This window comes from Nycticebus coucang, chromosome X (genome assembly GCF_027406575.1).
Source record: "Nycticebus coucang isolate mNycCou1 chromosome X, mNycCou1.pri, whole genome shotgun sequence".
NCBI classification, from domain to species: Eukaryota; Metazoa; Chordata; class Mammalia; order Primates; family Lorisidae; genus Nycticebus; species Nycticebus coucang.
In genome coordinates, this window is record NC_069804.1 from 150,722,020 (window position 1) to 150,866,198 (window position 144,179).

A 144,179-nucleotide genomic window follows, 5' to 3' on the forward strand; every position below is an offset into this window, starting at 1 on the left:
TTCCTTGAAACTTCATCACATTTTAGTCTTACTTATTCCAGTTTGCATATTGGGACAATTTTAATTTGAATGTATATGATTTCCCTAAACAGCTGACACCTTATTTTGCAATGTAAAAATAAATAATATTCCAAAGTCAGTGATCAATGACTGTTTAAATTTTTATTAGTTCCACAGTATTTTCAATCTAATTGCTCAGAGCTCTAGGATTCCACAGAGGTTCCTGAAGAGTCATGGAATGGGGTGAAGAGAAAGCCAAGCAGAAGGCAGAGAAGATGAGATACTGGGCCTCAGACTTCACTCTGATCTGGACAATTCCATTTTATTAATTAGTTTAGATATTGGGGTTCCACATGGGATTTAACTTTAGAAGATAGTAGTACTTCTCCAAGGACCAAAAAAAAAAAAAAAAGCTGGAAAACCTCACCGATGTACTCTTTCCATCAGCATGGATGGACCAACCTGGACTACAATTCTGGAAGTCTGACTCCTCTACATCTCTAGTCATCTCATCCTAGTGTGAGCTGAACTCCCCAGGCTTCAGGTCATTCTAAAAAGGATCAGAACTGCCAACTGAAACTATAACTGATCTGAAGCATATCTTATGTAGTATATGCTGTCCATACTCAGTCATAAAAATACTTAACCAAAGGGAGTAGCAGTGGAAGTTTATAAGAGCCATTTGGAAATACGATGTAAGCCCTGAACTGGCCCACTAAGAGAATATCTGTTAAGTCAGAGATTAATTTAATACTTGACAGAGCCTACCAAGGAGAAAAGGTGAGAAAAAGAATATGAACAACAATAAACACAATTCAAGTATAAAGCTTCATCCTGGGATGTGTGTTTATGCAAAAGCAAAAAAAAAAAAGTAAAAAATACTTGATAATCTCACAAAAAATGGAGAAATTGAGGGCTTTTTAGGCAAGAAAAGCTATCTCAGAGGGTCTTTCTGGAACTGAACAAACTGTTTTTCAAGTTGCCCGGAGTGTGTACATCTACTACTAATATTATTAGTCTCAGAACCAGAGAGAAATGGGTTCCCAACAGAGCAACAGTAGCAATGGTATATGTCTTCACTATACACAGCTTTCTAATATATATATATATATTTTATTCAGCCATGAACCAATTCCTTCTAATTTTATTTAGAGGAAAGATTGTTATTCTTGAATGTGTAATGATATCACAGTATAAAAGATTTTCTGATATAAACTCAGTCAGGATTTTACTATTTTTTTTTAAAGAAAAGGTAAGATTATTTTGCTTTTTCAAAAGAGAGAGAAAGAAGAGAATGAGCCATGGCACACAGAAGAGGAATGTGCCTGGGCTACTTGAATATTATTAACCTAATGAAAACTTTTTGAACAAAGCTGATCTTATTTCTATGTTGTCAAGATTGACAGTAGCTTACACACCTGCCATGGAAACTACTAGGTAGCTACTACTACTACTACCCTGTTTCCCCTAAAATAAGACATCCTCCGAAAATAAGACCTACTTACAGGAAAGATAAGATGTCCCCTGAAAATAAGACCTAGCACATTTCGGGGAAACAGGGTATAAATTTAATCTTAATATCCCACAGAAAACATGGCCCTAATTTCATTTGGGGGACTTTTTTTTTTTTTGCATTCCATCACTGCCAGAACATGTGGCCTCCCAATGGAGTTCATAATCATGGGATTGACTTGTATTAGACCACGGAATATTCTGTTTCTAAATTAGTTCTCATTATTGTAAGTACTTTGATGATTGGGACATCACTACAAATGCTGGAAATCAAGGACATAACACAATTTTTCACAAATATTTCAAATAAATCCAAGTGATCTTTCACTTTTTTAAAAATTTGCCAACAATTAAAATGTACCTGAAAAATTACAACTTCACCTTAAATGCTACAATTGCTATAGATTCTTCATTTCAAAGTTTGAAAAATTTTAACTATATTTACTTAGCAAAGCTACATTATGTGCAACATTAATATTAATAATACAAGCCATCTCATTTATCTTTATTAACAAGGTTGTCACTTCATAAATTTTCAAGCAATACCCAATGACTTTTTATACTTGAATGCAAAAAAAAAAGACAAATTAAAATTCTTCATCTATTTCACTTCAGTTGAGGTAAATCAAGCAGAAAACACAATGAGAAAAAAATGCCCTTTTGGAAATGAGAACTCGAGTTAGGTTTGATCAAGGTTGGGTTCACTGACATAGGACAAAGTTAAATCTTTACAACTTGCTTTCTAACTTTCTTAATCCTGGAAACCATATTGATTCAGAAAACCATGATAATAAAGCTAACTAAAACTTTGTGCTTTTCAGAAAGAACTTTTATTCCCAGAGAATTACTTTTAAATTGGCACAAAATCAACAAAATTTTAGTAGGCAACATACATAAATCTTATATAAACACAAGGTCAGCCTTGTATATATATGCATAAGCATCAATGTGATAGTTATTAGACAATGTGATCATTTTACAGGGATTAGATAACCTCTCTGCCCAAAGATGAATAATATCCCATGTATATTTGTCATGATATCTGAGACGTATGCCCCTAGTGTTGTTTCTTTGGGTTGAAACAAGCTTTTCAGAAGGCCCCTATCAACACACCAATTCATTGATACCATTTACCTATCAAGATTACTGCAGAATTGGATGAAAAGGTGGTGAATTTTGATGAAGGTGAAAAGAGATCATGGAAGGAGAATCCAAGGTGGAAAACAGACCTTGGAGAGAGGTTTTAACGATTTGAGGGGGCAACACGAGATTTAAGTAGAGAGTCTATTATGGCTCAACTAATTTTTTTTTTTTTTCATTGTTGGGGATTCATTGAGGGTACAATAAGCCAGTTACACTGATTGCAATTGTTAGGTAAAGTCCCTCTTGCAATCATGTCTTGCCCCCATAAAGTGTGACACACACTAAGGCCCCACCCTCCTCGCTCCATCCCTCTTTCTGCTTCCCCCCCATAACCTTAATTGTCATTAATTGTCCTCATATCAAGATTGAGTACATAGGATTCATGCTTCTCCATTTTTGTGATGCTTTACTAAGAATAATGTCTTCCACGTCCATCCAGGTTAATACAAAAGATGTAAAGTCTCCATTTTTTTTAATGGCTGAATAGTATTCCATGGTATACATATACCACAGCTTGTTAATCCATTCCTGGGTTGGTGGGCATTTAGGCTGTTTCCACATTTTGGCAACGGTAAATTGAGCTGCAATAAACAGTCTAGTATAAGTGTCCTTATGATAAAAGGATTTTTTTCCTTCTGGGTAGATGCCCAGTAATGGGATTGCAGGATCGAATGGGAGGTCTAGGTTGAGTGCTTTGAGGTTTCTCCATACTTCCTTCCAGAAAGGTTGTACTAGTTTGCAGTCCCACCAGCAGTGTAAAAGTGTTCCCTTCTCTCCACATCCACGCCAGCATCTGCAGTTTTGAGATTTTGTGATGTGGGCCATTCTCACTGGGGTTAGATGATATCTCAGGGTTGTTTTGATTTGCATTTCTCTAATATATAGAGATGATGAACATTTTTTCATGTGTTTGTTAGCCATTCGTCTATCATCTTTAGAGAAAGTTCTATTCATGTCTCTTGCCCATTGATATAAGGGATTGTTGGCTTTTTTCATGTGGATTAATTTGAGTTCTCTATAGATCCTGGCTCAACTAATTTTTATAACTACAACAGGAGAACTCAGGAGCCTTGGGATTAAAAGCAAGTATTCCCTAATACGCCTGGCCATTTCTTCTTTTAGTAACCACAGTAATTTTTATGCCTCCATTATAGCATGTAACATGTTTTATTGTTTTTATTTATCAATATTTCTAATTGAGTGTTAGTGAATATGCTAAGCATTGGAATTAGAACAATTGTGTGTGTCAATAGAGGTATAAAGGTCAATTTAAGAAGGAATTTCTGAAATAAAGTTAATTGGCAGTTTTTCCTACAAACACCTTGCATTTTAAGTGACTATAATACATATTTGGGGAGGCATAATAAAAGTTAAAGGGTTTATAATTAATAAGCTAGACTTCTCTCACTTATAGTTTATTTTTGCCTTTCCAATACCACATAACGTGACCTAATTGAATTACGTTAATTTCTAGCCATTTACTCAATGTACTCAAGTCGCTTTGAATTCTAAGCCCATTTACCAAGAAACTGATTAAAGCCCCTAAAAATGTACATTATCGCTTCTCAGATCCAATCTCTCACTTTTCACCTAACAGATTCATCATTTTTTTTATGCTTACATTATTTCAAATAGGTTAACAGAAAAAAATGTGTGTGTGTATAGACAGAGAGAGAGCACACGCATTTCATTTCTAGCTTCAGTTTTTCTGGTCTTGCTCCTATACGCTTTCACATCTCTAATCACAGGCACACGCTTCACAGGAGTTTAAAGATTTCTTTTCATGTTTTACTCAACATTACTTTTTAGTTATAAAAATTAGTTGAGCCATAATAGACTCTCTACTTAAATCTGCAAGACTCTAACCTTATAATTAGGCATTTAAAAAAACTTCACTCCCACTAAATCTGTTCTTCAACTTCAATGAGATCGCCAATCACATCTTTTGGGTCTAAGTTCCTAGTTTGTCTAGTTTGTCAGCCTTTTCCTCACTTCCCTTATATGTACACCTGACCATCTCCAATGATCACAGGTCCCTTATACACCTTACCTGGCAGGCACTTGATCTGCCAATTCACAGTCCTGTATCCATCCCTCCAATTCTTTTTTTTTTTTTTCTTTTCCTGCTCACAATCAGAAGATAGTAAGAGAAAACTCCCATTATCTTGCTGATTGGTTCCACTGTGGTTCTATGAATTTTTCCTTCACCAGTTGATCATCAAAAATCTACCATTGATGCTTTTACTCAGTCCTACGTCACTCAGGCCAACTTACTCTGACAGTCATTGACGACTTTTTCTCTTAGTCATAGAGAAATCAAGCCATCAGGTCTGAACTCTCAACTTCCCCTAACTATACTTTAAAAATGTATTTTCATTTATTCTTATTCCTTCCCTTTTGGCATCACAGGAAAAAATATTCTAATTTTCCACAAATCTTCTAAACCATGCTTTTATACATCATCTGTGCTTCTAACCTGTACTGTCTCTTCTGAAAATTTGCTCTTTCAATTATACACTCTCTTGCAATTCCCTCTCTTGTGTTACTCTTTATATTTCTCACTCTCTTTTTCACCATCAGCATTCAATCTCCCTAAGTCTATTTCTCTCTTAATCTTTCTCCTTTTCTTAATTTATCTCTTTTTTTTTCATTCCTTCTGTTCCTGCTCCTTCCTCTCTTTCAGTTTCTCAACAGCACCATATCCTGGTTTTCCTCCTGTCTATTTACTGTATCTTTAGCCCAATTACTTGATCCTTTTGTCTGCTTCCTTTTTTCTACCACTGTCTAAAAGCCCATCTTTCCCCAAGGTATGTCTTCCCTGTTTTCTTCTCCTTCTTCATTCTCACTGAGCAATTTCACTCATGTCCACGATTTTTACCTACACCACATATAATGATGACCCTCAAGTCTGTGTCTAGCTTTGAATTCTTCCTCAGATTCAAGTTCCATAGCTCCTAGTGTCTAATGTCTTGTAGTTATAATGAACATTTCCTTTTTTTTATTGTTGGAGAATCATCGAGGGTACAAAGAGCCAGGTTACACTTTTTGTATTTGGTGGGTAAAGTCCCTCTAATAATAGTGTCCCATCCCCAAGAGGTATATCACACACTGGCCCCACACTCCCCCTTCCCTCTCACTACTCCCCTATTCCCGCCATGTACTAACATCAATGTCCTTATATCAGAATTGAGTACATTGGATTCTTGATTCTCCTTTCTTATGATGCTTTACTAAGAAGAATGTATTTCAACTCCATCCAAATTAATACAAAAGATGTAAAGTCACCATCCCTTTTAATGGTGAATAGTATTCCACGGTATAATATATCACAGTTTATTAAACCATTCCTAGATCGGTGGGCATTTAGGTTGTTTCCACAATTTGGCAATTATAAGTTGAACTGCAATAAATAGTCTAGTGTAAATGCCCTTATGATAAAATTATTTTTCCTTCTTCTGGGTAGATGCCCAGTAATGGGATTGCAGAATCAAATGGGAGGTCTAGTTTGAGTTCTCTGAGGATTCTCCATACTTCCTTCCAAGCATTAGCCTACCAGACTTTAGGCTGTACTACAAGGCCATAGTGATCAAAACAGCATGGTATTGGCACAAAAATAGAGACATAGACATCTGGAATCAAATAGAAAACCACAAGATGAAACTGAAATCTTATAGCCACCTGATCTTTGATAAACCAAATAAGAACACTCACTGGGGGAAAGAATCCCCATTTAATAAGTGGTGCTGGGAGAACTGGATAACCACGTGTAAAAGACTGAAACTGGACCCACACCTTTCTCCACTCACAAAAATTGATTCAAGATGGATAAAAGATCTAAATTTAAGGCATGAATCAGTAAAAATCCTAGAAGAAAACATGGGGAAAACACTTGAAGGTACTGGCCTGGAGAAAGACTTTATGAAGAAGAGTTCTGTGGCGATTACAACAACAGCAAAAATAAACAAATGGGACTTAATTAAACTGAATAGCTTCTATACAGCTAAGGAAACAGCAACCAAAGCAAACAGACAACCTTCAGAATGGAAAAAGATATTCGCATATTATGAATTGGATAATATTCATAAGCTTGATAACTGGAATCTACAGAGAACTCAAATTAAGCAACAACAAAAAAAAGAGCCAACAATCCCTTATATCAATGGGCAAGTGAGATGAATAGAGCCTTCTCTAAAGAAGACAGAGGAATGGCTAACAAGCATATGAAAAAATGCTCATCATCCCTAACTATTAGAGAAATGCAAGTCAAAACCAACCTGAGATATCATCTAACCCCAGTAAGAATGGCCCACATCACAAAGACTCAAAGCTGTAGATGCCAGTGTGGTTATGGAGAGAATGGAATAAATACTTTTACACTGCTGGTAGGACTGCAAACTATAATATAATAAACATTTCTAACATCACCTATCCAAAGCAAATCTGCTCTTCCTTCTGTATTTGCCTAAAGTCCAAATTCATTAAGAGGCTTTCAAGGTTCTGTCTATCTTTCTAGTATTATATAATTTAAGTTGTCCTAATACAACTGATGGCTCCAGCCACATTGAAATGTAAGACACATGTCAAACAAGTCCTCTATTTCCACGTATTGGCTTATGCTCTACCCGCAGCTTGGAATGGATCTCGTCACTTCTCCCAACGTGCACCATTACTTCTTTAACTGGCAGGCTCCTATCCATTTTTCAAGACTAGCCAAAATATTACCTTCTGTATAGTCCACTCTATGTCCCCTTAACAGAACTAACTCCCCCTATCTGCCATGGCACATTGTATCAATCTGTTTTACAGCCCTTGTTATAACAGACCATCTTTATCTGTATCCTCTTCTCTTCTACCAGATTGTTAATTTCTGAGGACAGTAATGATATCTCATCCATTTTCATTTCTAGGGCCCAGAACAGTATATAGGAAATATTCAGTTGTCAATGAATTTGTAGGTATATATAATTATTATTGAATATGATATATATTTGAATATAGTATATAAAATATAATGTTCACATAAAATAAAATATAATATACAAATATAATGAATTTGTAGGTATAGAAATAACATAAAAGAAAATAACTTCTATGCAACAAAGGATAACTTCTAATAATTTACGTTCTATTGAATGGAGTATATATTTAAGATATTATACTATAATCTGATAGAAAATATTTCCTATCCACATATGGAATGAGATAGCAACTGTGATCACCAAAGAAACTACAAGTAGAAGATATGATCATTTTTTACTTCCAAAGTAACTATACCGTGATCAAAGAAAAATAAAATTAAGTATAATGCCTTGTATATGTGAGGGAGTGAATTGGGATAGGAGTATGCGATGAAGAAATATAACATGAAATCCAACCACAACTTATATATTTTAAGTTTCTTACTCCCACCACCTCTAGGGTCCAATATTGGCAACATTCTAATATTTAAGCCTAATTAGACTATGATTGCAGCCACCAATGCAAGACAAGGGTTTTTAGGATTTCCCCATGAATTCTGAAGGATAAGAGAATTAATGAGGATCATCACCAGCTAAACACTGCTGTCATGAAATGGAAGGGGAAGAGGGAGGTAGGATATAGTTACATGTTGAAAATAGTGGTTATCTGTGAAAAGAGACTTTTCACATCTCATACATGCAGACTATATTTGGGTTTTTGTTTGTTCTTTTTGAGATAGAGTTTCACTCAGTCACCTTGGGGTTGAATGCCATGGTGTCACAGTTAATAGCAAGCTCAAACTCTCCAGCTCAACAATCCTTTTGCCTCAGCCTCCCAAGTAGCTGGGACTATCGGAGCCTGCTACAACACCCAGCTATCCAGCTATTTTTTTAAGAGATGGGGGTCTCACTCTTGCTTAGGCTGATCTCAAACTCCTGAGTGCAAGCAATTCAATTGCCTCGGCTTCCCAGAGTGCTAGGATTACAGGCGTGAGCCACTATCCCTGGCAGACTATATTTAAATAAAGCCAGAACCAGTAACTGGAATTATTGTTTGGTTTTAATTTTTATTTCTCCTTCTCAATTGTTCTAAATAGTTGCATATGTGTTGAAAAAATTAACATTTGATCAAACTTCTCAGAGAGCATATTGTAGTTGAAAATGCTAAGAAAAATAAAACTTAGCAGTTTATGTTGTTCTAGCAAATTTTTATGGTGGTGATTGAACTCTACTGATCATACAATCCTTTCACATGGTCTCTATTGTGAAGTAGCTGACCTTCATTACAGGGCACAGAATGGTGACAAGACAGAATGAAAATAGTAGCTCATTTAGGGAATTCCAGCTTATCTGCTTCAAAGCAACCAGTCATGTACTCTTAAACGTATATGTGGCTTTTAGCCACCTCTCCTAGTAAATACTAACCTAAAATAAAGTAATAATCTTCTGTTTTGTCTCTTAATATATCTTTAGATAAAAATTAAGTAAGTTTAAAGCTAAAAATATATTAAAAACTGCCTTTTCTTCATCAAAGACCGGGACATGTTGCACAAGGTACCACAATAGACTTAACCAGAAATAGTTTCCAGAAAAATTTTAGCAAGGATAAAACTTCTGTGTGATGAAAGTCCTGCTAAGAAAAATTGCCTCAGTGAAATCGTGAGTCAATATTTGACGTTCCCTACTTTTTTTTTTATTAAAAGGCTTTTAGCAGTTCTCAGCAGAAAGTCAAACTGGTTCATGCACCAATATTTATTACTTAAATGGCACACTGAGGTTTACACGAAATCAAAAGTTATCTTTAAATAGAAAATCTGTGTAATATTCCTGTGAATGTCAAAGGAAAAGAATCAAAATTCTAGTGGGCCTACAGGTCTTGAAAATGTATGACACATCTAAGCTTATAATACAAGTTATGTTGAAAGGGTAAACTTAACAAACAAATCATCAGAACATGATACCTTAAGAAGCAATGCTGGCTAAAAATACTTAGTAGAAAAGAAATTCTCCCAGTATTAAAATATTTTAATCTTCCCATCAAAGTTATAAAGCAATGAAAGTATTTATCCAAACAAGTTTAGCATCATTGCTTTCAAAGTAACGGCAAGTCAGCATAACACAACAGATCAGATATCAGATCAGATCAGTGTAAAGAGTGACACAGATGAACTGTGGTATGTTATATGTTACCACTTTGTGAAATAAAATGTTTATAAAAGGGGCTTGAGTAAGGACATATGAATTACTTTGATAATCATGTCACGATCATGGAAAATAGGCAAAGCCATTTTAAATTTTTAAAATATTTGATATTTTTTGTACCATCTTATGCCATAGGATGGTACAAAAAAATCCTATAACTAGAATTAATTGAAAATTGTATATATAGTTTATGATGAAAAAGGATTGTTATCTTTTCAATGAAAAGCCAGGCCCTAAATCAGGCGTCCTCAAACTTTTTAAACAGGGGGCCAATTCACTGTCCCTCAGACTGTTGGAGGCCCAGACTATAGTTTAAAAAAAAACTATGAACAAATTCCTATGCACACTACACATATCTTATTTTGAAGTAAAAAAATAAAACGGGAACAAATACAATCACACTGCCTCATATGGCCCGCGGGCCACAGTTTGAGGACCCCTGCCCCTAGATATTCTAGGCCAGTAGTTCTTATCTGGGGACAAATTTTCCCTCCCATCCCACCTTTGGGGACATTTGGCAAGGCTGGAGATATTTTTGATCATCACAACTTGTGGGGGTTAGGGGCAAGTTACAAGTGGCATGTAGTGGATGCTGCTAAACATCCTGTCACTCACAGGACAGCTCTCTCCAACAAAAAATTATCCAGTTCCAAATGTCAACACTGACATTTTGGAAAAATCCTGGCACAAATGAATATACTGAAACCTCACAGCAACCTTACCTAACATAGACTGAAAGTTGTCATTAAAAAATATCATCTTGGGCAGCACCTGTGGCTCAGTCGGTAAGGCGCCGGCCCCATATACTGAGGGTGGTGGGTTCAAACCCGGTCCCGGCTGAAGTGCAAACCAAAAAATAGCTGGGTGTTGTGGCAGGTGCCTGTAGTCCCAGGTACTCAGGAGGCTGAGGCAAGAGAATCGCTTCAGCCTAGGAGTTGGAGGTTGCTGTGAGCTGTGTGAGGCCACGGCACTCTACCGAGGGCGATAAAGTGAAACTCTGTCTCTACAAAAAAAAAAAAAAAAAAAGAAAATATCATCTTGAACCTCATGTCCAAGCATTGTACACAACACGTTAAAAGGTGTTTTCACCTATCAGTTGATTTTACTTTTAATTTATGGGTTTTCATTAAAAACATTATAAGAAAGTTACTCTGTGTATTCATTTAGTAGGGCATTACACTCCATGAGAGGCAATGAAGAGTAAAATGTGTAAAGGTGGATATGAATGTATGTGTGTATGTGTGTGCGTGTGTGTGTTTGTGTATAAGAAAATAGACAACTTGACCAAAGCGAATGTGGTTGAGGAGAATAAAAGTCCCATATATAAAATACTATTTAACTCTAATTAAAGAAAGGACATGAATTACTGAAAAAACGATCATATATTCTCTTGCCATAGTATTCAGAGAAAGCCCATTCCAGTAAAATTTAAGAACCATCCTTTCATACGGAAATTTCCAAGAGGAAAATTATAGTCATACAATTCTACAAATACACAAATCAGAATTGCCTGAATAGTTTGTTCAAACTACAACATTGTGAAGAAGGAAGCTTGTGACAACCAAGATTACTGCCACAATAAAAAAAAAAAAAAAAAAAAAACCTTCTGAATTCAAGAAGTGTTACACGGTCAAGAGGCTGGTAGATGTTATTGAAGAAGACACTATGGCAAGCCTAATCCGAGTCACACTTGCTGAAAGAGTTGCTTGAGAGAAGGGAGAAAAGGAAGTGAGAACAATTAAATCACTGATAGTGGAAAGAATGGAGGTGTGTCTTTAAATCCCAAAGATACAATTCTTTCCTAAGCAAGCTGAGTCTCAAATGAAAAAGCAATAAGGCTAGAGTCCCCCAACTGCTATCTCCTCAGTGGAGGAAATGTCTTAGTAATATTCATTTACTGCTTCAAGGAGATAGGAATCTGTCAGGAACCCAAGAGAAGCTTAAGAGAAACTATCTTTCCCCCAAGAAAGAGCTATATCAAGGAAATTTGGTGCTTAAGGAGGACTGCCACCAAGTGTTCTCTTTTAACATCGAACAGGTAAAACCAGCAGAGTTCCTCCTTGAGCTTCAACCATTAGAATGTCCTTGGTGTATGACTGGGGGAGGAGAATTCTATTTAAAAGCAATTTCCAGACTCACTACATTAATTATAGACCTTTCTACAATAGTTCAGCCCTTTTAGAAAAATACCTCTTCTTATACATGTAAACTGAATTAATCTCCTGAGTTTAAAAAAAAAAGGCCTATCTTAAATTCCTCAGGTGAGACTATTAAAACAGAATTGAAAGTTATTTCCTTTTTTTACCCTTTTTCTTGATGGGTAATTAGAGAATCTTTAATGATCAGTAAAACTGGAAGTATTTATTGCCAAGCATACATGAATAAAAATAATCCCATCTAACATTTGTAGAGCTTTCACTTTCACAAGGCACTTCTTTACTAGAGTCCTTTTAGACTAACTGCATAAAACTGGGATTTTCAGATGAAGCTAATCTTTGATCCTTAGTTGCTACCCTACTTTGCCACTATGATTCTGTGAGGAGTCAAATTGGGTGTTAAATGTGAGGCACAAACTCACAAACAGCAATTCAGCATGAAAGTGCTTTAAAAGGCACCACTTAAAATTTGAACGTAGTGCCTGAACAGAGATGAATAACGCACGTTTCCCAGCAATGACACACAAATCTCTTATACAGGACATCTGTCTCTGCACTTAATAGACTAGTTGATTGCCATTTTCACTACATATATATTGTATCAACTATTGTTGAGTTGTATTTCTTCCATAAGCTAAAGTTGCATTTTAATCCTCAAATCATCTCTTTAAGCATTAGTATTCTTAAGACACTGGTGATAAAATATAACACCATTTTCGAAAAACAGCAGGATGTTTTTACTGCTTCATACATAACTCAACTCAATTGCAAACATGGAATTAATAAAAAGAAAATACAATTAATTAGTTAAATGTTATTTGATTAACTACCCAACTAGATTTACTATAGGCCAAAGTAATTATTAAATCCCAGCTATGCCAGCATTTGCAGCCAACCTACACTAAAAAAAAGGGCACTGGCTTTACATTTCTTAAATTTACATATTTAAATTGGAGTCATAACCCTGGGGTTTGGGTTAAGACTCCAAAGTCATCAGTCACTGAAGTCATGACACAGAGTAAGAGATGGAAACTAGTTAGAAAGTTTTCTGTTTGGAAGTTTCTGAGGTGCAATTAAGAGTGAAGTAGATCTCAAAGTAGGAAGTTACAAAAAGAGTATCAGCCAGAGAACTTACTGTGCTAACAGGCTTGGAAACTTCTTGAAAATGCCACAAAGGTCTGTTCGAATGTTCACTCAACACATTTTTGCCATTCCTCCTCTCATATTATTATGAAAAGAAAAAGAAGACCCACCTGAAGTAATATTTTTTTCTCACTTCTGAATAGAGCTAAGAGCAAGAGGAGACCACACAAAAAGGGAAGCATGTAAAATTAGTAGTTATGTGTCCATTACAAACACCTTGAGGGCTTTGTGAGCTGATATCCTCTGCAACAATCCACCAGCCTCTAACTAAAGAGTTAGCAAGTGTTGTTATTTGAATGCGTGAACAACTGAGCTTTCTACCAATTCTATAGCTGATAACTTTGCATGAAACAAATACTTACTGAACTACAATGTGCCAGGCATTGGCCTGGCCATAAGGAGTGTAGCAGTAAACAAGACACATGATGGCCCCTATCCGCACAATGCATATAATCAAGTTCAGTCATTCTCAACTTTGGTAGCACATTAAAATCACCTGTGGGACTTAAAAAATTACTGCTGCCAGGGCAGTGCCTGTGGCTCAAAGGAGTAGGGCGCTGGCCCCATATACTGGAGGTAGCAGGTTCAAACACAGCCCCAGCCAAAAACTGCAAAAAAAAAAAAAAAATTACTGCTGCCTGATGTCTGGGCCCCACTCCAGACCAATTACACTAGAATTTGTGAGTAGAGACTGGCTATCATTATTTTTTTTTAATATATACCTCATCTTGTTTACTTAATTATTGTGTTAACACATTTATACTTGGCTATCATTATTATTTTTTTAAATCTCTCTAGGTGATCCTAGGGAGCTAGAGTTGAGATTCGCTGGTCTAGCTGATCATTTTCACTTAATCACTTAAAAAATGGTTGCATGGTCACACATGTAGACATAAGCCATTTTCCTTATACTAAAAGCTCTGAGGCAGTTTCCTGCTTCTGTTTAACTAGACTATTATATCAATCACCCCAATATGCAATGTAGTCTGAAAATATGTGTCAACGCCAGGTCACAATCCAACTGCTCAGCACAATGCTGCATGCAGATAGACACTTAGACATTACATACCGTATTTTTATTACTGTTATAGATTCTGGAGCACTTTATACTGCAAACATGTAATAAAACTTGATGACGATTGGTTTCTCTGGGAGCTACTTCCAAGAACGACTGACCTCCCAACAAGTCTATTTGGTGGGAACAAACTCACACACCTCGATTTCCAAATAACTTTGCATTATAAATTCAATGCTGATGGCCCTGTTTAGAATGCATTCCTAAAGTGAAAGGATCCAAAACTGAGATATAAAAATACACTCTTGTTACTCAGAGCCTAATTGGAGTACAATTCATGCAAGAAAATGTGGATATGCATGTATTTCTAAATATAGGGTGGCCATAAAATTTGTGTGACTATTTTAAATTACACACGAACTTTATGACCACCCTGTATGTTTCCCAAAACACTTCTCTTGGACACATATTTGAGCAATAATTTCACTACATCAGGGGAAAAGTATTATCATTTGAACAAACTCACTAGCTCATAAAAAGTATAATAAAAAGAAAACAAATATTCAATCTGCTTCAGTGTTCCTAAAATCTATCTTTTAAACCAAATGTATATAGTACATATCACATCAATGTGAATATATTTAATTTTCTGAGATATACTTCCCTACACTAGAAGTATAGATATCAAATTTATGGAGGACAAAGAATGGTGTTGAGGTATATTGTCATCGACATCCTGATATAAATAATAAATACAGTTTTAAAAATCATGCAAACTATCAAAGTCAATCATAGCCCTTCCCAGTCAAGGTAGTCTTTACAGAGGTAACAAGGAGCATTCTAGAGCAGAGATACAGGGTCATGGCTGTCTACACGATATCAATCAGAGAAATTTAGGATTATACCAAAATGTATCCTTTTAGGGCATTAACATTCACACTTCTCAAAGCAATTTCAGGGAAACTGAGACTAGCTTAAGGGTTCCCAACACTAGATGCACATATTAATTACTCTTGGAGACTTGTAAAGTATCAATGTTGGAGTTCTACTCCTAGAGACCCTGATTTAATAGATTCTCAAAAGAGAACAGGGACCCATATGATCTTAGTAGGCAAATTACCCACACACAATTAGAAAATGCAGACTAAATGATTTATAAGTTCCTTTTCATTTATTTATTTTTATTTTTTATTTATTTTTTTTGGAGTGGATATTCATTTTCTTTGTTTTTTTTTTTTTTAATTGTTGGGGATTCATTGAGGGTACAATAAGCCAGGTTACACTGATTGCAATTGTTAGGTAAAGTCCCTCTTGCAATCATTATTTACAAAATAACTTATGACTATGAATCTGTAATTCTAGAATACCTGAAAAAATCTGATACAATGTTAACAAGAAAAGGAGAGGAAAAATTCATGTTGACCAATTTTGGCCAATGAAATGTGAATGTAAGGTTTCCTGAGGCAAAGGGGTGAGAACATTTCTTAGCACTTAAAAAGTCACAAGAAAAATAGTTATTTTTTTCTCTCCCCTTTCTGCATTGTTGTATGAAGTTGTCACGCCTGAAGTTTTCACAGTCATATTAATATTAGGGGCAAACAACTTTAAATACTGTATATGGAAGATCTATACTAGATTCTCAGGGGATAAGCATATGGACTGGGGATGCCACTTAATGAAGCATTTATGCCCTTTCGGAATTAAAATCCATTAAAGCTAAAACAATTTTCATATTTCTTTGTATTTTTTTCATTTCAGCTCCTATCACTGATGATGTGTGACACAGACTATATCTTCTACCTCTGCTTCCCTGGTAACTCATTTCAATCTATATGTGTGCTTTCCGCTTCACTGAAATTGATCCTTAAAGTTTGCCAATGTGCCAAATCCAAGGGCTATTTTTCAATTTTCAGCCTCTTCAAATTTTCTGCAATCTGATGGTGCCAATGACCCTGAACCTCTTATCTCTCTTCCTTTAGATTCCAAACATTATATTATCCTGGTTCTAATTCTTCTCTCTGACTTTCCCTTCCCTCTTTCATTGGCTACTCTTCTTCCTATACAAGCAGCTCAAAGTTTTCTTCTCAGTTCATTTTACTTTGTTTTGTTGGCTCTCTATTTTCTCTCTTTATGGGTACTTCTATCTATTGCCATAGCTTCAATTTACACCTGAAATTTGAAGGTATTGGTGGCACATCTACACCCCCAGACTCTTTCCTAACCTCAATTTCACAATCCCAACAGTTGCCTCTTTTGACACCATAAAGACAACATGTCCAAAATAAAACATCTATTCCCATCACAAACCTACTCTACTTTCTGAATGTCCAATTTCATTTAATAGCACCCACACTCCCAGTAACCCAAAGTCGAAGCCCTGGAGTCATGATGACCCTCCCTGTTCTTACTCTTAGCACCACACCTTCCCAGCATTACCAACACTTAAATATTCAACCATTATGATGTCTTGACAATATGCTCATTTCTTGCTGCCACTGTTGCCACTACCTTTATTCAGGCCACCATCAACTTTTTTCCTAGGCTGTGTCAATAGCATCTTAAATAGTATTACTGCCTCTAGTGTCTCTGGATGTGATATTACTGATACTATCATTTCAGAAGTAATATCTGGAAACTATAGTCAATAGTGGCAGTGTGTGATTGTTGCACAAGAAGTGCCACAGAGAAGTGGTTCTTTTCTCAAAGGGACTTTATTGCCTCATATTTCCCCACTCACCCTAGAACCAGCGTCATTAGCCAGTGAGCCACTCTTGCCACAGATTGTCACAACCATTATGACTTACTTAGCATTGTCAATGCCATTATAATAAATAGATAGCTAGAAAGCATTAGTGGCTAATGATCAGGAGATATAATTCTATCATATTTAGGTTGGCTACTATGAGGAGCAAATATAAAGATGTCCTAGGGTATTTTTAAGGATAGAACAATTTATGTACCTTCCGGAAGAGTAAGTTTGCCATGACATTCAGAACTGAGAAAATAAATATTTAACAAATATCCATGTACTCTGCTTAATATTTAGCCATAATTCTTTGGAATATTATTTTGACAAATGAACCGCCTCTCTTCAGATAAGCCTATTTCATAACAATAGCAATGATCTTCAATATGGATTATTTTAAATATCATATACAAAAAGTGCCTTTTGGTCACTTTTTCTTTTTCATCCATTCTCTAATCCGTAGTTTTTAATTTATAAGTTAATAAATTGTAAACTACTTAAAATTACTTAATAAAAAATACTATAGGGTGTCTTGTCACTTCTTTGCTCAAGGATTTATTTTGCTATGGGTGATAACTTAAGTCTGTTTCCTAACACCTAGAAATTCTAACATATCTTTGTACTGCCTGCCAGTATCTATGCAATTCTTAAAAGGATGTATCGACACAACACTGAAACTTCCAGCTGAAAAGCCAAATTTTTAGTTAATCTACAAGCTGGTTTGCCTTTAAGCCATGAAACAACAAGCCTAAGTGATTTTTTTCTGAGTGTAATTAACACGAAGCGCTTCTGTAATAATGAGCTGATTTGGAGAAAAACAAGTGAATTTAATCAAACTGGTTGTTTTCAAAAGCGTTCCAAGTCAGTTAATTTCAAAACAACTAGTTCTCCCACTCATTTCAGCCACCTATGTATACAAAGCAGGCACTTATTTGTTTCACCGATTGATAGATTACTATTATACCTTCTAAATGATAAATCCTCACCCTCCTCCAGCCACTTTCACTCCATCCCATAATACCATTTTACCAAGTCACACACTGGCTTGAAATCCTCAGATAATTCCTTATTGCCTACCAAATAAAGTTGGAGACTTTCATTATGCCATTCTGCCCAAGTGGAATAGTTTTATTCCTCTTCTTGATCTCTTCAGATTGCAAATTTTCCTTAAACCCCAGTGTCTCAACTCCTTTACAAAGCCATCCACAAATACTACAGACTACATTAAAGTTCTGTTCTCTGAATTTGTATTATACTGAAAGTCTAAAGCACAAAAAGTTAACGCTGGAAATGGCAAAATATTGCTTTGTACCTGGCATAGCACCTACCAGACAGCCTAGCACATAGTAGACATTTTATGTACACTTATAATTGTGCATCATTATCTTCTTCCATTGGACTAAGAATGCACCTAAAGTGTAATAGCAACCATTAATATTATAATTCATTGAGTAAATAACAGGGAAAGGCTCCTTTCCTCTGTGCCTTTAATTCTACACTGACGCATTAATTTGTATAAGTGTACCATCATTGTAGGCACAGATCTATTACTGAAGACATACCAGAGTAGAGTTGATCTGCATTGGGCCAGAGTACAGGAAGTTTCTGGAAAGGAAGTATGGCTTATTTCCAACACTAATTATCTCCTCCATTCTACTTCTATCAAAAAAAGGTTCAAGACTGAATATAGTTTTCATGAATAGAAAACAAACTCCATCCAATAGAACAAGGGTTGCTAAAGGTAGCATAAAAAGCTAACAGTGACAAAAATGACAATGAGTGTCTGCCATTACAGATTCGTTTACAGGGAGAAAGTGCTTCTCTCTCACATTATTGGAGCCATCAAAAGAAACCTTCTCTGAGGGCAGCACCTGTGGCTCAAGGAGTAGGGCACTGGCCTCATATACCGAGGATGGTGGGTTCAAACCCAGCCCCGGCCAAAAAAAAAAAAAAAAAAAAAGAAACCTTCTCTATTAATTTGCATAACCTCTAGTTAATGAAATTATACCAATTCTTAACACCACTATGAGGATAGAAGAGACACAGGAGGAGAAGGCGGGAAAGACAGGATGGAAAAATGACTGGTTTTGCATATTAAACAGAAATGTGTAAGAAGTTGGATTTTTGCCATATTCTCTGGCTCTATTAATAGCCAGTATACCCATAACTCAAAACAAAACCATTAGACGCTAACACAGATACATGTATATGCTGATACAAGACATTATTTTATTTATATAATGTCCTCTCCATAGGAAGTCTAAATTTATGACACTTAATGGAATACAAAAGTGGAAAAAGAGAAATTTAGACACCTGCATCTTAAATGCATTACAATGACAGGTAATATTCCTTCATGTAATGAGACTCCCATGGATATAAGCAAAGGGAAGAGAAATAGAGATGCTTTTAATGACAGTAGGAAGACAAAGTCGAGCTGCTTTTCTGCTTAATTTTTGAAGACCTGGTGGAACTAGGCTCACAATTCAGGAAGAATGTTATGCTAACTTCTTAACCTTGTTTCAGTGGAGAATTCAGGTAGTAAAGCTTACATGGATATTTATTTTGGAACACATTTTATCTTCACCCCATTCACAATATCACTGCCATGACTATATAAATTAATCTCATTTTTAAGTCATCATGGTTGGCCTGAGTTACTTTCTGGGTTCTCAAAAATAAAGAGAAAAAGAATTTTAGTAAAAAATAACTCAGATTGATTCTGTGGGTAACGTGGCTCATGGAAGAAGTTCCTTAGGCTACAGAGTTTCAGGCTTTAAGATGGTTGCCTAAACTAGTGAGACTGTACCCATCTTTCTCCATGCCTCTGGGTGCATTTTTGTTGTTGTTATTAATCTGGATGTGATACATTAAAGAACCCAATGGAAATGGAACTGAAATCGTTCTAAAAATGCAAACCACATGGTGAAAGATGCATACAGGATCCACAGGACTGACTCTCATTATGTAGTAAAGAAGTTCATTGGAACATAAATGTTATGAGTCCAACTACTGGAAAGATGAGTGCTTTGAACATACAGCTGAACTTGTAGTGGATAAAGCCATGAAGTTAAAGTTTGTGGTTGGTGTCTAAGTTGATACCATAAAACCAACTCCCTTTCTGTGTTTAACCTTTAAGATGCTTCAAATTCAAACCAAGGCGGATATCATTGTGGAGTTCATCAAAAATGAAGATTTCAAGTATGTCCGAGTATTGGGAGCATTTTCCAAGAGGCTGACAGGCACAGCAATTAATTGCTAAAAGTACTTGGAGCCTTGTATGATGACTATTAAAAACTCAAGAGCCAAGACCAAAATAGAGAGTTTGAACTGATTTATGTAGGCGAGTTTATGGATGAACTACTTCACATAGAAAAAGTCTGTGACATCATCTTCCCCTGGCTACAGAAATGCTGCATGTGAGTGGAAGCTGAGGAACTGGAGCCTTAAGTAAGTGCTCTACAAGATGATGGATGACATGGGGTCCAGTGAAAAGAAAGAAAAGGAAAATGAGAAGTTCAAAGAGCACCACCATCTGACCACCACCACAGAAGCTACTATGACAGGGACAAGCCTCACTGGTCTCCTACATCCCCTACAGGAAGAGTAAGAGCCAGTCTTTTAGAAGGCAGAGTCCATCTCCCAAAGGAAGCCTCTTCCCTCATCTAGAAAGGGAAGGGAGCAAGAGTCCAAGACATCTTCACAGCAGGTCCCAAGATCAACAACACAGATCCCACTCCAAGTCTCCAGGTCGTCACTGCAGTCATGGACACAGGATCCACTCAAAGAAGAAAAGCTACAAAAAGAGCTGGAGACGGAGTGAATCATGGACTCGGTTTGCTTTAAGTCCAAATGGGGCCTCCTGTGGATATGAAGGTATCTACATGGAAGGATTAAGATATCCGCTCCAGGAAGCTATAAGAATATTTTAGTTTTTTCTTATCAAATTTATCTATATTTGAAATTAAAAAGGTGCTGAGTTGTATCTCTCTCTGAATCTTAATCAACATCTTTGAGAGATGATGTCTTCTAAGATCAGTTTTTAACCCAAAGAGCTGGGAGTTGGGGATATGAATGATGAGGAAAAGAGGTGGCCACATGGTGACCAATTCCATTTTGTTATTAAACCTGAAGATTTGTTTAAAAAAATCAAATAATTTGTGGTTGATGACACTTTGAGTTTTGCACATTTGATATATATTGAGATAAAGCACATTCTGAAAATGCATATGCATATGTATTGCAAGCAGAACAAATTAATAATTATTCCTCATTTTGTACCCTCATTGTTAGTAGGTAAATGCCAATTAAATACACTGCTTTAGGGAAAAAATATTATGTATTATGACTCTTTGAAAAACTTAGCTTTTTTTTTTCCTTCTTTCTTTCTTTTTTCTGAGACAGAGTTTCACTTTGTCACCCTTGGTAGAGTGCTGTGATGTCACAGCTCACAGCAATCTCCAGCTCTTGGGTTTAGGCAATTCTCTTGCCTCAGCCTCCCAAGTAGCTGGGACTACAGGCACCCACCACAATGCCTGGCTATTTTTTTGTTGCAGTTTGGCCAGGGCCAGGTTCAAACCCGCCACCCTTGGTATATGGAGCCGGCGCCCTACCCACTGAGCTACAGGTGCCGCCCAAACTTAGCTCTTTTTATTTACATCTGATAACTATAAAACATCCTCCTTAGAAAATAGCATATAAGTTCAAATGAAACAATTAATTGAAGAATGCCCATATTCACACTAAGAAGTGATTATTTACAAAAGTTTTACTACACAATGAATTTAAATATCAATCTCATCCAATTTACTAGTTATTATTAACTTCTCTGTCCATTCTGTCCATTGTTTTTCATTTTCTATGAAGATTTCTGTATATTTCATATAAACTATACACTATCTTGATTTTCTATCACAAGAGCCTTGGGATATACTCGGAAACGGAAGTCAAGAAAGGCTATGTGACTTTTTCACTGTCACACAGCTAGTTAGTAATAAAGCGTACAACTAATATTCAAGGACACAGATTATTAGTCTAGTACACTTAAAGTATAAAATGAAAGGCTCATGATGTTTATGTTAGATAATACTAAGTACTATGTAAGTACTTACTAGTACATAGTAAGTACTAATAGGTATTAAGAGATACTTAAAAAATAAAATTTATAAATGGTTTTTTGGACAAAAAAAGCTACCCAAAATTTTTGGATGTGGAGGCTAGTATATTTAATGTAGTGTGTGAAATGATGTAGGAATAATAGAAGAAGAAAAAATCACATATTAGGTATTAAGAAGACATACTAACAAATAATAACAAAAAAAAAATAAAAGCACCTACCTAAAAGACAAAGGAACCATAAATTTGATTTTCCTCATAATCCAATCCCCATATATAGTTTGGCTTGGGACTATTAGTCTCAGTTGGATATGATACTATTGTTTTCTCTTTGTGTTTCACTTGCAGAAAACAAACATTACAGTAGACTCATGGGAGGAGCTTTGCAGTTAATTTTATATGATACCTATATGAAACAAATACTCATTCCTCTTAGGATTTATTGCCCAACATCCTCTCCCACTGATAGGGTGAAGCAGCTGAAGGTGAATAGGCAGTCTCTTCAGGATACTATATAAAACCTGGATGCAGACATTAAGTCTCTAAAATGAAAAACTCACTAAACATTTGGCCCAAAGTAGCCTGAAATCTTGGGGGGAAATTGGATGAACTGGAAATATCCCAAAGAAGATTTAAACAAGCAGTCAGCAGTGTCCTGAAATTTATTATAGTAACTGTTAGTTGTGCAATAGCCTATATGAAATGATATGGCATTTCAGTCTCATTCCCGGTAGGTAAGTGTTCACATCATTAAAATCATTGTGAAAATAGGAAGCTTGTTTGCGCCCTCAAAAGAGAGATCAAGAAACTAATGGGGCATGTAGAACCTATTCACTGGAAGTGGTCCCTCTAGGTAAGTCCGAGGGCACTTTTTAGAACAATGGCTTTTCTTTTCATAAACTCTTATGTTTAAATACTCTGATTCCATTAAAAAAAAAAAAAAACAAAAAACAGCCTCCATGATTTGGGGCTTAAAAATGAACAAGGGAAAACAGGCTCCACCAAACACAGAATGAGAAAGGATATCTTATATATGGTATAACTAGTAAAGCTGGATACTTTTGTTTTCTATACTATTTTTTCTTCCATAAAGATGATATAGAAAAATCTGAATTTGGAGTGAGAAATCCTAGGGTTTAGCCTTCATTTTCCTCTATCCTGCTATCTAAATCTGCATAAGAAATTCCTCGTCTAGTTCCTGATCTGAGTGGAAATGATTTCAGTCTCTTTAACATTGTGATGGAAGTTTTAGCCATTGCAATTAGGGAAGAAAAGGAGATCAAGGGTATCCATATAGGGTCAGAAGAGATCAAACTTTCACTCTTCGCAGATGATATGATTGTATATCTGAAAAACACCAGGGATTCTACTACAAAACTCTTAGAAGTGATCAAGGAATACAGTAGCGCCTCAGGTTACAAAATCAACATTCATAAATTGGTAGCCTTTATATATACCAACAATAGTCAAGCTGAAAAAACAGTTAAGAACTCTATTCCGTTCACAGTAGTGCCAAAGAAGATGAAATATTTGGAGTTTATCTAACAAAAGACGTGAAAGATCTCTATAAAGAGAACTATGAAACTCTAAGAAAAGAAATAGCTGAAAATGTTAGCACATGGAAAAACATACCATGCTCATGGCTGGGAAGAATCAACATTGTTAAAATGTTCATGCTACTCAAAGCAATATACAATTTTAATGCAATCCCTATTAAAGCCTCACTGTCATACTTTAAAGATCTTGAAAAAATAATACTTAGTTTTATATGGAATAAAAAAAAACCCTCAAATAACCAAGATATTACTCAGAAATAAAAACAAAGCAGGAGGAATTATGCTAGCAGACCTCAGACTATACTATAAATCGATAGTGATCAAAACAGCATGGTACTGGCACAAAAACAGAGAAGTAGATGTCTGCAACAGAATAGAGAACCAACAGATAAATCCAGCTACTGATTGTTATCTGATCTTTGACAAGCCAATTAAAAACACTCAGTGGGGAAAAGATTCCCTATTTAACAAATGGTGCTGGGTGAACTGGCTGGCAACCTGTAGAAGAATGAAACTGGACCCACACCTTTCACCATTAACTAAGATAGACTCTCACTAGTTTAAAGATTTAAACTTAAGACATGAAACTATAAAAATACTAGAAGAGAGTGCAGGGAAAACCCTTGAAGAAATCAGTCTGGGTGAGTATTTTATGAAGAGGACCCCCCAGGCAACTGAAGCCACTTCAAAAATACACTACTGGGGCCTGATCAATCTAAAAAGCTTCTGCACAACCAAGTAAAGTAAGTAAAGCAAGCAAACAGCCCTCAGAATGGGAGAAGATATTTGCAGGTTATGTCTCTGACAAAGGTTTAATAACCAGAATCCACAGAGAACTCAAATGTATAAGCAAGAGAAAAACAAGTGATCCCATCGCAGGCTGGGCAAGGGACTTGAAGAGAAACCTCTCTGAAGAAGACAGGCACACGGCCTACAGACATATGAAAAAATGCTTATCATCTTTAATCATCAGAGAAATGCAAATCAAAACTACCTTGAGATACCATCTAACTCCAGTAATGTTAGCCCATATCACAAAATCCCAAGACCAGAGATGTTGGCGCGGATGTGGAGAAAAGGGAACACTACTACACTGCTGGTGGGAATGCAAATTAATACATTCCTTTTGGAAAGATGTTTGGAGAACACTTAGAGATCTAAAAATAGATCTGCCATTCAATCCTATAATTCCTCTACTAGGCATATACCCAGAAGACCAAAAATCACATTATAACACAGATATTTGTACCAGAATGTTTATTGCAGCCCAATTCATAATTGCTAAGTCATGGAAAAAGCCCAAGTGCCCATCAGTCCACGAATGGATTAATAAATTGTGGTACATGTACACCATGGAATATTATGCAGCCTTAAAGAAAGATGGAGACTTTACCTCTTTCATGTTTACATGGATGGAGCTGGAACACATTCTTCTTAATAAAGTATCTCAAGAATGGAAGAAAAAGTATCCAATGTACTCAGCCCTACTATGAAACTAATTTTTGGCTTTCATATGAAAGCTATAACCCAGTTACAACCTAAGAATATGGGGAATGGGGAGAGGGAGGGGAGGGAGGGTGGAAGGGGCAGAGGGAGGGTGATAGGTGGGATTACACCTGCGGTGCATCTTACAAGGGTACATGTGAAACTTAGTAAATGTAGAATATAATTGTCTTAACACAATAACTAAGAAAATGCCAGGAAGGCTGTATTAACCAGTGTGATGAAAATGTGTCAAACTGTTTATAAAACCAATGGTGCCCCATGATCGCATTAAATGTACACAGCTATGATTTAATATTAATAAAAAAATTCCTGTATAAAATTGGAGTGGTAAATTTCACTCAGTGTACGTAATACGACTATTATTCAGATACAATAAGGCAGTGGTTCTCAACCTTCCTAATGCTGCAAACCTTTAATACAGTCCAAAGGAGTCATGACTAACAGGTTGAGAACTGCTGCAATAAGGAAAATAAATAGAAAAAGGTTGAAACAAACTTTAAGTGACAGATAAATGCACTGGCTGAGTTATACAGCTGCTTTGCTCACCACACGCGTTATCTGAATAGACTCAAGAGTCAGATCATCAAAGCCTGCCCCTGATCATGACAATTTTCTATTTTCCACGCAAAGTAAAGACATCAGATTAAGACAATCACGGTTTAATGTCAAGGGATATTTTCAGAGATCGTTTTATTTAGTCAAACCTACTTATGCTGCTTTGCTTCCGTGTGTGTGTGTGTGTGTGTGTGTGACTACCTTTCCATCTGTAAGGTACCTCCACAGCAAGATGTAAGGAATTCATAGCTATAAGTAAACATATTTATCATCTATTGTTTTAGTTTTTCTTTTTCAGACAAGAGTATCACATAGGATTCTGAAGTCTTCTAGAACTGGACATTGCATGTTTTCAATTGTTATGCAGGGTGCTTGTCATTCAGCATTTGCTTGGAGCTTGGCACAGGGCCTGTAGTCAGTGCACAGTAAATTTTTGCTAATTAAATGAATCACCTCCATATACAGATCACCCTCTTTCTCTGTGTTCCCTCAGTCCCTGTACATACTTTCCATTTAGATTTTTGTCCATTCCAAGCTACTTGCATCATCATTGCTTGCATTTTGTGTTTTCTTCACATGGCAAACACATCAGTAAGTCTTGCCTTTGTGTAATACTTTCCCCTTTAGTGTGAGCAGAACCTACAACTTATTGCTAACCAACAGAATATGTTGAAGGCAAAGGGTTAATTAAGGCCCCAGTTAACTTTGACTTAATCAAAAAAGAGATTATTCTGGGTAGGCTTGACCTAATCAAGAGAACCCTTTAAAATAGGATCAAAGTCATCCCTGAAGTTAGAAATCTGAAGCAGCTGAGATTCTTCTCTCTCCATTGTTGAGACAGAGTCTCGCTTTATCGCCCTAGGTAGAGTTCCCTGGTGTCATAGCTCACAGCAACCTCAAACTCTTGGGCTCAAGTGATTCTCTTGCCTCAGCCTCCCAAGTAGCTGGGACTACAGGTGCCTGCCATAAAGCCTGAGTATTTTTAGAGGTGGGGTCTCACTCTGGCTCAGGCTGGAATAGAACCTGTGAGCTCAGTCAATCCACTGGCCTCGGCCTCCCAGAGTGCTGGGATTACAGGCATGAGCCATCACACCTAGCCTTTTCTCTCTCCATTCTGATGACACAGCTTCCACGAATTCTACAGCCACAAAAAAATTAATTCTGCCAACAACGCTAGGGAGTTGGAAGTGGATTCTTCCTCAGTTGGTCTTTCAGGTGCAAATAAACCCAACTGATAATTTAACTGCAGCTGTGTGACACTCTGAGCAGAAAAACCACCAAGGTATGTCCAGACTTTTGATTTAGAGAAACAAGGTGAGATAACAAATTCATGTTATTTCAACCCACTTGATAATTTGTTACACAGCCACAGAAAAGAGTCTAGTAGGCCCAGCCTACTGAGAATGACAACATTCTGCATGTGTGTAGGTCACAGTCATCCTGGAAGGTAAGCATTTGAGGGTATCTTGAAGCTTTTGAAGGTAAGCATTTGAGCATATATTTTGCTTTTGCTTTTTCTTCGTGCCTAGTGCCCAGCCAAGTATACTACAGAAATATCTGCAGGCTAAAATAATTTTTTTCTACTTGTGAGCACTAGGTATTATACTTTACCACTCGCTGAAGCTGTTTACTACTGAGAAAGGAAAATGCAATATAGTTGACTTCTGTTTTGTCACATATTTTTCAGCAGAGTGGCAAAAATTAGACACACATGAAAAACAGTAGGAGTTGTGTACCTACTTATCAATGCATGAAGCTGAAAAATGACCACATTCCTTTTAAAGATGGCAATAATGTAGGATGAAAAAAATAATTCAGAAATCCAATTACAATGAACCGACTAACAAACCGGCTATGATGGCCACACGTGGCTGGTATAAATCAAAGTTATTTTCCTCTTTCTTAATTTGCTGCACAGTCAGGCTTTGGCTTTGCTTTTAAAGGAACTGAGATATCTAGCTTATATCTGACCTTAGATCTGTTCAATAGTTTTAGTGTTATCTCAAAATTAAACACTCTTAAGCCAACCCTAATTTGCTGACCTAAAATACAGTTCTTTCAATAGCTCAGTTTCTATTTGAAACCTTAACAATCTCCTTGCCATTCAAAAGTCAGTTTCTTAAACTCAGCAATGTGTAAGAGAAGCCAAAATTAAGGTTTCATAAGAAAGAGCCAAAGGCCCAGGAAGTCATTTATTCATTCATATTTTTCTCATTTTCATTCCTTTTCTGTCGGGCCAACGACAGAAATTCAAGAATTTGAATTTTAGATTCAAATTCTTCATGCTGTTTTTGTTATAAAAATCTATCTATATATTTTCAATTATAAAAGCTATCACTTCAAATAGATTAATATTACTAAACACTATAAAAGGACATGAGGTGTTATCAGTGACTTGATGATATTGATGCTGGGGTAGTAGTAGCGACCATTAAGATAGGGCACCAAATGGGCTAGGTACTGCCGGAAATTCTAAAGCTTGTGATTTAAGTTAAGCCAGACCTTTATCTCCTTCTTAAAATGCAAAAAGCACTGGGACACTATCCCACTGAGCCGTAAGAGTCACTTACATCGTTCCAAATGACTAAGTTTGTCAGTTCCTTTTCTTAGAGCAGGCCTTATGTTTTCAAGGGAGAAGGGAGTAGACACAAAGGAAAAGGGTAAACTTAACGTCCCTGGTTTCCCGAAGGGACTAGGAGACATCCACTGCCGAGATTTGAAAATTGCACAGGAAAGAGGTCTCCATTCCAAACTTGCTGAATAAGCTTCTCTGTATTCAACCCTGAGTGCAGTGTAGTGTCAGATGTCTGTATTGCTCTCTACTGCTAGGAGTTGTAAGAATTCCTTTTCAGATGCACACTTAGGGTTTTTTCTATTTTAATTAGTCGTAAAATGAATTCAGACAATCTCAGCATTCTTCATTCACATGCAAGAGAAAAGGAAAAAAATATTGTCTGGAATATACAGGACAGTGGAAGATGTTGATTCTGAAAATTTCATGACAGAAAAGAATATAATTCCACAGTAACTTTTTCTTGCAGCTCTCCCATACCATGAGCTTCATAGCTTTGAAAAAATGCTCATGGATATATATCCTCTAGGGAATGAAATGGACTTGGAAGGTCAGTGAAAAGCCAGGAAGTTGGCCTGTCACTTTAGTCCCTTCTGAAATTCTTTACCTATACTTCTTAGAATTTAACTATAAGATACCAAATGGTTCCTCAGACATAGCACAGATTCTGTGTCTGTGTGCTTTTATTTATTCTAGTATATCTACCTTGGATGCACTTCCCTGCCTTTTTTGACAGCCAAATTCCTAGTCATCTTATAAAATTGTCGCCTTTCAATGGTACATTCCCAGATATAAACCACAGGATACAGTCAGATCCTTATTTGTCTGTGATTGCCAGATCACTCCATATGTACCTCTATCACTGTTCTTATTACGTCATATCGTAGGAATTATTTTGTTTGTTCATTTGTCTATTATACCCCAAATTCTTCACTATAAACCCCTTGAGGGCAAAAATTAGTTTCTATCGATCTTTACACACACCATTCTCTGCCCAACCCACCACAGCATATCATAGCAACTTACATGTAGTGTGTGCTCAATTTATGTTGGCTGGACTGGATTAGAAACTTGATATTACAGGTCCAGAAAAGAAAAATAACCAGAACAACACTTTCCTGTCAGATAAGGTCTTGCTTTTCATAAATGGCATCCTCAGATCAAAAGACTCACGAGAAACATACTTTTACTATTAGTTCAATTTAAGGGCTCTGGCCAATAATTTCAGAGGAAGTGCTGTTGTCTCTAAACTCATACCTTGAAATCCTAACGCCCAAGGTGATAAGAGATGGGGCCTTTAGCAACTGATTAGGTTGTGAAGGCAGAGCCCTCATAAATGGGATTAATGCCCTTATAAAAGAGACCCTCACACTTTCCCCCAGGTGCAGATACAGTTAGAAGACACTCCATCAGCCAGAAAGTGAACCCTTTATGAACCAGGAGAGCAGGCTCTCACCAGACACTCTCACCTGGCCTTGGAATTCCCAGCCTCCAGAAATGTGAGAAATAAATTTCTTTTGTTTGTAATTTACACAATTTGTGGTACTTTTGTTACAGGAGTCCAAAAGGCTAAGACTGGAGGCCACTAAACCCTTTTTTGGCTAACAAGTGAATTGGCCTTCCATGAGACATGGCTACCTTTGTTCATACTGCAAATTCTTTCAATCCAGGTGATGAGTGATTAGCATCTAATCCAGATCAATTGATAATTTTATTTACTTCATAATGTAACAGACACCATGTAGGAAATAGGGAAGGTATAAAACTGTTCTTGCATTCAAGATTTTTGCAATTTTTTTTTTTTTTGGAGGGGGACAGAGTCTCACTATGTCATCCTGGGTAGAGTACCATGACATCACAGCTCACAGCAACCTCAAACTCTTGAGCTTAAGCGATTCTGTTGCCTCCACCTCCCAAGTAGCTGGAACTACAGGTGCCCGCCACAACGTCCAACTACGATTTTTGCAATCTTGTTGGGGAAACAAAGTTAATACAGAAAAGAAGAATTAGGTAACTAGATAAAAGAATTAGACAAGCATTTCTACACAGTATAACCATGCACAAATGGATGCAAGATGCTGTATTCTGACTATAAAAGTGCTGTAGGAATTAAAAAAATAAGAAATTCATCTTAGATTCATGAACCTTGGAATACTTCACTGCCCTTAAAGAATAGAAAAGATTTAATAATACAAACAGCATTGACAAGAAAGGAAGAAGACGAAGAAGAAGAGGAAAGGCTGCCCGTGCAAAGGAAATGGGAAATGGTTCAACCTAAGATCCTTATATTTATATGAGAAGAAACAAACCCAGATAGAGCAACCAAAGTCCCACTGTGGATATGTGTGATGCTGTAAAATACCCTATATTGTTCCTATCACCTCACACTGTCTCCCCAAATCTCTGTTAAATTACGTACAGGATGTTGTGTTTTCTATTTATACGGGGGAAGATCAGCTCCGATGCTTACTTTCTCACTAGAAACAACATCCTGTTAAAGTATTGTCTAGACCAATTGTTAAAAGAGAAACTGAAATGTTGACGTATAATCATAAAAACCTGAGTAAGTCTACTGCATTTGAAAAACAAGAGAAAATGACTTCTAGAGAAACAGAGGCATGAAACTAGAATAACATAAGTATTATAGATACTGTGTTACAGAGCTGTGAGTGTTTCATCATCATATGCAGAAGGAGTAGGAATCCCCTGCAATATAATTGAGCTTATTTTATGAATGAATTATACTTTTTAAATCAAAACTAGCCAATGGTTAAAAAATTGCGCTCTCTAGCACAGAGTATACTGATACTGGCTATCTGAAAGAAAGTTTCTTCCTGTTCTACATGCTAATCCTTGATATGCAGAACCAATTTTAATTTATGTTCTGGCAGCATCTCAGCTGCAAGAAACTGAGGGTACCGACATCTGGCTTGATAAACCACATAGCTGTAAGCAAGCTTATAAATTCAATTATTTAAGTATCCCCATTTAATTTTCTACATCTCTAAGGACAAGATGACAGACTGAAATGTGTCAAGCCCAACGAAACCTGCCTAAGCTCATCTCAAATATGACACTTAAAGTAATTCAATAATATTCCACTTTTTACAGACATGAAAATGCATTTCACCCTATCAATGTAATTTGTAGTGCCCAAGTAGAATCATGCCATGCTAACCCACAAGAAGCATAATTTAGCATGGACATAACTGTGATTTAAAGATTCAATTATTGCTTTAAATATATGACTATGTGGAAAAATTTTAGCATGTTAGGTACAGTCCCCTCAGTGTAACATATTAGAGTAAATGAGGCAAGTCACTGGGAGATTTTTGTTTGCCTCTTTCAGGACAGCAAAGTTGTCACTATCCTTGGCATGTATTCATGAATTCATTCAATATGTATTTGTTAAATGCTAGTGTGAAGTACAGTTCCAGGTGCTGGGGATCCAGCAGTGATAAACCTACATAGTCTCCCCTGTCATGGAGCATACTGTCCCACAAGCACAAGATAATAGGTCCTGATGCGTCTTTCTGAAGTATTGTAATTCGTTAATTCAAGATCAACTTCAGTCCCCTTTCCTCTCGTGATTCATAAAAGACAGGAATAGAACATGAGGCTGATAAAATATACATACCTGAAAAAAATTAAAATATGTACCCCTGGCTACTCAATACATGCAAAAAATCTGGTTGCAAAGGTGATTTGCTCGTGGTTGCTGGAGGCAGGAGGTAATCTGTACTTCAATCAATCACAAAACCAAAATACACTGAGTCTCTGCTATGTGCAAGGAAATATACTGAGCTTTAGGGGATTAATGAGCAGCCAGAGGTAAGCTCACGGCAGTGGTACAAAAAATAAAAGAGGGAAACAAAGAACATTATGAAGCACTGGGACATAATGGCTGATTATGTATGGAGAGCAAAGTATAAGAAAGTGGCAAAGATTGTCTCAAGGTTTTAAGCCTAGGTAGCTGGAAGAATGATACCATCATTGACAGAAACTGGGAAGGTGGACAGGAGATCCAACCTTGGAAATGTGATGAGTTTCAGATATCAGCAGAATATCCAAGTGTATACATGTGGCAGGAAGTTGGAGATATGGGACCACAGTGTAAGAAGTACATTTTTAATCATTTATATAAGAAATAGCAGAGTCAAGAAGATAGATAATATCCCGAAGGATAAAAAAGTAAATGGAGAAGAACAAATAATGGATCTTGAGAACATCCACAGTTTGAGAATAGGAAATAGAAAATAAGCCAGGAAGAAATCTCCATATTTTTTTTTACTCAAGGAAGACTCACAGGAGATACACAGCACTGATGTCAGACAAAGAAAAGATAAACAGGTTTATTTCTGAATGGTGGTATGGGTAAGCAAAGGATTTGGGCATACCAGAAAATCAAGTTACTCATTCACTTCATTGTAGCCCTTGCTACTGAAAAGTATACCTATTAGACTAATACTTTAGTGGGGTCACATTAGGATCCTTTAGTGGAGGTATTCCACAATAAGAGCACTCACTGTGCAAGCAACTAAATTTTATCTGCCATACCTAAAGGCCCAGTCCAAGATTCAGATATCTTGAGAAGTGAAAATAAAATCCTAAGCCCCCCAACCAAGTGAATGGCCAAAGAGACCCCAGAGGAACAGGAGTCAGACACGCCCCATTATACTCCCTCCCCTCTTTAATCACCATTTGGTGTTCTTCCCTAAGGGTTAAACAAGAACCAGAATTTTTGAAAGACTTTCTCCACCACTGATTTCAATGGGCCTAATGCATGGTTTTGGCACAACTGGCCAGCATTCCTTCCTTCCAGTGACCATGGAGTGGTTCCCACTAATCTAGGGAGGATGTACATTGAGGATTTGTCCTTTGCTTCATCTTTTTTTTTTTAAGAGACAGAGTCTCATTTTGTTACCCTCCCTCAGTAGAGTGCTGTGGCATCACAGATCACAGCAACCTCCAGCTCCTGGGCTTAGGCGATTCTCTTGCCTCAGCCTCCTGAGTAGCTGGGAACACAGACACCTGCCACAATGCCCAGGTATTTTTTTGCTGCGGTTTGGCTAAGGCTGCGTTTGAACCCACCACCCTCGGGATATGGGGCTGGTGCCCTATTCACTGAGCCACTGTCATCTTTTGACAGCAGAAGGCCCAAAACTCCTCCTTTGGATCATGCTACTACTGCCATTTTTGTATGTATAACCAATGGCGCATGTGTATGTTACTTCTTCCATAAATATTAATGACTCCTCCTATAGTTTGTTAAATATGTATATTTGGCCATCCTGCTCCACATAAATTCCTCCTCCTGTTGCCTGTCCCTCAAAGTTGTATATCTGGCTTCTGGCCAGAGGCTACTGCTTTCTAGCCTATCAGAACTGCCACACTGTAGGCCACAACCCTTTAGGACAGGCGTCCTCAAACTACGGCCCGTGGACCACATGAAGCAGTGTGAATTGTATTTGTTCCTGTGCTCATCATCTTTAATTATCAGAGAAATGCAAATCAAAACTACTTTGAGATATCATCTAACTCCAGTGAGACTAGCCCATATCACAAAATCCCAAGACCAGAGATGTTGGCGCGGATGTGGAGAAAAGGGAACACTTTTGCACTGCTGGTGGGAATGCAAATTAATACATTCCTTTTGGAAAGATATATGGAGAACACTTAGAGATCTAAAAATAGATCTGCCATTCAATCCTGTAATCCCTCTACTGGGCATATACCCAGAAGACCAAAAATCACACCATAACAAAGATATCTGTACCAGAATGTTTATTGCAGCCCAATTCATAATTGCTAAGTCATGGAAGAAGCCCAAGTGCCCATCGATCCACGAATGGATTAATAAATTGTGGTATATGTACACCATGGAATACTATGCAGCCTTAAAGAAAGATGGAGACTTTACCTCTTTCATGTTTACATGGATGGATCTGGAACATATTCTTCTTAGTAAAGTGTCTCAAGAATGGAAGAAAAAGTACCCAATGTACTCACCCCTACTATGAAACTAATTTAGGGTTTTCACATGAAAGCTATAACCCAGTTGCAACCTGAGAATAGGGGGAAGGGAGAGAGGAAGGGGACGGAGGGGGGAGGGGGGTAGAGGGAGGGGGATTGATAGGATTACACCTGCGGTGCATCTTAAAAGGGTATATGTGAAACTTAGTAAATGTGGAATGTAAATGTCTTAGTACAATAACTAAGAAAATGCCAGGAAAGCTATGTTAACTAGATAAAAATGTGTCAAACGGTCTATGAACTAAGTGTATGGTGCCCCATGATCATATTAATGTACACAGCTATGATTTAATAAAAAAACAAACAAAAAAAAAAACAAAATAAGATATGTGCAGTGTGCATAGGAATTTGTTCATATATATATTTTTTAAAAACTATAGTCCAGCCCTCCAATGTTCTGAGGGACAGTGAATTGGCCCCCTGTTTTAAAAGTTTGAGGATGCCTGCTTTAGGAGAAAAAGCTCTCCTTTCCAAATTTATGAACCTCGCATAATTCTTTAGTTGACAATCTCACCTTAGGAGTTCCTAAATTGGAGAACCCCTACAAGGAAAACAAATCAGATTTAAAGAAAACAGAATTCTGTTAACGAATTTAATAAGTAAATACCCAAGGGAATAGTAGCTGGAAACAATGCTTGAATAGTGACCATAACATTTACTTAGTGTGTAACCTTAGCAAAGTTACTTAATTTCTCTTGGCCTCAGTCTTCTAAACTTGAAAATGGGAGCTAACTCTACAAACTTCATAAAATTACTGTGAAAATTAAATGAGACAACACATAAAATGTATAGGACTATTGGTACCAGGTAATTGCTGATAACTTGATAATCACACAAAAACATAATATACCCACACACAAGTCAGTCAGTGCAACACATAGGAAAGTTTACAAAGGAAATAGAATTTTCCACTATTATTTAAAATACAAATATCTATGCACTCAAGAGAAGTGGAAGGAGCAAGATTAGCAGTCTTTTCTAAAGACCTACTAAGATTATAAAATAAAAAACCCCACAAAGTTAAGAATGAGAAAAGAAATTCAAAATGAAGAAAATACATTCACCCTTCTAGGAATGAGACAATAAGCAGATTCTCATGTATTTTGGCAAACTTGAAATTTAATATGGGAAACGATTATTTAAAAATGTATTCTACAGGTGGTGCCTGTGGCTCAAAGGAGTAGGGTGCCAACCCCATATGCCAGAGGTGGCGGGTTCAAACCAAGCCCTGGCAAAAAACTGCAAAAAAAAAAAAATGTATTCTACACCAGGCATGGTGGCTCATGCCTATTATCCCAGCATTGGGAGGCCAAGGCAGTCACTTCAGTCCAGGAATTCAAGAGCAGCCTGGATAACATAGTAAGATGCTCATCTCTACAAAATAAATAAATAAATAGGTAAATTAGCCAAGCATGGTCATGTTTGCCTGTAATCCTAGCTACTTGGGAGGCTGAGAAAGCAAGATCATTTGAGCCCAGGATTTTGAGGTTGCTGTGAGGTGTGAGGACACCACTGCACTCTAACCTAGGCAACAGATTAAGATTGTGTCTCAAAAATATTCTATATGAAATCCTCTTTAAATTTTGTTTTTCCAAAAATGTTATCATTAAATAAGTAATATTATAGTGAAGGAAGTAACCATAAATGAATGCTGTGTGGATACCAAATTATTCGAGGCCAATTTTATTTCTTTCCATGATCAAATGGCAAGTCACAGAGATGAAGGCAAACTGATAAAATAAGCTAATTTGATTTCTATAAGAAATTGAACATGAATTCCATGACATAGAATGCGGGGGAAAAAAGGTGTACACTAGAGTTCAGTAACCTCATTATACTGGAGGGCCCCAGTAAGCCTAAATCAGTACTAAGGAAGGCCAAATGGTGGAAAAAGGAAATAGAAAAAGATGAATAGAGAAAGAAATAAGAGAAAGAAAAAAAAAATGGAGTAGAAGAAGGAAAAATGCAGTACCATACCAAATGTGCCCTATTATTATTTGTAAAGTGATCAGCACAGTGCCTGGGACATAGTTAAATGCTGTATATATTTGCTAAATAAAGAATTCTGAACTTACAACACTAATAACTTGACTAGTTTACCCTTTGCATAGACATCCACATGATTAAAAGCAGAAGCCTAGGGCGAATGATTTCTCAAGGTCTTCTGCAGTTTGGGTATTGCATCGTTTTATGTTTTCTATCATTTTAAGATATTTACCAGAGGGAAAAAAAGAAAGGATGGTATTGTCAACACATCAGCATTCTATTTTCTACGTCATCACTTTCCATTTTACCCAAAAGTATAATAGAACTACTTTTCTATTAAATAGCCAGCACTTATTTGTCAGCTTTCTCAGAATTTGTGGCCATTATGTACTTCATTTGATACTAAACATATTAAAAACTAGTATTATTATTTCAATAGCCCACTCATTTATAAGATAGCCCTGTTAGTAAGCTCTACTGTAAATCATTTAGTACACAGAACTCTGTGTTCCCATCAGTAATGAAGTAGGCATTTTTATTCAAATATAGCAGGATGTTCGGCTCCCAGGATAATGATTAAGCACAAAGATTTCCTTTTTTATTCTGCAGACAAAGCAGATACCGTACTTACAGTTTAGGCTCCCAGGGACAAAAATTTTATTGGAGGCCAAGATTTCCTCGAACTTTATGGAAATAACCTTTTTAAAAGTTTGCGTTCTATGGTCCCTCTCTATGGCAATTCTGGTTTCTTTTTCCTGGGGTCAGAACATTCTTGACAGGCCTCTCACTCCCTTGCTATTCTTCAATAGTATTGTGATTTCCTCACTTCTCTTTCTAATGAATATTTCATCCGTCTGAAGGAATAATCATTGTGTGTTTACCGAATGACAAAATGACTTAAAATATTCACTTAACTGAAAATCAGCCTTTCTTAGAATTACCAGAGGGTCTTCTTAGAGCTCCTTCCTCTGCCTTCTCAAACTACTGGCAGTGATACAATGAATAGTACTATCATATGCTCTTAACGAGTCAGACTATAAACCTGGTGTAAATGAGTCTTCATAGCTGGCACTCATATTCTACAGTATGTAGGTATAAGTTGGATTAGGCATGTTCACAAGTGTGTCTTTCATTTTGTGCATTTTGTGTTCATATACTGTATACAAACTATTAAAGCATCAATCAGTTTGAACAAAGCAAGTTATAACATTAAGTAAAATTAAGAAAGGCATTGAAAACTTTTATTATTGAGACTAACTTATCATAGAAGGTTTACATCATACTCTGTATCAGTGGTTCTCAATCTTCCTAATGCCGTGACCCTTTAATACAGTTCCTCATGTTGTGGTGACCCCCAACCATAAAATGATTTTTGTTGCTACTTCATAACTGTAATTTAGCTACTGTTATGAATTATAATGTAAATACCTGATATTCAGGATGTATTTAGGCGACCCCTGTGAAAGGGTCGTTTGACCCCCAAAGGGGTCTGAACCCTCAGGTTGAGAACTGCTGCCTTGTACAATCCTGTCCACCAGATTGGGGGTATTATTTGGCTATCTGCCATGTGACAATGCTTCCTTCATCTGTGAATACACTGGCCCAGTAAACTATGAATCGCATTGCTCTATACTATACTCATCCCATTTAACTAGCAAGCATTTTGCAAATAAGAACAAAATCTGTCATCTATTACCCACAGTGACAATCAACTACACCACTTAAAGTCTATCTTTTGAAATTAAAGTTTGCATGCAGTAGTACAGACAAGTCTGGGACAAAATTGGTAGCTGATGTGTTCTCAGAAAATAGCCATTTAAAGTCATATAAGTTGAAAAGTTTCATCAGACATTTGTCAGACACCTAGCAAAAACAGGACAATACTTGAAGGTCACAAATTCAACATCTATTCTATAAAAAAAGACCCTTGCTACTTGAGATAAGGTGCCACATGGCATGGAATTACGCTGTCCCTTTGTACTTCTTTCAGATTTTTGTCTTTTAAAGTTTTTCCTTTAAAGGATATATACTGATTCTTGAAATCCTTTGCAAGTATGTTAGTTTGAAGAAATGGTTACTTAAAATTTATTAGGGTGAGATAAAGGTCCATGAAAAAGGTGGACTTTGCCTCACCCAAAAGATGCATTGCTGCCTTTGGCTCTCAGGTTAGCAAGATCATGGGCTTAAATAACATTCCTAAGGAAGAATTTTTATTCAGAGATATTTCCCAGAAACTCCAGGAGCCATTTTTATTAACTCTGATCCAATTTTCTAAGCGTCCAATGTTGGACTTCTTGTTGGAATACCGTGGATGCATTTCAGATCAGGGGTTATCTATAAACACTTAGCAAAATCCCTCAGCTTTGTTTTTCTTTCTTTTTCTTCTTCTTCTTTTTTTTTTTTTTTTTTCTTTTGTGGTTGTTCCTGTGTATTTTTTTCCCTGTGCTACAGCAATGCTTCTATTTTCCTTGGAAAATCAAAGCTAAATATTATAACTAACTGAATTGAATCTACGAGTGAGTATTCTTTGTGAGCCTTGCAGATGGAAGTATATGAGTGGCTTTCCTATCCACACATTACAAGTAAGTAATCAGTTTTGAAGATAAACAGCTTCCACTGAAGAAGGAATGACATAGTTAAACATTTTTCCAAGGAAGTTTTCGGCAGTGAATGACTATAATTGACCATCTTACCATATTTCTGCCCTCCATATTAAGATGATTCTATAGCTTTGTGGAACTGCAAGCTGACAAATAAATTGATAATTTTAATATGTTAGCATATATATCTGTAAGGATATGTTGTGTGCCAAAAAAAGACTAACTGACCAGTACAGAGCTGCCCCCTTGCAATAAAATCAGGTCTATCAATTTAATCCTTTTGGCTTAGTATTCACTTCCACGCTCTTCTAAATTCTAACAGGCTCTGTTTTATTCCTCATTGCACTGTTGCAGGTTGGTATTTTATCCTTTTCTAACATCTTTTCTTTGCCTACTCTCAACCTTAGAGATATAGCTTTATAGTTTTGGTAAAAACTCTGCCCATTACTGAAATAGGCCACACACATTAAAAAAAAAAAATGAAGAAAGGATAAAAAGAAAAAAGGGCAACCTATATGATACTCTCTTACTCTTCCCTACTTAACAGCATGAATATTGTGCCATACTTTGATTTTTTCTATTTATTTGGTGAAGCGGTAATGTAGAGAAAGGTAGGTCACAGGGGTGTTCAAGAGGAATTTAAAAATGAACATGTTTTGGATTCACTGATCTATACTCTAAAAAGGATGATTGTCAGCTATGAGCACATTTAACACTCAGAAACTCTTATAGGATTGACTGTGAGTATATCGTCACTAGATTTAAGCTGTGTTTAACTACATTTGGGCCTATATCTAGATCATTCCAATTTTGCATAAAGAGGAATTAATGTCCTTAAAATAAGGAAGTGGGCTTATTTTAAGTTAAAAACAAACAAAAGCTAAGACCTAAATTATTATCTCAAGTTCTCTCATGTAGATGTTCCATGGGCTCCCCAAACTCAACAGGGATAAAATGGAACCTATTATCCCACCCCTCCCAATCTGTACTTTCACTTCCTAAATATGAGCGGCACTGAAGCAGATACATAGGGGTGACGTGGGAGTGAAGAAGCTGATAGTATAAAAATACAGGCTCAAGCTGTCCAGAGAAAGGCCCATAGTCTGACCATAAATCCTGTTTAAAGATTTTTAGTTGTGCTGCCCTTGCTAAGGTCATGAATATTTGTTTTCAACTCAGGCTAAACTTGCACCTAATGACGTTGAATGGTATCCCCATCAATCTGGTCTTCCAAAACAGAAAACTTTCTCTTATTCCACATATCTAATGAATGACCCATGCCTATCAGTTCTTCACAGCGGATCTCAAATCCCATGGTTTTCCAAGTGTAATGCCTGGACCAATGGTATCAGCATCCCCTGGGAACTTAGAAAGGTAAATTCCTGGGCCCACCCAAGACCAACTGAAACAGAAAGTCAGATGTAGGATCCAGCAATGTGTGTCTTAACAAGACTTCCAAGTAATTTTGATGCATGCTCAACTTTGAGAATTATTGCTGGTCTTTATCATTATCCCTAGTAGTTAATTGCCATCTGGCTCTCGTTTGTTATCTGAACTATAGAAATAGACTCTTATCTGGTTTCCTGGTTTTCCATTTTAACCCCTCCAATCCATCTTCCATGTTGCCACCAGGGTGAAACCTTTATATCACAAATGTGAATATCAAACCTCTTCCCTAACTTGTCCTTGCCTATAGCAATAGGTTTTACACTGGGTTCCAAGGTGGACTTGTTTCAGGGTTTCCCTTAAGCAAGACAGAGGTTTAGTGAGCAGTATACCAGCCTTCAAATTTTACAAGCAGCATTAGAACACTATTGGTGCACAAGAAAAAGGAGCTGTCTTTAGTAGGACACAGGCCGCAGAAGTCTCCTTATATCTGTCCCCAGTGTACCTCTCTACCCTTATCTCTTTTCATATCTACCTTCTGTATTACCCTCTAGTGCAGTGTTTTTTAACTTTTTAATCTCAGGGCACACTGAAATTACGTTGATTCAAAAAAAAGTTTAAAGAATATATATTTACTGTACTTAGAACTTCGTTTGAAAATAATTAATGATCTTTAACAACTTTTGCGGCACACCTAAGATTCTCCCATGGCACACCAATGCGCTGTGGCACGCTGGTTGAAAATCACTGCTCTAGTAGTGAACAAGAATTACAATTCCTCTAAGAGATCAGACCTACTTGATATTTCTGTGTCACTTCTTCTTTCACTTAGAACATCTTCATGTCCCTACCATTTGTTCATCTGTCACTGCCAAATTATCACTCCCTACTCCCCATCAGTCCACTCTTACAGAACTATATTACAAGCATTACCTCTTCTGTGAAGACTTTCCAGATATCTGCTTTTCATTCCCCTACCTTCTGATTCCCCCTTTGTGCCCTTACTGTGGGAATAATAGTAGTGGAAATGATAGCTATTTATTGAGCATGTACTATATTATATACAAGGAATTGTGTGAAGTGATTTATGTGTTGTATCCAGGCCATCTTCAACCTCACAACTCTATGAAACATGAATTATAATTATGCCCATTTTAGAGGTAAGGAGACCAAGGTTTAGACAGATTATACTTAATCTACTTGCCCAGGTTGTACAGCTAATATGTGGCAGAATTGGATTTTCTCACATATCTAACCCCCGGAGAGTATGTACTTACACTCTACTACGGAATGAGAGAAACCACACTCAAACCACAACATTAAAAATGGGAGGGATTGGTGGGATTACACCAGGGGTGCATCTTACAAGGGTATATGTGAAACTTGGTAAATGGTCTGTAAAGCTAGTGAATGATGCCCCATGATCATATCAATGTACACAGCTATGATTTAATAAAAAAAAAAAAAGGGAGGGGGGTGGATAGGAAAGGAACAATTTTGGGTTGCAGACAAAACACACATAAGGATTGGTCCTGAGCAGGAGGCCACTAGCTTAAAACTTCTGTTTTAGGGTGGCGCCTGTGGCTCAGTCGGTAAGGCGCTGGCCCCATATACCAAGAGTAACGGGTTCAAACCCAGCCCCGGCCAAACGGCAACCAAAAAATAGCCGGGTATTGTGGCGGGCGCCTGTAGTCCCAGCTACTCGGGAGGCTGAGGCAAGAGAATGGCTTAAGCCCAGGAGTTGGAGGTTGCTGTGAGCTGTGTGAGGCCATGGCACTCTACCGAGGGCCATAATGTGAGACTCTGTCTCTACAAAAAAAAAAAAAAAAAAAAAAAAAAACTTCTGTTTTTACTATATTCAATCTCCAACTTTTAGCTTGTTAAAAAACTGTTGTCAGGATAACCTATTGGAGAGTAGTGCCTGTGTCAGTCTCACTGCTGTGGGTGGTCCATGAAAAATAAAAGTTAATTTTCTACTTCTCCTCACATATCCACAAACCTTGCATCCTAGGCATTAAGGTAGAGGGATATGGGACAAAGGGATAGGAAGAGGGAGCGCAAGTCCATAGAGCAGTGGTTCTCAACCTTCCTAATGCCGCGATGTATTTTCATTGTTACAGAGGGGTCACAACCCATAGGTTGAGAACCGCTGCCATAAAAGATACGTGAAGAAGGAATAAATTCTCGCTGAAATGGGGAGTAGAAGAAACAGAATTGTCAAATTTTTCAGGCACAAATGTCTTTGGCTTTGATGGAGGGGCTGCTATGGATATCCAGGGAAAACAGTCAGTAGACGAACACCCCTGCACACCACGATCAGCTTGATCAATGCCTTTCAGCAATCGTAACTGACCCGTAACTGGAGACATCTCAAAGTAAACCTCAGTGTACTAGTTTTGTATTGTCATTAAAATAAATTAGAGCAAACTTGACAGCACAAACAGTACAGATTTATCTTATAGTTCTGGAAGTCAGAAGTCTGAAATGGAGAACCTAAAACCAGAGGTTCAACAGGGCTGAATTCCTTCATGGAGGCTTTAATGGAGAATCTGTTTTCTTGTGTTATCCAGCTTCTAAAGGCCACCCAGATTCCTTGGCTCATGGCCTCTCCCTCCATCTTCAAAGCTAGTATTTTTAAACCTAGTTCTTCTCATGCAGCCATCTTTCTGGTTCTATCTTGCCTGTTTCTTCCACTTATAAGGACCCTCCTGATTACACTGGGCTCACCAGATAATCAGGATAATCTCCGTATCTTAAGGTCTGCTGATTGGCAACTTTAATTAATTCCTCTTTGCCATATGATTCTCCATATTCTCACGTTCCAGAGATCAGGACATGAACATCTTTGGGGATGCATCCTGCCTATCATAACCATCCTGCCTATCATTCTTGTAGATTTCTTTTGAGTGGTGATCTATTTTGTTTTATTTTAATTTTTTAATTTTTTTCTTTAGAGACAGTGTTTTCTCTGTCACCCAGGCTAGAGTACAGTGACACATTTATAGCTTACTGTAACCTCTAACTTATAGGCTCAAGCTATCCTTCTGCCTCAGCCTCCTAAGTAGCTGGGACTACAGGTACATGTCCCAACACATGGCTAATTTAAAACAAAAAATGATGAAGATGTGGTCTTTCTATGTTGCCCAGGCTGGTCTCCAACTCCTGGCCTCAAGCTATTGTGCTGCCTCAGCCTCCCAAAGTGCTGAGATTACAGGCATGAGGCACCACACCTGGCCATGGGGGTTATTTTAGATTACATATATCATTGCCTTATTGAGTACATTTTGATATATAAATATTTTTAATTTATTAATGCCCTGAACGAAAAAAAAAAAGATACACTTCACACCTACATTTGATTATTTTATTTTTCTGTGTATAGGTCAGTCCATAACTTTCTTACTATGATCTTGAAAGTGGGCACCATGTCCCATGTTGATGTTTGTTTCCTTAGCATCTGGCACATTGTAGAGATTTATTGATGTTTGCCACAGTAATAAATAAATGAAAAATGCTTCTTCTGCAAAAGAACATTTGTCATGTTGTATTTATAACTTAGGTCAGAGCTGTACATATCTCAAAAAATGAATGTAGTGCCTAAAAAGGTACGGAAACTAAACATACATTATTTTAAAAATTCATTTAAAATAGATGTCAGAGTCTTTATTATTTTTATTTTATTTTATTTTTTGATCTTGCCTGTGGTAACTGTATTTCAGGGTAACCAAATAACCCAGGTTTTTTTTTAAACATGTTTTTATTATTTTTTTCCTCTTAATTATTTTATGTAATTGTAACTGTGTACATTAATGCATTTATAGGGTACAATGTGCTGATTTTATATACAAATTGGAATGCTTACATCAAACTGGTTAACATAGTCTTTATCTCACTTACTTATTGTGTTAAGACATTTATACTCTACTCTTAACAGATTTCACATGTACCCTTGCAATGTACACAACAATTGGATCATTCATTAGCAGAATATGGAGCAAAAGAAACGAACTGCCCCCCAAAAACATCAATTCTTACTTATGTTTTATTTCAAATCAATAGGTGAAAGTCTGCTAAAATATTATGATTCATGAACTTCATTTACTACTTGTTCATTTGTTTTCATCAGAATACCTATCTTTATATAGTACTAGAATTGTTGACATTTTATTGCATTGTCACACCTCATTATTATGTATTAAATGCTATTATTTATAGCCAATACTTAATCTGATGTGAGACAGAAAAATTATTGAAGGATTGGCACCTCAAGAATAGGCATTTTATAGGGACGAAATACTGACTAGGAAGAATCAATGGTCCTTCAGCTGCCCCTCAGATCATTAACTCCAGGTGGTTATTTGCTCTGAGTCACTGTCCTCTGCCCAGGTTGTTATTGCTGTGATATGTAGATGAAGGAAATATATTTTAAATGCTTTAATATGAACTCAATGCTCATGAAGAGTGCCAGATTGAAAGCATCTGAGTCTGAAGTCATTGGGTTATACACTTGGCTGGTTCCAAGGTATAGAGAGATGCTTGACCTTGAATGACTACCTTGCAAGAGGGAGAAAACAAAAGTTTGCTGAACTTCAAGAGACTGACAGAGGAGCAGCATAACAGCATCCCACAGTTATGCATTTTTATCCAGGAAGAAAACGTAAGACTATTAGCTAAACTTCAACTTGATTCTGAATCCCAAACGAACGAACAAATAAAAGGCCGGGTGCAGTGGCTCATGCCTGTAATCCTAGCACTTGGGAGGCCAAGGACTCGAGACCAGCCTGAGCCAGAGCAATACCTCATCTCTAAAAACAACTTCAGGAGGCTAAGGCAAGAGAATCACTTGAGCCCAAGTTTGAGGTTGCTGTGAGCTATGATGATACAGTACTCTACAGAGGGAGACAATGTGAGGCTCTTGTCAAATAAAAAAAAAAAGGAAAGAAAAGGAAAAAAAACCAAACTTGAATGTATTTAATCTATTTAGTACATTGGTGTGCGTGGGAGTGGATGGTGGAGTGATAAGGGTATTAGAATACACTACTGCTTTAAATCAGAGAAAAATAAATATACTATAACCAACTCACTAAACTACTTAGCAAGTAGAAATTCTTTGAACTTGTATGTATTCCAATTTAATTGCCCATCTTGATTTCATATTGCATACTTGAGAAGAATCCTGAATTTTCTAAAATTCATAGAATGTTTGAGCAGGAGAAAGTTGGAGCTATTCCAGCCAAAAATTTTTCATACAGATATGAAAAAGTCAATGCTCAGAGTGAAGAAGTGACCTGAGGAAGAACATATTACTAATATAAGCCTGAGAGTAGAGCCCGGGTGTTCTGACTTGACAGGTATGGGCTTTTCTATAATACCATGCTGTCTCCCTAAAGAAGGAAAACTAGCTACTCTTTGAACCTATCAATATTTCGTGCCAATTATTTTTATAAGGATGCATTCTTTGAGTATATTAGGTATTTCTTCCCTTCATTCTAATCTATTCATTCACATTTACTTCCTAAGAGTAACATTTTTTTACATAACTAAATGTCATTAGTATGAAAAATATCTTTCAGTTAATATTACACAATTGGCAGACTCACCATCCCCAAATTAAGGAAATTATATTCACAAATGACACAATATAAGAAAATCTTGACTTCCTTTCTCAGTAACTTTCTTTTAATGCCATTGTATTTTCTTATCTGACTTTCTGTTCCCCACAGTGATCTTAACTTTTTGGAAATATTTTTCCCTTAAAGGCAGTACCTCTGGAAGAACAGCAAATAGAACTATGTGTATAAACTGAAAAATACATTTAAAATTACTATTACAAACTAATCTCAATTAATTGGAATCCGGTTAATGAAACCCTTAGTGGGATATTTGTATTAGATTTTTTTAAGGGCAATATCAATTCAAATTCTAAAATATGGGGGATGTTTTTTATGTACCTTTGAAGAAAGCATCAAGTGAGGACAAAGACTTACCACAAACTCAGATCGTCCTTTTGACTCTTTTACAACTTGGAATGAGAATTGATATTTAAGTAATGATGCATAGCACTGTAATATATATAGGTACCAAAGGGGAGTGGAAATCAACGCTTTCTATTCCTTAGCTACTAAGAACTCAACATGGACCAACAGTTTGTTAAAAATTAAGACCAGTGAGGGAGGTCACCCATTTTGCCACATTTTCTTGCATATTCCATCTGACTACAGAAGCTCACACCCTCTTGATATTGCACGAGAATTTTATCTACGTTGGCACATTAACCAGAAGAAAAGGCACAATAACTTTTGCTTGGTCACTGCTCAGTAAATATTCACTGGGCATATAGATGGATACATGAAGAGAAGGAAGAATGGAAAGGTAAATAAATAAATAAATAAATGCAATAACTCTGTGAATACAATTATTTTACCCAAGACTTCCCTAAAGAATCAAAATACTGATTTCTGGAAGCAAATAATTGTTTTGTTAGTAAAATTTTCCGAATGGAAATATGTTTCCAGTGACATAAAAAAAAAATGCCATATTTATTTGTAGTCAGTGAGAACTACTAAATAGTTTTGCAAAAATCCTCATCGGCCACTATTGTTCCTATGCATTCTCCAGAAGTTCCCTTTAGTCAAGAAGTCTCCTGATTTTAGTAGCTGTATGTGGAAAAGGTCACGGACTTATTTAAACATGTAAGACACCCTGATATTTGGTCGTGCAAAGAGTTTCTAACAATTATGAAGTACAGGCACGAGCTTATCTATTAAATGGAAAAATAGGTTTTAAAAAGTTTAAAACAATGCACTTCGATTTCATGTCATCAAATAAACATGAGTGATAGTATCACTGGAACATCCTGTTCTTTTCACACTATATATCTATGTGTTTAATTCCCAAAGTAAATTTCAGTATAGAATGCACATACCTTGACAGATCCAGAAGTTATAGAAATCAAAAAGGAGACAGCCGAAGAAAGGTCACTCTTGTAATTCCTGTAAACAAATTAGGCCGAATTATCCTTCAAACATATGTACATTCAAATCTAAAACAATCCTTATATGAGGGAATAGAAGAGGTATTTGTGGAGTTGGGGGGGGAGTAGGGACAAGAGAGTTATAAATATAAGACAATTCACTTTGCAATTCACAAGAGATGAAGGAGTTTGTTTTTTGAAAGGTCTGCTTGAAGCTTCAAGCAATTATATTAACTATGTTGCTAATAGAGAATTTCTTCATTATATAAGAGTGTACCTAGACTCTCCCAACTTAACACTACTCAATTTTCAATCAACATACCACTCATTTTGAGATGAAATGACCACAATATTGTAAGGGTACAAGTCAAATCTATCAAGTATAGAACATAAGTGTCTTAACGCAATAATTAAGTACATGAGGTGAAAGTTATATTAGTTTGATGTAAGCACTCCAAATTGTATAAAAAATCAACACATTGTACTCCACAAATGTATTCATGATCTGTGTCTATATGACTTAATAAAAAGAAAAAAAAGAAGTTTTTACCAATGTAAACAATTTATAGCACTTACATTAAGATAGTCCTTTATAACTTAGGAAAACTTTAATGTACACATTTCATTTATTTCTCAAAATAACTCTTTTATAAAATTAGGAAACCGAGGCCTAGACAGGTTAAATAGCTGTACAAAATCACATTATGTGGTTAATAACATTATGTGGTTAATAGCAGAGCCAGGATTTGAATCCATGTCCCTTCACTTTTGGTTTAGTTCTTTCTCCAGTGTCCCACATGACATTCCTTATTCAACAGTCATAAAATTGACTATAAAATGTGTCTTGCATGTGTTATTCTTGGTATTAGGGCAGGAGCTGTGCTGTCATCCAATGATCACCACTAATTTACTCCACTCGAGAGATACATTTCTTCCTTTGATTTATACAGTGCCCAATATGAAGTCACATGGATCTTTAACATAAGAACTTTTAAAAATCCTTCATCAGGGCGGCGCCTGTGGCTCAGTGAGTAGGGCGCCGGCCCCATATGCCGAGGGTGGCGGGTTCAGGCCCAGCCCCGGCCAAACTGCAACAACAAAAAAAAATAGCCGGGCGTTGTGGCGGGCGCCTGTAGTCCCAGCTGCTCGGGAGGCTGAGGCAAGAGAATCGCGTAAGCCCAAGAGTTGGAGGTTGCTGTGAGCCGTGTGACGCCACGGCACTCTACCCGAGGGCGGTACAGTGAGACTCTGTCTCTACAAAAAAAATAAAAAAATAAAAAATAAAAAAAATAAAAAAAAATCCTTCATCAATAAGATAAATTGTCATAGTATTTATGGAGGACAACCGGTCAGGATGTACCAAAACCCTTAGAAATATTCATTCCCTTTGATCCAGTTATTTTACACTTATGAATGTAAATGTAAAACAGAAGTTTGAAGAGGTATGTACATGTATACAAATTTTTTCACAAAAATTGTATTTTGGTTAAATAAATCAAGGAAAAACAATATGATTATATGATTACTAAGCAGCCATTAAATGTGATACAGGAACTATTAAGAAATGTTAATGGTCACTTCATACAATTTCTACCTATGGATTTAATTTGCTGCTTCTAAATTATACCCTGTAAGAGCTGGGGGAAGGGAGACACTAAATTTTTCTTTAGGCTTTTACTTTCCCTCCCTCCTTCCCTTCCTCCCTTTTTCCTTCCTTTCTTTCTTTTAGACAAAGTCTCACTCTTTCGCCCTTGATTCTACCGGGGAGTCACAGCTCACAGCAACCTCCAACTCTGGGGCTTAAAGCGATTCTCTTGCCTCAGCCTCCCAAGTAGCTGGGACTACAGGCGCCCGCCACAACGCCCGGCTATTTTTTTGTTGTAGTTGTCATTGTTGTTTGGTAGGTCCAGGCTTGATTTGAACCTGCCAGCTCTGGTATATGTAGCAGGTGCCCTTACCCGCTGCATTACAGGCACCGAGCCTAGGCTTTTACTTTTTTTCCCCCACTCTCTCTTTGTCTCTGTCTCTGTTTCTCTGTATCTGTCTCTCTCTATATGAATGTGTGTGTATGTACATATATGGCCCTATGTGTCTATGTCTGTGTATATGCATATATATATCTACATTATTGACCTAGATGTTCGCAAAATATTTATAAGGAACAAAGAGCACATTATGAAGTAATTGCAGTATAAGTCCAACTTAGAAAAAGATACATATGTATGTAAAATATATAGGATTTTCTTCTTTCTGGGTTTCTGTATTTCCTAACTTGTCTATAATGAGCATATACTACTCATATATAGAAAGTTAATATATGTTTTAAAATATTCAAAAATCCATTTTAGAAAAGGCAGTGTGGTGAATTATAGCAAAAAAAAAGGTGAAAAGAAAGTTTAACATTGCAATATTTTATGATTGGCACTTAATTAACCTTATGGTCCTAATTTATCAATCGAGTAATCTCAAAAACTATTATTTTTATATTTAAGGAAAAATCTCAGTAGTGAGACCAAACAGCTTACAACTTCTAACAGTAAAACAAGACAGCAGACGATACTTAAAGCAATTTTTAAAATGTAGGTTGATAACATCATAGCCGCCTTTGACAAAGATCACCAAGGTGACCTTATAATGACAACAGAGTATCATATTATTATTAATGATATCCACATCTAATGCACTATATATAAGTCATTCATAACAGACTGAAGTGGTGCTCTTGATTAGTTTAAATTTAATTGCTCGATATGCATTTTTCATCACTGTTAATGTTGCTCAAAAAAGATATAGTCCTGCTCAAATGTTCATGTGGCTCCATAATAGTTCTAAGTTAGAATCTTTCAAAGGAAGACATTTCAGACAGTACTTAGATCCAGACTACAAAAACATATTTTTGGCTTTTGTGCCACATACACCAGAGAAAGTCTGTAGAAATTGGCTTCATACCCATCAGACTGATTCTGCAAGGAGGCTAGAAAAAAAAAATGCTTTAAAATGTAAACTGCCCTATATGTAGCATTTTGCCTTGGTGAGATACACAAAGGACTAGGAAGCAAAAGGGCTTTGAAATGATACAGGTCTTCTCTGCTCACTTCTCTATTGCCTTCAAGCTTGAGCTGTTAGGAGTATGCCACCCCATTTGTGATTAAAGAAAGGAAGTTCACGCATTTCTCTATATCAGATACCCCAGGTTACCTGCCATCACTTACCAGTTCCCCACATGTACCACTTCCCTTGCTCTTTACTTCTCTATTTCCGTCAAGAGTTCATTTAAAAAAAAAAAAAGCCTGAAACTGTTGACTTTCTTAGTACTGCATGTGGGTTAACTCCCCTTTCAGAGAAAGAAGTTATAATATTTGATAGAACAATCATTGGACCCAACCACATAATGCATACCAGAGACAAAAACAGTAGGAGCCACAAATATTAGAAATGCATCACACAGAACTGAACATTGGTTTTGGAGATATACCAGATCCTGCAAGCAGAGTCCTAAATCCAGATCCGTACAGCTCATTAAGAGGTCATCTAGCTCAGGTGGTATAGGGCCACTGCCTCTTGTTTCTTCCTACATAGAGAATAATATTCTACTTCCTACAGTTCTCAGCCTCTTAAAACAAAACTAGCAGCTGAGATTAGCTATGGAGATAAAATGCATAAATTGGAGGTAAGGAGAAGAGTCTAAAAGTCTCATTTACGATGCTGATGCCAAATATAAGTATACAGGAAAATGCATGTATGTGTGAATATACATATATGAGTATATGGATAAATAATCTTGCACAAGAGTGTAATTTATATCAGGTTAGGAATTTACTTGGTTTACTAATTTTTCAATAATTACTTAATTTTATGCTAATTATAACTATAGTTCCTATATTAACACTTAGAGCAGGGGTCCTCAAACTATGGTCCGCGGGCCACATGAGGCGGTGTGATTGTCTTTGTTCCCATTTTTTTACTTTAAAATAAAATATGTGCAGTGTGCATAGGAATTTGTTCATAGTTTTGTTTTTTTTTTTAAACTATAGTCTGGCCCTCCAGTGGTCTGAGGGATAGTGAACTGGCCCCCTGTTTAAAAAGTTTGAGGACCCCTGATTAGATTTTCAAGGAACCTTGGACTATATACAGGTAAAATTTTATTTTACTAACGAGTATATTTTTACTCATTGTTGTATGTGCTTTGAAACTTCTAATGCTATTTTTCTAATGCTGTACTCAAAGACCTTGTAGAAAATAATTGTGTTAATAACAGAGATAGTTTCCCTATTACAATGATCAGTGCTCTTACAGACAATTAATGCTACAACACACTCCATTCTCACTTTCTTCCTCAGGGCCTAGACCGTCTAGGTTTACATTATTGGCTGAAGCTTCTTTTCTTTCTGGCAATATGGGCATTTCTAATGATGATACCTGCCAAAACTTGTCAATGCTATTTTTCTTCTTTTCTATTAGAGGTGACTGCGGCTGAATAGCCAAGTAATCTATAGTCTAACTTTACTTAATTGTTTTTACTACATGACATGAAGAAATATAGTGAGTAATCACTTCTGTTTTACATGAAACAAATTGCTAGTGCTTTCCACAGACTTAACTTGCCTAATCTCCCCTGGGCATCATGTTCAAATCCTAACGGAGTAAGTTCAGCCCTCCTCTGTTCTCTAGTGAGTGAAGACTAGACTACCTAAATGGATCTGAATTCTTTTCCCTGTCTATAAACCTTTTCAAAACAAAGTAGCCAGAGAACGGTTTGTAGTTAAAACCGATATATCCCTCTCTCTCTAACACCATCTTTCAAGGAGAATGAGTTTATTCATTTTGTTATTTATTACTAAAACTTAACTTTTAATGTAACAGTATTTATTTTGTTTTTGTTTGTTTTGCATATTTATACTCTGATAAGCAAATTATAAAGTCTCATTACAAGAGATCTGGAAAATACAGAAAACATAAAGGAAAACTTAACTACTACCCACCTCCCGCAAACAATAATAATCATTTTTAGCACGTTTGTATACCCTTGTCCAGTCTTTTTTCTTTCTTACATCTTGGATACAAATAATTTTATATCCTCCTTTATCATTTTGTAGTATAACATAAACATGTTCGTTTTATCATACAATATTTGTAAACATCATCTTTAATAGCCATAGAATATGGTATTGCCTAGATGTACCATAAATCACATAGCAATTCCCTTATTGAATAGTTAGAGTCCTTCGATTTTTCCACTACTACATATAATGCCTGGTGAAAAGTTTTGCATAAGAAAATTCTTCTGTTTTTTATATTATTTACTTAGGATACATTCTCAGAAGTAGAATCACTGGGTAAAAAACCTATGAACATTTTGAAAGTGTTCACTACAAACTGCCAAATCTATACCAACTAACATTTCTTCATGTTTGTATTACACTTTAATTTATTCAATTTGTATTTATTAAGCACCAAGTATGTAGCAGGCAGTGTGCTAAGTAATATGGAGGTAGGTAGTATGAACCAAAAAGACAAAGTTTATTTCCTCATGAAGCTAATATTCCAAAAGAGTTGATAAATTATAAATGAACAAAAATACAGTGCAATGCCAGGTAATGATGAGTACTACGAGGAAAAACAGAAGCCAATGAAGGCACAGAGAATGAAGGAAGACAATAGGACTCGTTACATAGGATGGTCATCGTCAGCCTCTATGATGAAGGAGTATATGACCAAAGATCTGAACAAAGTGAGAAAGTAAGCCTATCGTGGTCTGAATAATAATTAAATGGATTGATACATATAAAGTATTTAGGAAAGTGCCTGGATGGTGCCTGTGGCTCAATGGCTATGGTGCCGGCCCCATATACTCAGGGTGGTGGGTTTGAACCTGGACCCAGCCAAACTGCAACAACAACAACAACAAAAAAACAGTCAGGTGTTGTGGTGGGTGCCTGTAGTCCCAGTTACTCAGGAGGCTGAGACAAGAGAATCGCCTAAGCCCAGGAGTTGGAGGTTGCTGTGAGCTCTGATGCCAAAGCACTCTACCAAGGGTGATAAAGTGAGACTCTGTCTCTCTAAAAAAAAAAATGATAATAATAAAAAAATAAAAATGTGGCACCTGTGGCTCAAAAGAGTAGGGCATCGGCCCCATATGCTGGAGGTAGCAGGTTCAAACCTAGCCCTGGCCAAAAACTGCAAAAAAAAAAAAAATAGTTTCATAGTAGGGCTATGATTTAATAAAAAAAAGAAGGAAAGAAAGAAAGAAAAAGAAAGTGCCTGTGTTAGATTTGTATCACCTGTAATGCTAGAATGTCCCACTGTCGTACTTTTCCTTGTTTGGTGACTATGCTATGGTGTGTGATTTTTTTTCTTTTTTTAGACGGAGTCTCGCTATGTTGCCCTGGGTAGAGTGCCATGCTGTCACAGCTCACAGCAACCTAAAACTCTTGGGCTCAAGGGATTCCCTTGCCTCAGCCTCCCAAGTAGCTGGGATCATAGGCGCCCACCACAACGCCCAGCTATTTTTTGGTTGTAGTTGGTCTGGGCTGGATTCCAACCTGCCAGCTGAGCTATAGGCGCCAAGCCATGGTATGTGATCTTTAAAGAGCCAAAAGGATCTATCTATTTCATACTGTATACTGCTATTGTCTCAATGTCTGTTTGCACTCCCAAATTCATGTTGAACCTTACTGCTCAATGCAACAATATTAAGAGGTGGGACCATGTGTGAAGTGATAAAGCAGATTAGCACCTTATAAAAGAACTCAAGGGAATGAGTTAGGATTGTTTTCCCTTCTAACTTCTGCCATGCACAGTATCTATCTCCTCCAGAGAACATAACAACAAGGTGCCATCTTGAAGCAGAGAGAGCACCCCTCACAGTCACTGAATCCCAGTGCCTTGACCTTGGACTTCTAAGCCCCCAGAACTGTGAGAAAATACATTCCTGTTCTTTAGTAAAAAAAGTAAAAAGAAAGTAAGCCCATAGAAATCACGGAAAAAATTCATTTCAGGCAAAGGAAAAAGCAAGGGCAAAGGCTCTGAGAGAAAACAAATGCATGGCATGGTTGAGGAACAAACTGAAGGGAAGTATGGCTAGCATGTTCTCAGTAAGGCTTGAGGGCCAGAATAATATGACATGAAGTCCAATAAATACTTAGACATTAAATCATGTAAAGCCTTTTAAGCCTAATAAAGATTTTTTAATTAAAAAATATTAAGTGTGATGAGAAGCAGCCATTGAAGAGCAGAGAGCAGGGAATCACAAGACCTTGTTTAAATTTTAAAAGGATCACCCTGTTTGCTGTGTGGAAAACTATATGGGAGCAAACACAAAAAGAGGGACATGAATTAGAAGGCTATTTGGTGAGAAGTGATGGTGGTTTGGTCTAGGGTGTGAATAATGAATAAGAAGTAAGTGATTCACAGAAAGCTGTAGTGTGAAGGTAGAGTCAACAGCATATGTTAATTGGTTTGGTGTCAGGCATTAAAAAAGAGGAATCAAGGGTGGCACCTGTGGCTTAGTGAGTGGGGCACCGGCCCCATATACCGAGGGTGGCGGGTTCAAACCCAGCCCCGGCTGAACTACAACCAAAAAATAGCTGGGCGTTGTGGTGGGCGCCCGTAGTCCCAGCTGCTAGGGAGGCTGAGGCAAGAGACTGGCGGAAGCCCAAGAGCTGGAGGTTGCTGTGAGTCCTGTGACATCATGGCACTCTACCGAGGGTGGTAAAGTGAGACTCTGTCTCTAAAAAAAAAAAAAAAAAAGAGGAATCAAGAATAACTCTAATGTTTGGGGCTTGAAAAACTGCATTGAGCATTATCTTATTTTTAAAAATCCCTTGTTTTATTGTTTTTAATTTGTATGTATGTTCTTTACTGTGGCCAGAACATTTCACATGAGATCTACCTTCTTAACAAATTTATAAGTGTAACAATACAGTATTGTTATCTATAGGCACATGTTGTTTGGTAGATCTCTGGAACTTATTCATCTTGAAAAACCAAAACTTTATACCTGTTGAATAGCATTTATTTTTCTTGCTTTCGATTGAGTAATTTTCACATTTATTGGCCATTTCTATTTTCTCTCTCATGAAGTGTGATATCTTTTCACGTCTTTGCCTAGTTGGCATTTATAAAATTCTTCTCCCTGTTAACAAGCTTCTATTTCATTATTTTATTGTTTGCCTCCCACCTCTCTGACTTTACTCTTACTTCCTCTCCCTTGAAGGTTCCCCTTATTTAACTAACCCCTTAAGTGCAGAGTTTCTCATGTTTTCATCCTTGCTTTTCTTTTTTTTTTTTTTTTTTTTTTTAGAGACAGAGTCTCACTGTACCGCCCTTGGTAGAGTGCCGTGGCCTCACACGGCTCACAGCAACCTCTAACTCTTGGGCTTACGCGATTCTCTTGCCTCAGCCTCCCGAGCAGCTGGGACTACAGGCGCCTGCCACAACGCCCGGCTATTTTTTGGTTGCAGTTTGGCCGGGGCTGGGTTTGAACCCGCCACCCTCGGCATATGGGGCTGGCGCCCTACTCACTGAGCCACAGGCGCCGCCCATCCTTGCTTTTCTTTTTCACTCTACACAATTAACCTTCCAAATTCATGGGTTCTACATCCGTGGATTCAACCAACTGTAGGTCGAAAATATTCAGGAAAAAAGTCTACCAGTTTCCGAAAATCAAAACTTGAATTTGCTGCATATTAACTAGAATGTTGAATCAATGTCAATGAAGGAATGTACAGGCATTGTATTAGGTTTTTTTTCAGAGATGGATATTGCTATGTTGCCCAGGCTGAACTTGAATTCCTCAAGAGATCTTCCTCCCTCAGCTTTCCTGCCTCAGCCTCCAGAGTAGCTGGAACTATAGGCCGGCTCCCCCACACCCACTGTATTAGGTATTTTAAATAATCTAGAGATGATTTAATGCATACTGGAGAATAAACATGGGTTATATCCAAATACTGTGCCACTTTATATCAAGTACTTGAGGATCCATGGATTTTGGTATCCATAGAGGGTCCTAGAACCGATCACCCATGGCTGTATATGACCCCTAGATTAGCTCACCTGCCTATCCCTGTGATTTCAACTACTACCTTGACTGACGACACCCAAATCTTCACTTCCAGACTTCATCCTCAGATGTATAATTTCCATCTTCATCTGCATGTGTAATTGGCATCTCATTTTGAATAAGTTCAAGACCTGATCTCATTAATTCCTACCAAAATAACTTTTTCTTCTGTATTCCCTATATTGTTTAATAGCATTAACTAGTTTCCAAAGCCAAAAGCCTCAGGGTCACTGCCTCCTTCTTTAAATCCCCATAATTACTCACAGTTGCAGTACACCCTTGCAGGGCTCTGTGTAAACATCAATTTTATTTACTTTATTGGTCTCATTGCTACTACTCGTAATCCACTTCAACCCATCCTTTATATTGGTGCTTTCTAACACTCAAAGCTGGTCATCCCATCCTCACTTTAAAGTCCCTCATCTAATTTAGTAGAGTCTACAACATAGCACGTTACATAATTATGGATAAACCTCAGGACAAAAAAACACTATATTTTCCCATGCAGGAAAATATAATACTAGCACATTCATTGATTCAACACTCATATGTACTAAGTACCTTATTTGTGTCAAACACAAAAGACATTATCCCTGACCTCTGTTCCCCAGACCTGGGTAGGAAACAAAAGGCATTTTGTTGTCCTGGGTTGGTATTCTCCATTGCTTTAGACTTGGCCCTTTCACAATCTTGAGGCCATGTGAAATGTGATTCTCCATATTCTCTGACTACAGTAATTCCTAGCCTCTGTTTAAGAATCTTTTCAAATGATCAATTATTCATAAAACTGTATCAACCCTCAAACTTCCTGAACATTCTAGGTATTCATGTATTAAAGAATTTGTTACATGATCAGAATATTCTTTTATCTTGGTCTCCCCCACAATATGGTAGGTTTTTAGAATACCCCTGTATCACCAGATACACAGAGGCTTTCAAAAAGGTTTGACAAAGGAGTGAATGAATGAATGAATAGAAGAATAAGCAGATAAAGATTTTCCTCGTGATGATTATTCTATGATGTATAACCAAACCCATGGAATACTTCAATCTTTAGTAAAAGGAGAGGCCTGTACATGAGACCTGGAGAGTCTCTGTGGAAAACACTTTAGACTTCAATACCTATTGTCCTGGGGCTCGGTGTAAACATCATTTTTTTCTCTGTCCTTTCAACAGCAAAGCAGTTTCAAATATATTGCTAAATGTCTGAGACCAGTATTCTCTCACTATGTCTACTATTTGACACATTTTCTTAAGCATGTTTTGTTCTATGTTTTACAGAAACATGTTGTTACAATATTCTTTCTTACATATTAAATAACCTGTTAAAATACTCCCCTTGCACTGAATTCTAATTGTTTACATTAAAATTACTTCATTTTCACAAGTTGTCCAATGTTTCATCAAAGCAATATCTCAAATGGGGAAAAGAACAAAACAATGAAAAAAATGTAGCACCATTGTGCTAACACTTCATGAATTCCAAACCAAAAATAAATGGTGTCACACCCATGTGTTGAGATTTTATTAGACTAAACATGAAAAATAATCACAAATGTACTAACAACATATAAATACATGCACAGAGTAAACCTGTCATAAAGAATAACAGCCCAGAAAACTGATGTGTCATTTTAGCTACTACACAAGATAACTGAAAGAATGTATGAACGAAAAACAATGTAAAGAATACTATTGCTCCTTTGGGGGCAGGACACCATTTTAAGAGGACCTTTACCTGTTAAAAATGCAATCAATGTAACTTGGTTCTTTGTATCCTCAATGAATCCTCAATAATAATGTTAAAAAGAATAGTATTTCACATTTTACTTATAATTCTCTACAAGATACATGAACAATTGGTCAGAATCAGAAAAAGAATAAAAAGAGTAATTGGTCACAATACTTTAGTCTATGTCCTAAGAGATTATTTCCTTTCCTTTAAACCTTTATACCATCTCGTCTCTTGAAAATAGTTGAGAAAGAGAAAGAAAAAGAGAAGGAAAGAACAGAAGGAAGGAAGTAGTGAAATAATTAGTGCTAGTTTACTGGTACAAGAGTACTTTCAAGTATAAGCAATAAATATCAATTGGACAATAAACAGCACAGAATTGTCCCTTAGAGGTCACTAGATTTCACTAGTGAAATTAATACTATCTTCTACAAAGAAGTTTCTTTATTCAGCTTGCTTCACAGTTCTGACTTGCTTCACTGCTTAAAGCTTTAAACATATGAGCCACAGTTACAAAAACATATTCATTTGAAATATAGAGTAAACAAATAGGTGATATACTTAAATGATTCTGTAAATAATGCTTGTAAAATCCATCAAAAATATACACATACATTTTAATAAATATTCCTTTAGAAAAAAATCTACTCCCCCACATGAACACAAACACATTTTGGGGTAGTTAATAGAGCAGGAGATTATACATCAATATCACTCAAATGCATGCAATTAAGCAGAGCAGCTTTAAAGAAGAAAATCATTAGTGTTAAAGTCAAGGGGGGTGAGGCAGCGTATAAATTCAAAATGTTGATCAGAAACATTTTCTTGATAGGAATTGAGTAGCTAGGAACAGAGCCAAAATTTCAGGTTTAAGAGGCTTCCAGCCACTGTGTGGTTGTAGTGTATTTATACACCTCTATATTTAAACACAGGTGGTAATTAGCAAAATTGAGACACCTTTAATAAGGCATCATCATAGGTGCAAAGGATGTGTAGCATAAGATGAGTTCATTATCAATAACTTTCCTGAATTAATCATCTCTTAGGACATTTAATTTTAAATGTACCTGAAAAAAACTGGATTATTGAGATAGGCCATCTGCAGTATCTTTTTCTAATTTCTCTGAGCTGAAGAGTTTTCTTAAAATGTCTCTGTGCAGCTGTGACACAGGGATTGCAATATCTAATAAACCCATCTTCCATCTAATCTGGCACCTTCTCTTTGACAGGTGTCTAAACCAGATAGAGGCATTAGAGGTAATATACACACATAGAATCCACCAATTATGCAAAACCATGCAACTGGGAAATTTTGTCTTTGACCTTATCCAGTGATCAGATTTTCCCTGAAGTATGCAAATTGATAGCCATGTACTTTTATTTTGGCTGGTTAAAAACCCTCATTCATAAAGGTAGTTAAAAATACTAAATTGATTTCAAACATTAAAATGAAAATGAATTTCCTTTAATACAACCATATAGGAATTCTACTTAAAGTTATATATATATATGTATATAGCATACATATAGATATGCAGCAGTATCCTAAATAATAATGCCTTTCATCTAAATAGAAAAACAATTAAAATGCAAATATATGATGATTTCAAAACGGAAACTGAGGCTCTGACTCATTAAAAACTAAGCATTTGAATAAACAATGAAAACTCATTGATCAGATATTTAGAACCATCCAGATGACTGATAGACTTTTTCATTGTTCATCCAAATGCCAAGCATCCGGTGAAAGGTTAGAGGAAATTGATACAGCACAGAAGATACAGATATTAGAAAATCTACATGTTCAAGAGTAATGATAAACTCAATATTTTATGTTTTAATAGATATCTTGGTATCATAGAGATATAGCTCAAGTAATAATAAACCAATTAATAAAATGCATGCCATTCAACACCCAACAACTGGATGTGGTATCCCTAACATCACCTAAACTGTAAAGATGTACATATTATTTTGCCTAAACAGTTAAATAACTGTTTAATTCTATCATTAATAATTCTGCTTGGGATGTTTATATTTTTGAAATTATATTCACTTTAAAACAGAAAAATGCCTTTTGAACTTTTTATCTATTTATATATCCATTAGTCTTTGTTACAAAAGTCCCTTTCTTAGTCATAATGTAGAAATTTGTTGACAGCTATAAATTCACAGAAAACATATTAGTTTCTCAGGACCTTACCTCATATTGCAAAAGACTTAACTTGAATTTCAATTCAGCTCATATTAGAAATTGTGATTCTAAAATTCAATTTCACAATTCATAATCAGACACAAAATGTTACAACAGAATATGTAAAACATTAAAAGGCAATTTCCTGATTCTCAGCTACTTATCAACTTAAAACTTAGTTGATTAAAATTAAAACAATCAGTATGCTTTATGGTGATGGAAAAATGACTGCTTTACAGATTTCAAGCAAATGTATTCAAATCCACTTGATCATTGTAGTAAAAAAATGGAGCATATTTAATAAAATTGTTTTTCTATTTGAAAAGAAAGTAACAACCAGTCCTACTGAAAAATTCAAGCATCATTCATATTTGGTTTTACTGGGATCACTAACTAGGCTTCTTCAAAAGTCTACAAAATCATAATTAGAAAGAACGTATTTTTTCAATGTAATAGCTATTATAAAACTATTTTACAGCTGTGAATGTCCTGTTAGAACAAAAACACTCTGTAGAATACACAAATACCAACAGGATACACAAATAAAACTTCTATCTCTGTGATTATTTTTTAAAAACTGCTTGAGTAGGGGATAAAGCAGGTTGTAGTAAAATCTTCAGGAAAATGACAGAGATGGAACTGATTTTTGTTCTGCTTAATCATTTATTTCTAGCAAATTCAGTTCCCCAGCCTTTTATAGTTACTTTCAGAGACCAAAAGGCTGGCATGAAATTAAATTAACGAGCAGGTTCCCATCCTGAATTAGTGACTCCCAGCTGTCTGTCCCGTCTAGTTTCCATGGCAGTAGAAGAATTGGTAGGTACAGGAAATTATAAGAAGGCAACATATCAAACCCTTTAAGTTGATTTTGCTAAACAGATGAATCAGTACAGGGGTGGGGCAGGGGGAGTGTAGAAGTGAAGTTAAAAGTTTTTAATTTCCCGGTTTGTTGAGGAGGCCAGTGTTTTCCTGTTTTTGTAATTGTTGGAGAATGCAAGCAACATCTTATGTATTTCATAGAAGGCTGTAGACTCAGGATGGCATGTAGTTCCTTATGTATTTTTTAGTAAACCAACAGTGTTTTCAGACGCTTTCCATGTATTTTGAAGTGTTTTTTTTTTCTTTTTTGACATAGATATTATGTCAAAACATCCAAAAACCACATGAACATCCAAAACCACATCAAAAATTCTCTCGACCACCCAAATATTTGTTTACCTTGCCTCAAACAGCTGATGGTTGACGGAACTTTGCATTCACATATTTAGATACCTAGATACAATCATAGAGACCTGTTGTAAGTAACTGGAAAAAAAGAAATGTTACTCTTGTCATAGACTTACCATGCCAACAGAGACATAAAGGCTCCAAGTAAGAACTTCACAGGGATGATCCATTGATATGAAAAAAGATTTTTAAACAGATTTTCATATGTCTATTTTACAATTACTTCTCCACTGTTAAGAGTAGAGCGGAGGTGGAGAACCCAATATTTCAGAATCATTACATCACATCAAAAACATCATCCAGGAGGTAGTGGTTAGTTGGCATATATGCATGTTTCACCATATGCTATTGTTTACCTAAAGTGGAGGCTCGGACAGGAAGTACAATTCAGAATAATTTTTTTAAGTCGTAAATTATCCAAGATTATACCTCCAGGTCTAGAAATGAGTCCTGAAGTTACATAAGAATTTAATAGGTTTCATTTATTAGACTCTAATATATTATTTTAAAAATACTATGGATCTACATCAACCACAAAAATATTTACTATCTCTAATTAAAGCTTGTTTACTTAAATTATATACAGAAACATTAGTAGTGAGATAAATACAAATGTTGTTATATAATAATTTTCAGTCGATGCCATCATATTCCAATTTCCTTAGCCCTATTTTTCATGGGTTCCAAATGTAAGCAATTTTGTTGGTCCTGCTAAATTGTACCACAGCACATCTAGCCAAATACAAAATCTCTATACATTATATAAATTGCTATAACAGAGCACTGAATAATGAAGAGACACCTATGGCTAGGCCATCAAGGTTGTTAAGAATAATCAAAAGCTGTGTGAAGCCTTTTATAGCATTCACCTGCTCAGACTAAGCATGGTTCTAGCTGGTTCTATTTGATATTTACTTTCCTCTGTTCTAAAAAAAAAAAAAAAAAAAAAAATCAACGGAAAACAGAATGGAATAGAAGTAATATATTAAGCCAAGATTCATAATATTCTACCTTTTAGGAGAAGAAAAAATAATAGCAATCTCCATTCAAAATAGTGATCTAATCTAATACTCAGAATCTGCAGATAACTGAAAACAATTATGATATATGTGAACATTCCTGAAATTGTATTCCTTTTAATTTTATAATCATCAGCTACATTTACACTTATGGACATATACTGTTGATAAAAATTGCTAAATTCTGTATCTTACAATATTTTTCATCACTTCATCTGCCTGTAGTTATGCTAGAAATCCAGTTTAAATCTTTCTTCAAAATGGTAAATGATGGGAAGATTTTTTTCAGTAGAGATTATTAGAGTTTAAAATCAACAGTAATTTAAGAAATGTATACAATTTTAACAAAACTATCATACATATTTTATGTCTGATGTGTGACATTCATATGTGATTGCTTTCGTGTTTGTATGTGTGACCGAAAGGAAGAGAGAGACAGAGAGACAGAGACAGAGAGATGGGAGAACAAATATGAATACTTCAAGAAAATTTGTTTTCATTAAAAAATTAATCATTGAGTCAGTTATTCAAAGTACTGGTCTTCTGTAAACCTCAGGTCATTAATAAGTAGGCAAATAAATAAGTATGTGAATAATAAATTAACTTGTTTGGAAAACCTTGGGGAATTAGTTAACCATACAAAGAACTTGGTTAGTATACTTAAATCTGAAACTGATGGACTTTGGGAAAAAGCAAGCTTCCGGCAAAAATTGCATGAATTCTAAATGCCTATCTCTAAAACAGAATGCAAAAAAAATATTTGTTTTTTAACACTAAAATTTTTTACCTCTTCCAAGTTTTTAAGGCTGTCATGGAAAATAAATTTCCACGAAGCTTTCTGTTTTCATAAACAACATATCAATGAATATTTTGCAGTTTGACAATTTAAAGTAAGATTATACAGAACAAACAAACTTGAATGCTGGACTGTTCTGCTTCAGTAAGAATCTTTGTATTAGAGGCATCAAAAAGGTACAATGACTATGATCACGTCAGTGTTCATATGATAGCTGAACAGAAACACTGGGACCTTTAGGGTATCCAGACTTTAAATTAGGCCTTTGAATGAGATGATAGTTATGTATATGATTTTATTTTCCAATACACCTGTATATTTGAAAAATTGGAACCTCACTTAATCACCTTTAGAGCAATATGATCCTACAAAGCTTTCTTTCCGTTGGCTTCACTGTATATTTTTTCAAATGACATGACTGCTCCTTATTCATAATTGGGACCCAGATTGAATGGTAAATACTACCTCGGGAATTCAAAAATATTTATGTTTTTTCTACTGTGTCTGACCTTGTTCCCAAGACTGGACTCTATTAGTTTTATTACAAACATGTTAATATTTATTCATAGAGATGTTTTCCAGAAACATCTGTTTTTCTAAAACATTCTGAGGGACAACTTGAAAACTTCTGAATAACATTTAGAACATGGATTTATTTTTGGAATTACCTGACCCCTTTGCAAATACATATTGTGACTTCCTTTTGTGATTAAAAGTTTCCAACGTTACTTTGGCATATCTGAAAGCTTTTCACTACCCTTAAAAAGTCCAACTTTGCAGCAGTAAATTATTTAACACATTACACACACACACAAGAAAAATCATATGAACTTGGACAAAAAGGGAAGAATTAGGATTCTGCTTCTCCAGTTATTTACTTTTGGGGTCTTACTGTGCCTTATGAAAATTCATTTTCCTTCACATTGCAGATATGAAGAGCAAGGGCGGGGGTAAGCAAGCAAATGCTGGGTAATCATGGAGCAGAAGTTAAAGCTGTGTATCTCCTTTTCATTAAAAAAAAAAAAAAGTCTTCCTTCTTAGGCTGTACTCTTTTTTGGTAATACTGGAGTATCTTCTGTTCCAAACTGGAAGACTTTGGACTAAGAAGGTGGACAGGGGTATTTCAGCCAAAAGATAAAATAGAGCAGACATTTGCAATGTCTTCTTGAACCAGGTTAAGAGTAGCAACTGATTCTCACAGTGCAGCGTACCTGGCTTGTTAATTATAATCGCATAAAAACAATCTAAAATTCAAGGAAGCTGTCTATGACCCTTACCACAAACGTTATCAATTAAATGCTAATCTAACAGTACCTATTAGAATCCACAGGGGTGTTTCCTTTCCTTTTGGTTTCTAAACCCAAATGGCTACCAATTTCCCTTCTGTGGCACTGGGAACTTCTCTTTTTATTTCTCCAGGCCATCTAAAATATACCTCTGGATTGGCATCCCAGAATGAAACAGGAAAGTTCAGGGCGTTTCCTGACCAATTGTTTCTTACTGAAGATGTAGAGCTTTTCTACCCATATTAGCATATCTCCATCCAGTAGCGATGATGCAGATCGGCTAAATCCAAAGCTGCCGACGGCGAGTACGAACAGCAAAGCAGCCTCCACCCCCACCCCTACTCTCCCAGTGGCGAAATAGACATCCAGACGACATATACTAGTGGAGTGAGATCGTCTGTCTTCCCGATTGTAAACAACCGTGTTTGATGAAATGTTTAAATACACTCTTGACCGCAAACATAATCCGCTCACCAAGTAGCGCTAACAGTCTCCCCTTCACTCCCAGGCAAAGCCTCTAAAAACTGAATTGGCGATCCGCCCGTTGCGGAGTGGAAGAAAGTGAGGTTACATTTCCCCAGGCATACTTAGCAAGTGCTTGGCGCTAGGCAGATGTGCTGGCTGCTGCTGGATCCTTAGGACCACGTCTCGGGATAAAATGCAAAAACACAAACCTGCACATTTGAGCCCATGGTTAATGGCAGTGACCACAGACGGCTCCTAGAGCCCCTACTGTGGTGTGAAGACTGTGGCTTTTGACAAGATTGGGAGGTAGAGGGAAATGGCATCAGGAAGGGCCCTCGACGGCACAGCTTAGGAGGTGGTTCTGGGGTTCACCCCTGAAACTGGGCTCCCTGAAGGAGGTGTTTAAATAGAAATTTAGACGCAAAAAGGCACTAGACTGTGTCCTAGCCCTTGGGCATCTTCTCTCAGGAAGATGGCATGAGCGGGACCTAGTGGTGGAGCCCCAGGCGGACGCTCCAGGTGGGAGGGATACCAGAGAGGCTCCCTCATCTTTCTTTGTGGACCTAACCCCTCACCCCCACGCCAAGCACTCAGGTCCACTTGTTAGAGCGCCTGGGCTCTTCGCAAAAGCCAAGGCAAAAGGGGCTCCCTCTCAGAACTGGAGGAGTTGCTTTGCAGAAGTGCCCCGGGGAAGCGCAGCAAGCCCTGGAAGGGTAGCTCCCCCAGGGCCCGCGGAAAGCTTGAACTGCAAAGAGGCCAAGCTCCCTTTGGCCCCGGGTGATCCAGAGTCCCGGGGCCGGAGGAAACCGCTAGGAGAAGTATGCAGAGGCTGTGACACCTCGGGCAGGAGTCCCAGAACGGAGCTAACAGCCGCTCGTAGCCAAAAGCCGCCATCAGCCCCTTGCAGCCTTGGGGCGAAGTTCGCCAGTAGTCCTTGGGGTGGAAGGTGGGGGGTGGCGGGCGGGAGAGAGAAGGAAGGATGTGGGAGCCCGGAGAAATGTACCTACCTATTCCAGGCGCAAGTTTTGGTGGCGTCCCCAGGTGCGGTCCCCCCGCCCCCTCGCCAGGTGCTCAGATCCGCCGGGCGCTGCCGGTGCCTGGGACTTCGGGTGTCTTGGCCAATTCCTGCGGGAACCGACTGTAAATCCACATTACTGTTCTAGCCGCCGCTCGGGCCCCCGCATCGTTCCCCGCCTGGCGGCGGCGGCGCTTTCACCCAACGGCCGCTGGGGCAGGAACCAAACCTTGGCTACTACCGCCCCAGCGGACAACCGCTGCCAGGATGGTGCTTTAGCCCAGGTTCCGATGTGTGTGTGAGAGAGTGTGTGTACGTGTGTATCTATGAAAGAGAGAGTGTGTTTGTGTGTGAGAGAGCAGAAGGGGTGAGCTCAGCCCCCGGGGCACTCGGAGGTGAACTCCGTGCAGAGCCTGAGCTCACCGCGCTCCCGGGTGCGGGGCGTCTGCACGGCTGATGGCTGGTGCTGATGTTGCCGTGGCCGCCGCCGCCGCGCTCTAAGGCTGGTCGCGGTGGTGCAAAAAATGTTTCTCCGCTACTCGAGACCAAAAAACCTGCCCTGTCTACTGAGCATGCCCGGTTTGACAGCTCCACAGCCGAGGTTTTTTTTTTTTTTTTCCTCTTTTTCCCCAAGACTCCAGGTTTTAGCCGCAGCTGAGACAAGAGGTGGAGGGAGGAGGAGGGAAGGAAGAAGAGAGGGAGGGAGAAAGAGGAGGAGGAGGGCTTTAGGAGCAGGTAGCGGGCAGAGGAAAGGAAGTCGAGATGAGAAAGATCAGGGTGTTGGAGGGTGGAGAGAGGAAAGGAGAAAGGTGGGTATGAAGAAGAAGAAAATGTGGCTCAACAAAATTGATATTTCCCACCACAATGGGTAGCTTCCAGACTAGGGGACTCAAATCTGATTACTTTCTCCTGAGAGTGGGGTGGGGTTGAGGGATTTAGAGGAGTATATGTCAACCCCAGTATCAACCTGGGACAGTGTTTCCTAGTCATGACATACTCAAACACGCGTGTGCACACACAGAGAAGCACGATCACTGCTTGGATGTGCAAAGCCTCAGAACTGACTCAGAAAGAATGTGAAGTCTCTTGCTAGTGTAACTTTGGAGGAAAAAAAAAAAAGAGAGAGAAATTGTTCGGGTTCCTTCCCTAATTCTCTCTCCCACCTCCCAGAAAAGCCAAGCGGTTGAATGCATCGCAAAGCGACCCCACAAGCTCTCTGCGTGGGTCAGTGAGAGAGAGTACCGCCCACTGCCTCCCGCTATAGTATGACCCCAGCGCCCCAAGGCCGGCCGCACGCAGCCTTCTGGCGGCGCGTCAGATCAGCACTGACAGCGTCCCTCTGAAGAGGGGTGGGGGAAAAAAAGAAAGCGCTCTGGATTCTGCCCTGCCTGGCTGCCTTGGTCCCAGAGCTCATTAAACGGCCCCGCCCCTCACCCAGCCGGGCACTAGGGCACATACCCTGGAGAATCTAGTGCGCTTCCCCAAGTCCTGGATCGCTCCCTTCCCACCCTCCTCAGCTTCCTCGAAAAAGCGGAGAAGCGGAATTGCACGCCCAGAAACTCGCTTCGCGGGCCTTAGAACTGTGACTGGGCATGCTCAGGACTTGGGGAGCCTCACATGGAGGTTCTCTCCAGCGGCTAACATGTGCATGGCTGGGCCAGATGTGAATCTCAGGTGGGAGGCACTGATGCCCACTTGAACCAGGCTCCGGTTCCGGGAAGGGCGGCGGTGACGCCCACGGCTGCCTTCTTCCCGGCTTCCCAACAAGAACAAGACCGTGGGAGATACCAAGTGCCAAGCCAGGGGAGCCGCACCAACTGGAGAAACCTGAGGCTTGCGGATTCCCAGGCCTCCTGCCCCCCAGCGCCACCCAAGCCAAAGGCAGGTAGGGGGCGCGCAGTGCAGCGAGAGAGCCGGGTGTGTGTTTCTAGTGTCTGCTAATCTTTGGGTAAAGAAAAGAGCGTGAAGAGTCGAACCTCCTTTGGGCGAAGGACATTTATTGATGGTTTTCTTGAGTGAATAAAGAAGGGCGTGTGTGAATGTGTATGTGTGTACACACATTTTTAGTTTTCCTCCCCAAGAACAGGGACAGGAGAGGGAGAAGCTATTGCTGATTTGGAAGTCCACTGACTAGGTGTTACTATAAAGCATGTTTGGAGACTTGGCTGACGCTAATTACAGTGAAGAGTTGTTTTTGGTGCGGTAAGCGTACACCAAAGATTCCAGCTGTTCCCCTTCCTGGGTGTCACAGCTGCTGGAGGACTACTTTCAGGCTGTATGCTCTCTGCACTTTTGTGCAGAGGGACAGGGTTAGATTGCGAAAGAGAAAGAGAGGTAGTTTAAGGTGACGCCAGGGGGAGATCTAGGAACCTTATGCTCCCATTTTCCCAGCTTTAATACAGGTATTTGCAAAGAGGGAACATTGTAAACCGATCACTTCACCAAAAGGGAGTAAATACGTGGAGCTAAACACTCGGGGTCGGGTCGGGGGGAGGGGAATCAGGGAATCAAAAAGCACGTTTATTCCCATCATCCCTTTTCCAACACCACTGTCAGCTTCAGGAGGGAATCATTTGGATCTCAGCCGCTCAACACCACCCACTCCCACCCATGCCCCACCCCACACCCCGGCCCATTGGGCTTCACTACTCTGCCAACAAAGAAACAAAAAATGACGACCAGACTCTGTAGGGGAATGGCAACTGCTTTTTATTACCGGCTCTCTGTTGGGTTGTTCAAAAAGCGGTGGGGATGGGATGGCTATAAAACCTTTATCTGGCCACCAATATCTAAACGAACCTTCCTAGGATACAAAACGAAGCAGGCTCTTTGTATATACATATAAATTTTTATACATCCTAAATAAAAGAAGATTCCACATTAAGAACTGACCAAGCCCTGAACTGTGGAGGGAAAAGACTTTCCTGATACACCTCCTCAAACCCTACTTAAGAGTTCTGGAAGAAGGAAAAAGAAACATTTGGCCAGTCACCTCTCCAATGACTCAAAACATTCTAAGGTAATTATGTAACCAGTGATTAAGAAAAGAGCTCCCCATTAAAGAAAAGGGAATTCTGGCTAATTGGGACATGGACAAACCATAACAACCATGAAAATGGGATTTAAGGCCATGGGATTTAAGAATATGGGATTTAAGGCCATGATCATTTCACTCTCTGGCTATGTCTTTGTTAGTCTTTTGGAAGATACTGGGAGAAAGGGAGAGTTGATAGCTAGGGATTTCATGAAAGGGACTCAGCTTGTTTCTCTCCTGGCAATTTGGCAATCCAAGTAATAATTAAAACAAAACCAAAAACTCTTCTTTACTGTCTGCTTTTTATATTGTATTTGCACTCACATTTTCCCCTCTCGTTTTCCTTACTTGTCGCCCACAGCTCTCTGGTGTCCTTAATTTATTTGGTCTGCACCTGTTTCTCTTTAGTTAATAGAAAACATAGTTTCCCATCCTAATTCCCAAGTACACAGGGCTCTCTCACTTTTATGGGGTGTCCTTTGATTTCCTGCTTCTAGGAATCCATATCCTGATGCTGTAGGCGGGTTACTTAAAGCATTTATTCAAATGTAGAGCTTTCCCAGATATTTAAGCAACAGGAACTTGTAGAATTTTCAAGTAGTTTTGCTCATGGGACCAAGAATTTCTATTTCAAATATGGATATCAGGAAGAAGTCTCACTAAATTGCTACTTTCAGAATGGCTAATGTAAAGGGCAATATAACTGACTGTAGAGGAGCATGCAATCTCTACAAGACAGTTGTTCAGTTGCCTAGCTTATATTATTCAAATAATTTGCTAAGAATTTAAAAGAGATATATGCTTTTTTGTTAACAAAGACACACACACATGCACTCATGCAACCTTTCTACCTTTATTCCTGGAACTAATGTAATTACATAAATTCAATTCAGCAAGTGATTATGGAACATCTACTATATTCCAGGAACTGTGCCAGCACTGGGAATAGGCAAAGAAATTGAAACTTAAGGAAGCTAAGAGACTTTCAAAGATTTGTGAACAATCCACTAATCAACGAGCATATATTGAGTGGCTGTTAACATGTACCTAGAACAATTCACTCCTAGGAAACGATATTAAGATCTTATGGCCTTGATTTTTTAAAGTGTATTTGTGTGTTTAATCTATAGTTTCTTTCTGTAAGAAGAATACATAATGGAAAATTGCACTTATTTCAATCTTGTTTCTAAGTACCCTCATAAGTATGAGAGTGTAAGTACAATAATATTAGAAGACTAAAGTCAATAACAATTACATAAAGAAAATCAATGTGCATCATCTGAAATGAAGGAGTTTTGTTTGGTTGCTTGTCTAATGGGGAGAAGTTTCCAAAGGCATACTTTCAATACTTGTGGTGAACTATTATTTCCTATGGCAACTGGTAGCAACACCATCCAGAGATCAGCTACCAGGTTATGAATAGTACTGGCACCATAACTTTTGGCTGCAATGATTGGAAACAGGAAAGGTAGCTTAATGCTTTTCTACACAAACAGCTTTCATAAACAGGGCTATAAAATTTTAGTCACCAGCTTGCTGCTAGGGAGTGCCAATTGCTGGCAGCTGTGGGGCCCCTGTGGGAAAAGTAGCCATATTGGAGGAAGCTTACTTGAGCCTGGATATAAACAGTTGGTGGCCAGGATTCTGTATTCACCTGTTCAGAACAGAGTCGGATTTGTTATTTTTCCACACACCCAAGTAAGGCTCAGGAAAACAACTGACAAGCCAATTAAAGCCTTTTCTTTACCTATTCCTCTTCAGTGTCCAAATGGACCCTGTGGAGCCACTTCTCTGCCTACAGTGCCAAGGAAAAGCAAAAAAAAAAAAACAAAAAACAATTAACTTCAGGATTTAGCAAGTCACTTTCTTTTTCACGTAACAAATTCTGCTTGTGGAAGTACACATTCATAAGGAATATCTCTTACTAGAAAGGCTCCATCAATGTTGCTGCACCTTATTCTCAAAATAAAATGTATGGGTAAAACAGATTAATCATAACCTTCAGAAACCAAGGCTTCTCAATAGGCTGCAGTGGTAATGTTCATCATTGCTATAATGGATTCAAATAACTTCCTAAATTTAAAATTATAGACAGTTAAAAGAATGATACGCTGGTCCTTAATTCATATAAAATTCACTTATATTGCTATTCATACAGAAAAACAAATATGGCCATAGCAGTAATTTGTACTCTCATAAAGATAACATAGTGTCTTCCCTTGCAGATCTGGCTTTCTGCTAGTGTTTGTCTTTTTATTGGAAATACTTTTAAGAATATTACTTTTGGGCACTTTTTAACTAATACAGTTGTTGAAAAAGAGAAAAATTGATTTCAGAATGTACAGTGATTTTTGAGAGATGAAATTATAGTCCAGACAAAGAATTTGAGAAGCATATAGAACAATTAGGATTGTTCTGTTGGCCTTTAAATGCACTATAACTTGTCTCTAACTTTGTGACATCATCATAATCTTTTAAGTGAATTATTATCATGATTGACTTACAGGTAGCTATTAATTTACATTGAGATAACTAAGGCATTTAGTGCTTCTAAAACACATGCTTAATAATGGTCATAAGAAGATTTTATAGTTACATGTGTTAACAATTTCTATTAGATGCTAACAATTATTAGTATAGTGTATCATAAACTGATTTTAAAACTCATTTTATAGGAAAATATGGAACTAGGTTGTATCATTATTTATAAAACACAATAAACATGAAGAATTTCTTATTAGACTAAGAAAACAGGCTGCTCATTTGTAACTTTAGGCTGTCATTCATACTTTCACTCAGCAAAGATTTACAGAACACCTACTGTGTGCATATTCAGTGCTAAGTACTGGGAAGAAAATGGTAAACAAAATATACCTGTCCTTTCCCTTGTGGAAATTGCAGTCTGCCGGTCGTAAATAATCCTACAATGAAATACAAAGTTATAAACTGATGGGTGTTGTGAAGGAACAAAACCAGGTATTTCCAAGAGAACAACACGGGAGACCCAATTTAGATTGGGGTTGGGTGGTTAGCTAGGCTTCATTGAGGCCCTGGTCTGTTCATGTGAAACATGGGGAATGTGCAGTAGTTGACATTCTAAGCAGAGAGAACAGAATCTGTGGTATTTGATGTAGGAAATATCTTGGCACATCAAGGAATGCAAGGTCAGCCTGTGCATCTGGAGTGTAATAAGCATAATTGTGTAGGGGAGGAAGTGACATAGGATAAGGCAAGAAAAAGGAAAGGAGCCAAATCATCTAAGTCTTTAGGAGTGTGGAAGAAGGTTTTGGATTTTGCCCAAAGGACAATGGGAACTTGGGGAAAGTGTGAGATGATCTGATATACAGTTCAAAGGACCTTTACCACTGTTAATCAAATCCTTACACTTACTAACTTTCAATAAAACATTTTCTATTTTTATTCCTCCTTACCTCTCAATATCATATGCCAGCTGTTCTCCAAGTGTAGTCTAAAGCCTACTGGGGGATCCTTAGAGCCTTGTAGGATTTCTGTACATCCAGACTAACTTTGATAATGATACTAAGATACTATTTTCCTTTCAGTCACATTTTCTTACATGTGTACATCAATTAATTACATTCAGAAGCACATATGAAAAGTCAGCTGTGTTTTATTAAGCTAAGCATTAAAGATAACACTACTAAGAAATTTTCCTTTTAGAAAATATACTAAATTTTCATGAATGTTATTTATGTTAACATGTAATGAGTTTTTTACTTTTATTTCAAGCAAATCAATACATAAATATTTGATTTCTGTTTTAGATTCTGATATATAAATATCAATATGTGTTACCCACAAAGACAACAGCACTTTGGGGTCTTCAATAATTTTTAAGTGTGTAAAGGGTTCTAGAGACCAGTGTCAACCACTGATCTTCTTTTCTTAAAGCTAGTTGTGCTCTGGCTTGGTGCCTGTGGCTCAAGTGGCTAGGGCGCCAGCCACCACATACACCTGAGCTGGTGGGTTCGAATCCAGCCTGGACCCGCCAAACAATGATTATGGCTACACCCCCCCCCCAAAAAAAAAATAGCCGGGTGTTGTGGCGGGCGTTTGTAGTCCCAGCTACTTGGGAGGTGGAGGCAGGAGAATCACTTGAGCCCAGGAGTTGGAGGTTGCTGTGAGCTGTGATGCCACAACACACTACTCAGGGTGACAGCTTGAGGCTCTGTCTCATAAAAAAAAAAAAAAAAAACAGCTAGTTGTGCTCTTCCTCCTGCCAGTATTTTCTACCATTCCTAGAGTTTCAGTTCCCACAGCCTCCCAATAAGAAATTGACCTTCATATTACAATCTGGTATGAATACTTACAACTACTGTGTGATGCGTTTTGAAATTATTCTATTCTAACCAAATCAATTGCTTGTTTAACCCTTTGAAAGAGTGTGAGTGATCTTATCTCATTTCCAGGTTACAATGATACTTCAAGATTGACATCTTCCAGGCCATGTCCCTTGTCCCAACATTCTTCTTTGGCTCCATCTCTTAACAGCTGACTACCAATTTCCTCAGTAATACTTCATAATTACCTCAAAGTCAACTTGCTTAAAACTGCACTGATCTATATATTTTTAAATAGGAAAAATGGGAAATTACAAAATTGTATAGTATCATCTTTGTGTGAATAGACTAAAACAAAAATATTTATAAATACAGGCATGAGGAAAGGACTGGGGAAAACAAATCACAATCCGAATAGTGATTCATGACACATCTAGAATTTTTTTTTTTTTTCAGTTTTTGGCCAGAGCCAGGTTTGAACCCACCACCTTCAATAATATGGGGCTGGCACCCTACTCCTTTGAGCCACAGGCACCACCCCATTTCTAGAAATTTTAATTTGCTTTCTTATATCGTTCTCTACTGTATTTTCCATAATACATGTGTATTACTTCATAATCAGAAAGCTATTATTATTATTTTGAGACAGAATCTCCCTCTGTCACCCTGGGTAGAGTGCAGTGGCATTATCATAGCTCACATCAACCTCAAACTCCTGGGCTCACACAGTCCTCTTGCCTCAGCCTCCCAAGTAGCTGGGACTAAAGGTACACCATGATGCCCAGCTTATTTTTCTATTTTTTAGTAGAGATGGTGGTCTCGCTCTTGTTCAGGCTGGTCTTGAACTCCTGAGTTCAAGCAATCCTCCTGCCTTGGCCTCCTAGAGTGCTAGGATTATAGGCACAAGTCATCATGCCTGGCCAAAAAGCTATTATTAAAAGAATAAAAACAGGTGGCGCCTGTGGGTCAGTGGGTAGGGCGCCAGCCCCATATGCCAAGGGTGATGGGTTCAAACCCGGCCCCGGCCAAACTGCAACAAAAAAATAGCTGGGCGTTGTGGTGGGTGCCTGTAGTCCCAGCTACTTGGGAGGCTGAGGCAAGAGAATCGCCTAAACTCAGGCATTGGAGGTTGCTGTGAGCTGTGATGCCACAGCACTCTACAGAGGGTGACAAAGTGAGACTCTGTCTCTACATAAAAAAAAAAAGAGGAATAAAAACAGAACTATTCATCCTTACCAATTCTATACCTACCCTTGCCTTTTGTTTTAAAAGTCTAATTCTATTTATCTCAAAATTTGCTATAAACACATTTTTCATTAATATCACTATAATAATGCAGACTCCTCCTGGACCACTTTGTTTTATCACTAAAGAAATCTCAATTATAAGATGGGTATAGGCAGAAATTACCTACCACCAAAACGTAGGCTCATCAATTTTCTAGAATACTTGAGTCCTTGGTTGAAGTTCTAGATGCTGCTGGCCACTGCTGTTTTCTCTCTTTCTCTGTCTTGAAATTGTATCAAGTACAGTTTATCCCACAGGCTATCAGATGGACAGGTAGAAACAGTGAAACTATTTCTTTTTTGTTGTTGTTCAAATACTACTGTGAATAAGACTAAAAATTCTATAGTTCAAAACATTCTTTCATCTGCCTGGAATGCCCTTCTTTCTCTATTTCTAGCTATCTACCTATATTTTTCAGACTTATATATTCATTGCTACCTTTTTCAAGATGCCCTCCCTGAACTTCCATACTGAAATGCTCTCTTCCCTCTGAACTGCTAAAGCACTTTTCTTTTCTTGGCTCTTATCCAATGTATCTTTGTATCATAGTTATTTAGATGCTTATTTCTCCTTTTGTACTTTAATTACATTGAGGGTAGAGACATGTCTTTCTGTATATTTTGGCTATTCATAGGAGGTTGTCTAGAACTAGAGACACTGGGAATTTAACAATTTTATTTTTAAAACAAAGGACTAAATTAATAATAAGAATGGAGGAAAATATATAGTATGTTCTGATTTAACAATCAAATAAAAAATAGAATTATCAAGTTTCCTACTGAATATAGGAATTTTTCTTTAAAGTTTAGTGCCCTGGTTTTAACACAATCCTTAGTCCATACCTTGTAAATGTCTAGTGTAGCATTTAGTTTGAAAGAGATTTTTTTTCTATGTGTCTGGTAAATTAGGCTTCTTGGACATAGTGTCATTTATCTATTGCTGCATAAAATTATCATAAAACCCAGTATCTTAAAACAACTATTTGCCATTTCTCACAATTGTATAGGTTAGATGTTTTTGTTTGTTTGTTTGTTTTTTCTTCTGGTCTTATCTGGGCTCATGAAAGTAACTGTATTCAGCTGGGAGGTCACCTGGGGTTGGGTTCTGGAACGGCTGAGTTTTTTGAACCTTACTTTCCATTTATTCTCTCTCCATGAGATCTCACATCCTCTGTATCAGTTGACTATTGTGCATAGCACATAACCCTAACAGTGGCTTAAAATGATAGCACTTTATCATTCCTCATAATTGTGTGCATTAACTGTGCATTTGCTTAACTACTTTTTCCTGACCTCATTTGTGATGCTGTATTCAACTGGAAGGTTGGCTGGGCTGGAAGGCACAAAATGGCCTCATATATGCTTGGCAATAGGTGCTGCGTTTTGCCTGAAAACCTCAGTTTTCAGCTCTTCTTTACATGGTCTCTCATTCTCCAGTAGGCAACACCAACTTTCTTATATTGCAGTGTCAGGCAGCATCCTGCAATGGCAAAGGTAGAAGCTACATGTCCTCAAAAGACCAAGGCTCCAAAACACACACAGTGTTACTTCTGCCATATTCTACAAGTCAAAAAAATCACAGGACCAGCTCAGATCCAAAGGGTTGAGAAGTAGACTTTTCCTCTCTATAAAGAGGAACTGCAAAATATGGTGGTCATAATTTAAGATATGTGTTCCACTAGGTTGTGGAAAAGTAGTTAAATTCAGTGTGGGTGATACTTTTTTCCTCTTATTCTTATTTTTGTATTTAGAATCATTTTATATTCTCATTTTTTATTACATAAAAAATGTAATTCTCATTGAAAAATATTTAAGGAATCAAATAATAGTAAACTCTTACCTAGTAAGCTTATACTATGTGCGAGGCTTTTTTTTTTTGAGACAGAGTCTCGCTTTGTTCCCTCCATAGAGGGCTGTAGCGTCATAGCTCACAGCAACCTCATAGTCTTGGAATCTTGGGATCAAGCGATTCTCTTGCCTACAGGTGCCCACCACAACTCCCAACTATTTTTAAAGATGAGCTCTCACTCTGGCTCAGGCTGGTCTCGAACAGTGAGCTCAGGCAATCCACCCGCATGGGTCAGAGAGTGCTAGGATTACAGGCACGAGCTACTGTGCGTGGCCAGGCTTCATTTTAACTGCATTACGTCCATTGTCTCCTTTGATCTTCACATATACCTTTCAAGTGAGGAATAATATCACCACCATTTTGTAGGTAAAGAAACTGAGGCATAGAGAGGTTAATTAACTTGCATAGGTCACAATGATACCACAGTTTCAGGTTCTTGGTCTCAGTGATTTGAAGAATAAATCCGCGGACCACAGATTGGTGGTAAGACAGAATTTATTTACAGAAAAGAATAGGAAAAATACTGAAGCTCCCAGAGAGAAAACCCAAGTCGGGGAGAAAAGCTTTCTCTTTGTCTCTCTCTGTCTAGAGGTATATATAGGTGCATGGGTTCCTTGGCCAGGAAATGACTGGACATAGTCTCTTCTGCTAGGGCAAGGAGACTGAATGTATAAATGAATGGACACAGACGATTCACGAAATTGAGGCCTAAGAAACTTACATGAAATTGACCTAGGCATCGGGAATGGGGGTTCCGTATTCAGTCATAAGTGTAAAGAGATGGAGACACCAAGGCGCCAGTGTCTTCCCATCAGTTGTTTGGAGCCTCTGGTGGGTTGGGAGGCTCCCCTCCTTGCCTACCCTACAGCCCGCTGGTTCCTCTGCTGGCTGCTGCGCACCAAGACCATCAAGGTGGAGGCAGCAGGTCCTCCAGCTCCAGCTGAGCTGGCTGGGGCACCACCACGCCACCTATCCTGTATCAACAATGCTTATAAATAACAAAGTCACTAAGTTCTCTGGCCCCAGAGTGTATGCTATTAACCTCTATGCTATAGTTCTCCTTAGCCTTGTTCCTACAACAATTCCATACGCATTTCTTTCTTCTTTTTTTTTTTTTTTTGTAGAGACAGAGTCTCACTTTATGGCCCTCGGTAGAGTGCCGTGGCATCACACAGCTCACAGCAACCTCCAACTCCTGGGCTTAAGCGATTCTCTTGCCTCAGCCTCCCGAGTAGCTGGGACTACAGGTCCATACGGATTTCTTTAGTCTGTTTTATGCATTGTGTATATAGTATGTTCACATGCATTTCTTTACCTAAATTGGATCACATTATATTCAGGATTCTGAAACTTGCTTTTTCTGCTTAAAAATATAGCAAGGTGCTATATTAGTGCCCCTAGATCTACTTTATTTTTTTAAAACAGCTGTACAGTATTCCACTATATGGATGTATTCTAATTTATTTAACCACGTCTTTATTGATGAACATTCTTCCAACTATTTCCTGTTACAAATAATCCTGTGGGCGCTCTGCCTCGCTCATAAAGGGGAAAAAAAGGCGTAAGTGGTTCTCGACATGTCGTAAATCTTCGAACGCAAGTTCATCACCATCTAGAGACTGAAAAAAGCGTTCGAGGAACTCGCCTGCCTGAGTCCTTGCAATTTCCGGTGTCAGGAGCTTGTTTTTGTCTCGGACCAGGTGCCCCTCCTAGATCAGGGCACTTGTTTCTGCTGAGTCCCGCATTGCAGATTTTCTCACAGACCACCCTCAGCTGATTAAACAAACCCAGGAAGAGTATTCTCAGAGTGATCGTAACTTAGTGAACATTCAGAAGACCCACGAGCGGATGCAGAGAACAAGATTTCTCCCTATTACCGAACAAAGCCGCGTGGCGTCCATACGACCACCAAGGCTGATGCAGAGGCGGAGTGCAACATCCTGCCAAAGGTCCTATCGCTGAAATCAAGTCTGTCTTGGAAGAGAGGCGGATCGCTGCCAAGACTGCGGGCCTGTACTCGGAGTCGTCGGGAAGACCATGCGCAGGGGTGTGCTGATGACCTTGCTGCAGCAGTCAGCCATGAGCCTGCCCACAGGGACTGGGAAGCCTGGTGACAAGCCCCCACCCCTGTGTGGGGCCACTCCAGCCTCAGGGGACTATGCGGCCAAACCTGGAGACAAGGGCTACTTGGGTAAAGGCTGTGGACAGGGATGAGCAATGGATCCTGGCTGAGGTGGTCAGTTACAGCCACACCAACGACAACTATGAGGTGGACGACATTAATGAAGACAAAAAGAGGCGCATCCTGAGCCGGCGGCAGATCATCCCACGTCCCAGTGGAAGGCCAACCCTGACATGGACCCTGAGACCTTATTACAGAAGGAGCAGCTCGTGCTGGCCCTGTATCTCCAGAGCACCTGCTTCTACTGTGCTGTGATTCATGTGCCCCCACCATGGCCCCAGGATGATTACTCAGTCCTGTTTGAAGACACCTCCTGTGCAGACAGTTACTCGCCTCCCCTCAGTGTGGCCCGGAGGTACATGGTTGTTCGTAAGGAATCCATGAAAAAGTGAAACTGGCCGGCAGACTCGCCATCTCCCACTACCCTTATGGGAGAAAACAACAAAGGTATTCTGTGATCAAACTAATACTTTCCCCGGGGTGGGGGGGCAGGCAGAAACAAACAATAACCAAATAATGTGATGATAAACATCCTTGAATTCTTTTATTATAAATTTTTGTGCACTTGTATGAGAATTTCCTGAGAATAGATTCCTAGAGTTTATACTGATGGATCAAAAACTGTGAGCTAGATACTGCCAAATAGTTTTTCAAAAATGCTTTGACAAAAATAAATGAAAGTGTCCATTTTGCCTAATTGGCAACATTTTGCATCAGCAAATATTTTAAATTTGATAAAAAATTCAGTGATGTTTTAATACACATTTGTTTGATTGCTACTAATGTTGAAATTTTTCACGTGGTTGCTTTTTGTTTTCTTTTGTGGAGTGATTAATATTTTGTTTTTCTCATGCATTGTTGGAATCGTGATATATTTGGGCTATTACTTTTTTGTTTTATATGTTGTAGGTATTTTCTATCAGTTGATGTTGCCAGATCTGTGAGTGTTCTCCTTTATGAAGGCTGGGTTTCATACTTCAGTTAGGAAGACCTTACCATAAGTTTTTTTTTTTTTTTTTTTTTTTGTAGAGACAGAGTCTCACTCCATGGCCCCCTGTAGAGTGCCATGGCCTCACACAGCTCACAGCAACCTCCAATTCCTGGGCTTAAGCGATTCTCTTGCCTCAGCCTCCCGAGCAGCTGGGACTACAGGCGCCCGCCACAACGCCCGGCTATTTTTTGGTTGCAGTTTGGCCGGGGCCCGGGTTTGAACCCGCCACCCTCGGTATATGGGGCACCTTACCGACTGAGCCACAGGTGCCGCCCTTTACCATAAGTTTTAAAAGTGCCAACTATTTTCTTCTGTTATTTTCAGTACTTTTATTTAAAAGTCTTAACTCTAAGGTTTATTTGTGTACATGATTTCAATTAAAGGTACAGACTATGTTTTTCTTTATTTGAATGGCCATTTGTCCTTTTATGACAGGTATATCCTTTTCTCAGTGATCTGAAGTTCACCTCTAGCCAAATTAGCAGACCTTTGCACATCTGTTTTTGTTTTTTTTTTTTAATTCTCACTTTGGTTCCACTGAGTTTCCCTAAAGTAATACTATGCTGTATTTATTGTTTTATAGTATGTTTTAACGTCTTTCAAGTAAAACATTACTCTCTCTTTTTAAATTTTTTTTTTTTTTTTTTGGTTAAGGAAAATCTTATTTGTAACTTTTTCTTTTTTCTTTTTCTTTTTTTTTTTGTAGAGACAGAGTCTCACTTTTTCACCTATACTGACTTTAAAGAAAATCTTTCTGCTGCCTTGAAGTTTTTACAATGACTCTACGTCTCTTTCAGGAATGCTGCAGAAAATTGATTATCAGTTTGGACTATTGTTACATGAGACTTAAAATTTAGGGATGTATTTGTATTTCCCAGAAGAAAGTTATTTCTAATAACAAGGAATAACCTTCTGTCAGAGGAAAGATTTCATAAGAGAAATCTACAGAGAAATTATGTGGGGACAGCCAGGGAGGCAAAAGAAAAGGGTCAATGAGCCACAAATCCTTCTCTTGAATAAAATGCCCAAGAGTTAAGACACAGAATGCGTCTTGCCGTCATTGCCCTACTCAACCCACCAATTGAATAAACACAAATTTCAAGAAAACAACCTTGGAGTGGAACCTCTCTCTGAACAACTTTCACTTTTGCTCTTAACCAGAGATTGACCTTGCAATTCACTTATTTACCCAGGAGGCGCAAACTACTTGCACCTGTCCTTCTACTTGCAGGGGACCCCTTCCTTTACCAAATGTCAGCTAAACGCTAAATAATTGGCATTTTATAGTTCTTTCCTCCTTTCTTTTTGTTCTTCAAATATGAAGGAAAGGTGGAAAAAAGAAGAACCACTCAAGCTACAGACACACAACCCTCTCTGGTCTTGGTAGAATCATACAGGGGTCCTCAAACTGCAGCCCACGGGCCACATAAGGCGGTGTGATTGTATTTATTCCCGTTTTGTTTTTTTTACTTCAAAATAAGATGTGCAGTGTGCATAGGAATTTGTTCATAGTTCTTTTTTTTTTTTTTTAAACTGTAATCCTGTTTAAAAAGTTTGAGGATGACTGACGGGGGTAATTACATTAGTCCCCACCTTATCTGTGGAGAATACATTCCAGCACCCACATTGGATGCTTGAAACCACAGATGGTACCCGACCCCTATATATACTATGGTTTTTCCTATACATACATGCATATGATAAAGTTTAGTAAATTAGGTACAGTAAGCAATTCATAACAGTAACTAATAATAAAATAGGGCTATTACAACAATATGCTAGGATCCCTCTGGTGCTTTGAGGTCATCATTAAGTAAAAGAAGGGTTGCTAGAACAGGAGCACTGAGATACAGGATACTGTGACAGTCAGTCTGATAACTGAGACATCCTAGGTGGGACAGAGTGGGATGGCTGCTCAGAGTGGCATGTAATTTAAAACATGGATTGTTACTTCTGGAATTTCCCATGTAATATTTTCAGAGCACAGTTGACAATGTGTAACAGAAACTACAGAAAGCAAAACTGCAAATGAGGGACTAATGTACTAGTTACATCATTGTGCAGAGTTGTGGTTTTAACTATACTTGGTTGTACTATATACTTTAATAGGCTCTTGGTTAATAAGTATGTTAAATTCATACTTTCAATCCTGAGAATCTTAAACTCAGGAGTACACTAGATTTAGTGTCTACAATTGTCTCAGAAAGCAAAGGTCATCTATCAAGCCTTAGTTTTCAATATGACTGTTTTTCTAAGTAGTGTGAAGGTGTACTCCACATTGCCTTCTATGTTGTTCCATCACAGGAAGGCTGCCAAAATTATTAATATAATTTCTTTAGAGGAAAGGAGGAGAAATTGTTTCCCTGATGTCTGCGTAAAATTTAAATGAAAATGAATGTGATTTGAGTGTTAGTATTCATGGCTGCTACTTCTTCTCTGTTAATTTACATTTATATTCTTAATGTCTAGGTTGAGCCTAGGGAAATTTAAAACTCAATTTCATTAATGCTATAACTTCCATAGGAATCTCAATATGCACACAAGTTCCTAGATTGTGGAGTTATTGGATGAAAATATAGCAGCTAAGGATAATTGCTGACTGGTTATGATAGTTAAATATGTAGTGTCAATTTTGATTTTTGAAATTCCTCTGGGCCTAAGTCCAATGTCTGAAAAGTTTTAAAACCACGAAGCTAATATTGTAATGAATTTTAACATCTTTAAAATGGAAACATTACATTTCTGAACCATTGCTTATCTCTGATTAAATATGATTTAAACTCAATCCTGTTTCACATTTGCAACAATTACATTGACATACATGATGTTTGCCTAACTTGCATAACTTGGGATTTGCAAGTTCAGCTCACCAGAGTTAGGATTTCTTCAATTAGATAGTTTTAATAGAAATATGATAAACCACTCTCATTTGACAAAGTTATTATAAATAGGAATACATGGACTAAACACTAATGGTATCCCCTGAGTCTCAAATGGAGATCCTTTTCTCTTTCTTTACAAGCTACATGTAAATATACTTTAAACATATAATATTTAAAGATTATGCTTATGAAGTAAGCTTTTTAGGAAGAAAATTGTGGAGCATCCCCGAATTCCATGACAGAAGCGATACTTTAATCCTCTTTAAAATTCTTTTGATTGTTTTGATTAGACCACTCTTTTGATCACCCTGAATGATGTCTTAAAATTATATCCACCCCAGAGAGGTTCTGCATCTCTAATACTTCAGTCTTTGGGCCTCTTGCAACTGAAGGCCATAAGAATTTTGGCTTAAAGACATTTTTCTCACTGCCTTTTTTTCATAATTTGCAGCTGAAGTCCTTCTTATAAGCTTCAATTAACTTGTAAGAGTGGTATGGTAAAAAGAGGAGAAAAGAATGGGTGGTGCCTGTGGCTCAAGGATTGGGGCGCCGGCCCCATATACCAGAGGTGGTGGGTTCAAACCCAACCCTGGCAAAAGTAAAAAAAAAAGGAGAAAAGAAAAGGGAGGGAAAAGAAAAGGAAAGGGAAGGGAGGGAAATACTATACTACTGGACAATGGTTATCAACTTCTCTACCTCCAGGCACACTTATGGCTACACTCAAGGCTGTAGTAATGATTCTCTCTGAAAGAAACACTCCCTCTGGGGGCAATTCATGGTGGAACAGAAGGGAAGAAAGGGAGCATGAGTGTGAAGTTTTCCAAGTAATATGCTTGATTGAAATAAATTACCTCAAAAGCAAATGTTAACTTCATGATAACATAGTTTAGTAACCCTCACACATTAATAATTTTGAAAATTTGTTTTTTTTTTTTTGAGACAGAGCCTCAAGCTGTCACCTACTCATGAAAAATGCAAGTAAAGACAGTTTGGTAGGACAACAAAATCTAAAAAGGATTCCTGTATAATGATTGAATGGACTACTCTTTATGACTTTTCATGCTACTCTATGAATTCCTCATCACTGGAAGGATGAAGCAAAGACTGAATTTCCACCTGCCAGGTGTAGGGAAGAAGGAAACACTGCACTGCTCATATGCTATGCTTAGTAACTCTTACAGTCACTCTGAACACTTATATTCTGTGGTACCAAAATGATTGGTGAATTTGGACAGAGTGAGACGGCAAGCAATGAGTGCTTTAGCATTTTTTCAAACATTCTCTTATGCATTATTATCGTTGTTATAGCAGTCCTATTTTACTTCTGGCATGTTGTAGTAATAAAGACACTACCATCTTTAAAGCAATGCCTAGCATACAATGCATTCAAGTAAGGCCCATAATTCCTTTATATTTTAATGTTCTTTGAATATCATGTGGCACTGCTGTTCCTTCTTCAGGAGAACATAGTCTTTGATTTCCTTCATAGTAGAAAGGACAGATTTGCATTCTTTTTGTGCAAGTCCTCTTTGTGTCTTCCATACATTTATGAAACTGACTAGGGTAACTGGTCCATTCAGTAGCTTTGTCATAGTAAATGCAGCATCTGTGTCCAGGAAGGTATTAAAATGGCATCTTCAGTCTCATTCTCCAGTCAGCTAAACTGGACACACACTATTCAATGCAAACTCTAGTTAACTTTCTGAGCATATTTTGTATTTGATTCATGCTATACATGTGTGTTATTAATTGAATTTGATTGATACTTTGCAGGCATCAAAAACCTTTTATGAACATTGGTATTTCCTGCAATAATACAGAATTTTAAACTATACAAACATGGAAAGATATTACATGTGGAGACAATGTTATGTGGTGATTACAGGTATAGGCTCTGTAGTTAGAAATACCTAGCTTAGGTTTAAATCTAAACTTTATTACTAGCTCTGTGATTTTGGATAAATTATTTATTGCTCAGTGCAATAGTATCCTCACTCGTAAAATGGAATAATGAAAGTACTTGTCTCGGGTGGCGCCTGTGGCTCAGTGAGTAGGGCGCTGGCCCCATGTACTGAGGGTGGCGGGTTCGAACCCCGCCTCGGCCAAACTGCAACCAAAAAATTGCTGGGTGTTGTGGCGGGCGCCTGTAGTCCCAGCTGCTCGGGAGGCTGAGGCAGGAGAATCTCTGAAGCCCAAGAGCTAGAGGTTGCTGTGAGTCCTGTGACATCATGGCACTCTACTGAAGGCAATAAAGTGAGACTCTGTCTCTACAAAAAAAAAGAAAAAAAGAAAGTACTTGTCTCAATTTTTTGTTATGAGCAATGAAAAAGATACTACATATAAGGCCAAAACTTTAACTGTAATGCATAGTGGTAATTTTATAACCATATAAAACTGGAAATATACACTGCATGGTAGCATGAAACATGTAATTCAATTTGAAAATAAAATAGCATTAAACATGTAATTCAATTTTAAAATAAAATAGGAATATTCTTTATAAACACATTTTAAAATATGTTCATTTATCCAATTTCACATATAAAAATTACTCATTCTGTTCCCTAAAGCAGTGAATGAATACAGGAATTGTCCATTTAACTCTAGGTATAGCTAAAATATTGTTCTGGAGGTAATGAAATGTAATATAAAATATCATCTGCTACATCATTTAAATCATAAAGAGTTTATCAATAGAACTGAGTTTGTGAAACAAAGTTTACATGTTGGAAAATCTATGGTTGTAGAATTCTTGGTTGGAAAGTAATGCACATTAACAATAGTATCTTCCCACTAAAAAAGAAAGCCAAACTTTGATTCGTTGTTAGCTACCCAAGCTGTGATTTCTGTGATTAACATAATCTTTCATAACACACTGAAAATAAAAATTTGTATGATTTCTCACTCTCCCTGTATTGCCAAAGGAAATGTAGTTCTGCAAGCCACAAATGAACTGTGTTAACAATTATGAACCATTTGACAGTAGAACAACGTTACTGTTGAGAAACCTAATTTGAAAGAGGCATAAATTGGGTGACGTCCAACCAGGTCACGCTGAAGCTCTGTGATTTTAGTTCAACCTCATTAGTGTTACTTCTCTCTTACTCCCAACCTTTAAAATTTAAAAAGATAATATTTCAAATTGTATATAAAACCAGCACATTGTACCCCAATGATTGCATTAATGTACACAGCTATGACGTACACAGATCTACAGTGGGAAGACATAGAATGAAACCATTTTCATTACATTTATTAGATTTTGCACAGTATTTTTCCATTACTGGGATATGGCAGAAATACACCTTATAAATGTTTTGTTGTTCCTCTTTTTTAGGTCTCATGACAAAAAAAAAATGATCTTAAGAGACTGGAACTCTCATCCAACTAGAATAGAAATTTTGTGAATTTTAAAACCAAAATACAATTAAAACTATGTGTATATTAGAATTCTTTTCCTGAGCTTGTGTACTTTCAAAATTCTATCAGCTGCTGAGATCCAGACACTTAATGTGTTTTCTGTGTACAAAGTTGACTTTTCCATTAGGCACAATGCCTAGAACCCATTATACTTTCTGTAGTCCACAAAAATGTTATTTTGTAAGTATTCCTGTCTCTCTGCATCCACACCAACATCTATTGTCTTTGGCCTTTTTAAGAAAAGCCATTCTAATTGGGGTAAGGTGCTATCTCCTTCTGTTGGTAGGACTACAAATTAGTACAACTCTTATGGAAAACAGTACGGAGGTTCCTCAAAGAACTAAAAGTAGACCTACCATTTGATCCAGCAACCTACTACTGGGTATTTACTCCCTCCCCCCCCAAAAAAAAATTCTCCTCAAAGAAAAAACCCACGTACACTCAAATGTTTATTGCAATACAATTCACAATTGCAAAGATGTGAAATCAATCCAAGTGCTCATCAATTAATGATTAATAAAATACTGGGGATTAATAAAATACTGTTTGTACATACTATGGGGTACTACTTAGCCATAAAAAATGAATTAATACCTTTTTCAACAATCTAGATGGAACCGGAGACCATTCTTCTAAGGGAAGGATCTCAAGAATGGAGAAATAAACACTACTGTATTCACCATTAAATTTGAATTAACCCATGAGCACGCATGTATACAAAGAGAAGTAAAACTCAGTGGAAATCAAGTAGGTGGGAAGGGGGAGGAAGACAGGGGCAAAAACCTACTTTTGGGTACATATTAACACTATTTGCATGATGGGCATGCCTACTAGGTATCTGGGACTCAAGCATTACAAAAGAGATAATGTACCTTAAAACATTTGTATCCCCTTAATATATTGAAATTTACGAAATGTTATTTTAGTCTCTTGTAATCTGAAGAAAATGAATATAATAATCGTACACATTCATGATAACAATAATATATTTATCTTTATTCCAATGCTATCATAAAATATAATTTTTAATTTGCTTTTATATAGGAGAGGACCACAAAGGCAAACATGCCTATCGACCATGGAAGTCATAATATTGATCTATTTGTACTTCAGGAGGGCATGGTAGGCTGAATAATGGTGTTGAAAGATGTCTTTCTCCTCATCCCTAGAACCTGTGAATGTTATATAGTGGAGGAAAAAAAAAAAGGATTTGCAGATATGTTTAAGGGTCTTGAGTTGGGGAGATCATCCTGAATTATCTGGGTAGGACCTAAATGCAATCACACGTATCCTTATAAGAGGGAGACAGGGGAAAATTTCACACATAGAGGAGAAGAAAGTAATGTGACCATGAACCGCAGAGATTTGAGTGATGCAGACAGAAGCTAAGGAATGCTAGAAACTACCAGAGGAGGAAGTGCCAAAATACAGATTTTTCTCTAGAGCACCTCTGGGAGGATGCAGGGCCTGACAGAATCCTCATTTCAGTCCAGTGAAATTGTTTTCAGAATTCTGGCCTCCAGATCTGTAAGAGAATAACTGTGTGTGGTTTTTTTTTTTTTTTAACTGTGTTGTTTTAGGCCACCAAATTTGTAGTAGCTGCCAAAGGAAACTAACGTAAAGGGTGTTCAACTTTAATTTGAATTTGTTCATTCCTGAAATACATTTTTCCATTTGTACTTAAAAAGAAAAATTAATGATATGGCAAGATAATGAACACTGATGAAATAATGATCCATTATAATATTTAAAGAAAGCAAAAAAAAGTCATGCTATGCTTGAAATGAATGTGAACTGTGGTTGAATGAGTAGCACTCATATTAATGCTAATTAACCAATCATAAATTTTTATCTAAAATTAACAGAAACTCAAAAATATGCTTCATATCAACATTTATTACACCTGCAACATACAGCCAAAAACACTTTTTAAAAATGGCATAAGTTCATTAACCTCAGAAATCAACAATAATCATGAACACTAAATCTTTACCTCATTACCCTTTACCCTGTTAGAAAAAAAAGTACATTTTATCACAAGAGGAATGGAAGGGTACAAATTTTCTGAGCTGTTGAACCTTATGATTGAAATTAAGCTTTATGACATTGCTTAAAGAAATAAGAGGGACAAATGTCAATGCTCTTTCAAAAGCAAAGGCAAGGAATGGTTTGTTAAATGAGCAGAGTTAAATGGTCTTTTGAAAAGGGCATCTACTTAAAGTGATAAATCAAAAGAGCCTTAATGTGTTGCTTCAGATCTGTTACTGTACCCTCTGCATTCAACATCCTTGTTTTAACATTTAATAACTTTGAATTTCAATGGTCAGTGATATTGATCCCTTCAAAGGCTAAATGGCTTGAGAAAATATCTGTCCTTTGGCTTCTCTTTAGATAAAGAGATGGGGTATTTCAGAATTTATCAAGAAGTGGGGAAGTAGTACCTTTAATTTTTTAAACGTAAATTTTCCTTTCCAAGTTTACGGAACCCAATAAACCATATTGATACGAACATTGTCCAGAGTTGCTCATTCAAAAAGTAATTGATTGCAGAGTAATACTTTCTAATTTACAAAACATTCTTATAGAATTTTTCACTTAATTTCTACCTCTTCATGAAAACAAAATGTGGTTCCTGCATTTAACTTAAATTATAGAGACTATAGTTAAATCTCAAGTGTGATTTAAATTATTTTACAACAAGGCACATGAATAGCTTTGCCTGTAATATATATGCAGATAGAAATAATAATTGTTGTATGTTCTAGATAATATCTTACTTACAAAAGCCATCCCTAATTATCTTACAAACCTGAGGGCAAAGACAACAATAAACTTGTTTACCATTGTATTTCTAGTGCCTAATACAGTGTTTGGCCCTTAATATTTTTTGAATGGATGAATAAGTGAATGAATGAATAAATAAATTAAACAATCACTATGTCATACTAGAAACTGTGGACTTTGTGGTAAAAATATGTGACATGTAGACGACTGGACATCAGCCCTTATACAGGTAGAAAAAGTGCCAAAAATCATCTACCCAACATGATTTTCTGAGTACTGCACAGAGAAAAGTCCCACATGCCTAAGAAGTATGCCTATGATTTCCTTTTAGTGCTAGAAAGCTCACTATTTTGAACCATTTTAAATGACTGCTTTGCATTCACCACTGTTGTCTTTTGAAATGCAGACACCCTGTGGGAAGATAACACTTCCCTTTACTGTTAACATTTACACAGTGCTGAGGATTTATTTACAGATTCAGCATCACCTAGGGTTAAGGACAAGACTTTGAGGGACACAACTTGGTTAGTAGGTGATCAATGAATATTTGATAAACTGAAGCAAACATAAAAAAAAATGATATCCAGCAAAACTTTAAAAACCATACAAAGCAGCGTTAGTTAGTTCTATTTTGATATTTCCTGCTTTTTTTGGGGGGGGGGATGTTATTTCTGAGAGTATTAAAAGAACCCTATTGAGAGACCATTTCATTTACAATACAGTCGCATGCCATGAAACCCAAAGGAAATTCATGGTAAGGTGTTGGTCTCTGGGTGGCTACATGTGCCTGTTTGAATACACTCATTGCCAATGTTTTGAGGCAGTATGTGCTATTTGAGAGAGAGCTTCCTTACTGTGCTTGTTTATGAATCAATCACTCTGTTCACTTACTAGAATTTAATATTCTTAATATGCACTTTGATTCTTTGTGACTTTTTCTTTGTTCTGAATTTCTGGGGAGTTTCCTTATTTGGGGAACATCCACTTTTCTGTGGAAACCATTTCTGTTCTGCCTGGGGTATTCTGTTTCATCTCATTCAAGTGCTGCTTTTGTTCAAATAGTTTTTTTAACTTGGAGATTTTTTTAATCAAGCTTTTTGCTTATTTTTTTTTTTTTATCCCTGGCAGGGGATATGGATTAATTTACTTCTTTCCTTTTCCCCTTCTAGTAATTTTGAGCTAGTCTTGGTCACATATGCTAAGCGTGTATTTCACTGGTGCTATTCCAAATTGTCTCCTTTGATTAGTATGTGGAGTAAAGATTTTTGATAATAAGGAGAAGGGTAAACATTCACGTAGCCTTGTTATATGTTTTAAGAAGTCACTGTTTTACTCAGTAGGGAGCTGAATATTATGATAACAAAGCTATTAGTAAGACAAAATATTTCAGACAATTGAGAGGAGTCCAAATAATGTATGTGTATTATCACCAGACCTTGTTTTTTGCCTCTACTGGTTTCTTTTTCTTTTTTTTTTTTTTTGAGACAGAGTTTCACTATGTCACCCTCAGTAGAGTACCATCACAGCTCACAGCAACCTCAAACTCTTGGGCTTACGTGATTTTCTCGCCTCCTCCTCCCGAGTAGCTGGGACTATAGGCGCCCACCACAACGCCCGGCTATTTTTTGGTTGCCATTGTTATAGTTGTTTAGCAGGCCCGGGCCAGGCTCGAACCCGCCAGCTTTGATGTATGTGGCTGGAACCCTACTCACTGAGCAACAGGTGCCAAGCCCCCCTACTGTTTTCCATGCAAATCTGTACCCCTTTCCTCAATGAAGAACTGGGACCTGTGACTGCTTGCATGACTACTGCCAGTAACTCCAATTAACTGAAAATCTGGACTCTTTACACTCAGATATTAGAAAAAAAAAATCTCAATTTTTATTAATTATATCAGCCCTGTCCTCCTTGCTTTAATGGGAGGGTAGCACATTGCATAAAAGACAGGTCATGGGCAAAATAAAATCCTGAATGAATTTGTTTCCTGGCCATGCATCATTTACGAATTTATCGAATGGAAGGAAAATTTACGCGCCATATTTTCTGGAAAATTACAAGGTGTGTCATAGAGTAAAAGACTATCATAGCTCCTTTTAGAGGTGTGGAAATTAAGGCCCAGAAAAGTAAAGCGATTGGATTCAGATTGACCAGCTAATAAGTTGCCAGACAAGCCTGTATTCCAGGCTTTCAAACTTCAACTTCAGGGTTCCTTTACTCTTGCAGAGCATGTGAAGGAATTTGTACAGGACTAAGTGTGCAGAAGGGACCTACACTTGGTTAATGTTGTGTTGCCACTGTCTTGAAATCCTTAACATTTTTTGATAAAGGAAGCTCCACGTTTTCATTTTGCACTGCGCCCTGCAAATTGTCTGGCTGGTTTGGAGCACTGGTATTATAACATCAAAACTACTGCTTAATAAAGTGAGAAATTATGTTTATTGTTCCATTTTTCAAAATTACTTACTAGAAGTTCTGTTTGGTTTTGAGACAATCTAGTTTCTTGCTCTTAAAAGAGTTGGGGTAGGATGTACCACTTTGAAATTAGATACTTCTAAAATGAATTGGTGGGGGACTTCCTTACGGAGGGAAAATGGGAAAAAGAAGGAATCTTTACTGAAGGTCTGTTCTGTGCTAGGCTCTATACTAAGTACTTTCCCCACATAATTTATTTTATTCCTGCAAGAATATTGAGCAGAGTAGCTATCCAGCCTGCCTGGTTCATAGGATTTTGGTTCTTGCACCAGAGTATTTGTTAATGTTTCATGTTGACTTACAGGCTTTACTCTCTCTTCTGAGGCAATATTACGGGTGTCCTCTCTCCAGGTTATTATTCTTCCCATCTATGCAGCGTGCCATACAAAGGCAGGTGCCTCTATTTTTGATGTCATGTTGGACCTAATGAATCAGGATCTTCGTGGGTAGATCCCAGGCTTGTTAGTAATTTTGCAACAGCTCCCTCCAGCAATTCCAAAGTGTATTTCTGGTTAAGGATGATAGGAGGAGTTTCGGTCTTCATTTGGTAAATGAGGAAAAAGGCTAGAATGAATTAAATGATTTGTATAAAATTAATAAACTTCTCAGTGATTGAGTTAGAATTTAAATGTTGATTTCTTGACTTTCAGCCCAATGCCCTTTTCTTTTCCTTTCTTTTTTTTTGGCCAGGGCTGGGTTTGAACCCGCCACCTCCAGCATATTGGGCTGGCACCCAACTCCTTTCAGCCACAGGTGCAGCCCCCAATCCCCAAATGCCCTTTTCTTAATACAGTTCTATCCTCCTTGGGTGTCCTATTTGTAAGCACTTTAATAATTCACACCATGTGAAAACACTTCTTAAACTTCAATGTGTATAGGAATCACCTGGGAATCTTCCTATTCTGTAGGTTTGGAGTGGATAAAAATCTGCATTTATAAGAAGCTCATAGATTATGCTGATTGTACTGTTCCAAGAATTGTACTTTGAATAACTAGTTATTAAAGTATTCTCCAGAGCCCGGCTTAAGAAGGCCAAATTTCTGACATAAAAATTTGAGCATGTTTCTTTGTTAAAAATGAGAATAAAAATTGCTAACATTTATTTTTTATTATTGGGTTGTTGGTTGTGGTTGTGGGTTGGAACCCACAACCTCCAGCATAGGGAGCTGGTGCCCTACTCCTTGAGCCACAGGCACTGCCCTTGCTAACATTTATTGAAAAATATGGGCGGTGCCTGTGGCTCAAGGAGTAGGGCGCCGGTCCCATATGCCGGAGGTGGCGGGTTCAAACCCAGCCCGGCCAAAAAAAAAACCACAAAAAAAAAAAAAAAAAAAAAGAAAAATATGTTAGATATTTTATACCCATTATATAATTGAACCCTCCTAAAAATCCTATGACGTAGAAACTCTATTGAACCTTATTTTATAGACAAAAACATTGAAGTTCAAGGATACCTAAGATATTTTTTCAAAACTACACACTAGTAGCAAGTGACACAGATAGCATGCAAACTATCTTTTCCTAGTTCAGTCTCCTAACCACAAAGGATTTTTCTTTTCATTGGAAAGTGTCAATATTTATAAAGGTGAAAGAAGGAAGGAAAAAAGAGGAGATAGGGAAGGGAAGTAGTATTTGTTAAGAAGGTAGTGTGTGCCACAGATTGTGCTAGTTCATTTTTTCTGTATCTTATTTGCTCTTCAAAACTACCAGGGAAACTGGGCATTAGCATCCTCTAAGGATGAGGTAATCATGGATCTAAGATACCAAGTCATTTGTCCAAGAATGCATACTCATACAGTTAGTAAATGGTTGAGTTGATGACTGAACACAAAATTCATATTAAATCCATTAAATGATTCTCATTCTTACTGGAATCAGTCGAGGGAAACTTGGAAGTATAACTTTTAGCAAGTAAATGAGGAATTTTTAACTAAGGCACAAAAGGTCCTTATGGTCTCTTTGATTTAATTTTGCTTCTTTTTTTAAATTAAAATTTTCATTATTATTAATATACAACAGTTGTGTATCTTTATTTGCTACAGGCATAGAATGTGAATTAATCAGATCGGGAAAATTGTACCCATCACCTCAGGCATTTATCATTTCTTTGTGTTAGGAACATTCCAAGTCCACCCTTTTAGTTATTTTAAAGTATACCCTTATTATTGATTATAGTCCCTTGATGCTTCTTTGAAGAATATTAAGGTGTTATTTCATTCTAAAATAGCTTAGAATGGTATAGTAGGTATTATTACCACTTACCAATATCCAGTTTATTCTCCTTTGGGTAACTCTAAGTATACTTTCAGTTTTAGAAATTGTAGGTGTTCCATATACCTATTTCTAGTCAAAGGCATGAGCAGACATGGTACATAATACTTCTGGGCTGAAACACTATGATGCCATTAGCTCTCACTTCTCTTCCGTGGCAATTCTGGAAACTTATGGTAGTTGAGTCAAATTATTGCAAGAGTCTAATATAATTACTGCAGAAATCACTACCACATAGAGGAAAAATGCCCTGGTTGGGTGCCCCAACACACACTGATTTTTGTGGGAGTGAAAAATAATCTTTTGCTATATTGGATTACTTAAAATGTGGCTGTTTGTTAGCCTAACCTTAGCAATGCAAGCTAGATAAGCACTACCAGTATCTGATCCTCATTATTGCCACATTATACCATCTATAATTATTCCCGTTCTAAGGAATAAAAGAAAATGTGTCTAGCTATTAATAACTATGGGTGATTGCTTTTGTTTACAATGAACCTAGCTTAAGCTAGAAAACTTCCAAAGAAAGGAATCATAATATCTAAGTATCCACTTATTTCCTTTCCATTGCTGGATATCATAGATTACAAAAGCTGTGACGCTTCTAATATGACATATTTCTAGCCAAGGGAAGATTAAGGGTACATCTTTATATTTTGAAAATTACTTTAATTTTGGTGGAACTAATTATAGAAATCATTACTCATTTCCTGACTTTATAGATCTAGTCCACTGAATATAATTCTAATTTAGGTAATGAGTCTCGGTCCTCATCATAAACACCCATATTCTGTGATCTCTCTAATATAGTAGTGCTCATAGGTGCTATGAAAGTATATGGTAGTTACTATAAACTGTTATTTGGAGTAAGCTTTATATATACATGTACTCATGCACACATAAACATGGATATATAAAAATATCTATAACTATATAAGTTTAATGTTTGGCCTGTTACTTTGGAAACTGTGAAAAAATTCATACATAAATAATGTCATAAAGTATGAGATTGTATGAAAATATATGCATGTCTCTATATACATATATTTTCATACCATATGAAATACATATATGTATATAGAGACAGATATATATATGAGGTGGGACAATTAAGTTCATGAACTCATCCTAGAAAAAGTGCTACATACCTCATTGCTGAATATTATTCCAGTCACCTTCAAAGTACTTCCCTTGGGAAGCTATTCACCAACACTAGCAATTTTGGGACCCTTGCTTCTGGAATGGACATCAGAACTATCCTTATATGAGGTCTAACAATGAAGTTTGCAAACTTGTCCTAGAAAAAGTGCTTTGAGGGGTGGACTAGGTGCTGGATTGGTGCATAGTTACCTGAGGGGAGCACTTCGAAGGTGACCATAGTGATATTCAGCAATGAAGTGTGTAGCACTTTTTCTAGGATGAGCTCACAAACTTAATTGTCTAAACTGGTATATATGTGTACACGTCTATATGTTGATGTATTATATATCTGTAACATTTTTCACTAAATTTGAAAATTGTGTAAAATATTTTATCCAAATTATGTTAACTGTAGGATGGATTATAATGTCACTGTCAGGTAATATTATGAAGTTATGACTTTTCATATAGTTTGATATTAGATCAAATGAAGTAAAACTTAGTAAACAATGGTGATGGGTTGTTTATATCTGCCCAAGCCTAAGTTGGAAAATAAAATATATAAAAATGATGTACTGAAAGATCAAACTTTCGCTCTTCGCAGATGATATGATAGTATATCTGGAAAACACTATGGACTCTACTACAAAACTCTTAGAAGTGATCAAGGAATACAGCAGCGTCTCAGGTTACAAAATCAATATTCATAAATCGGTAGCCTTTATATATACCAACAATAGTCAAGTTGAAAAAACAGTTAAGGACTCTATCCCATTCACAGTAGTGCCCAAGAAGATGAAATATTTGGGAATTCATCTAACAAAGGACGTGAAAGATCTCTATAAAGAGAACTATGAAACTCTAAGAAAAGAAATAGCTGAAAATATTAACAAATGGAAAAACATACCATGCTCATGGCTGGGAAGAATCAACATTGTTAAAATGTCCATACTACCCAAAGCAATATATAATTTCAGTGCAATCCCTATTAAAGCTCCACTGTCATACTTTAAAGATCTTGAAAAAACAATACTTCATTTTATATGGAATCAGAAAAAATCTCGAATAGCCAAGACATTACTCAGAAATAAAAACAAAGCAGGAGGAATTATGCTACCAGACCTCAGAAACTCAGACATTCTTGATGTCTTTAAAGGGGGAAATTAATTTCTAAGCAAAACTTTAATGGGGAAGAAATCATAGTACTCTTTTATATAATTGGAGTATTTGCAGTGCTTGGCCATACATCTGGTTTTTCATTTTGGTGAACAACAAAGTTTTCTACATCAGCGTCAAAGCCAGACGACAGTTCTAGAAGTTTTTTCTATTAACATAAACAACAGAAGCTGGGGCAGAAATGAGGGAGTTAGTGCCTGGAGATTGGAAGGTGTTTAAAGTCCTTGCTATATATGAGTCAGCCTAGGTAAACTGGTAAAGACTACCTTCTTTTTAAATTTTATTCATGTGTTTAATAATACAAGAAAATATATTCTCTGGTTATTATTTACTACAAAAATGAACAAGAGTGAGATCCTGTCTGTACTAAATATAGAAAAATTCGCCAGGCATGGTGGTGGTAGTCCTAGCAACTCAGGAGGCTGATGCAAGAGGATTTCCTGAGGTTTGAGGTTGCTGTGAATTAGGTTACTGCCAAGGCACTCCACCCTAGGCAACAGCATGAGACTCTGTCTTAAAAAAAAAAAATTAATTGATAAATTATATCTCTGGGATAAAATGTGATATATGTATACCTTGTGGAATTATTAAGTGAAGCAAATATATTCAGCACGTCACATTCTTATATTTTTCTGTATAGTAGTTCTTATAAATGCATTCTTCCTGTCTGACAAGAACTTTGCACGCTTTCACTAATTTCTCCCTATTTCTGCCCCTGCCTCCAGCCTCTAATAACCACCCCTGTACTCTCTACTTCCCTGAATAAGTTTTTTAGGTTCCACATATAAGTGAGAGCATGCAGTATTTGCTTTTCTGTACCTGGGTCATTTCACTTAGCATAGTATTCATCCATGATATTGCAAATGCCCAGATTTCTGTCTTTTTATGGCAGAATAATATTCATTGTATATATATATTTCCTTTTTCTTTATCCATTCATCTGTTGACAGGCTTGTAGCCTGCTTCCATTTCTTGGCTATGGAAAATAGCTCTGTGGTGAATATGGGCATGAAGATATCATGTATTGGCACCAAGAAATGCATGTCTCCTACCCCTCTCTTTTTCCTACACCTATATGGTATAGTAGAATTTTTCAGCTTCCTGAAAACCTGACCCTTGATTTTCCTTTTCCTTGAAAAAGTTTTTAGGAAAACTGGGAACAGAATTAGAATTTTCTCGTGCATAGGGATTTGCTGGCTTTCTGAAAGAGAAGTCCTGGGGTGTTTAATTGAAATATGTGAATACTATTTATTCATTTATTTATAGCATGCTCACTTTCAGAATAATGTAGCTTACTTGTTGATTTGATTCAAGGTCCTGTAATTACCATTAGGGTTGCCATGGGAAAAATTATCAAAGTTGGTTTTTGTATGTTTGTTTGTTGCAGCAAGCTTGCTATTCTGGAAGATGAGAGTTGAAGTTTATTAAAGTCTCTTTCAGCTCAGAGGATTTTAAAATTTAGGCGTCGATTTATAAACACTACCTTGCTAAAATGGACAGCATCAACAATGAAAATTCGAACAAAAGATGGGTTTATTCATTTGAGAACAAAAGACATGTGGGGACATGAATTCAATTGGAAGAATATTGAATTCGGAGACACTTTGATACAAGTTTATTCTCATCTGACAAAGCTGCATGAGCTCTGATTCTGTTTATTATACTCCATAATTTTGTGAGTAGCATTTTCAGCATTGTGGCTGTCAGAAGTCAAGTCAATTGGTGATCTCTACTTGCATGTGTTTCTATGTATATTCTAAATTCTTATTTGAAACAATGGCATTGTTATTGAAATTTACTCTTCAGCTAAATTAAAATTTGCTTTTTGCTTCCCCCCCCACAATTTGAATATTCTCATGCACAAGATAAACATTTTTTTAAAAGACCATTTTATATTTTATTTTTGTGTAGCAAACAAGATAATTACTAGTAATTTCTGAAAGAAGGGCAAAAAGTATATCAGATTCTCAGAGAAGTCTGTGGATCCAAAGACGTTAGAAACCTTAGTATTGAGTTATCTTGTTTTAAAAACAATTATATATATATATATATATATTTTTTTTTTTTTTTTTTTTTCTGTTTCTGGCCGGGGCTGGGTTTGAACCTGCCACCTCCAGCATATGGGGCCAGCGCCCTACCCCTTTGAGCCATAGGCACCACCCAAAACAATTATATATTAATTAAACAGTTCTACTTCTTGGAATTTACCCTGAATAAAAAATAAAAAAAATTGCCCAGAAACTTAGGTATTATGGCATTTATCATACTGTTATTTATAATGACAAATTAAAAGCAATTTATGTTCTCAACATTAGAACATTTAAAAATTTATGAATGTCCAGTATAGAACCATACCTATTTAATATTCTATTTTTGAACCTTTTTAGTGACATAAGATGGTGCCTATGGTAGAATCTTAAGTTAAAATAATATTAAATCATATAAATATAATTTCAACTATATAAATATTTATAGAAATATTTGAAAAGATGTTTGCTGAAGTGTTACTAGTGATCATGTAAAAATGCCAGAATCATGAAAAGAGTATTTCTCTTTCTTTATAAACTTTTACAAAATGTAAAAAATGAGTATGTTTTATTTTTATAATCAATGTGGAAAACACTAAAAAGAAAATGATCCACGCACAAAGCATTTGGCACAGCAATCTTCTCAGACTGTGCACCAATCAGGCGATGGTTATACAAAAAGACTACCATTTTTACTCACTATATCCATGTAACAAAATAGCACTTATACCCCCTAAATCTATAAAAATAACTTTGAAAATTCTTTCACTTAAAGAAATAATATATAATGAAAAACAAAAATCTGTAGGTCAATTTTATTCATCCTTGAGCATTTGGCAGTCATTTAGACACTGAAACATTAAGCACTAATGTTTTCTCTGGATTTTGTGAGAGACCCTATATGAAATTCTGGGTTTCAGGAACTGTATATTAGCAATGAACACACAAAATTTGGAGGGGTTTGTTTGTTTTCAGTGCGGGTTTAGGATGTTTAAGAATTTGAATTCTTCAAATAATATGCAGTCGGTTGCCAAGAAATATGAAAAGAAAAGTGTGGCAAGTATCTATTTTTAAATCACTGCAACTCTTCCTGGAGCATTTCCACTGAAAGCACAAAGGATATAGAAATCTAAGTTAAGCACATTTGGGAGTACAGAAGAATCTCAAGCAACATAGTCTCTCATCAGTTAGATGTGTTCAGATAGGTTGGTAGAATTTTGCCTGTGGCTATATGAGCTGTTTTACCCCAGAGAATCAATTTCAATTCTCTCTTTGGGATTCACTGGTATACAAAGTTCTTCAGAGGATTCTTTTTCTCACTAGAAATATTTTCTCTTCTTTACTCAACCCCACTCTCTTTCCTTCACAAATTTAAGTCAGTTACCTGGAATTTTTATAAAACTTGGTAGTGAAAACAGTCCAAAAGTTGACATGGAAGAAACTATCAAAAAACCACGTAGACACTTATTTAATTATATAAGATTTGAGAGTATAGAAATGCAGCATCTAATATATATATGGCTCAATTTAAAAATATTGATGAGGGGGGACACAATGCTATATTAAAATTTCTGAGAGGTATAGAAAAATAATTTTTTCAAAAAAATCTCATGAGTGTTATTACTGACTTCAGCTCTTCAGGTTCAGGTTCAATGTTAAAAAGGACTTATCTTTCAAAAGCCTGAACTTGGAAAATTTTATGGGTAACCACTAAATGGCAACTGTACTTTGGTTTTTATGAAAATTAATCAAACTAAACAATAGGGTATATGGTTTGCTTGACATTTATGTGAAATTCAAAGAACTTGAGCAGGACAGAGCAGGTCCTGCTAATGGAGTTTAGTGCTACAACAACAGACTGTGGCCAGGACAGGGAAGAATAGGCCATGTATCTCTCTGTGTTGGGGCGGGTTGGTATATAAGGGGTAGGTAACAGGAGAGGTTTGCCAATCTCTAAGGGACTTCAACTAGAACATTGTCATCAAATGGAAAATCATTTTATCATTTCTCAGAAAAGCCTCCCTTTGAGGAAAGAGCTAGGGAAACAATTCATTGGGTCATATAAGTGCATAGTTTCATCTACGGAAGTGTTACTTGAAATAGGAAACAAACAAAGAACCAGGAATACAGAGACGACAGGATTGAAAGTCAAGTACAATTAATGTTACTTAAAAGGTATGCTAAATTAAGTTAGACTATGGCAGGGACAGGATGAGAGCCAAATCCTCAGAATAGAAATATAATGATAGAGTCCAGCAATACTGTTATGGACTGAATCATGCCCCCCCCACCAGAATTCATATATTGAAGCTTTAATCCCCAAAGTGAATGCATTTGGAAATAGCACCTTTAAGGATATAATTAAGGTTAAATGAGGTAATTAGGGTAGAGTCTTAATCTGGTAAGACTGATACCTTTATAAGAGGAAGAGACACCAAATTCATCCCCCCCTCTCTGTCATGCCCCCACTTCTCCATGCACATACAGAGGAAAGGACATGTGAGGACACAGCAGAAAAGAAACCATCTCCAATCTATGAATAGACCGCTCCTCAGAAACAAACCATGACACCTTGATTTTGGACTTTCGGTATCCAGAACCATGAGAAAATAAATTTTGATTGTTCAAGTCAACCAGTGTGTGTGAATTGTTACGGCTATCCTAGTAGACTAATATAGGTACATAATCCAGAACCTGAGAACTGGAGAAGAGCCAAAGAAGCGATTGTTCCTGATGATGAGCTCATCTGAAGTGCTGAGCTGGGGAGAGGGGCTCTTACCATTGGCTCTTCTGGTTTATTAGGACTTAGGTGCCTTAAGGTCAAGTTAGGTGGTTTCTGATAGCTGCTTACTTAGTAGTAGCATTCTTCCAACTCTGAGCACCGAACACTTTTAAAATAGGCTTTTATTTACTGCATTTGAAGTAATTTCTGACAGACCTAAAGGTGACAATAGATAAAGGAATGGGGATTAATGAAAAAGTAGATACATTTTTGTAGTAGAGAGCATAGGCATATTAAGATGTGATAATTGAGAAGAGGAAATATTGTTTTTGTGCCACATGGAGAGGAAAACAACAGCAGAAAACCTGTATAATGGACTCCATGAAAATCAAATATTATAAAGAGTGACAGAAGACATTTATAAAGAATAGTTTTATAATAGTCCCACTAAACAAAATTGGCACTCTAAGGAGAAGGAAAGACAATTAGTAAAGGGAAAATTTTTCTTCCCTCATAGCTACAAAGGCACAAAGAACTCAGAACAACAATTACAGCAATTCTTCCCAGAACATCAGTTGTATGATGTGCTAGAACCCATTCTGACCCTTAGAGAAAAGATTAACACCTTCTGTGATATCAGGAATTGAGAATTCAGGGATAAATTAATACATATTCTGTGTAGAAGAGGGGTGGGATGGAAGAATAAAAATAGTAAGGTTCTTGGGTGGCGCCTGTGGCTCCAAGAGTAGGGTGCCGGTCCCATATACTGAGGGTGGCAGGTTCAAACCCGGCCCCTGCCAAACTGCAACAACAACAAAAAATTGCTGGGCATTGTGGCAGGTGCCTGTAGTCCCAGCTACTCAGGAGGCTGAGGCAAGAGAATCGCCTAAGCCCAGGAGCTGGTAATTGCTGTGAGCTGTAACGCTATGGCACTCTACTGAGTGTGACGAAAAAAACTTGTAATGTTCTGGCAATCTCAAAGTCATGAGCATGATTCAAAGACACTGGGTACTGTCTTTTGTATATGAAGATGTCATCTCTGGCTTATTTATTAGAAGAAGTGTTGTTTCTTTCCTTGACAAGGGGATATTCTGTTCTGAGCCCTCCACATTCACCTAAGCACATACATTTGGACAGTGGTTGGTAAGGGGTGTAGCCTGTGACAAGGAAAAGAGATTTTTCTCTCTGATTACCAAATAACCTACAAAAAGGAGCAAATTGCTTACTCCATATTCAAGTTTACATTAAGCAGAATAACTAATCCAGAATAACAGATTGAATGTTCACTAGTAGGAATATTTAGGAACACGATATTTATAACTTAACATTATCATCATATCCTGACATATCAGCTTTCCCTTCTCTAATAAGAATTTCTTTTAAGAGCATTGAAACTACATAATGAAAAATCGTTATGTTTGACTAAAACTTCTTTCCTCTGTGAGGTTTAATATCCAAATTTCTTATGTTTTACCAGCTAATACTTTTTTCTTGGTGTTAGTCACAATTTAAATAAAAATATGTACATCCAATTTTCTGTGTTCCTAAAATTAAATTGCTACCTTCTTGTTAGTTGGAAAGAAAAAGTAATATTGCATTGTTTACCACTTGTACCAGGCATGATGCCAACAGGGCATAAAACACAAATAGAAGAAGATAGAATACAATACACATGGTCTAAATTTGTACCGCTGTGAAATAATGTGTTATTCTCGAAAAGAGTAAGAAAAATTAAATCCTCTTTAATTCCACCTCCAAGTTTTTGTGGTGAAATAGACCAGTTGTTTCAATAGTCAATCCATAGTCACAAATAACCTTCATTGAGGCCAGTCAAGGAATTAAACCCAGACAAGTTTCAAACTTGATTCCATTGCATTATTTGAAAGTCAGAAGCAGTGTTTAAGTCAAGATATTTCTTGCATATAACAGTTCTCCTTTTAAGAGCCTGACATTGAAGTTTTTTACTCTGCATTTTGCGAGCATTTTACTATACACTTTATATGAGAATATATTGTTTGCAAACTCTTATTAAGTTTTACATTTGTGAAATGAAAAATGTCAGAGTAGGGGTGGCGCCTGTGGCTCAGTGAGCAGGGCGCCGGCCCCATATGCCGAGGGTGGTGGGTTCAAACCCAGCCCTGGCCAAACTGCAACAAAAAAATAGCCAGGCATTGTGGCGGGCGCCTGTAGTCCCAGCTACTCGGGAGGCTGAGGCAAGAGAATCGTGTAAGCCCAAGAGTTAGAGGTTGCTGTGAGCCGTGTGATGCCATAGCACTCTACCCGAGGGCGGTACAGTGAGACTCTGTCTCTAAAAAAAAAAAAAGAAAAAAGAAAAAAAAAATGTCAGAGTATATTTTAGGGCAGAAGACTTCATTTTATTTACTGATGTATCTCAGGTATTCCATGCCTAGAATGGAGACTAGGACATAGTAGAAACTTAATAAATAGTTAATAAATAATTGAAGTATATGTATTTTTGTCCCAACTGAGATATAAGCACTTCAAAAATAGATACTTGTATGAAAGTAGTTTGTAAGTAACAATGTGTTATAGTATGTAAGGTGTTGCAAATACTATAATCATCTTTATTCTATACCTTTGTGTCCCCTAAGTCACTGTATATATATGGGCATTCATATAATAAATGATACTTTAAGTTTGGGGGTAACATATTCCTTCAGGTAACCTGATAAATGCTATACACCCTTTTCCCAGAGAAATGTATATTTTCATGTCTTTTTCAGACTGTTTCATAGATTTTGGGAACCACATCTCTGAAACCATTTAAGGATGCCTGCAGGGTCCATAGACTCAATGCAGAGGTGGGCGCCTGTAGTCCCAGCTACTCGGGAGGCTGAGGCAGGAGAATCGCCTAAGCCCAGGAGTTGGAGGTTGCTGTGAGCTGTGTGATGCCACGGCACTCTACCGAGGGCCATAAAGTGAGACTCTGTCTCTACAAAACAAACAAACAAACAAAAAAAAATGCAGAGGTTCTTAACAAACTAAGGAAAAAAAAAAAAAAAAAAGGAGATGAGTCTTCCAGAGCACAACTGAGGACCACTGGCCAAAATATTAAGATGGAGACTTTACCTCTTTCATGTTTACATGGATGGAGCTAAAGCATATTCTTCTTAGTAAATTATCTCAAGAATGGAAGAAAAAGTATCCAATGTACTCAGCCCTACTATGAAACTAATTTTTGGCTTTCATGTGAAAGCTATAACCCAGTTACAACCTTAGAATAGGGGGAAGGGGGAGGGGGGAGGTGGGCGGAAGGAAGGTGATTGGTGGGATTACACCTGCCGTGCATCTAACAAGGGTACATGTGAAACTCAGTAAATGTAGAATATAAATGTCTTAACACAATAACTAAGAAAATGCCTGGAAGGTTATGTTAACCAGTGTGATGAAAATGTGTCAAATGTATTAAATGGTCTATAAAACCAGTGTATGGTGCCCCATGATCACATTAGTGTACACAGCTATGATTTAATAAAAAATAATAATAAAAAAAATACTAAGAAGAGTAAAAGAGTGCTTAGGCATTTGGTAGGGAAGAATAGCAGCTGTGTGAGCCCAGGCAAGGTGGCTAGAGAGATTCTGCATGATTTTTGCCTTTTATTTCTCCCAGAAAAAGCCACTGTGGCTAGGGCTTTGCTGAGTGTCCTTCCTTTGAAGGGTTTATTTGGCCTGTTTTGTGACAGTCAGCAGTCACCTCACCCTAAAAAGGACTCTGGTTTCTAGGTTCTTTAGCACTTGGCACATGTGGAAATTGCCTCAGTATATTCTATGTAAAACATGTCAGAGTCGATAAGTACAAATATGACTTAAAATAACTATTGAAAAAAGAATATTGCTTTATTGCTATTGCTCAGTTTTATTCTTAGCAATCTGTCAATTCTGATCTGGCATGTTCTGCCCCTTCTGTGTGCATTTATCCCTGTGGCTCTTTGGTAACTATTTTTTCTTTTTAAACCTTCATGTAAGTCTAGTGCTTTCTCCATCTGTATGGCTGATGCTATATTTTTGATTCTAGAATGTTAAACAAAGGAACATATTGTTTTCATTAAAAAGAATAGAAATTCCCTATGTATGAAAATGTAGCTCTACATTTTAAAATATAATAACTTACTCCTCACTTCCATTTATCAGTTCCTACAATTTAAATCTCTCCATGGCATACAGTATTGAAATAAAAAATGTACCATCAGAATTTAAGTATTCAATAAAAATGATGAATTTTCATCCATCAAATAGTCAAAACAAAAGGAATGACATTCTAGTGATATAAATTAATAGCAAAACTTTAAATATTTTTTTCAGTTGCTCTGTCACTCATTTCTCTTCTACCACGTATTAAACTTTTATTGTCTTTAATAGGATTTGTGTATTCAGAAGGGGGCTAATGCAGAAAGATGAGATCAAAAATCTTTCTGAATTCTGGGTAAAGCCAATCTGTTATTGTCACTATTTTCCCAAAAGGATTTGAGACAAAATTTTCTGGTTAAATAAAGGCACAAGGTGATTTCTCTGACCTAAAAGTTGCTTTTTCTGCAAACTGTTAAGTAGTTAATATTTCTTTAATGTTGACCTTATTTTTCTTTTTTTCTCCCCTACCAAGAGTTTCTTCTACCTGTGTTATACTGAATTTTCTTTCTTTAAAGGTGTGCAGGGAGAAAGAAATTCTATTCCATGGAGAAAAAAGACACGTTAGTGATGGAAGGACCATAAGTCTACTAAAAGAACAGCTTTTATTCTACAAGTACTCTGCCAGTTTCAAGAAACAAAGGTAAGATTTCTGAGTTGCCTATGGATCACGAATGCTTATGAAGATCTGTAACTTAGATCACCATTACAGTGATTTGGCAAATTGTAAACCAAATCGTTTTCATTGCAATATAACCTCAATGATAAAATTTAACATAGACTTACGAACATATGAAATTTGTTGGAAATATTATCATTGCATAATATAAGCATGCACTGCATAAGATATTTTAGTCAATACAGAATGGATATATGATGGCGATCCTTTAAGATTATAATAAAGCTATGTAATGGAGCAGACTATGCCATCTAGGTTTGTGTAATTGCACTCTATTATATTTGCACAATGAGGAAATTGCCTTACAACGCATTTCTCAGAATGTTTCACCTTTGTTAAATGACACATAACTATATATTATAAACTCTTCCAGAAGAAATTCTTACCTGGTTTGAGTCTTAAGTGAAATTAAATTTCTTTTGAGCAAAGAATCTATTGTTAAATAATGAATACTATATGCTAACATGGATTCTAGAACTACTAAAATTTCCCTCTGTGCATTGGCTTCTAGAAAGCTTAATGCCCTTTTATAACATACACATTTATGGGATGCCTTATTGTGTCAGTTTAAGTCTTGGGTATTATTTTAAGTTCCTATTCTTAATTTGCTTTTTTCACCTCTTTGGTGTGTACATTTAATTTATACTATTTGGTTTAATACCACAACAAGTAGAATGTAGGAAAAGCTGGAACAAATTAATTTAAAAATTCCTTGGAATTTTAAAATGTAGTGTTTCAGGAAATATCTACTTAAGAAATAGACTGATTATCCTATGGACTACAATATCTGGGCATTTCTTAAGGGTGGGTGGAATATATTTGCAAGGAAACAATTTCAATGTATAGCAACCTAGATTAGGAGTAAGAGGTGGGGCTCATCATTGGCAATGAGAAAATCGTGGCAAATAAACCTTGTCCAAGTGCAACAGTCAGTTATATATGGAGTGAGTTATTTTGTTACTTTCATTATCCCATTGTCCAATCTTCATGTCCCTTGGCCAGAGTCCTAGGGAGGGGACCTGCAATAAAGTTTTAAAATCCTCCTATTAAATCTCTGCAGGACTTAGATAGCACAAGTAAGGTAATAGACATGTTCTCCACTTGTGGTCATTGCTAGAATTATACAAAATGTAAGTAACACATTAAACAACAAATCAAACCAACCTATAGAGGGCATAAAGAAGAAGCCAAAGAGGGGATCACTCATTTATGCAATTGTAATGGCTGGAGAGGTTATCAGTTATACCAGCCAGAGGATAAAAATGGCAGAGTATATCCAAGAAGATTATATCCTCACAAACTATAAGCCAGAGTGCATCTCAGAGGAAGCGTAGTTGACACTGTGTGGTAATCAACAATATGCATGCTCAAATTCTTTTTAGCTAATCAGTGACTCACCAAATTGGAGCAAGTTGAAGGAAGCCATAGTTCTAACAGTTCTACAAGTACCAGCAAGGCCAGAAAAATACTGTTTTGTTTGTTTGTTTGTGATAGAGTCTCATTTTATTGCCCTCAGTAGAGTGCCATGGCATCACAGCTCACAGCAACCTCCAGCTCTTAGGCTTAGGCAATTCTCTTGCCTCAGCCTCTCAAGTAGCTGGGACTACAGGTGCCTGCCACAATGCTCCGCTATTTTTGTTGTTGTTATTGCATTTTGGTTGGGGCCAGGTTTGAACCCGCCCCCCTTGGTATATGGGACCGGCACCCTACTCACTGAGCCATAGGTGCTGTCCCTGTTATTGATCGTTTGTTGTTGTTGTTGTTTTAGAGACAGTGTCACTTTATCGCCCTCGGTTGAGTGCTGTGGTGTCACAGCTCACAGCAACATCCAACTCCTGGGCTTAGGTGATTCTCTTGTTTCGGCCTCCTGAGTTGCTGGGACTACTGACACCCACCATAGCACCTGGCTATTTTTTTGTTGCAGTTTGACTGGGGCTGTTTTGAACCTGCCACTCTCGGTATATGAGGCTGGAGCCCTACCCACTGAGCCACAGGTGTTGCCCCCTGTTTGTTTTTTATTGTTATTCTGCCCCAATTATAAGGAAATCTTTGTATGCCCTTAGAACTCATGGACTGAAACAGGTTTATTAGTTCTAATCAGTGATAAAAACAGAAACTAGTTTTTAGTTCTGTATCTGGTACTAATTTGCTATGTGATCTTGAGGATGACAGTTACTATCATCAGGCCTGACTAATCATTTTAAGATGAGGAATTTGGACAAGATCTCTGAGTTCCCTCAGCTCTAAACTATAACATATATAAGATGCTAGGTTAATGCATTCAGTAACATGGACTAATTGTTAACAGAATATTTCCAAATACGAGCTCTCTAAAACAGGTTGGAATGACTAACAACACCTTACACATTTGCATATAGCATTACCAAGGGGCCTTGGAGGAAAACATTTGGAGACATCTCAAATGTTGAATGAGAAACATAGGTACATATGATACATTTCTTTTGTGTAAATTTAAAAAATCATACAAAGCAATATAGTTATAAGTACATATATAAATAATAAAAGCTTAAAAATCATGTGCATATAAATTTGAGATAATGGTTAGATGTGTGTGTAATGTAGTTTTTTGAAGGAAGAATTAAAATCTAGCAAAGTATAATATTGAAAATCCCTTATATAAAATATTAATATTATAAATGTTTTTAAAAGTATTTAGGATATTTTTACTTAAAATAATCTTTAAAAGAGAAATTATAGTTAGAGATATTAAACTAAACAGGGGTTGGCAAACTACAGCCCATTGGCAAAATCCCAGTCCAAGATCTGTTTTTGTATTACCTTTGAGGTACATTTTTAAAGGGTTGTTAAAAACAAAACAAAACTATACAAGAAAGAAGAAGGGTAAGTGACAGAAAATTTATGTGACTCAGAAGTACTGAAATATTTATGATCTGGTCTTTATAGATAACATCTCCTAAACTCTGTTACCTGAAATATCAGTTGTGGTAGTCTCTGGTTTATTGGATTATGGGAGATTTTTATTTTATTTTGCAAAGTTGTCCATAGTACCTTTATAGTAAGGGAAATGTGACTTTTAAAGTGGGCTTGAAAAGTGTGTATACTTAAAGGATTGAGCATTTTCTCTACTATCTGATTCGAACCCTTAATTATACAGAAAATCTTAATTTTAGAGTTATTATAAGGGCAAACCTCAATTCCACCTCCATCTTGATTATCAGGAATTCTGAATTAGCCATTTCTAGATGAATGAGGTGTTAATGCTTTTGGTAAGAGTGATGGTGTGAAAGTTCTCTCATTGGACTTTAATTTCTTTAAGGAGCCTATGGGTAAGGCACCCTATCCTCTTCAGACCTCTTCCCATTCCCTAATTATGCATCACTAATTTTTATCTCCATCAGGAATATGTAAGGATCTTTTATTTTTGTTACTGACACAGGGTGAAATAGTGTTAGAATTGTTTATTATTGATTTCTTTAAATGTTTTCATTTCCTTTGATATGCCCAGGATCTATAATAAAATCCTGATAGGTCTCCTGATACTAATAAATATGTTTATTAGCCAAATTCCCATATCCTTCAAATAATTTGCAATTTGAGCAATGTTTTGTATATAACACTATTAAGTTCTCTATATCATGCATATATTTTAAATTAAAAAAAGTTTGCATAAATGTGTACTGTCCTTTCCTAGAACTTTCTAAGGGTGTGTGAATTTCCTATAAACCAATATCTGAAATTTGAAAACAATGAGAAATTCTTTGCCAGTAAAAACTCTGAAAAATACTATGGGGAAGAGTTTGGCTTGTAACTGAAGAAAGTAGAGTGCAGTGCACATATTGTCTTAACACAATGTTTTCAACGTGAGTGTCTCAAAAAGGACAGTTTAAAGCATTATGCATTTTAAGTATTCTAAAATCTCAAAGATAAGCGTATCTAGGTACACAAAGTGCTAGCATATAGCACTTTCCTAGAAAGTGCATGTTACTGTAGATTGTAATTTTATAGATTCTGGTTCTGAGGTTTTCGATGTATTCATCTGGGAAATGGAATGAATGAATAAAGAGAATTGTAAAATGCTAAATGGCTTGCTCTTTCATTGATTCATTTGAGAGTTACTTCCATATATATAATTTCTTCATGCATCAATGGAAGAATAAGTCCCATAGAATTTATTTTTTTACTCAGTAAATAAAAAATATTAATGCATGCATATTGGAGCAGAGTCAAAATTCTTTTTATAGAATAGGAAGCTATAAGTGTATTTTTTTCAATTGAGCATCAATGCCCTAGTTATTTTTCTGTTTTTAATTAAAAAGATTAAAAGTCATTTCCATCCAAGTGTATCTTTTTCAAATTTGAGTCAGATGCCCCACTGCTTCAATGTGTCATGCCTAGTTCTCACAATCTTTTTGCATAGTAAATTGATCTGCTTATATTTTGCCACAGACATATTGTAAATTCTAAGTAATGTGGATTTCCTATCTTAGAAGTAAAAAAAATACTCATTTTCTACTATTCTTTCATTTTCTTTCTTTTTCATCTCCCATTCCTTTCCTTCCTCCCTCCTTTCTCTCTCCCCCTTTCTTTCCTTTTTTCCCTCCCCCTTTTGTTTCTTTCCCATCTTTTCTTGCTTGCTTCCTTCTTTCCTTAATTCTCTCCTCTATTTCTTTTCCTTTTATTTATTTCCTAATCAAAATACTCAATTCTTTCAACATACATGATGAAATTCCAATTCAAATGTCAGTACAAGGTGAACATTGAATATTTAATCTTATGAAAGACACCCCTATTTCATACTATTGTATTTTGAACATAATGGATCTCAGAAATCATCCATCTATTAATTGATACAACTCTTCATACCAGATTAAACATACACTTCAGATTTAAAATAACTGTAAGATAAATATACTTGAATATGCACTTAAACATTTATATGAGCAGGTTTCTATATATGCCAAAGGAGAGAGATGGTTGGTTGTATCTGAGGGTGAGAGAGCATGTAAGACCAAGAAATTATTCAATTATATCAATTACTCTAGATCTAAACTTGCATTTTTTAAGATAAAACATTTCTTTCCACACTGAAAAGTAAACAGAAAGACACTCCGTGTTAACAATGGTTATTTCTAAGGTTAATTCTAGGTGACAGTATTTGGACTTTTTTTTTCTTCTTTTCTCTTGCCTGTTTTGCTCAATAGAAGACATGTTGGTATAAGAAGAAATAAACACAAAAAGACAACAAAAATATTCACTGAAAAATACAATGTCCCCATTTTTAAAACCAACTAGATGACACTGCTGTAAATATAAAAGAACATAAGAAAAAAATCAAATATCATAATGATACCAAATTCTGATCTGGGGGGTATATATTACATATAATCATATGGCATAGGGCAGAGCAAGGGCGACCCACCCTTAGCTGAATTACTAAATAATTCTTCCTGTGTGAGAAAATAAGAACATTTACTTGTCCCAGGTAGCTTACCTCCCATTTTTTCTTTTGGGAAACATGGCCCATTGTGGTTTTTGGAGCATTCCCCCCCGCCCCCAAATAGTCTGTTATTTCATGCTGACTGTATTCCTTCCTTATCTAGAATAATACTTCCCTTATACTTTTAGCACTTCATCAAGATTTTTATGTAATTTGGAGGTTAATATTCCCAGTAAGTCTCTCCTTAGGAGTAAGTTAGAGCCTTAGGGAGCCCACCAAGGTACTAACCCCTTCCAGCAGTTATGTATTAAGTAGCCTAAAACTATTAATGCACCTGCTTAACCACTTCATTCACTTCTCAGGGACAGACTTAGGCACAGGAGAATATATAGCCAAATATATTTTATTGTATTCATTGCATTTATAATACTTATCACCCTCTAGGCACACATAAATATTGTACAAAAACCTGGTTTGGATAAAGTCAGCTTTAATCAAGAAAAGGTTTGCTGATAAGTTTCAAAAACTGCTTATACTTTTTTTTTGTTAAGATCTAGCTCCTATATTTGTAAACCTCTACTACACAATCATGAGCTCAGAAATGACAGTTACAGAATGAGATAAAGGGCTTGTTCTTCAGCAACTGAAGTTATTTTTTAAAAGTTCAATGTAAGCCCTTGATTTGAATTGAACAAACCTCCCTAAATCCTACCAATATGCCACTCAACATATCAGGGGGTTTCTTTTGGGCTGGAAAGGTTGATCTGGCTTTTAGAATTTGGTGCCGCTTAAAACTGTCACAAAGTAGGAAGAGTCTATAGGGTTATATTCCAAAGTGAAAATAATTACTTCTAGTCTACATCACTGTTCTGACATAGCTTCTTTTTCAAAATGCTCTCCTCCTTTTATAGATCAGTAACATAATAATATCTTTGAGACTGCTGTAAGACCTTAGTATTCAAATCCTTATTTAATAGCATCTTTACTATTTTCTTTCATCCTTAATATTTCCACACTGGCTGCTAATATTTTTCTCCTTATAACCGTGTGTTTAAGTTATGGTAGTTTGGTTTCTTTTTGTTAGCTGCCCTTGAATGGGAATATCTGGGGCAGTTTTGCATAGTATTCTTTGTTTTATTTGGAATGCTACTGACACATGGTTTTTATGAAGTAAAGTATTAGCAGCCCCAAACCCTGTTTATCAATAAAGATTGTCTTTTTTATGTTATTAATGTGCCAGTATAGAACTGCTGCACACTTTGATTTGCAGCTTAGGTGGCTGATTTATCTGCAAGGTGGTTTGGACTAAGCAAACTACTCTGAAAATAAGTTGCTCTATAAGGCAGTATTCACTGACAGTGGAATTCAGGGAAAATCTCCCTTTAAAAACCTTTGTACCTCCCTCCCTTTCTCCTAAATGAGAAAAAAATAACCAGCCCAGTTGTTTCCACCTTAAAGGGGTTTTAATGAAGGAGGTAACCTCATGGAGTGGGGGAAAAGCACTTGTAGACAGAAGAGTTGGTTTCTGGCTTAGGGTCTATGATTGCCCTAGCCTTAGGTTTCCTTACACACAAATTATTAATACCTAATATCCAGACCTCAACTTGCACATCTATAAAATAGGAAAGCTAATATTAGATATTTTTATCTTCCACGATTCCTCTGAATATCAAATAATATGAGATAGTATATGTGAAAGATTTTTGAAAATCATAAAGCACCAGACAAGGTTAGGCATAGTTATTAAAAGGTTTCTTGTATAATCATCCTTGTATTTCTCTAATTTGAGGAATTTTCAGGTAATTTCATTTATCAACAAAATAATCACAAAATATTTTGCTATAATGAAGGTTTGTGACCCTCAATCCTACCTCTCAATTCATTGGAAAATAAATTTAGTCAAATCAGCTGTAAATTTTGAATATTTTAGCTTTAAGCACATATAAGCTACTCACAATAGCTCACATATATTGGCTATTAATGTTTAAGTACAACCAATGTGCCACAGTCTATTTGAACAATGCAGTTCGCAGAAATCAGTGTCAGTGAAGTCAGTACATTATTGTACCCCTGAGCAAGTTTCTACTGGATATCAAATGACCAGCCTTTTGATCAATTTGCTAAAAAACAAAACAAAATAAAAGATATGACTTTGGGGAAGATGGCAGACTGAAGCCAGCTTTCCACAGAGGCTCCCATCCTGAAGAAGAGTTAGGGGACGAAAATTTAGCAAGTAACCTGATGGATTTGAGCAACACCAAGCGAGAAAGTTGAAGAACGCACATCAACCCCGCTGAGGAGAGCTGCGACCACAAGGAAGCAAACAAAAGGTACAAAACCCATCACCAAGCAGACGGGAGTCCCCCCTCCCCCACCTGATCGGCTTAAGGGCCCCACAAACAAAAGGGCAGAAATCAAAGGCCCTCCCACTACACTTCACGGGAGAGACCTACTACAAACTGGACCTACCTCCCTTACTAGGATGCCTAGGCGTTCTCCTGCCAGGCATAAAACTGTATAAATCTGTAAATATCCTTTGCCGGCAACTCTGAGCTCCCAGCACTTCCCTCCACTCTCTCTGAGGTCTGAAAGCCTGTCCCCCAGGAGTTTGGATTCTTGGGTGACTCCTAAAGGGGAGAGGACAGTCCCCAAGCTGCGGCTGGCCAGCGCTGATTCTGGGGCACAGGAGAGAGGTGAGGACAGTCAGCGGAGGGAGACCCTCACCAGGGTGGCGCTTCCCCGAGGCGAGGTGCAGCCAGCAGCCCTCCTTGGGCAACAATACAACCAGGCATATAACTGAGTCGAACTGTGTGGACCTCGCTACCAGCTACTCTGAGCTCCCTGCTGCTCTGAGCTCCTGGCGCTCCCCCTGCCCTCGCTCTGTGGTCCGGAGACCTGAGCGCCTGCCGTGTGGCCGGGCAGAGAACTGGATGGAGCTGAGTCTGTTCGATGCCCGGCGGTTCTGGGCTCCAGCTGCTCCTCCCACCCCGCCCCCACTCTGAAGCCTGAAGGCTTGAGCTGCGGCGGTACAAACAGGCGAGAGACTGGGATGAACTGAATTTGCTTGCTGTCGACTGGGCTCCCTGCAGCTCCGAGCCCCTGCTGGCTCTGAGCTCCCAGTGCTCCCCCCCGCCCTCACTCTGTGGTCTGGAGACCTGAGCACATGCCGTGTGGCTGGGCAAGGAACTGGGTGGAGCTGAGTCTGTTCACTGCCTGGTGGTTCTGGGCTCCAACCACTCCGCCCACCCCGCCCTCACTGTGAAGCCTGGAGGCTCAGGCTGCGGCGGTGCAGTAGAGCCAAAGATTGGGAGGAATTGAGTGAGCTTGCTGCCGGCAGCTCTGAGCTCCCAGCGCCCCACCCCACCCTCACTCTGGGATCTGGAGGCCTGTCCCCTGGGAGTCAAGATTCTTGAGGGATTTGTTGGGGCGTGGACAGTGCCCGAACTGCGGCTGGTCGGTCCTGACTGTGGGACACAGGAGTGAGGCTGGGGGAGACCCACATCAGAGCAGATGTTCCCTGAGGCGGCTGAAGCCATACCCCCTGCCTCCCTGGGCAACCAGAGGAGGCCACCCCTGAGTATAGGATTTGCCTGAGGTGACTCACAGACCCCGGAAAAATCCAGGGTAGGGCCGACTCAGAGAACTGAGACTTCAACCCAGAGTAAGTGCTTCACTGGGCTCCAGCTGACAATAATTCAGAACCACTCAGCCCCACCACATCAGACAGGGCCCCAGTCTCTCAGGCTACAACACTGAACAGGCCCTCAACAAAACCCTAGGGGAAAAATCAAAGGGAGTAAAACAACCATGGGGCGGAATCAGCGGAAAATCTCTGGTAACATGAATAACCAGAATAGATCAACCCCCCCAAGGAAAGAAATGGCGGATGTAATTGAAGATCCCATTCATAAACAACTGGCAGACATGTCAGAAATCGAATTCAGAATTTGGATTGCATGCAAGATTGATAAAATGGAATTAGGAATCCGAGGAGAAAATCAGAAGTTGTCTCAAGAATTTAACAAATTTAAAGACAAAACCACCAAAGACTTAGACACACTGAAGCAAGAATTTCCAGCCCTTAAAGATATGAAAAATACAGTAGAATCCCTCAGCAACAGATTGGACCTAGCAGAAGAAAGGATTTCTGACATCAAAGATAAAGCCTTCGAACGCTCCCAAACTCTCAAAGAGGAAGAGAAATGGAGAACAAAAACGGATAATTCTCTTAGAGAGCTCTGGGATAATTCGAAGAAGGCAAATATACGAATAATAGGAGTTCTGGAAAACGATGAAGTGACATCGATGGGCACGGAGGCCCTTCTGCATGAAATTATGAAAGAGAATTTTCCAGACATGCCTAGAGATTCTGAAATTCAGATAGCAGACGGTTTCAGAACTCCAGAACGATTCAACCCCAATAAGTCATCCCCCAGACATATCATAATTAGCTTCACTAAAGTCAACATGAAGGAGAAAATTCTCAAGGATATCAGGTGAAAGAAAGCCATTACCTACAAAGGTAAGAACATTAGAATGACTGCAGATCTCTCTGCTGAAACTTTTCAAGCCAGAAGAGAATGGTCATCAACTTTTAATCCCCTAAAGCAAAATAACTTTCAACCCCGGATCTTGTACCCAGCTAAATTGAGTTTCATCAGTTAATTTCATGGAGAAATTAAATACTTTAACGACATTCATATGTTGAAGAAATTTGCCACAACCAAACCAGCTCTTCAGGATATTCTCAGACCTATCCTCCATAATGACAAACCCAATCCTCTACTACAAACGTAAACTCACTCAGAAACTTCTGATCAAACTCCAACTTCTACAATGGCAAAAAGATTAAAATTGTCCACTGGACTTTTGAAAAACTCAATACCCAAAATTTCACCAAACGTATCAATAATCTCCATTAATGTGAATGGCTTAAACTGTCCTCTAAAGAGACATAGGTTAGCTGACTGGATACAAAAACTCAGACCAGATATCTGTTACTTACAAGAGTCACATCTTAACTTAAAAGACAAATACAGACTCAGGGTGAAAGGATGGTCATCCATATTTCAGGCAAATGGTAACAAGAAAAAAGAAGGTGTTGCAATTTTATTTGCAGACACAATAGGCTTTAAACCAACAAAAGTAAGGAAGGACAAGAGTGGTCACTTCATATTTGTTAAGGGTAATACTCAATATGATGAGATTTCAATTATTAATATCTATGCACCCAATCAGAATGCACCTCAATTCATAAGAGAAACTCTAACAGACATGAGCAACTTGATTTCCTCCAGCTCCATAATAGTTGGAGATTTCAACACTCCTTTGGCAGTGAGGGATCGATCCTCCAACAAAAAGCTGAGTAAAGAAATTTTAGATTTAAATCTAACCATCGAGCATTTAGATTTAGCAGACATCTACAGAACATTTTATCCCAACAAAACTGAATACACATACTTCTCATCAGCCCACGGAAGTTACTCCAAAATCGATCACATCTTATGTCACAAATCTAACCTCAGTAAATTTAAAGAAATAGAAGTTATTCCATGCATCTTCTCGGACCATCATGGAATAAAACTTGAGCTGAGTAACAACAGGAATCTACATACTCATACAAAAACATGGAAGTTAAATAACCTTATGCTGAATGATAGCTGGGTCAGAGATGAGATCAAGAAGGAAATTGCCAAATTTTTGGAACAAAACGACAATGAAGACACGAACTATCAGAACCTCTAGGACACTGCAAAAGCAGTTCTAAGAGGGAAATTTATAGCACTGCAAGCCTTCCTCAGGAGAACGGAAAGAGAGGAAGTTAGCAACTTAACGGGACATCTCAAGCAACTGGAAAAGGAAGAACACTCCAACCCCAAACCCAGTAGAAGAAAAGAAATAACCAAAATCAGAGCACAACTAAATGAAATTGAAAACAAAAGAACAATACAACAGATCAATAAATCAAAAAGCTAGTTTTTTAAAAAGGTCAACAAAATAGGTAAACCGTTGGCCAACCTAATCAGGAAAAAAAGAGTAAAATCTCTAATCTCATCAATCAGAAATGACAAAGACGAAATAACAACAGATTCCTCAGAAATCCAAAAAATCTTTAATGAATATTACAAGAAACTTTACTCTCAGAAATATGAAAATCTGAAGGAAATGGACCGATACTTGGAAGCTCGTCACCTTCCAAGACTTAACCAGAATCAAGTGGAAATGTTGAACAGGCCCATTTCAAGTTTGGAAATAACATCAACCATACAAATCCTCCCCAAAAAGATAAGTCTGGGACCAGATGGTTTCACATCAGAATTCTACCAAACCTTTAAGGAGGAATTAATACCTATATTACTCAAACTGTTCCAAAATGTAGAAAAAGAAGGAAGACTCCTCAACACATTCTATGAAGCAAACATCACCCTGATCCCCAAACCAGGAAAAGACCCAACAAGAAAAGAAAATTATAGACCAATATCACTAATGAATATAGACGCAATAAATATTCAACAAGAGCCTAACAAACAGAAGCCAGCAACATATGAAACAAATCATACATCATGATCAAGTTGGCTTTATCCCAGGGTCTCAAGGCTGGTTCAATATACATAAATCTATAAATGTAAATCAGCACATAAACAAAGTAAAAAACAAAGATCATATGATTCAATCGATGCAGAAAAAGCTTTTGATAACATCCAACATCCCTTCATGATCAGAACACTTAAGAAAATCGGTATAGAAGGGACATTTCCTAAACTGATAGAGGCCATCTACAGCAAACCCACAGCCAATATAATATTGAATGGAGTTAAATTGGAATCATTTCCACTCAGATCAGGAACCAGACAAGGCTGCCCATTGTCTCCATTGCTTTTTAACATTGTAACAGAAGTTTTAGCCACCGCAATTAGGGAAGAAAAGGCGATCAAGGGCATCCACATAGGGTCAGAAGAGATCAAACTTTCGCTCTTCGCAGATGATATGATTGTATATCTGGAAAACACTAGGGACTCTACTACAAAACCCTTAGAAGTGACCAAGGAATACAGCAACGTCTCAGGTTACAAAATCAACATTCATAAATCGGTAGCCTTTATATATACCAACAATAGTCAAGCTGAAAAAACAATTAAGGACTCTATGCCATTCACAGTAATGCCAAAGAAGATGAAATATTTGGGAGTTTATCTAACAAAGGATGTGAATGATCTATATAAAGAGAACTATGAAACTCTTAAGAAAAGAGATAGCCGAGAATGTTAATAAATGGAAAAACATACCATGCTCATGACTGGGAAGAATCAACATTGTTAAAATGTCCATACTACCCAAAGCAATATATAATTTCAGTGCAATCCCTATTAAAGTTCCACTGTCATACTTTAAAGATCTTGAAAAAACAATACTTCATTTTATATGGAATCAGAAAAAAACCTTGAATAGCCAAGACATTACCCAAAAATAAAAACAAAGCAGGAGGAATTGTACTACCAGACCTCAGACTATACTACAAATTGATAGTGATCAAAACAGCATGGTATTGGCACAAAAACAGAGAAGTAGATGTCTGGAACAGAATAGAGAACCAAGAGATGAACGTAGCTACTTACTGTTATTTAATCTTTGACAAGCCAATTAAAAACATCCAGTGGGGAAAAGATTCCCTATTTAACGAATGCTGCTGGGTGAACTGGCTGGCAACCTGTAGAAGACTGAAACTGGATCCACACCTTTCACCACTAACTAAAATAGACTCTTACTGGATTAAAGACGTAAACTTAAGACATGAAACTATAAAAATACTAGAAGAGAGTGCAGGAAAAACCCTTGAAGAAATTGGGTTGGGTGAGTTTTTTATGAGAAGGACCCCCCGGGCGATTGAAGCAGCTTCAAAAATACACTTTTGGTACTTGATCAGACTAAAAAGCTTCTGCACAGCCAAGAACACAGTAAGTAAAGCAAGAAAACAGCCCACAGAATGGGACAAGATATTTGCTGGTTATGTCTCTGACAAAGGTTTAATAATCAGAATCCACAGAGAACTCAAACGCATTAGCAAGAAAAGCACAAGGGATACCATCACAGGCTGGGCAAGCGACTTGAAAAGAAACTTCTCCGAAGAAGACAGGCGAGCAGCCTTCAGACATATGAAAAAATGCTCATCATCTTTAATCATCAGAGAAATGCAAATCAAAACTACTTTGAGATACCATCTAACTCTAGTGAGACTCGCCTATATCACAAAATCTCAAGACCAGAGATGTTGGCGTGGATGTGGAGAAAAGGGAACACTTTTGCACTGCTGGTGGGAATGCAAACTAATACATTCCTTTTGGAAAGATATATGGAGAACACTTAGAGATCTAAAAATAGATCTGCCATTCGATCCTGTAATTCCTCTGCTGGGCATATACCCAGAAGACCAAAAACCACATCATAACAAAGATATTTGCACCAGAATCTTTATTGAAGCCCTATTCAGAATTGCTAAGTTATGGAAAAAACCCAAGTGCCCATCGATCCACGAATGGATTAACAAATTGTGGTATATGTACACCATGGAATACTATGCAGCCTTGAAGAAAGATGGAGACTTTACCTCTTTCATGTTTACATGGATGGAGCTGGAACATATTCTTCTCAGTAAAGTGTCTCAAGAATGGAAGAAAAAATATCCAATGTATTCACCCCTACTATGAAAGTAACTTAGAACCTTCACATGAAAGCTATAACCCAGTTACAACCTAAGAACAGGGGAAAGGGGGAAAGCGTGGGGAGGGAGGGGGAAGGTGGGTAGAGGGAGGTGGATTGAAAGGATCACACCTGTGGTACATCTTACAAGGGTATATGTGAGGCTTGGCAAATGTGGAATGTAAATATCTTGGCAAAGTAAGAAAATGTCAGGAGGGCTATGTCAACTAATGAGATGAAAATGTGTCACATATTCTATGGACCAAGTGTATGGTGCCCCATGATCATATCGATGTACACAGCTATGATTTAATAAAAAAAAAAAGCCACTTTGGTAGCTGTGAAGAAATCTGGGCTAGAGCTTGTTAGATAAGTATTAATAAAAACCAACCAAACAAACAAAAACCCAAATTAGGATAAGCAGAAAGAACAAATCTAAATACATTTATCATCCCATACCTTCTTGAATTAATCTCTTAGTTCTGAGAACAGATCAGTCCAGGGGAAATCATTCCTATGGTTCCCCCTATGCTAATGGTATTTGGAAATAAACATTTCTATTATTAAAAAAAAAATAGATCAGTCCAGGTAAACAGTGATGTCTCATTCCAGGAAGTGGCATTGCAGATGGGCTGTCACAGCTGGGTCTGGCAAACAGGTCTTTAATAAGAGGCATTTCTATATAAATAGAAGAAAAACAAAGGTTAATGTCTGGAGTAGTCTATAGGCTAGTTTTCCTTGAGTCTCAGAAGAATCTGTAGATTGCAGGGGCAATCTGACATTGGATTTACCATCAGACTGAGCCTGTAATACCTGTATGAATGCAGTAAATTCTTCTCTTCTCAAGATTTCCCAAATATCTTGAGGTATCTAGGCCTATCATAAAGTGACCCGCTTTACTTACTACAGGATCAGAAATTTTGTAACAGAACCATGTAGGTCAAGGAGCTCTTTATTGCCTCCATAAAGTCAACCTCAGTTCCTCCGAGGATTCTGGTTATATCTGAAAATACACCACTCCAGTTAAAGTCTTGGTGAAATAGCCAATGTCTCTAGTTGTACCCTGTTCTAGAAGAAAATAGATTCTTATGGAAGTTATGCAAATAACTATCTTGCCATAAAATAAGAATACCCACAAACATTTTCTAAATTCTGGAGAAATCAGAGAGAAAGGTAGATGTTTCAACTTTGTTCACAAAAGTGTACTTTACCCAATTGTTACAAGCTATAAATAATGCAAAAGAAAAATAAAAGTTTTCTTTATTCTGGAAAACAAAACATTAAAAGAATCAGCACTGTTTCAAATAAAAAGTCTTACAAAAGAAAAAAAAAGATACAGTTTCATTTTATGGGAGACTTGGGGCCTACAAAGGTCAGCTTTTAGAAAGACTAACTAGTTCATTATGAAACCCTTGGACTACCATGCAGTACAGGCTAGAAGTTTCAAACATAGTTTATCATTAAAATCACATGGAAAGTTTGAAAAATTAGACAAATTCCCAGGCCCTGACTCCAGAGATTCTGATTCATTAGATGTGATGTAGAGAGCCTGAAAATGTGTACCTTTAAAACCTGCCTGGGAGTTCCTTCTTTGGCAGGCAGTTGCCAAAAATGCCAGAGGGGAAGATCTTGGTGCTGGATGGCAGAGGTAGTTTCCTGGGCCACTAGCGGCCATCGTGGCCAAACAGGTACTGCTGTACCAGAAGGTGTGGTTGTACGTTTCAGGGCATCAACATCTCTAGCAATTTCTGCAGAAACACGTTCGTGCTGCCCGCCCCTCCCTTCCCCCCGCCGCCCCGCCACCCAAGGATTATGGCCAGACTGCCTCAAGGTGTTTGATGAGATCCCACTGTTACCTGATTTCTTCTTCAGTAGGTCCTTGGTCTCAGGGATTCCAAGAATGAATCCACGGACCACCGGTCAGTGGTAAGACAGAATTTATTTTACAGAAAAGAATACAGAAAAAGCACCAGAGATTCTGGCAGAGGGAAAAATGCAAGCCAGAAAAAATCTCTCCCTGGGTCCTTTGTCTAAATCTATAGCCTAACAAATGAGGGTACAATCCCTTCCGTTTAGGGCGAACTGTCAGTGCAGTCCCAGCTCAGTCCTGGGCCTAGGAAACCTACATGAAATTGACCAGGCCTGGGAAATGGGGGTGGTCCTTGCTTAGCTAGCAGTTCACCCGGAGGGAGACAGAGGCTAGGGGCAGAGACACTAGGGTGCTCCAGAGCTGGCAACCTGGAGGTGTTTCCCCAGCAGTTGTCTTGTCTATCCCTGTGCTACTGGAGCCACCTGCGGCTCCCTCTGCCAACCCTCCAACCCTCTGGCTCCTCTGCCGGATGACCAACACGCCAGGGGTGGAGACACAGAAGGCTAGGCAGATCCATCCCTCAGCTCTAGCCCTGCAGGCCAGGGTGCCACCTGCCCTGTATCACCTTCCACCTAGGACAAGAAAACCGATGGTGGTTCCTGCTGCCCTCAGGGTTGTGCATTTGAAGCTTACAAGAAAGTTTGCCTACCTGTGGCTCCTGGTACACGAAGTTGTCTGGAAGGACCAGGCAGTGAGGGCAACCCTGGAGAAGGGGAAGGAGAAGGCCAAGTTCCACTACCGGAAGAAAAAGCAGTTCCTGAGGCTACGGAAACAGGCCGAAAAGAACGTGGGGAAGAAAATTGACAAATACACAGAGGTCCTCAAGACCTGTGGACTTATGGGCTGAGCCCAATAAAGACTTTATTCCTCAAAAAAAAACAAAACAAAACAAAAAAAACAACTAACTAGGAAACTCTGAGAACCAACCAGATTCAACATGCAGTAGTTGCATAGTTGCAGTTACTATAAGATGCATAATGATGGGGTTTTATCCTTAGAACTGTGTTCTTTGGAGACAACTGAATACTTTATTTAACTTTTTTAGAGTACATCTGCGTCCTACATTATGGTTTTGTATTGTGAATATAAGCAGTATTGCATTGTCAGAGACTAAACATTACTTCCAGGACAGTGATTCTCAAACGTTCCTGTGTTTTAGAACCACTTAGGGAGCTTGTTGAAAATTCATACAAAATGGACCACACTCTTGTTTGATTCAGTTAGTTTGGGAGAGGGACCCAGGAATTTGCATTATTAACAAGTATCACAGATGATTTGGATCCAAGTGATCTAGGGAATCATATTTTGAAAAACACTGGCTTAGTAGATTTTCTGTGTTAACCAAAATATGTTGCCTTTACTATACATAACCATTATTTTGAAATTAATATTTTTGGTGAATATATACATACTTAAAAAGAGATAATAACCTCTTTAAATTTATTATACCTTTAAATGTGGATCAGAATTAAATGGGCCTCTTTGGACTTACATAGGACAAAGTTGAAAAGTGCCATTGGATTTTATTTTTGTATCCTTATAGTTTAGGTATTTCAACCTAATTTTAGAAGAGTAGAAATGGATCAGTAAGGATTATGTATGTGATCATTTGGCTCATTAGAACAAAGTATAATGCTTCTCCCTCACATGTCACTATGAACTAAATATACCTTCCAGATCACCAGAATATTAGCTGAAACTAGACTGACAATTCTGCTGTGAAGTATTCACAACTAAAGTACAATACATTTTTCTGTCAGTCCTGTCTATATATTTTAAAATATTTTTCTTAATATTCTATTGTCAGGCTAAGTTTGTGAGTACTGCCTGGGTTTATATCGTAACACAGCATATAAAGCAGAAAATAAATAATCATCTAAAATCTTATTATCCAGGGGGAACATTATGAATATTTGGTGAAATTTCTCTTTCTTTCTCTGGGTGTATGTGTGTGGGTCTATGAATATGCATATATGTGTGTATGTAACAGAGCTAATATTATTACCCTGTATACAGAGTTTAGGTATTAACTCATATGTACTTTTCGTATCATTAAAAGTGATTTTAGACATCATTTTCAGAGTTCCATTTTAGTGATAATTTACAACCATGGAATAAATAAAAGACTAGAATCAGAAGTAGGTTAGGCATATTTATGTCTATTCACAGTTTCTACCTTAAAAGGCTGTCTTGAGTATTAAATAAGTGGATATATATTTGACACGTGGATATATATTTGACACTTAGAATAGTGTCTGACATATAGCAAGTGCTCAGTTGATATTCAACATGATTTCCTGGGGCCAGGGAGTGGGGGGGGGAAGGATAGAAACAGGAGGAGGGAAATGAGGAACAACTACTAATGGTTATTGAGTTTATTAGAAGATGAAAATTTTCTAAAATTGATTGTGGTGATGGTTGCATAGATCTGTGAACATACTAAAAAAATTGAATTATACATTTTAATTGAGTGAATTATGTAATGTTTATTGTATTAATATCTCAATAAAGCTATTAAATGTATATACATATATATATAGGTATATTGGATGAATGACATTAATCATCTGTGTATTTCAAACCCATTATGGGAATAATTTATAAAACAGTAATAGAATTTAGAAATTTCTTCGTTTACATCCCTTATAAACTTTGAGTAAATTCCTCCAAAAAATGTTTTTTTTTTTGTTTTTTTTTAAAGAGACAGTTTCACTTCGTTGCCCTTGGTTGAGTGCTGTGGTGTCACAGCTCACAGCAACCTTCCGCTCTCGGGTTTAGGCAATTCTCTTGCCTCAGCCTCCCAAGTAGCTGGGACTACAGGCGCCTGCACAACACCTGGCTATTTTTTGGTTGCAGTTTGGCCGGGGCTGGGTTTGAACCCGCCACCCTTGGTATATGGGGCTGGCACCCTACTCACTGAGCCACAGGCACCACCCCCCAAAAAAAGGTATTTTTTGTAGGGTGGCACCTGTGGCTCAAAGGAGTAAGGCGCTGGCTCCATATGCCGGAGGTGGCAGGTTCAAACCCAGCCCTGGCCAGAAATTGCAAAAAAAAAAAAAGGTATTTTTTGTTTCTTTGTGTAAGCAAAACTTACTAATGCCTTAGATAAGTAGAGAACATTACATTTCTCCTGGTTTCTCTCATTAAAGTCGCAAAGTTGAATATTAACGATTATAGAGAATTATGTTGTCATGCATGTTAGTCTGGAAAATATAAATTCATCTCATAAAAAAGTCAAAGGATCAAAGAAGGTTTTCACTGTTAATTGGAAACAAAGTGTCATTGGTGTCCTGATATGGAGGGCTCTCAAGTATGATTAGCCAGTTTAAAAAAAAAAAAAAAAGAAAGAAGGTTAAAGTGTTATAGTGAAGTTATTATTAACCTTTATTTCACTAAAATCTTTTTTTCTCATAGCCCAAGGCACCGAATAAAATTAAATATAGGAAAGTTTTATAATTCACAATGACATTCTCATTGTTAAGACATTTTAAAATAAAAAATGTATTACTGAAAGCATACTTCAAAATTATTAGATGTAATATTTTTATAACCAAAAGCATTTAAATTTTAAGAATTGAACAACTAAAGGACTGGATACTATTTATGGATTTCAAAAGATTTAGTCACTTTCATAAGTAAAAATTCTTTCTCTTTAAGCCACCTGTTCTCTCTTGTCTTTAGAAATGGTTTTATTAAAAATAATCTCATGATCCTGACTATTCTTTATTCCAAGGAAACTACATTATGAGGAAGGTTAGATATTTTTCTTAATTATCGGTAAAGACTTCTGGACAGGTTCATGGACAGAGAGTTCACAAATTCATTACAGTCTTTCTCATAACACTGTTTAACATGGTCCAGAAAATCTCAGAATAGATACTGCTTAAAATAAAACTAAGCAACTGACCTCAGTTCTGTGAAATGCTGGAAATATGTTACCTAAAATTTTAAATTAATGAGTTTGTTAATTAGAGAAGACATAATTTAGGATGTCAAAATTCATATCGCTGAGTATTTGAATTATTGTATATGTACATCAATTTAGATAGAAGCAACAAACATCAATTAGAATAAATCCGAATTAAAAATCTACTCCACTTCCCAACAGCTAAAATATTTCTGAAGAAGTATTAATTACATGCTTTACTTGTATTCTAGACACATTTATTCACAGACACTTTCCTTTCCATAAATGAGAATTCAAGTAAATGAACAATACTAAAACGAGTAATAATTGTTTAAAAAAGTCTTATCTGACAAACAACAGATAACAGTCTCTAGTTATAAGCATTCATTCTCAAGATATTTAGTTTTAAATATTTCTTATATGTTTCTAAGTGTAACCTTCTATTTTGCCCCATTATTGTAAGTTTCCCATAGAATAGAACTCTGAAAATAATGTTTTCAAAGAATTATAATAAACTTGGAAAAAATACATAACATGTGAAATGTGGAAAGGAAATAAAGACAGTGAAATACAACTTTATAGAGAGTATTAGCTGTAAACGTTTTGGTTTTCCCAATTTTCTATAATGAGCATACAGTATTTTTACAGCCTGCAAACATATTTATTTGAAGAAACTTCGTCAATAACCACAATCAGGGTAGAACAATTAGAACAAACATACAATTTGTTTGTCTTGTGACTCTAAGAAAGTTAACATATTATTTTGGCATTTTATATCATAGAATTGCATTCATCATTTACCCTTTTACATGTTGATGAGGATAATCAAGGGAGAAGCTCTTTATAAAACACACATTTAGCTTTTAACATGGCAAGTTAAAAAGTGAGATTTTTCCCTTGGTACAGTCATTAGCTCAAACAATCAACAATGTGTATATTATGTTGTTGGCTAAATAAGCAAGCAACATTAGTACTATTATTTTGTCAAGATCTTTATTCACTCTAATATTTTATCATAGTCAAAACATTGACCTATGACTGAAAGGTAATAAGGTTTGCATAGATACACCTAAACATTCTGCTTCCAATTGACCGAAATGTCTTTGTGTTTCATTTCATTCTATTTATAGTTTTAAAAAATCCAGTTGGTCGGGCGGCGCCTGTGGCTCAGTCGGTAAGGCGCCGGCCCCATATACCAAGGGTGGCAAGTTCAAGCCCGGCCCCAGCCAAACTGCAACCAAAAAAAAAATAGCCGGGCGTTGTGGCGGGTGCCTGTAGCCCCAGCTACTCAAGAGGCTGAGGCAAGAGAATCGCTTGAGCCCAAGAGTTGGAGGTTGCTGTGAGCTGTGTGAGGCCACGGCACTCTACCGAGGGCCGTAAAGTGAGACTCTGTCTCTACAAAAAAAAAAATCCAGTTGGTCAGCTCTTTTTGTACATTGACATTATAGTTTTCATTTTTTCCCTATATTATAATATCTAGAAAATATGGTACTTATTTTTTTATTCCTTCTTTTGAAGGAGACCAGCTGGCATACAAACATTTTGTTCTGTAATATGATATATGAAGTCAGACAATTAAGTTTGTGAATTCATCCTAGAGAAAGTGTTATATAGCTCATTGCTGAATATCCCTATGGTCACTTTTGAGGTACTCCCTTGGGAAACTGCACTGACACCAGCACCTAATACACCCTTCAAAGCAATTTAGGAACTCTTTTTCTGGAATGGCCATCAGAATTGTTGTCATACAAGGTATGAGAATTAAGTTCATCAACTCATTCTAGAAAAAAGTGCTACATTGCTGAATATCACTACAAGTCACCTTCAAAGTACTCCCTTTGCCCATCAGCTGACCATAGTGATATTCAGCAATGAGTTATGTAGCACTGTTCCTAGGATGAGTTTGTGAACTTAATTGTCAACCTCATATAATAATGGCCTTCACCAAGGCCATGTCTAGCATTTTTCCTCACATGTATGAATGTTTAAAGAAGGATTCAGTTTCAAAAGAAACAGACTGGATTACTCAATTGTGGCATTTTATTTCTTTAGACATGAATATCTATATTTTAGGCTTACCTTCTGAGAAGGCAACTTAACTCCTGAGGAATCAGGAATTCTACTATGGATCTAGATATTCTAAACTCCATTTCTTAAATAATACCTAAGATACAATCAGGGGGAATTAAGAAAATCATTATGAAATTAGAAATAATTGTATTTTATACCTCTGGATATTTTCATTTAAGAAATTATGAGAGTAAAACCTATTGAATTATTAACTAGAAAAACAATTAAATCAATAGCAGTTTTTAAGAGTAGTAAGTATAAATTGAGCTAATTTTAGAAAAACCATCAATAGAAAGGACAGAATCTACAGCAGTACACTACAAATGGGCAGAATTTAGAATTTTTATAGTTAATTTTAGAACTAATTTACTAAATAAGTAAAGTAATTTTAGACATTAGTTTACTTTCTAAATCCAATCTTTATGTAGGATGATCAAATATAAGGAAGTGAAACTAGTATTATGTGTATATAAACATACTTTTCATATCCAGATTCCAAGAATAGTGTGGGTGGGGATAACACTCTTGGAAAATTGTGTTAAAAACGTACTAATTAGATTAGTTTCTGGCCTCAGCAATCGTGAAGTTGAAATGAGTTCTCTACACTCATCTGATAACATACTTAAATTCTCTTTCATGATATTTATTTGCTTCCTATATATAAATTAGTTTCCTGATTTATAGTTACGAATATTCATTTGGTATCTGCTTTTTAATGTACACACACACATATATAATCGATTCAGCCTATGATAGTACTTATATAGTAAGCTTACCCTGGCTTTCAATAGATGCATTTTTGTAAAAATCTGTGCTGTAACAATAACAATTACTTCACAGAGAAGTTAATCTTAGGGGTAGATGGCAAAGATTCTCCTTAATAAACCTTAATAACTCCAGGTGAGATTACATTTAAGTGTGATGAATAAAGTAATAAAAGTTATCTAATAGATACCTACTATTTTTAGTTATACCTTAGGATATTAGAGAAACAAGGTGGGGGGATGTTGAAAACTCAGAAAACTGCCAGTGTCCTCAAAGGAATTAAAATATAATTGGATAAAATGATAAATGAATGGTATATGATAGAAAATTAAGTAATAAATTGTGTAGTACAGATAGACATGGATATACCATAAAGCTAGGGAAGCTTAAGCTTCAGGAGACCTTTTCTACAGGGCATCTTCAAGTCGCCCCTAAAATTGCAATACAAAGGGAAATTGTAGTTGAATGTATCATTATTCACAAAGTATTCATTAAAAATTTTACAAAGTATTCTCTACATATTGCCCAAGTTTTTGTAATATTTTGTAATGAATATTTGTAAATAAAGGTACATTTTGCTGTAATTTCCCATTTTTCCTTATGTAATAAATGTTATCTAATAGATACCTACTATTAGGTGACTTCATTTGTGACCTTTAGGACATCCTGAAGAATGGATCCCTTGCAAGAACCTAACGGGGAGTGTGTTTTCTGTTTTGGCTTCCATGAAAAGTACTGCAGACTGTATTTTCTCACAATTTTGAAAGGCTTGAAGTCTGAGACCAATGCATCAGCAGGGTTGGTTTCTTCTAAGGCCTCTCTCCTTGGCTCATAGATGACCATCTTTTCCCTGTGTCTTCATGTGATCTTTCCTCTCTCTGTGTGTATGTGTCCTAATATCTTATTCTTACAAGGATACCACTCATATTGGACTAAGGTCCATGGTAATGACCATATTTTTTTTTAATTATTGGGGATTCATTAAGGGTACAAAGAACCAGGTTACACTGAATGAATTTGTTATGTGAAGTGACCCATCACCAAGAAGTGTGTTGCATCCTGTGACCCACCCCCCCCTTCCCTCTAATAGCACCCCTTCCCCTACCCTCCACTGTGTACTAGGTCATCAGTTGTCCTCATATCAGAACTGAATACACAGGATTCTTGCTTCTCCATTTTCGTGATGCTTTACTAAGAATAATGTGTTCCACCTCCATCCAGGTTAATACAAAGGATGTAAAGTCTCCATCTTTTTTAATGGCTGAATAGTATTCCATGGTATACATATACCACAACTTGTTAATCCATTCCTGGGATGGTGGGCATTTAGGCCATTTTCACATTTTGGTTATTGTAAATTGAGCTGCAATAAACAGTCTAGTACAAATGTCCTTATTCATTAGGATTATTTTTAATTCTGAGTAGATGCCCAGTAATGGGATTGCAGGATCAAATGGGAGGTCTAGTTTGAGTTCTTTGAGGGTTCTCCATACTTTCTTCCAAAAAGGTTGTATTAGTTTGCAGTCCCACCAGCAGTGTAGAAGTGTTCCCTTCTTTCCACATCCACGCTAGCACCTGCAGTTTTGAGATTTTGTGATGTGGGACATCCTCACTGGGGTTAGTTGATATCTCAGGGTGGTTTTGACTTGATTTCTCTGATAATTAGGGACGATGAAGTTTTTTTCATATGCTTGTTAGCCATTCATCTATCTTCTTCAGAGAGGATTCTATTCATCTCTCTTGCTCAACAATATAGGGTATTGTTGACTCTTTTTATGTTGATTAATTTGAGTCCTCTGTAGACCCTAGTTATCAAGCTTTTGTCCTACTCATGATGTGCAAATATCCTTTCCCATTGTGTGGGTTGTCTATTTACTTTGGTTGTTGTCTCCTTAGCTGTACAAAAGCTATTGAGTTTAATTAAGTCCCATTTGTTTATTTGTGTTGTTGCAATTGCTACAGAAGTCTTCTTCATAAAGTCTTTCCCCACTGTATCTCCAAATTAGGTCACTTTCTGAGGTATGGGGTTGTAGGACTTCAACATACGAATTTTGAGCAGACAGAAGTCAGTCTACAATAGGGTAATTACTAATGTATTCTCATGGTCACATTTTTGGGGAAATTTGAAAAATTAAGATATTTTAAATGAATGTCTCATTTTTTCTTTCTCTCTTCACTCTCTTTGGCTTGCAAAGATTTGGATGAGTGGTCACATGCAGGATAGGGATCCGGCTAAGGGGAAACTGAGTTGGAAATCATTTAGTTTGATCTCAGTAGGATATGTGTGTTTGTGGGTAGTTTATAGTCACTTTTCACTAGCTTCTCCATGGTAGGAGCGCCTTTCCGAAATATTCCTAGTACCTTCTGTGCCTATAGCATGAAGACATGTAGCTGGAGCCATGTTGTGATAGGAACAGCATCTATAGCTTCCAGCACTGGAAATATGAAGGCAGTAAAGATCTGAAATGTATGAAGCCAAAAGTCTATCTGTGTAAAAGTCTTTCAATCATTAAAGGTATAAAATTATAAGCAGAGGACTTGGGTCTCCTCAGAGTCTAGTCATTAATTGGTTGGAATTTTTTAATGTAGAGCTGAAAGCATTTTTAACTAAGTGATAATTAATAAAACATGGATTAAAGAAGGGAGAGAGTTTTGATTTTAGCTCCCATATTAGCAAATATGTTTTTATGAAAACACAGTAGCAAAGATATACCTTATAGTTTAACACACCTATTTTAATATTTGTAACATTTTATTAATTTTGTAGCATGCTCAAATAAAACCAAACCTTATTAAATTATTTCAATAAGACTTTTATTAAAATAAATTTAACATACCATAAAATTTGCCATGTTGAATTACACAAATTCAGTGGTTTTAGTATAGTCACAAAGTTATACATTAATCATCACCTAATTCTGCAACATTTTAATTAATCCTAAGAAAAACTGTATATCCACTGGTCACTCCCCATTCCTTTATGCCCATCCCATAAAAAATCATTAATCTACTTTCCATCACTATGGATTTTCCCTTTCTGGATATTTCCTATAAATGGTATTATACAATATGTGTTCTTTTGTGTCTGACTTCTTTTACATAGTGTAAGGTTTTTGAGGTTCATTCATGTAGTAGTTTGAATCAGTACTTTATTCCTTTTTATGGTGTAATAATATTCCATTGTATGGCTATTCCACATTTTGTTTAGCCATTCATCTGTTGATGGTCATTTGGTTGTTTCCACCTTTTGGCAATAGTAAATAGTGCCACCATGAACATTTGTTTACAATTATTTTTGAACACCTGTTTTTAGTTGTTTGGGGTATGTATCTAGGGTAGAATTGCTGAGCGACACCATTTTACATAACTATCAGCAGTATATGAGGGTTCTAATTTCTCCACATCCCTGCCGGGCTTGTTATTGTTCATCTTTAAAATTTTTTTTTATTAAGTCATATGTACATAGATCATGAATACATTTATGCCTTTGTGGGATTCAATGTGTTGATTATTTGTACAAATTGGAGTGCTTACATCCTACTAATTAATGTATCTTTCACCTCATTTACTTAATTACAGTGTTAAGACATCTGTGTTCTATACTTGATAGATTTGACTTCTACCCTTGCAATATGCTTCATAGGTGAGGATATTATACCCTTTCTAGGGAGTATAAAGGGGTGTCTCATTGTGGTTTTGATCTACATTTTCCCTGTGACTAATGTTGAACATTATTTTCATGTGATTATTTACCATTTGTACACCTTTGGAAAAATGTCTATTGAGATATTTTGCCCATTTTTTAATTCAGGTATTTGTCACTTTATTATTGAATTGTAAGAATTTTTATAAATTCTATGTTATAATACTATCAAATATATAATTTGCAAATATTTTGTCCCATTCTGTGGATGTTCTTTACTATTTTCCTGATGGTTTCCTTTGAAGCACCAACACTTTAAAATTTGATGAAGTCTAATTTATTCTTTTATTTGATTACTTGTATTTTGGGTATCATATTTAAAAGACTATAAGAATATTAGAAGATAGGATTGGTGAAAAATTTCCACAGCACCTGATGGGAGATTGAGCCATGTAGTTTAGTTATTAAAAGGGACTTGGTGAAATTTGAGCTATACTTGGATACCTTTTAAAATATGATATTAAATACTGATTGGCCACCACCAATATCATAATCGTCTGAAGGTGGTTGTTAAAAATACAGTTCCCATGACTCTCTCCAAAATACCAAAGCAAGAACCAATCAAACTGAGGTGGGAGAGAGCCAAGGCCGACTATTGTTTATAACCAAACCCAACGCTCTGTACCTCGCTCAAGGGGGGGCGGAGACAAGATGGCTGACTGAAGCTAGCTTTCCACAGAGGCTCCCATCCAGAGGAGAGTAAAAGGACAGAAATTTAGAAGTAAACTGGTGGATTTGAGCTCAACAAGAGAGAAGGTTGAGGAACGCACATCAACCCTGCTGAGGTGAGCTGTGACACCAAGGATACAAACAAAAGGTACAAAATCCATCACCAAGCAGACGAAAGTCCCCTCCCCTATGAGAACGGCTCAGAGTGCCCCACAAACAAACGAGCAGAGTTCAAAGTTTCTCCCACTACACTCCACGGGATAGACCCTCTAAAAACTGGACCTACCTCACCTACTAGGGTGCCACGGTATTCTGCCAGGCATAAAACTGTATAAAACTATATATATTCTCTACCTGCAATTCTGAGCTCCCAGCACTCCCCTCCACTCTCACTCTGAGGTCTGGAGGCCTGTCCCCCAGGAGTCCAGATTCTTGGGTGATTTCTCAAGGGGTATGGACAAGGCCTGGACTGCAGCTGGTCAGTGCTGATTCTGCTGCACGGGAGTGAGGAGAGGACAGTCGGCTGAGAGGGAACCACACCGGAGCGGCGGTGCCCTGAAGTGCAGAGTAGCAGCTGATTTTTGGCAACAATAGGGCTCACTCCCGGATATTCCAAAGGCACACCCCCTGTCTCCCTGGACAACCAGAGGAGGCCAGGCATCTTTTCAGGTGGCAACCACCGTGGAACAGATCTGGGATGGAAACACAGGCCCCATGAGTAAAGGGTTTGCCTGAGGTGGTACCGGCCTGGGTGGAGCGCAGGGACTAGAAAATACACGCACAGAGCCGGGAAATTCCCAGGGCAGGGCTGACCCAGAGGACCGCTTTACTGAGCCTAAGACGCACCCGGCCCTCAGGAGATCGTCAGCCTATAGACAAAGGAAGGCAGGAGGCTAGAACTGACAGCTAATCGAATACAAACCTTCAGGAGCAAAGACAGGGCCTGAGGCACAGGTTCTGGAAACTCAAAACAGCTTCTCTTCTGCAGGGGAATTTAAAAGGGATAGAAAAATATTTCTACAAAGTTGTTCTGTTCTATCAGTATCATCAATCAGGGGCAGGAATGGAACTGAGTGAACACCCCCCAGCCTCCATCAAGCGCCCCAGGTTGTCAGGGGGAGAGGCAGAGCGCAGTGGCCTGGCTGAGCAGATATAGATTTCCTTGTGATTCAAGCTGGTGCAAACACCTGGAATATCTGTTCACTAGAGGCAACTGGGTCACAGCCCTGCGGGGCTATGACTGGGTGTGACAGAGGTGCAAGGTAGGGAAGGAGGCATCAACCTTCCCAGACTAATCTATTTGCTTGGTGGGTCCTCCCGACTTTATGGAGCACTGGAGCAAGTCATATCTGAGTTGTCACCAGACCCCTGCGATCCAGTTGCCAGAGACCTTTTAAACTCTCCCACCTGAGACAGGTGCTGACTGAGACAATTAATTTGGACCTTTTGAACTGAGCCAATTGCCCGAGGACTATTCAAGTGGTGCCTTGGGTTTGTGGTTGTAGGAAGGTTTGATTTTCCTTTTCCAATTGTTGACTGTGGGGGGGGAGAAGGTGACTTAATTGCTGGTATTTCTCCACACCTAAGATTTCAACCGAGAGTAACTGTTTCACTAGGGTCGGACAGAGACCAGCTGAAAACAAGAGAGAACCACTTAGCCCCACCACACCAACCAGGTCCCCAGTTTCTCAGGCCATAGCACTGTACTTTGTCCTTGACAAAGCTCCAGGGGAAAAGTCAAATGGTGTAAAATAATCATGGGGCGGAATCAGTGGAAAAACTCTGGTAACATGAATAACCAGAATAGATCACCCCCCCCCCAAGGAAAGACATGGCAGAAGTAACTGAAGATCCCATTCATAAACAGCTGGCCAAGATGTCAGAAATAAAATTCAGAACTTGGATTGCAAATAAAATTAATAGAATGGAGGAAAATTTGGAATTAGAAATTTGAGCAGCAATTGAAAAGTCGGAATTAGAAATTAGAGGAGAAATTCAAAAGTTGTCTCAAGAATTTAATGAATTTAAAGACAAAACCACCAAAGATTTTGACACACTGAAGCAAGAATTTGCAGCCCTCAAAGATCTGAAAAATACAGTAGAATCCCTCAGTAACAGAGTGGAGCAGGCAGAAGAAAGGATTTCTGACATTGAAGACAAAGCTTTGGAACTCTCCCAAACTCTCAAAGAGGAAGACAAATGGAAAGCAAAAACGGATCATTCTCTCAGAGAGCTCTGGAATAATTCAACGAAGGCTAATATCTGCCTCATCGGAATCCCTGAAAGTGATCTAGTGGCCTTGCAAGGCACAGAGGCCCTTCTCCATGAAATTATGAAAGAGAATTTTCCAGACATGCCAAGAGATTGTGAAATTCAGATAGCAAACAGTTTCATAACTCCAGCACGACTCAATCCGAATAAGACATCCCCCAGGCATATCATAATTAACTTCACTAAAGTTAATACGAAGGAGAAAATTCTGAAAGCAGCCAGATGTAAGAAATCCATTACCTACAAAGGGAAGAATATTAGAATGACTGCAGATTTCTGTGCTGAAACTTTTCAAGCCAGAAGAGGATGGTCATAGAATTTTAATCTCCTAAAGCAAAATAACTTTGAACCCCGGATCCCGTATCCAGCTAAACTGAGTTTCATTTATGATGGAGAAATTAAATACTTTAATGACATTCATATGTTGAAAAAATTTGCCATAACCAAATGAGCTCTTCAGGATATTCTCAGACCTATCCTCCGTAATGTCCAGCCCAATCCTCTACCACAAAAGTAAACTCACTCAGAAACTTTTGATCAAACTCCGACTTTCACAGTGGCGAAAGGATTGAAAACGTCCACTGTAGGAGCATGGCCTACAGACATATGAAAAAATGCTCAGCATCTTTAATCATCAGAGAAATGCAAATCAAAACTACTTTGAGATATCATCTAACTCCAGTAAGATTAGCCCATATCACAAAATTCCAAGACCAGAGATGTTGGCGTGGATGTGGAGAAAAGGGAGCATTTCTACACTGCTGGTGGGAATGCAAATTAATACATTCCTTTTGGAAAGATGTTTGGAGAACACTTAGAGATCTAAAAATAGATCTGCCATTCAATCCTATACTTCCTCTACTAGGCATATACCCAGAAGACCAAAAATCACATCATAACAAAGATATTTGTACCAGAATGTTTATTGCAGCCCAATTCATAATTGCTAAGACATGGAAAAAGCCAAAGTGCCCATTGATGCATAATGGATTAATAAGTTGTGGTATATGTACACCATGGACTATTATGCAGCCTTAAAGAAAGATGGAGACTTTACCTCTTTCATGTTTACATGGATGGAGCTGGAACATATTCTTCTTAGTAAAGTATCTTAAGAATGGAAGAAAAAGTATCCAATGTACTCAGCCCTACTATGAAACTAATTTATGGCTTTCATATGAAAGCTATAACCCAGTTAAGCTAAGAATAGGGGGAAGGGGTAGAGGGTGGGCAGGGAGCGGGAAGGATGGGCAGAGGGAGCGTGATTGGTGGGATTACACTTGCGGTGCATCTTACGGTGCATCTTACAAGTGCACATGTGAAACTTAATAAATGTAGAATATAAATGTCTTAACACAATAACTAAGAAAATGCCAGGAAGGCTATGTTATGAAAATGTGTCAAACGGTCTATAAAACTAGTGTATGTTGCCACTTAATCGCATTAATGTACACAGCTATGGTTTAATAATAAAAATAAATAAATAATAATAATAATAATAATAATTAAAAAATAATCCTTCACAGACCCTCATAAACGAGGACATGCAAATTCTAACTTCAAGTCTGCATCTATGTCTAGTGCCTAAAACTAAAGTCTATTCAATTCCACACTTATAATGAATTACAGTTTTTTCTTCACAGTAGCAAACAAACATAAAACAGGATCAGACATACTTACACAGCAACATCTACACAACTGATGTTTCATTTAGTCCCTTTTTCCTCTCTAACTTTCACCTTACCTTCTTTAATATGTGGATTTTGCTGAGCGCAAAAGAATGTAACCATTTTGTCTCAATACCTTCCCACTGCTTCTTTAAATTTCTGTGTGCTTTTAAAAGCTGAAAATCTCAAATTCCCTTTCAGAGAAAACAGCCAGATGTTTTGCCTGTAGTTTATGCTTTTCTCAGGTGGGTCTTTAACTTTGGCTTAATAACCCTCCATTTATTTTTTGAAAAAAAAAATCAAAATACCAAAGCAAATCCCTGGGCCTTGGGCCTAGGAATGTGAATTTTAAACAAGCTCTTAAACACATTCTGCTGTATGTAAACATTTGAGAACCACTAAACCATGCCATGTCGCCCTCCAGTAGGCATAAAATACACATTTCTTTATGTCTTGATAGATATTGGAATCACTATCATCTTCTATTAGATTCAATGCAACATTATTGTGTATTAAACTATGTGCTGGGCACTTTGTTAGGCACTAAAGATATCCTAAAGATAAAATTAAGTGAGAATATTCAAATTTGGTAATTACTGTGGTATATATGCATGGACACATACATGCACCACACAGGCATATTCATTAAGCACAAAATGGTCATTTCAAAAAGAATTTTGTTGATTCATTTGTGACACCACAGACAGAATCTTATTATAAGTGGAGAGATGTCAGTTTCCATTTGATTATAATGATTTAGTAATGAGAATGACATTTTAAAAAATTCAAAATATTAATGGGATACAGAGGTTTTGATTAAATAGTTTGCTTTCGTATATTTAAGTCAAAGTTATATTTGTGCCCCTTACCCCGAAAGTGTGTGATGTACCTCTGCAATGTACCCGCTGGATGGAATTTACAGATCCCCTTCTCCCTCATCCTACTCTCTTGGATTTCACTATGTTTTTCTTCCATATAAGCACAAAAGTGCTGATAAACTAGTTCCAGTTTAGTATTGAGTATATGTGGTCTTTTTTTATTCATTCTAGCTGGACTTCAGTGATGAGAATGGTCTCTAATGCTATCCATGTTGTTATGAAAGGTCACCACATTTTTATGGCTGAATAGTATTCCATGGTATACACACACCACATTTTATTGATCCATTTACGAATTTATGAGCACTTGGGTTTTCATGTCTTTGCAATTGTGAATTGTGATATAAATGTCTTTTTGATAAAATGTCCTTTTTTCCTTTGGATACATACTAGTAGTGGGATTGCAGGATAAATTGGTAGGTCTACTTCAAATTCTTTGAGGAATCTCTATACTAATTTCCATAAAGTTTTGACTACTTTGCAGTCCTACCAACAGTGTAAGAGTATACTTTTCTCCCCATATCCATGCTAGCAGCTGTTGATTTGGAAATTTATAATACAAACCATTCTCTCACTGTGGTTAGGTGATATCTCAGGCTAGTTTTGGTTTGTATTTCCCTGATCATGAGAGATGTTGAGCATTTTTTCACGTTTGTTGGCCATTATTAGTCTGTCTTCATAAGGAAAGTTTCTCTTCGTGTCTTTTTAATAGGGTTGTTTCATTTTTTCTTGTTGGTTTGCTTGAATTCTTTGCAAATTCTGGTCAGTCCTTTACCAGATGTATAGCATAAAAACATCTCCCATTCTGTAGATTCTGTTTGCTTTGGTAATTGCATCCTTGGCTGGGCAGAAACTTTTTAACTTGATCGGATCCCATTTATTTTGTTGTTGTGATGGTTTTTTGGTGTTTTCTTCATAAATTCTTTGCTTAGAATGATATCTGTAAGAGTTTTTTCAGATTTTCTTCTATAATTCATATAGTTCTGTGTCATAGGTTTAAGTCTGTTATCCATTGTGAATTAATTTTTGTTAGTAGTGAAAGGTTCAGATTCTGTTTCAGTCTTTTACATATGGCTATCTAGTTTTTCCAGCACCATTCATTGAACAGGGATTCTTTTCCCCAGCATATGTTTTTGTTTGCTGTGTCAAAGATCAGATGGCAACATGAGGATGGTTTCATATCTACGTTCTCTGTTCTGACCCATACCTTTGTCTCTATTTTTATGTCAATACCATGCTTTTTTGATTACCGTAGCCTTATAGTATATAGCCTGATAGTATAGTCTGAGTCCAGTAACGTGATGTCTCCAAATGTGTTCTTGTCATGTAAGATTGCATTGGATATTCAGGATTTCTTTTGGTTCCATGTGAAGCATAGAACTACTCTTTTTAATATCTGTGAAATATTGTATTGGTATTTTAATGGAAATTTCATTGAATTTATAAATCACTTTGGGCATTACAGACATTTTAATTTTGATTCTGCCAATCCAAAAACACAGTATCTTTTCCCATCGGTTTATGTCCCCTGTAATTTATTTTCTCAGTGTTTCCTAATTCCCTTTATAGAGGTCCTTTAGATCCTTTATTAAATATATTCCTATCCATTTAATTTTCCTTGATCCTACTTTGAATGTTATTGTATTTTTGATTTAGTTCTTATCTTGACGATTGTTGGCACATATGAAAGCTACTGATTTGTGTATATTGATTTTTCTAACCTGGGAATTTGCTGTATTTAATTATTAATCACAGCAGTCTTTTAGTTGAACCTTTGGGGTTTTCTAGGTATAAAATCATATCATCAGCAACAAGGAATACTTTGACCTTTACTTTCTCCATTTGTATACCTTTTATATCCCTCTCTTACTGCTCTGACTAGGACTTCCAGCTCTATGTTGAATAGAAGTGGTGATACTGGGTATCCTTGTCTGTTGTTATTTCACCTTCTTCATTATTACTGAACTTATTAGAGTCCTTTTTGTTTCTGGTTAATCTGGCCAAAAATTTGTAATTTTGTTCAATTTTTTTTCTTTATTAACCTTCCATTTGGTTTTTTTTCTTGATTTCATTTGTTTCTGATCTTAGTTATTTCTTTTCTTCTGCTGGGTTTGATTTACTCAAGTAAATCAAGTAGTATTTGCTTTATAAACCTTGGAGTACCTATGTTGGGTGCATAAATATTTAGGATTTATTTGTCTTCTTGTTGAATTGTTCCTGTGAGAAATATATAATTACCATCTTTATCTTTCTTTACCTTTATTGCTTTGAAGTCAATGGTATCTGACATGAGAATTGCTACTCCTACTCATTTGGTTTCTATTTGCATGAAATATTGTTTTTCATCCCTTCACCCTGAGTCTGGATGTGTTCTTGTGAATTAGATGAATTTCTTGAAGACAGAATATACTTGGCTTTTTTTTTTTTTTTGAGACAGAGCCTCAAGCTGTCACCCTGGGTAGAGTGCTGTGACATCACAGCTCACAGCAACTTCTAACTCCCCGGGTCAAGTGATTCTCCTGCCTCTGCCTCCCAAGTAGCTGGGATTACAGGTGCCTGCCACAATGCCCGGCTATTTTTTGGTTGCAGCCATTATTGTTGTTTGGTGGGCCCGGCCTGGATTCAAACCCGTCAGCTCAGGTGTATGTGGCTGGTGCCTTAGCCTCTTGAGCCACAGGCACCAAGCCAGCTTGCATTTTTTTTTTTTTTAAATCCATTTGTCTAGCTTAAGTTTCTTCAACAGGGAGTTCAGGTCATTCACATTTATTGAGAGAATTGATGAGTGGGGTGGATTCCACTTCATCCTATTGTGTAGGACTCTATTGTTTTGTTTTCACCTCGTGGGATATTGTGGTATCAAGGCTTTGGTCTTTAATTTCTGTGTAGTTTTACACAGATGGGAGTCTATTGTGTTGATCTGTGTATAATGAAGGTCTGAATACTTCCTGCAGGACAGGTGTAGTTGTGACAAATTTCCTCAGAATTTGCTTGTCAGGAAAGGATTTAATTTCTCCATTGAATTTGTAACTTTTTTTGCAGAATGCAAAATCTTAGGCTGGCAGTTGTTTCCTTTAGGAATATTGAAGATAGGTCCCTACTTCCTTCTGGCTTATAAGGTTTCTGCTGAGAAATTTTCTGTTAATGTGACAGGTTTTCTGTTGTAGGTCAGATGTTGCTTACGCCTAACTGTAGAAATTTCTCTTTCATTTTGACTTTGGTCAGGTTAATAACATGGTTCATTGTGTCTTGGAGATGCTCTATTTGTATTGAGTCTTCCCAGGGTTCAATGACCATCTGGGATCTGAATGTGTGAAACTCTGGTGATATTTGGAAGTTTTTCTACAATGAGATCTTTAAATAGAATTTTAATTCTTTTTGAACTCTCTTCTTCTTTCTCAGGGATACCTATAATTCATGTTTGAATGCTTTTTATAGTCCCAAATCTTCTAAGAAATCACTCTACCTGTGTTATTTTCTTCTTCTGGGTTAGCCTGAGAGGCATGTCTTCAAGCTCTGAGATTCTTTCATCTTTCTGGTTTAATCTGTTGCTGAAACTCTCTGCTGTGCTTTGAAACCCATAGAATATTTCTCAATTCTTTAAGCTCCATTATATCTTCCTTAATATAGTCCAGTTCTTTCTGACTTTATCATTAATGTCATTAATTTCCTGAAATATTTTCTAGGCTTCTTTTTCCTGATTTTCAACTTTCTCTTTAATTCCATTTATCTTATTTGCCATCAATTTTCTGAATACCATTTCTGTCATTTCAACAATTTCTTTATAATTGGAACTCTGTGTTGTAATTTCATTGTAATCCCTTGGGGATGTTGATCTATTATGATTATTCATGCCAGGGTTCTATTGCTGTTTTTTCCTCATTCGTGGTTTCTTCCCAATTCTGAGGTAAATGGTTATGATGTCTCAAAATTTCATAGCTGGAAACTCTCATGGAGAAGTCTAATAGAGGTCACTAGATGGCAGTCTAGTATCAGTGGTAACAGCAGCAGCTAGATGACTTTTTGTGTTCCCTTTGCTAAGCCCCTGGCTTTAACTACGTCTTAGCAAACTGGCAACTTGAGTTTGGAGGGGTTAGTCAGGGGGGTTGACTTTGGGGCAGAACTTCTGGCACTACTGCAGTGGTGGGTGCTCTCGGGTGGGGTATTGTGGGCCAGGTGTAGCTCTAGAGACTTGGGGATAGTGTCTCTGGCCTGGTGAGGAAACTGGGTTCTCAAGCCTCAGGGCCTAGACTAGGGAGGATACTGAGACACAGTGTCCAAGTAGGACCTGAAATCCAGAAAGTGGTCCATGGGGAAAGGCCAGGTGATATGGATGGCACACTAGGCACTGCAGTTAAGGCATGGAGAGTGGAGTCTGAGCCTACCAGGTGGCAATATGGTCCTCAGATTTTTTTTTTATTAATCTATTTTTTATTTTTTTATTTATATATATATTTTTTTTATTAAATCATAGCTGCGTACATTGATATGATCATGGGGCATCATTCACTAGCTTTACAGACCGTTTACCAAGTTTCACATATACCCTTGTAAGATTGCAGCTCAATTCATAATTGCTAAGTCATGGAAGAAGCCCAAGTGCCCATCGATCCATGAATGGTCCTCAGATTTTTAAGGCTGCTTGGAAGCCACATAAAGCAGGGCTGTTATGAGTACCTGCAGCCCCATACTAATGGAGTTCTCTGTGCCTCTCTTTGACCCACCAAAGTGGTTCAGTGGCCTTCTGTCTCCCCATTTGTAGCCCACTGAGACTCACTCCCATTAGTTCTCATGCCCAGATTCTCTTATGCTCTGTGGGGTAAGCATGTGGTTCCAGTGCATCTTTAGAGAATCCAACTCTGAATTCTACTTCAGACCTGGTGTGGTGCACCCAAAAGCACAGGATGGCTGCAGAGGATTGTGTGTGTGTGTGTGTGTGTGTGTGTGTGTCGGGGTCACCCAGAAGCTCAGATCTTACAATGTGGCTGGTCCACAATCCCTGTTCTAATTTTTCTTTGGTTGCATTCTCTGCTTTTGCAAAATGTATCTCTTATCACCTGTTTCCTTTGTTCTTTTCTTTCCTTTTTTTTTCTACTCCAGATGTCCTGTGATGCCTCTCTGTGATTTTACAATGCTATTTTTGAGCAGAGAGATAACTGTGGCTGCTGCCTGCATTTTCCCTGATTTTCTTGGGAAAGGCATGTTGAGATGCTACTTCAAGTTCATCATTGTTCCAAAAGCCAAGAATAACATTTTAAATGTTAGATAATTATTGGCCAAGAATAAAAACACAAGAGTAATGTCTGAGCTCTCCTCATGAGGAGTTCATGTCTTAAATAGTTTATCTTGTTTGAGAATAAAAACTGCACATATTTGTATATATCTAAATCTCTGAATATGTTGTGATTTATATTATGATTAAGATCTTGTAGCAACATAAATAAAAACTGCATATATTTGTATATATTTGACATACATGTATTCATTGAGACATTATTGTAATGTGCTTAGAATTTTATGGTAAAATACTAATAGGTGATAAAATAATCCAGGGGCATCTAAACTTAGTCACTGCTTGTGGTGGCCAGCTTTTAAGATGACTCCCAGTGATACCCATCTCCTGATAGTCTCACCTTTCCAACTGGATGGTTTTTGTGACAAATGGTATATGGCAGAAGTGATGGTTGTAAATAACTGTGACTTCTAATTTGGATATCCATTCACTCATTTGTTCTCTCACTTTCTCCTGGATCACTCACTCTTGAAGAAGTCATGTCATGATCATCTCTATGGAGAATTCCATGTGCTACTGAATTAAAATCTCTTGCTAAAAACTATATGAGTGAATTTATAAGTGAATCCTTCAGTCTTCTGTGAAGTCTTTAGAGACTACAGTCCTAGATGACATCTTGACTTCAACCTCATGAGACACAATGAGCCAAAACCACTCATTTTGGCTTGCTCAAGGATTTCTAACAGCAACTTTTAAATAATAAATGTTTATTATTTCAATGAGCTAAGTTTTGTGATAGTGTGTAATGAAGTTGCAGTTAACTAGAGTAAACTAGCATGTTGGGCAAGGAAATATTACTGGATGTAAATGGATAGCATGCTATGAGGTAAATCTCTTAGTAAATGTTCAACTTTAAAATTGCTAGAGTTACCTTAGTTCAGAATAGGTTAATTAAATGCTTCTCCAAGCAATATAGTCAAAATTTATTATAATAAAATATTACATATTAAAAATGTTAACCAATGGAAGCACATACCATGCTCGTGGTTGGGAAGAATCAACATTGTTAAAATGTCCATGTTAACCAAAGCAATCTACATATTTAATGCTATCTCCGTCAGGTACCAATGTCATAATTTAAAGAACTTGAAAAAATAGTACTTTGTTTCATATGGAACCAGAAAAAAAAAATAGCCAATACCATTCTTAGAAATAAGAACATGTGCACTAGGATAAAGAATCCCTATTTGGGTGAGGGAAAGGAAAGAAGAAAGAAAAAAAGAAAATAGTGACTATTTCTCACATAAATTGGATTTAATTTTGACCAAAGTACATTACTTAAACATTAATTTTTAATTCAACTTGTATAAGTGAAATATGTTTGTAATTTCCCCTTTGTAATAATATATTTTCTCCAATTTTAATATCAGGTGTTATCCAGATTAAGTAGAATGATTTTTAAATATTTCTTCTTTTTCTATTGTCTGTAAGATTTGGCATGATCTGTTTTTTGAAATTATCTTTTACTTTTATTTATAAATATTATAAATATTAGTTGTCTATTTTTTGAGACTTTGGAAAAAAAATAAGAAGAAGTTAACTGCTGACTCCATACTGAACCTCAGTCAAAGCATTCTATGATAGACATACTCTTATCTGAGAATGTGAATGTTACTTTCTTTGCATTATTATTATTATTGCTTAATATTTCGATGCAGC

General features: G+C 37.2%; 1 pseudogene; it reads left to right on the forward strand.

Annotated features, from left to right (window-relative positions):
• Window positions 1–76,836: 76,836 nt before the first annotated feature.
• On the forward strand, window positions 76,837–78,996 carry LOC128577041 (SAGA-associated factor 29-like; annotated as a pseudogene).
• The last annotated feature ends 65,183 nt before the right edge of the window (window positions 78,997–144,179 follow it).